The 144,179-nt window shown below is 39.5% G+C and overlaps 2 protein-coding genes across 3 annotated transcripts; one reads left to right on the top strand and one right to left on the bottom strand.

The window, feature by feature from the left end:
* Nucleotides 1-5,822: 5,822 nt before the first annotated feature.
* ZFR (zinc finger RNA binding protein) lies at nucleotides 5,823-83,635 on the bottom strand. Of its 2 annotated transcripts, XM_081233373.1 has the most exons (20): nucleotides 83,509-83,635; nucleotides 83,111-83,210; nucleotides 65,252-65,534; nucleotides 63,148-63,292; nucleotides 60,462-60,680; nucleotides 53,905-54,152; nucleotides 51,539-51,730; nucleotides 50,679-50,970; nucleotides 48,594-48,787; nucleotides 46,745-46,864; nucleotides 45,711-45,856; nucleotides 41,514-41,676; nucleotides 40,247-40,452; nucleotides 39,339-39,489; nucleotides 36,845-36,986; nucleotides 31,898-31,995; nucleotides 30,938-31,033; nucleotides 10,071-10,182; nucleotides 9,855-9,952; nucleotides 5,823-7,442 (listed from the first exon to the last, which is right to left on the bottom strand). In XM_081233373.1, exons 1-20 carry the CDS (start codon nucleotides 83,543-83,545, stop codon nucleotides 7,263-7,265), a joined length of 3,222 nt encoding a protein of 1,073 aa, XP_081089499.1. In that variant the 5' UTR covers nucleotides 83,546-83,635; the 3' UTR covers nucleotides 5,823-7,262. The 2 variants fall into 2 exon arrangements, with proteins under 2 accessions (XP_081089499.1, XP_081089500.1); XM_081233374.1 differs by lacking the exons at nucleotides 5,823-7,442; nucleotides 9,855-9,952; nucleotides 10,071-10,182; nucleotides 31,898-31,995 and having other exon boundaries at nucleotides 30,968-31,033.
* A 7,393-nt stretch (nucleotides 83,636-91,028) lies between these two features.
* Nucleotides 91,029-92,196, top strand: LOC308616615 (eukaryotic translation initiation factor 4E type 2-like). The gene is made up of 2 exons (XM_081232931.1): nucleotides 91,029-91,227; nucleotides 91,360-92,196. The coding sequence occupies exons 1-2, from the start codon at nucleotides 91,147-91,149 to the stop codon at nucleotides 91,867-91,869; spliced, it is 591 nt and encodes a 196-aa protein (XP_081089057.1). The 5' UTR covers nucleotides 91,029-91,146; the 3' UTR covers nucleotides 91,870-92,196.
* Nucleotides 92,197-144,179: the final 51,983 nt, after the last annotated feature.

A 144,179-nucleotide genomic window follows, 5' to 3' on the forward strand; every position in this document is an offset into this window, starting at 1 on the left:
TATACTTCAGTTCTGGTCTTCTCCAATCTGCCTGCTACTAACTATGGTTCAGGGTCCTCAAATTGCTGTTCTATGCATTTTATCCAGATTTTATAGTTGAATTCCAAGGAAGAGACGGGGAGGAGGGTGTTTCCTTCATCTTATCAGGACCTGGAACTCATAAATTTGGTTTCAATTAATAATTTAGTTGTAGCTCCCCTTCCACTTCACCATACACTAAGCCGTCTCCTTTTTTCTCTCTTTTGATGTGGACTATTTCATAAAAAGGAAAAAATTAAGAACCCATATAATTAAGAATTTTGCCATCTAGAATCTTCTCCCTCCTTCTCTCCAAGCAAAGAGCAGACAGGAAGACAGGCAGGCTGCTCCAATGTGACTGTGAGATTTTTAGGAGATAGGTTTTGATCTCTGCTCTGAAATAAAGGATTCCTTTGAGGTTGTAGCTTGCTTCAATTTCAGGCCTCCTTCCTGACATTTCTCTTGAAACAGTCAATGAAGGAAGTGCATCAAGTGTTTCTTTATGACTGTCCTTTACATTAGGTGTGGGAGACATCACTTATCCTGGTATATAGGAGAGAAACACATGATTACAGAATCAAAGAATTTTGGAACTGACAGTAATTTTAGAGATGGTCTGCCCCTCAGTTTTTTGTTTTGTTTTTTTTTTGCGGTCCGCGGGCCTCCCACTGTTGTGGCCTCTCCCACTGCGGAGCACAGGCCCCGGACGCGCAAGCTCAGCGGCCATGGCTCACGGGCCCAGCCGCTCCGCGGCATGTGGGATCCTCCCAGACCGGGGCACGAACCCATGTCCCCTGCATCGGCAGGCGGACTCCCAACCCCTGAGCCACCAGGGAAGCCCTGCCCCTCAGTTTAACATATATGGTTGCACATGCAGATTGGAAGAGTCCATAGGTAAAAAGTCCACGATCTGAAATATAAAAAACCAAATGCCCACAGGGCCAGCCTGGTAGACAAAATGGGGAACAGTAGAGGCTTTGGTAAACTGTCCAGAACAGGCTTTGTCTCAAATTTATCCTCTAGAGGGAGTAGCCATTACTCTCATCATAGGAACACATGCTCTATGTCATCAGATCTTCCAGTTTTTCAAGAGAAGTCAAATTGGAGTTTTCATGTGAAATCTTTAATATTGGCTCAAAGTTTCTAACAGTCTTTGGGCCAAATGAGACACAGCTACATCCTGGGTATAGTACATTAGATATCATTTTTGACTCCTGGCTCAGGTAAAAGTTTTCCTCCTTTTTTCCTATCCTTACTTAAGCATTGATCTTTGAAAGAGCTGTAGCTTTGTAGGTTCTTTAGAATTACGAGGAGAAAAAAAGGCTCATGGGCAGGTCTTTGGAGTGGACCAAAATTGGGGTACTTAAGATCTATTTGTACATTACGTCTTAAGCATTAAAACTCTGCAGAAAGAGTTTTGATTAAAGCAAAAATTAACACTTTGTAAATCAACTATACTTCAATTAAAAAAAAATTTTTAAAGGGACAAATCTATAGGAGGTACATAGCATAAAGGTTAAAAGTTCAGGATTTGAAGTCAACAGGACTCTCCAAGTACACAACTTTCTGATGACCTGACACATTCAAGAAGAGATATTCAAATGATCTTTATTATAGCAACAGCAAAGTACTTAACCTCAAAACCCTGGTTTGCTCATGTGTAATGAATACCTATCACCTAGTAATATCCCAAGGATGAAACCACCACATGTACCATTTTAGCACAGTGATGTGGAGCTGCGTGAAGTTCTGAGGAGCAATGACATGATCAAATTGGTGCTTTAGGAAAAATATTCTGGGGGCTGTAGGCTGAATAGTGTAGAGACTGGAGGCAGAAAGAAAAAAGGCAAGACTGGAGTTTGGGCTGAGAAAAAGGATTTGGAAATAAACATAACAAAAGGAGTACCTGACGGAACTTGGAAGGTGGATGAGATCATCAATAGCATGTACATATAAGAAGATGCCAATGACAGAACCATGGAAAGTGCTACAGCTGACCCTCGAACAACGTAAAGGGTCGGCAACAACTTCTCTGTAAGTAATCCCATTCATTTTACTGTTGCAGTTAATATTTTTAAAAAGCCATTTCTTCAATTGTTCGTTTTTTTCCTATAGCTATTCATATTAGAAGGTACTTATAATCCTTTCTCTCTCCCATATCATCTTTTGTCCCTCCTGCTCTGCGGTTCCAACTACATGCCATAATTTTGAACAAATTCACTATCTTGGTCACTCTTTTTTGAATATCACATTAAAATTAATGCCCAGAACTGAACACCAGATTCCAGATATGGTGCGACTAATTCCTAGTGTAGGAGGACCGTGTATCTCTCAATTTTGGATATCACTAAGACAAAGGATACAAGGATGCGCATTCGCTGTTAAAAGGCTTGCAGTGCTCACTAAAATTAGTTGTGATTGGTAATGCAGGTTTTAACTTCCTTCCAGCCCTCCACATTATGCATTAGCACAAGGCAGGCCTTCTGTTTTTGTCTATATTATAATGCACACTATATCACACTGAAGTACAATTTGCTCTTTTTAAACAGCTTATGGCAAAGCTCAAGGTAAATTACAACACTCTAGACTTTTTCCCATCAGGAACCTGTCGTACTGCATTATCCTGTATTTATTTAATATAGGGCCTATATTGATCCAAGCCCTAGTTATGTTCTCTGCCATTTTCCCTTTCTACTTGTGAACTCTCTAACATTAACGTATTTTATGAGTGATTAATTAGCTGGGATCAACTTAACTGCCTTTTTGTACTTTCATGCAACAGATTATTTACTTTTTAAAAAAATATTTCACATTAGGTTACTGATTAAACAGTCCTTTCCAAACTGAAGACCCTTTGTCTCTAGTACCAGTATCTTACTACATTAAAGTGAATAGAGTAGCTTTGTATTTAACATGGAACCAGTTTAAGCACTGTTCAAAAATATTACTCAAAGTTTTAAGTTAGTTACAGAATTGTTTCCTCTTTGCAGATTTTATTTTACAACTACTATTATTACACTAAGCAAGATAAAGGAGGACTAACGGAACTTAGCGCCTGTGACTGCGGGGACGTGGGTGGTGTGGGGAGAGTAGTGTGAGTACACACGTTACGGAGCTGTGCGCTGTTCATGTGCTTTTTGGCCATTTGACTCTGCACTTGGGGTTGGTCTGTACTTATGTCATTGTAATGATTTCACTCCTGCCTGTGACACTTTTATCAAATGTGTGAATAAATAAAGATTAGTATGAAAAAAAAAGATAAAGGAGGACTAAAATTAACTAGACTATAGCTTACTAAAATTACCTAGACAACAACTAATCAATAAAATTGCTTAGGGAATAGGGATATTATGATTTGCTAAATACTGCAATAAACTTATTGCCATATTGTATAGCTGATCATAAAATACCTCTAATACTAAACTAAAAATATAATTTAATTCTGAACTGTAAAGCATGTTTATTAAAGCATGATCCATGTACAACTTGCATCAGAACTACCTATAATTGAAGAAAAAAATTGATTTGGGATGATCCTACAGTGCTTGTTAAAAATGCAGTTTCCCTATGTGTACGGATACAGAACAACCTCCAAGACTCCAAGATACATTAAATGAGAAAAGGTTCAGAACAATGTACGCAGTATCCAGCCATTTGTATAAAGACAAAGGGGAGCACATGTTGATGTTGACATGTGCACAGACCACGTGTGGAAGGATATACAAATGGATAACACTGCCTCTGGAAAGGGGAACCATGTAATGGGAAAACAAGGGGAGGCAGAAGGTATTTTATGCCGTAAACCCCTTTACAATTTTTGACTTTTGTAACATGTTATGAACAATCCGTTCAAACAAACAACTAAGAGAAAGTCATCTTAGCATGCACATTCTCAGGCTTCTTCTGGCCCTCCTTAGAATTTCTGGAATTAGGGTTTAGGAATCTTAATTTTTAGAATGTTCCCCACATGACTCTCATGAACAAATTTGAGGTCACTGCTATGAATATTATCTATGACACTGTAAAATTTGCCCTTTATGGGGAAAAAATTTTTAAGTTAGCTCTGCCAAATTCAGTACAAAAGATGGTGAATCCATTAAAGTAACTGTTTATAAATTCACAGCATATACTGACAACATAATAGCATGACCATGCAAAAGATTTGATGCTTTATCAATAAGCAAGAAAAAATGATTCAAAATACTGTTGACTTAAAATAATCAGAGATCCTTTCTTATGCTGTTCATGCAAGTTTTCCTTTTTTTGTTTTTTGGGTGAAATAGAAAAGGATAGCTTTCTTTCTTTGCTAGGCAAAGGGGGACACAGTGGGCTCCTGACCTCGAAGAAAACTACGTTTCTCTGTTCGAATCTGCCCTTTGGAAGTCAGGGATGCCCGGGAGCCCTACAGGGCCTCACTCAGTTTCACTCCACCCTTTTTGTTGATACTCCTCAATCTTGAGGACAGATATTGGACAAGAAAGGGAACAATCATTTTGGATACAGATGAAGTTTTCTTTTTTTTTTTGCGGTACGTGGGCCTCTCCCGCTGCGGAGCACAGGCTCTGGACGTGCAGGCTCAGCGGCCATGGCTCACGGGCCCAGATGCTCCACGGCATGTGGGATCTTCCCGGACCGGGGCACGAACCCGTATCCCCTGCATCGGCAGGCAAACTCTCAACCACTGGGCCACCAGGGAAGCCCAAGTTTTCATTTTTAATACTAGCTTATTTAAAGAAATAGAAGAAACAATAGCGGTGAAGACAAAAATCTAATTTGTAATGCATCATGTAATTGGGGGATGGTTGAGAGAAATCAATTTGTTTTATCTGGGTTATCATTACTGAAACATAAGCAGGCACTATAATAACAAGGAAAGCTAGTTTGAGATGCAGAGAAAACTGATAAGTAAATTAGTTGCCGAAACAACTGGTTCAAGAACACATTAGCATGACAACCAATGCTTCTTTTGATCAGAAAGTTTATAATTTTCTTTAAAAACTGTCAAAGCAGAAGAGATACTAACAAATACTCAAGTCAACTTTATTTCATATAAGATGGTTAATGTGAATCTAGCTACAGCTGTGAAAACCATTAAGCCATGCAAAAAATAAATAATACTGAAATAATTATCTTCGTAAAAAAAATTTAAGTGGCACCACTTGTATATCTGGATGAAGACACCTGAAACTAAATGCAAAAATTTGGAACTTGGGCTCAGAACATTTTTAGAACATAATTAATTGCAAGATGAAGGGAGCAGGCTGGCAAAGTGCTGAGCATAAACTTTGATACCTGACTTTCAATTCAACTCTGTCACTAAACTGATGTACTAACTTTAATTAGCCACTCTGGGCTTTAGTTTCCTCACCTAAAAAATAAGAAACACAGCACCTTCACTTATTCTTAATTTGTTATGATAGTTTTAAACAGGAAAACGTGTGAAAGACCTAGCATGGTGCCTGTCATTAGTGAGTGATAAATGTCAGTTCTTTTCTTCTCTCTTAAGTAAGAGAACTGTGAGAAACAAAATTCCTAATTTTTTTACTGGGTGACTAAAATGAGACCCGGAAAGATTAAAAAAAAAAAAAAAAGAAAGAAAGAAAAGATGCTTGGGAGAAAAAACAGAGTCTCCTGTTCTACTTCCCCAGCGGTTGTCTCCTACAGTCTCCTGGTCCTCTAAGAGCCTGGGGGAAGATTCTGACCCAAGAAAGAAACTGAACCAATATGGTATTGAATTACACAATTTTCTGGAAATTATGTGCCCAGGAAACATCATTTGTCAGAAATAAGATGTAAGTAGCCAATAAATTTGAATATGGTTTTACTGAAGCGTACGTTATTTCAAAGCAGAAGTATTTATGTCAATTCTAACACATAATACATTTAAGTCATTATATGAATTTAAGTTTTTATTTGTGTATTTCACTGTAGTGCTGTGACAAAATGACATTTGTGTACCAGAGCATACATATATCAACAGTAAGATGTAACTTTTCATTACACCACTGCTAGAATATTTAGCTTTTTGTAGGACACATAAGCAGGTAAGATGGCCACACCAAATAATTTTCTGTTTTTTTTTCTTAGATAACCTTAATTTTTTAAAATCAGTAATACTCTATCAACCTCACTGTTAATAGAACTGTAAATTATCTGGGTGATGGGGTGTGGGGACAGGGAGGAGGGATCATTCAACTATTATTATACTGTAATAGTCCCTAGAGTAATCTCACACACACCAATAATGAACTGTCTTCGTAATTAAGGGCTAGTTACTGTTGTTAGTTGCACAATGATACAGTTCCTTTTGAAAATATTGGTTAGCCCACTTATATATGAAAAATGCCCTTTCCACTTATGCAGAAGAAAAAAATATTCAGAAAGTTATTTTTGGCCTTGCTATGTCAAAAAGTCAACTGTACAAAGATCTACGTGTCAAACCTAAAATTATAATTTTAAAAGTATTAAAAACAAAAATGTCATGCATTTTTATTATCAATGATTCAGAGGCTTTAAAACTGTCGCAAGACCATATAGTATATATTAGCTTTTATACTGCTAATGCACAACTAACAGCAAACTTGATTAGATTAACAGAAATCTGTCTTAATTACACCTTTATATATCACACTAGAGAGACAAATGCCACAAAATCTGCAGAAACATTCAGTTCTGAGCACTTAAATGGCAGGATAACTTTTTTGTGTTGTAATCTATCACATAAAGAATAACAAAAGGAAGAAATTCTGCAGTCTCACGTTACAAAAAAACGTACTGCTGTAAAATATTAAGAGGGGGTAAAGGATATCTGTAACACAAAGTAACAACTAGTATCAAACAGCAAACAAAACCTCTAAATAAAAATATCAAAATACACATAGCAACTGAGCACAAATACTGCATTAAATATAGTAAAGATTTAATAGGACTAGTTAATAAAAGACACAAATATAGGGGGAGCTAGGGCAACCAGTAAATAAAACCAAAAATAATGGGAAAAGAAATCAGAACAATTGTTTTTCCCCTAGTTGAAGCATAATTTTTTGGGGGGCGGGTGTCTTTCCATTCATATAATACCTAACACTGTACATTAAAAGATTTTAATATCATAGAAAAACTTGGTTCTTCCATGAAATTCTTTAAATTCTTGATAATTTTTTCAAAGTAGACATCATTATGAATGAAAAACAGCCAACAAATGGGCACCTGTTGCCTTTTAACACTGCAGATTTTACAGAAACTTTTTAAAAGTTATCATAATCCTTTTTGTCTTTTTTCCCCTCAGCTTCAAATCCATCAACTCCATCACTATCCCTTCTTCGTTTCCTGTTGTTGTGGATGTTAAAACGTTGGCTCATTTGGGGTAGTGGATCCATGCCCAGAACTTTGTGTATCTGGCGGAATGCAAGGAGTCTCAATGCAAACTACAACAACAACAAAAAGGCAGAATTTAGTTAATTTTAAAAACCAGTATTAATTCTTATTAGGTTTATAGCCCCAAATGACAATATAAAAAAGCATGTTTAATGAAAGAAACATCTTGAACGATATTAAATTTCACAAATGAAATACTCCATATGTTCTGATGTTTTTATTTTCAGGCTTTAGTGTGTGCATGCTGTTTTGTTTTTTAAAGCATAAGTTAAAAAAATAATTCTTAAAAAAATTAGTATAATGTTCATTAAAAAAATCCTAAAACAATATACAGCAAAAGAAAAAGTGTCTCACTTATTGAATGAACATCTCTTTGTTTCATATTCACTCATCTTCCCACTTTTCCTGTGGATGCCCATGTACACAGGCTCAGGCATGGGGTCCACGTGTGCGCGCACACTCACACCTCCCCCCAGGTTTACAAAATGAGGATTATACTTCTACAGCTCGTTACTTCATGAACTAAAAAAAAGATTTTTCACTATGTGGCTATGTATACATAGGAATATGCTAGGCATCAATTTCACAAGACCTATGTGTCACAAGATATTTGAGACATAATTCCCCAGTTTTCTGGGGGATATATATACCCTTTAAACTAATATAAGGAAATTTTACAGTCATTTGATCAAATGGCAATTTTCACTATAGTTAAACCTTCAATATAACTGTTTAGACTATTTCTTGAGATATAATTCACATAAAATTTGTCCTCTTAAAGTGTACAATTCAGTGGGTTTTTTCAGTATACTTACAAAGTTTTTCAACCATAACCACTCTCTAATTCTAGAACATTTTCATTACCTCTCACCCGTAAAAAAACCCCATGGCCCAACAGCAGTCATTCCTCAATTCCTCTACCCCGAGGCCCTCACAACCACTCATCTACTTTTCTATCTTGATAGATTTGTCTACTATGGACATTTCATATAAATGAAATCATACAATATGACTTTTTGTGTCTGGCTTCTTTTACTTACATTAAGGTTTTCAAGATTCATCTACATTATATTATGTAACAGCACTTCATTCCTTTTAATGGCTGAGTAATTTTCCACTGTATGAATATACCGTATTTGTTTATCCACCTATCCATCAATTGATATACACTTGGGATGTTTCCACTTTTTGGCAATTATGCACAATGCTTCTATGAATATTTGTGCATAAATTTTTTTTAAACTTTTTTATTTTTTATTATTTTTTGTGTATAACTTTTTAATGAACATATATTTGCAGTTCTCTGAATATACTTCGTCAAACTGCTGGGTCATATGGTAACTCTATGTTTAACTTATTGCGGAAGTGCCAAACTGTTTTCCACAGTGGCTTTCTGAAGTGAAACTAGGAATATTTATCATAACAGAATACTAATTCTTTATTTAGAGATACTTACAAAAGGTCCTTCCCAAAGATAAACAGAATAATGTTTTCTTCTGTATTAAAAGAAAATATCCAAAGATATCTGGTGTATAATAATGAATAGTAATACACTTCTACCACAGACATATTGCTACTGATCATCAGCTTTTTCTAATACTAGGAGTTTCTAAATAGAAGAGTACTCCAGTAAGGAAAACTAAAATAGCATCTGAGGATGGAGTGTACATTCTGTAAGCTCTTGTTCTGCATGTGATTGATATATATTCCTAAATTCTAACAAGAGGAGAGATTTCTACTGTGCAATTGTAAATTATTTAGCAGCAAACGAAATTTGAGGATACTGAAATTATTCCCATAAAAAGTCATCTTGGAATTTTTAAACATTATCAAAGGGGACAAGGTTTACTTAATTCCTTTTCTGAGGGGGCGGATTAACCTTATTCTCCTCTTAGTACACTTCTGAACTCAAAAAAAGGAAGCTATAGCAGTTTTAGACTGATTGAAATATTAACTTATTTAATCTTCCCAACAATCCTATTTGAGACAGACACTGCTCTTATCCCTTACAGATGAGCGGGCAGAGCTGGTATTCAAACTCAGGGAGTCTTGACTTCAGGGCCCACACTTTCAATTACCACATTAGCTGGCTTTTTCAGTGGCAGGAAAGGCTAAATCATTAACAAAAATTTCCATAAACCATACAATCACTTACATACATATCACTTCTGTACATCCAGAGGACATAAACAGCTTCTCTACTGATCTTGATATACAACGTAATACCGAGATTTAGAGACACTGAAAATACTGCTGTATTTTTATATTTATATAATACACTTAATGAGACACGCACACAGTTAAAATAATAAACTTGAAGATTATATTAATGAAACCTAGTTTAAATTACATCCTCTCTAAGGGTTTACTTACAGCGATTTTTCCTAAAGGACAATTATAAAAAACCAAAACTTTAAGGGCAGTGATAGAACAAAGCTTTGGGATTAGGAACACACGGGTACCTGTGCACTGGATGTGATGTCTTCACGCTGCTGGTCAGTCATTGTTGCCAAGGTATCAAAGGGATCCTTCTCACAAGGATCCAGAAGTCCAGGACTACCTACAGCAATCACCGTAGGGAGAAAAAAGCATTACCATCATCCATTTGTAAAATAAAGAAGAGTTCTCATTCAACCATCAAACACAAAAACAAACACTAAAAATGAAGTAAAACTTACCTTTAAGTATAATCCCTGAAGAAATGCACTCAAAAACTCTTCTCAGTGCATCTCCAGGACTCTGAGGACTAGAAGCACTACTGATTGCTTTCTCTACAAGTAACTCCATAGCCTAAAAACAAAAAAATAAAAATGTGCTTAACAGCTTACAGCCCAAAGGAATTATTCATTTTCAAACACCAGAATGACAAACTACCTGCAAAACTGTCATTAAAAAATTTAAAGATTGAAAAAGTTACATAGACCGAGTCACAAAATTAGAAAAAAATTACATATAATATAAAACACTCAAAATTAAATACTAAGTAATGAAAACAAAAATAATAAGACTATATAATTGACATCTTAAAAATATTTTATAATTTATGCTTAATGAAAAATAGATTAATAGGTTTTTTGTTATTTTTAGTTATTGTTATCCTTTCCTTATTAAAATATGACAGTCCTTAAAATTCTTTAGATATTTAGGACTCACATACATATGTTCTTTAATACCTACATACTGATGACACTAAGTCGTTAGAGCAAGACAGTATTCTACTAAGTAAAGAAGACTTTTGTTTTCTTTACGAACAATTACCTAATTTTCATTTAACATACAACTGTACTTCTATTATCCTTAAGGAAAACACAACTTATGCTTTCACTGTAAATTACATTTGAGAGACTCAAAATCTAAACCAATGAATAAAAGAAAAAAGTACAGATTTAGATCCAGAAAGTGTTTTGAAGGGTCTATTAGAAAAATGTTTCCATTTAGAGTTTAAAAATTGAGATACAACGTACAACTCAGTGGTTTTTAGTACATTTACAAAGTTGTTCAACCATAACCACTCTCTAATTCCAGAACATTTTCATCACCCCCCAAAAAAACTCCATACCTATTAGCAGTCATTCTCCATCCTCCCTTTTCTTCCATCCCCTGGCAACCACTAAACCACTTTCTATATCTATAATTTGCCTCTTCTAGGTACTTCATACAAAGAACCATATGTGACTTTTTTGTATCTGGCTGGTTTCTTTCACTTAGCATAATGTTTAAGGTTTGTCCAAGTTGTAGCTTTTACTTAAATTATAAATAAAACCACCAATAACACTTCAAAGAAATTAAATAGATTGCACCTAGAATGAAATCCTTAAAATGATACTGAAACTGAAAATACCTTAGGGAGAATCCATTTTTAGCTGTATACTTAAAAAACTCATAAATTTAATCAGAGGTAAAAACTACATCCACCTATTCACCCCGAGGCTATTACTCAGATCTTTTAAGTAAGAATAATTCTTAAAAGGCTGGACATTTGGAGGCTTCAGTCCCAAACAAATTAGGAATAAATTGTAAGAGAGATGTGAATTAAAAGAGATAGTGCACATTAAGAGCTATAAAAAATGAGAGCTGGAAGCATGAAGTTAAGAAAATCTGAGAATAATGAATGTTAATAATGATAAATGTAAATTACAACAAAAAAATTAAGATGGTTCAGTTTATTCAACTGAAGAATGCAGTAAGATGTTCTAGACAATTTTTAAGGATTTTCATTTTAAAATTTTAGTATTTTAAGGAATCAGTTTCACTTATCTAGACAACTCTATGAATGTAGAATAAACACCTGTCCTTTCCAGACAAGCATTATTTCAAGATGTCCAAAAGACTGAAATCTTTGAAGATTAAAGGATTGTCAAGTGTCATTTATTTTGGATTTTTAAAAATTTTACTTTATTTTTTTGGCTTCATCAGGTCTTAGTTGTGGCATGCGGGGTCTGCGTTGAGGCACATAGGGTCTTTCGTCTGGGTGCAGGCTCTTCATTGTGGCGTGCGGGTTTTCCTCTAGTTGTGGAGCACAGGCTCCAGGGCAGGCGGCTCCAGAGTGCGTGGGCTCTGTAGTTTGTGGCACGCAGGCTCTCTCATTGAGGTGCACGAGCTCAGTAGTTGTGGTGCCAGGCTTAGTTGCCCCGTGACGTGTGGGATCTTAGTTCCCCAACCAGGGGTCAAACCTGCATCCCCTGCATTGGAAGGTGGATTCTTTACCACTGAACCACCAGGGAAGTCCCCCAGATGTCGTTTATTTTGAACCCCTCTGCCTAACCTAAGTGGCCATTATGTAGAAAATACTCAATAGGACTTCCCTGGTGGCGCAGTGGTTAAGAATCCGCCTACCAATGCAGGGGACACGCGTTCGAGCCCTGGTCCGGGAAGATCCCACAGGCCACGGAGCAACTAAGCCCATGTGCCACAACTACTGAGTCTGTGCTCTAAAGCCCGCGAGCTACAACTACTGAGCTCGTGTGCCACAACTACTGAAGCCTGCATGCCTAGAGCCTGTGCTCTGCAACGAGAGAAGCCACCGCAGTGAGAAGCCTGTGCACAGCAATTTAGTAAGTAAGTAAATAAATAAAACCCCCAATAAATGTTTATGAAACAGAATACTTTTGGAAAGAAATATGAAAATAATCCTGCTAATAAAAGAAATCAAGGCTTATTATTAACAAGTTACTAAAATACAAAATTGATGTCCTAAAATACACAACTTTCCCAAAATACTTCAAATTTATAATAAGTACTTTTAGAGAATGTTAAGAGAAAAATAAGTATTAAATAATCAGCTATAATATAGCTATGTCAAGATATAAAATGTTACAAGTAATTCAAAGCTTTTTCAAAATCTGCTTACTGACTGACCTTAGAAGTGGGAATTTGTAATTTAAACTTATATATTATGGTAGAAACTAACTAAAAACCAACAAAGAAATGAATTATTTATGGAATACAGAAAGTCCGTATATTTAATCACACAATAAAACTAAGTCAACTATCTGCCTTGAGATCATTTGCTCTGAAGGAAGCAATTTAAAAATGTTAATTTTCTATAGAACATGGTTGTTCTCCAAGCAGAGGCTGACAGTTAGGAAAGCAACAAAGGTAGAACACAAGAGGTTTATATACTCTGAAATGTACGCACTCAAAAGTAAAAGGACAGAAAACCATGGCACCTAACAGGCACCCGTGAGGGACCACAGACACCTAAGGGAACGGGAGGAACCCCCAGCAACTGGTTGTTTCAATTATATTTTTATTTTTCCTAATATGTTTTTTTATCTTTCTGATTTTATTTTGTTTTTTATTCTTTGTTATTGTATTGCTCCTTTCTTTCTTTCTTTCTTTCTTTCTTTTTTTTGGCGTGCTACACAGCTTGCGGGATCTTGGTTCCCAGGCCGGAGGTCAGGCCCGAGCTCCTGCGGTGGGACCTCCGAGTCCAAACCGCTGGACTAACAGAGAACCTCAGACCCCAGGGAATATTAATCCGAGTGAGGCCTCCCAGAGGTACTCATCTCAGCAGGAAGACCCTGCTCTATCCAATGGCCTGCAAACTCCAATGCTGGACACCTCAGGCCAAACAACCAGTAAGACAGGAATACAGCCCAACCCATCAAAAACAGAAAAAGAACAAAAAACGAAACGACAAAAAGATATGTTACAGACGAAGGAGCAAGGTAAAAACCTACAAGACCAAATAAATAAAGACGAAATAGGCAACCTATCTGAAAAAGAATTCAGAGTAATGATAGTAAAGATGATCCAAAATCTCGGAAAGAGAATGGAGAAAATACAAGAAACATTTAACAAGGATCTAGAAAAACTAAAGAGCAAACAAACAGTGATGAAAAAAACAATAAATGAAATTAAAAATACTCTAAAAGGAATTAATAGCAGAATAACTGAGGCAGAAGAACGGATAAGTGAGCTGGAAGATAAAATGGTGGAAATAACTGTGAGGGAGCAGAATAAAGAAAAAAGAATGAAAGGAATTGAGGACATTCTCAGAGACCTCTGGGACAACATTGAACACACCAACATTTGAATTACAGGGGTCCCAAAGAAGAAGAGAAAAAGAAAAGGTCTGAGAAAATATTTTAAGAGATTATAGTCGAAAACTTCCCTAACATGGGAAAGGAAATAGTCAACCAAGTCCAGGAAGGACAGAGTCCCATACAGGATAAATCCAAAGACAAACATGCCTAGACACATTAATCAAACTATCAAAAATTAAATACAAAGAAAAAATATTAAAAGCAGCAAGGGAGGGCTTCCCTGGTGGCACAGTGGTTGAGAGTATGCCTGCCGATGCAGGGGACATGGGTTCGTGCCCTGGTCCGGGAAGATCTCACATGCCAGAGAGCGGCTGGGCCCGTGAGCCATGGCCGCTGAGCCTGCGCGTCCAGAGCCTGTGCTCCGCAACGGGAGAGGCGACAACAGTGAGAGGCCTGCGTACCGCAAAAAAAAAAAAGTAGCATGGGAAAAGCCAACAAATGACATACTAGGGAATCTCTATAAGGTTAACAGCTGATCTTTTAGCAGAAACTCTGCAAGCCAGAAGGGAGTGGCAGGACATATTTAAAGCTGATGAAAGGGAAGAACCTACAACCAAGATTACTCTAGCCAGCAAGGATCTCATTCAGATTCGATGGAGAAATCAAATGCTTTACACACAAGCAAAAGCTACAAGAATTCAGCACCACGAAACCAGCTTTACAACAAATGCTAAAGGAACTTCTCTAAGTGGGGAACACAACAGAAGAAAAAGACCCACAAAAACAAACCCAAATCAATTAAGAAAATGGTCATAGGAACATACATATTGATAATCACCTCGAATGTAAACGGTTTAAATGCTCCAACCAAAAGACACAGACCGGCTGAATGGATACAAAAACAAGACCCTTATATATGCTGTCTACAAGAAACCCACTTCAGACCTAGGGATGCATACAGACTGAAAGTGAGGGGATGGAAAAAGATATTCCACGCGAGTGGAAATCACAAGAAAGCTGGAGTGGCAATACTCATATCAGATAAAATAGACTTTAAAATAAAGACTGTTACAAGAGATAAGGAGGGACACTACATAACAATCAAGGGATCAAAGCAAGAGGAAAACGTAGCAAATATAAATATGCACCCAACATAGGAGCACCTCAATACATAAGGCAAATGTTAACAGGCATAAAAGGAGAAATCGACAGTTAACACAGTAATAGTGGGGGACTTTAACACCCCACTTACACCAATAGACAGATCATCCAGACAGAAAATAAATAAGGAAACAGAAGCTTTAAATGACACAATAGACCAGATAGACTTAATTGATATTTTTAGGACATTCTACCCTAAAGTGGAAGAATACACTTTCTTCTCAAGTGCACATGTAACACTCTCCAGAACAGATCACATTTTAGGTCACAAATCAAACCTTGGAAAATTTAAGAAAACTGAAATAGTATCAAGCATCTTTTCCAACTATAGCGCTATGAGATTAGAAATCAATTACAAGAAAAAAACAGTAAAAACCACAAATACATGGAGGCTAAACACCGCACTGCTAAGTAACGAAGAGATCATTGAAGAAATCAAAGAGGAAAGAAAAAAATACCTAGAGACAAATGACAATGAAAACACGACGATCCAAAACCTATGGGACGCAGCAAAAGCAGTTCTAAGAGGGAAGTATACAGCAATTCAAGCTCACCTCAAGAAACAAGAAAAATCTCAAACAATCTAACCTTAAACCTAAAGCAAGTAGAAAAAGAAGAACAAAGAAAACCCAAAATTAGTAGAAGGAAAGAAATAAAAAAGACCAGAGCAGAACTAAATGAAACAGAAACAAAGAAAACAATATCAAAGATGAATAAAACTAAAAGCTGGTTCTTTGAGAAGATGAACAAAATTGACAAACCTTTAGTCAGACGCATCAAGAAAAAAAGGGAGGACTCAAATCAATAAAATTAGAAATAGGGCTTCCCTGGTGGCGCAGTGGTTGAGAGTCCGCCTGCCGATGCAGGGGACACGGGTTCGTGCCCCGGTCCGGGAAGATCCCACATGCCGTGGAGCGGCTGGGCCCGTGAGCCATGGCTGCTGAGCCTGTGCGTCCAGAGCCTGTGCTCCGCAACAGGAGAGGCCACAACAGTGAGAGGCCCGTGTACCACCCCCCCAAAAAAGAGAAATGAAAAAGGAGAGATCACAATTGACACTGCAGAAATACAAAAGATCATTAAGACACTACTACAAGCAACTATACGTTAAGACACTACTACAAGCAACTATATGCCAATAAAATGGACAACCTGAAAGAAATGGACAAATCCTTGGAAAAGTACAACCTCCCAAGACTGAACCAGGAAGAATTAGAAAACATAAACCGGCCAATCACAGGGGGGGAATGAACTTGAAACTGTAATTAAAGATCTTCCAACAAACAAAAGTCCAGGACCAGATGGCTTCACAGGCGAAAGCTATCAAACATTTAGAGAAGAGTTAACACCTATCCTTCTCAGGCTCTTCCAAAAAATTACAGAGGGAGGAACACTCCCCAAACTCATTCTATGAGGCCACCACCACCCTGATATCAAAACCAGACAGAGGTCACAAAAAAAGAAAATTATAGACCAAAATCACCGATGAACACAGACGCGAAAATCCTCAACAAATACTAGCAAACAGAATCCAGCAACACATTAAAAGGATCATACACCATGATCAAGTGGGATTTATCCCAGGGATGCAAGGAATCTTCAATATAGGCAAAACTATCAATGTGATACACCATATTAACAAATTAAGGAATAAAATCCATATGATCATCTCAACAGATGCAGAAAAAGCTTTTGACAAAATTCAACACCTGTTTATGATGAAAACTCTCCAGAAAGTGGGCAGAGAGGGAACCTACCTCAACGTAATAAAGGCCATATACTATAAACCCACAGCAAACATCATTCTCAATGGTGAAAAACTGAAAGCATTTCCTCTAAGATTGGGAGCAAGACAACGACGTCCACTCTCACCACTCTTACTCAATATAGTATTGTAAGTCCTAGCCACAGCAATCAGAGAAGAAAAAGAAATAAAAGGAATACAAACTGGAAAAGAAGTAAAACTGTCACTGTTTGCCGATGACATGATACTATATATAGAAAATCCTAAAGATGCCACTAGAAAACTACTAGAACTAATCAATGAATTTGGTAAGGTTGCAGGATACAAAAGTAATGCACAGAAATCTCTTGCATTCTTATACACTAACAACGAAAGATCAGAAAGAAATTAAGGAAACAATCCCATTTACCATCGCAACAAAAAGAATATAATACCTAGGGGTAAACCTACCTAAGGAGGCAAAAGACCTGTACTCAGAAAATTATCAACACTGATGAAATAAATCAAAGATAACATAAACTGATGGAGAGATAGTCCATGCTCCTGGACAGGAAGAACCAATATTGTGGAAATGACTATACTACCCCAAACAACCTACAAGTTCAATGTAATCCCTATCAAACTACCAATGGCATTTTTCACAGAACTAGAATAAGAAATTTTACAATTTGTATGGAAACACAAGATAACCCAAATAGCTAAAGCAATCTTGAGAAAGAAAAACGGAGTTGAGGGAATCAGGGTCCCCGACTTCAGACTATACTACAAAGCTACAGTAATCAAGACAGTATGGTACTGGCACAAAAACAGAAATCTAAATCAATGGATCAAGACAGAAAGCCCAGAGATAAACCCACGCACATATGGTCACCTTATCTTCGACAAAGGAGACAAGAATATACAACGGAGAAAAGGCAGCCTCTTCAATAACTGGTGCTAGGAAAAATAGACAGCTACATATAAAAGAATGAAATCAGAACACATCCTAACACCATACACAAAAATAAACTCAAAATGGACTAAAGACCTAAATATAAGGCCAGACACTATATAAAACTCTTAGAGGAAAACACAGGCAGAACACTCTACGACATAAATCACAGCAAGATCCTTTCTGACCCATCTTCTAGAGTAAGGGAAATAAAAACAAAAATAAACAAATGGGACCTAATGAAACTTAAAAGCTTTTGCACAGCAAAGGAAACCATAAACAAGATGAAAAGACAATCCTCAGAATGGGAGAATATAGTTGCAAATGAAGCAACTGACAAAGGATTAATCTCCAAAATATATAAACAGCTCATGCAGCTCAATATCACAAAAACCCAGTGCAAAAATGGGCAGAAGACCTAAACAGACATTTCTACAAAGAAGACATACAGATGGCCAACAAATGCATGAAAAGATGCTCAACATCACTAATCATTAGAGAAATGCAAATCCAAAGTACAATGAGGTATCACCTAACACCAGTCAGAATGGCCATCATCAAAAAATCTACAAACAATAAATGCTGGAGAGGGTGTGGAGAAAAGGGAACCTTCTTGCACTGCTGGTGGGAATGTAAATTGATACAGTCACTATGGAGAACAGTATGGAGGTTCCTTAAAAAACTAAAAATAGAACTACCATACGACCCAGCAATCCCACTACTGGGCATATACGCTGAGAAAACCATAATTCAAAAAGAGTCATGTAGCACAATGTTCACTGCAGCTCTATTTACAATAGCCAGGACATGGAACCAACCTAAATGTCCATCAACAGATGACTGGATAAAGAATGTGGCACACATATACAGTGGAATATTACTCAGCCATAAAAATAAACGAAACTGAGTTATTTGTAGTGAGGTGGATGGACCTAGAGTCTGTCATACAGAGTGAAGTAAGCCAGAAAGAGAAAAACGAATACTGTATGCTAACACATATATATGGAATCTAAAAAAAATGGTTATGAAGAACCTAGGGGCAGGACAGGAATAAAGACGCAGATGTAGAGAATGGACTTGAGGACACGGGGAGGGGGAAGGGTAAGATGGTACGAAGTGAGAGAGTGGCACGGACATATATACACTACCAAATGTAAAACAGATAGCTAGCGGGAAGCAGCCGCATAGCATAGGGAGATCAGCTCGGTACTTTGTGACCACCTAGAGGGGTGGGATAGGGAGGGTGGGAGGGAGACGCAAGAGGGAGGAGATATAGGGATATACGTACATGTAAAACTGATTCACTCTGTTATAAAGCAGAAACCAACACACCATTGTAAAGCAATTATACTCCAATGAAGATGTTAGAAACAACAACAACAACCTACATGCACCACAATGTCCATTGCAGCTCTATTTACAATAGCCAGGACATGGAAACAACCTAAATGTCCATCAACAGATGACTGGATAAAGAATGTGGCACATATATACACAATGGAATATTACTCAGCCATAAAAAGAAAAGAAATTGAGTTACTTGTAGTGAGGTGGATGGACCTAGAGTCTGTCATACAGAGTGAAGTAAGCCAGAAAGAGAAAAACAAACACTGTATGCTAATGCATATATATGGAATTTTAAAAAGCAGTACTGATGAACTTAGTAGCAGGGCAGGAATAAAGACGCAGATGTAGAGAACAGACTTGAGGGCACAGGGTGATGAAGGGGAAGCTGGGATGAAGTGAGAGAGTAGCCCTGACGTATATACACTACCAAATGTAAAATGGATGACTAGTGGGAAGCTGCTGCATAGAACAGGGAGATCAGCTTGGTGCTTTGTGATGACCTAGAGGGATGGGATATGGGGATATATGTATACACATAGTTGGTTCACATTATCGTACAGCAGAAACTAACACAACATTTAAAAACATTTATACTCCAAAAAAGATGTGGAAAAAAAGAAACAAGTAAAAGGACAACATCAAAGACAAACAGAATCAAATTAGGAAAATGGTCATTTAGGTTGCAATATGAAGCTTCTTGGTGGCTGAAGTTATTTAAAGAAAAAAGCTCTCTTAAATATTACCTATTAAATGACGTGAAACCTAGGATTGTAATATTTGCTTTAAAAAACATTCATGTGGTATATATTTTTCTTTCCCATCTTTAATAGTAGTAAGAAGAACAATGCTTAGTAAAGGGCAGGCACCATGCTAAGCACTTTTAAAGAAATGATTTCATTTAATTTCTCATAACTAGATGCCACTATACCACAATTTTAAAGATTAAAAAACAGAAAACCTTAAAGAGGTTAAAAGGTCATACAACTAGAAGCTTAAGGGGCTAGGATTTAAACCCAGGTCTGACCGACTCAAACCTGTTTATTTTATTTTATTTTTTTAAAGACAACTATATTTCAATAAATATCCTTCACAATTGACCCAGACAGATAACATTAACTAGTTTCCTTGGATAGTAGTTTCTAGTTCTGATAGAGGTAAAGGGCTATGAAAAAAAAATACTTTGGGAGATTATGGTAACACAGGTACTTTCATTTGGTGGTAGTGTATACCTGTAAAACTTTCTTTAAAAAAAAAAATCACACAGTTGGCAAGTTCAAAGCCACATACTAATGAACCCAGTAATGTCAGTACTAAAGATTTACAATAGGGCTCTTACACTTAATGAAAACACGAAAAATATTCAGTGAAGCTGTTTATCTTCAATGCACTGGAAACAATCTAAATATCAAACCCTAGGAAGTTTGGTCAACTAATTGTAATAGTAGTTAAGTTAGCCTCTTCATCATTATATAACTAGTACTTACTGAGTGAGTGCTTATTATATGCTAAGCACTGTTCTAAGCCTTTACATACATTAACCAATTTTAATCATCATAATCACCTCTTGGTGGTAGATACAACTATTACTCCAATTTTACAGATAAAAATGTTTATGCTACTAAAATAGGATTTTATGAATACCATTACAAGCACTTGTCTGTATAAAAGCCATTTCTGTATTCCAGTGGACACAGGTGAAGATACATGCATGACAAACTTCCCACTCCTAAGTCCATGTGTAGGATGTTATATTTTTGCACATGCACAGCACTTTATTTCATACTCATACACATGTTGATGCACAGTACTTTATTTCATACTCAACAATTCTTAATAAAAACTGTCAAGCCTTCTTCTTTTCTTAAAATTTATTTATTTTTGGCCACATTGGGTGTTTGTTGCTGCACATGGCCTTTCTCTAGTTGCGGTGAGCAGGGGCTACTCTTCATTGTGGTGCACGGGATTCTCATTGAGGTGGCTCCTCTTGTTGCTGAGCACAGGCTCTAGGCACGCGGGCTTCAGTAGTTGTGGCACACGGGTTTAGTTGCTCCGCAGCATGTAGGATCTTCCCAGACCAGGGATCGAACCCATGTACCCTGCAATGGCAGGCGGATTCTTAACCAGTGAGCCACCAGGGAAGTCCTTTTTTTAAAAAAAAATTTATTTATTTGGCTATGCTGGGTCTTAGTTGAGGCATGTGGGATCTTTTAAGTTGCAGCATGTGGGCTCCTAGTTGCAGCATGCGGGATCTACTTCCCTGAGCAGGGATGAAACCCTGGCCCCCTGCATTGGGAGCACAGAGTCTTAGCCACTGGACCACCAGGGAAGTCCCAGAACTGTCAAGTCTCCTTTAAAAAAGTTTACTAACAGCTTTTGGTGATTTGGTGATGTGTATGTGCTCAAGTAGATGGTTTCTGTTATGGGGTAGGTAAGTGCTGAGTTATTATTATTATCTTTAGGTTTTTAAAATTAATTAATTAATTTATTTTTGCTGTGTTGGGTCTTCGTTTCTATGTGAGGGCTTTCTCTAGTTGTGGCAAGCGGGGGCCACTCCTCATCGCGGTGCGCGGGCCTCTCACTATCGCGGCCTCTCTTATTGTGAAGCACAGGCTCCAGACGCACAGGCTCAGTAGTTGTGGCTCACAGGCCTAGCTGCTCCGTGGCATGTGGGATCCTCCCAGACCAGGGCTCGAACCCGTGTCCCCTGCATTAGCAGGCAGATTCTCAACCACTGTGCCACCAGGGAAGCCCCTGAGTTATTATTTTTAGGCTAAAGTGAGTGAGATGATACAGTCCAAGTACAACTTGCTGATTCTCCTGCAGCTAAAAGAATGTTAGTTATTTGCCCTGTGATGTCAGTGTTCTATCACTTAAAACACCTTTTATACAGACAAGTGCTTGTAATGGTATTTATCAAGTTGAAGAGTCTTTGTGGGAGACAGGGAAGGAAGAGTAGAAAAATTCCAATTATCCACATCTAATTATATCTAATAATAAATAGACATTTGACTAACATGTAGATAAAAGAAAAAATAAATAAGGTAAGATCTTCCAAAGGAGTAAGACGCAGGGGAAAATTAGTAACAAAGGTGGCTGTGCATTCTCAACACAAGTGTCCCAAAGCAGCTTCACATACCCAGAACCCTCTGTTGGTTCAGGGAACCAAATTGTTCTTGAAAGGAGATGGTGAATAGGTTTAGGAAGCAAACGGAGCAGATTCTGCATAGGCAAAGCCTCTAGGGGGCCTTCCTGGGCGTGAAACCTGAAGCGTAAAGGTGTGCCAGTGGAGTCCACCTCACGGACTAACACAGCACATCCAATCAGGACACAGGATAAACAAAGCCCATGTCTGGGAATTCCCTGGTGGTCCAGTGGTTAGGACCCAGTGCGTTCGCTGCTGGGGCCTGGGTTCAATCCCTAGTGGGGGAACGGAGATCCTGCAAGCCACATAACATGGCCAAAAAAAGGCCCAAGGTTTACATGCAGCCAAACCCTACTCCTTTCCATAAGCAATCCTCAAAGCAGAGCTCATGGGGGAAGAAAAAGAAGTATTTTAAAAGGTCTGGATACATTCAAAGACAGTTCTTGTTTGGTTGTCTCAGCATAAAAGGATGATTTTGTAATGGAACTGACAATGCTAAGCACTAACGAGATGAAAAAACTGAAACAAACCAGACACAACATCTGTGCATTTGGGAGGAACATAGCATGAAAAATAGAGATGAAAAATCTATTCTTGGGACTTCCCTGGTGGTGCGGTGGTTAAGAATCCGCCTGCCAATGCAGGGGACATGGGTGCAAGTCCTGGTCCAGAAAGATCGCACATGCCGAGGAGCAACTAAGCCCGTGCGCCACAATTACTGAGCCCACATGCCACAGCTACTGAAGCCCTCACGCCTAGAGCCCATGCTCCACAACAAGAGAAGCCATCACAATGAGAAGCCCGCGCACTGTAACTAGAGAAAGAATATCCCCCGCTTGCCGCAACTAGAGAAAGCCCGTGTGCAGCAACAAAGACCCAACCCAGCCAAAAAAACAAAACAAAACAAAAAACTACTCTCTATGGACTTTGAGCAATAATAGTATGTCACTGCTTGTAACAAGTATCATCACTTGTTACAACAAATGTATCACTCTGGTGCAAATATTGAGGGGGAGGCTATGTATGTACAGTGGAGGCCGGTATGTGAGAACTCTGTACTTTCTGCTCAGTTTTGCTGTGAACCAAAAAGTGCTTTAAAAAATATCTATTAAAATATAATCTATTCTGGAAGAATCTTAATTTAAGGAAATGAAGATATAACCTGCTAACATTCTGAGTAATAGAGAACTTGATAAATACAAAAAGCCAATAAAATTAAGAGCTCAAAGTTGAGATGAAAAGGAAGACTGCAGAGCTAATTAAGCAAACTGAAATGCAAAATAACATTATTATAGAACTAATAATGAATTATAAATAGCAAAGAAGATTAGGACATAGTTGGAAACTAAATTACTGCCAAAGAAACAATAATAGGGGACAAAAGAGGAAAGAGAACAAAGATTAAAACAATCACAAAGATAATAGATATGTAGGACAAAGGCAATGCAATATAAGGATAATTGGTGTCCCTGAAAATAGAGAATCATATTAATAATTTGTCAAATCTGCAGGGCAAAAAGGACAAAGTTTTCAATGAAATGCTGATATTGAACAACAGATTCCAAGACATAATTTGGTTAAGTTACTAAAATTCAAGGATAAAGAATTTTTCAGCAGCCTGTAGAAAAAGTAAAGGCAAAAAAATTAGGCTGGACTTAGATTTAGTAATACTCAGTGCTGGAAGATAATGGAGCAACACCAATAAATGGAGGAGGAAAAATTGTGACCTAACAATATATTTCTCAATAAAGTAATGGTAACTGGCAAAGATTCTCAAACATGAAAGAAATTTTAAAAAATTAAAACACTTTTTGATAAAAACTATATGATGATAAAATGCAGTCAATCAAGAAATAAAAAGAGGAAGCCCCAGTAAAAGATCTAATGGTTGGCATGAAAACATTCAGATACAGAACATTAAACAAAGGGAATATGACTCCAGAAGGTAAATGTAGTTATTTTTAAACCTTCAAGGTTTAAAAAAGCATTAAGTGTAAACTTTCCTTGTTTTCTAAGTGGAATCAGCATATATTAAGACATAAATCAAGAAACAGGTTTTAATACATTACTTAAAGGAATGAATGAAACAAATGAAAAAAAGAAAATATAACAAAAAACCCAAAAGAGGATGTGAGGAGTACGAAGAAGTGATCATTTTCTCAGCTTTTATAGATGAGAGGTTAACAAACATTACCTCAAATTGTTAAACAAATAGATGAAAATACCACAAAAAACTATAAATAGGGCAACAACTAATTGTATAAGTAATCAGAAGGAAACCCATTCACACATAAGAAAGAACAAGAAAAGGATAAGAATTATGGGAAAGGGCAGAAGAAAACAAAGGAAACAAAAAGAATCATACCAGACAAAAGTTAATATAAAAAGCTAGAGTTTAGGAGGCTGGGGGTACAGACAAAATAAGTGAAGGGGATTTAGAGGTACAAACTTCCAGCTTTAAGATAAGTAAGTCAGAGGGATGTAAGTGCACATCGGGAATATGGTTGACAATACTGTAATAACTTTGGTAACAAATCATAACTGGTCATTATTTCAGTAATCATTTCATAATGTATAAAAATATCAAATCACTATGTTGTACACCTGAAACTAATATAATATTGTAAGTTAGTTATAATTCTTTCTTTTTTTTTTTTTTGCGGTACGCGGGCCTCTCACTGTTGTGGCCTCTCCCGTTGTGGAGCACAGGCTCCGGACACGCAGGCTCAGCGGCCATGGCTCATGGGCCCAGCCGCTCTGTGGCATGTGGGATCCTCCCGGATCGGGGCACGAACCCGTGTCCCCTGCATCGGCAGGCGGACTCTCAACCACTGCGCCACCAGGGAAGCCCATAATTCTTTTTTTTTTTTTTTAATTTATTTATTTATTTGGCTGTGTTGGGTCTTCATTTCTGTGCAAGGGCTTTCTCTAGTTGCGGCGAGCTCGTGCCACTCTTCATCGTGATGTGCGGGTCTCTCACTGTTGCGGCCTCTCTTCTTGCGGAGCGCAGGCTCAGTAGCTGTGGCTCATGGGCTCAGCTGCTCCGCGGCATGTGGGATCTTCCCAGACCAGGGCTCGAACCTGTGTCCTCTGCATTGGCAGGCAGATTCTAAATCACTGTGCCACCAGGGAAGCCCAATTCTTTTTTTTAAAGCTAGAGTTTTGGGGTTTTTTTTTTTGCGGTATGTGGGCCTCTCACTGTTGTGGCCTCTCCCGTTGCGGAGCACAGGCTCCAGACGCGCAGGCTCAACGGCCATGGCTCACGGGCCCAGCCGCTCCGTGGCATGTGGGATCTTCCCGGACCGGGGCACGAACACATGTCCCCTGCATCAGCAGGCAGACTCTCAACCACTGCGCCACCAGGGAAGCTCAAAGCTAGAGTTCTGATATTAATAAATGGACAAGGCTTATTAACTAATAGCAGAAAGTGTTAATTAAATGCCCTTTATAATGGCAAAAGGTTCAAATTCACAATTACGACATAGTTGTATTAAGTGTCTATGTCCAAAATACTACTGCAACAAAACAATAAAGAACTGTAGAATACACAACAAAATACCAGATTTTAATTTATCTTTGTCAGTCCATGGACAGATAAAGTAGACAAAAAATATGAAGGAAAGGAGACAGAAGATATGAACAGAATTGATGAAGTTGAACTAAGGGGTATATATTAAATGCTATACCTTGCTGAGAACACATTTTTTAAGTGCCCACACTTTACAAAAACTGTACATATGAGACCACAAAGAAAACTTTAAATTCCCAAAATTGCAAATAGAATATGTTTATTGCATTATTTTTATATGCTATAAAATCTAGAAGTTATTTACAAAAACAAAAGCAACTCTTCTTCAGTCATGTAGAATTAAAAAATTCCCTCAAAACTACTCTTGGCTTAAAGACAATATTAAAATGAATTTCGGAATGCATAGAAAAAAAAAGAAAAAATATTACACACACACATACACACACATATATATATATATATATATATATATGTATATATGGCCAAAACCTATGTCCAGCCTTAAACTACAGCTCTAAAACCTCTATAATTAAAGAGTGAGTGAATGAAACAAGTATCCAACTCATGAAGTTTGTAAAAGACCAAAAATAAACCCAAGGAAAATAGAAAATTAGAGATGAAATAAGAAATTAATGAATTACTAAGGAAAATGGCAGATCTGGCAGCTAAATCCAAGGAGCTGGCTCTTTGAGGGGAGGAAAAAAATAATAAATTGGATAAACTACTGCCTAAAGGATATAATACTAGGAGAGATTTTTAAATGTCAAATACTGACATTTTGGTGTGCTTTAACCTACCAAAATGCTTGCGTATTTTATGTTATATGTATATGATTTCACAGATCGGCCAGCAGCTTTGCCCTCCCTGATTCTCCCATCATTACCCTGTCATGGCCTATCTTCCCCAAGTTCCTTTCACCTGTGCATCCTCTCTTCCACTCAGTTCTTAGATCTCTGCACCCTCAAAGGAGAGAGGGTCCCTTGAAGTTTATGGCTCTCTCTGATAAAGAGGAAAAGTAAGGTGTAGGCAAAGGGCCATCTGTAGTGTTGGACCTCCAAACTCCAAGAGTAGCCAAGGAGTGGCCTGAGAGTTCAGTCTCAAAAGTACTGAAGCTTAGACTTACTACAACAGAAATAGCCTCAAGGGCACCTGGGTTGAAGGGACTGAAGTTGAAGGAATCAGGAAGTAAAATGGTAATGCATAATGCTTATAGTTTTGAACACTTAAAAAATTTAAAGTTATATAATGCTCATAAATTTTTATACTTAAAATCTATTAAGAATTCAGTGAATTCTCATCACAAATAAATACTAAACACCCATTTGTTATTTTGCTCCTATACAGCAACTGCTATTACTGGCTAGTTTAAGCAATCAAAGAATTAAAAGTAATAAAAAAGATGTTACAGGTATTTTTAAAACTCTAAGAGAGCAAAACTCTAAAAATCTGAATATCTGGCTGAATTGGTCAATTTTTCTAGGAAAAGATAAGTTGCCAAAAATTACCCCAAGAGAAAGAAAAACTGAACAAACCAATTAATCACAATAAAAGAAACCAAGAAAGCACCACCCCTTTTATAAGTGACTGATGATGTCACATGAATTTTATAAAAAATATAGTTTTTTAAAAAATAATTTATATATATATTTATATATATATTTTTTGGCTGTGCTAGGTCTTAGGTGAGGCATGTGGGCTTTCTAGTTGAGGCGTGCAAGCTCAGTAGTTGTGGCTCATGGGCTTAGTTGTTCTGCGGCATGTGGGATCTTAGTTCCCTAATCAGAGATTGAACCTGCCTCCCCTGCACTGTAAGGCGGATTCTTTACCACTGGATCACCAGGGAAGTCCCAAAAAACATATAGTTTTGATGCTACTAAAAACTGTTTCAGAGTTTAGAGAAAGAACGAAAGCTTCTAAATTATTCTTATAGAGTTTGTGTATTATTGATCCTAAATCTAACAAAGAAGACAAAAATAAAACCACAAAAATTTCCTTTATGTCACTGCAAAATTCCTAAATAGACTACCAGCAAACAGAACTTAACAGTTCATTAAGATTATTCTCAAATATAAGAGAATCATCTCTGGAATGCAAAGGTAGCTCAATATCAGGAGATATATTTGTAAATATACAATATTAACAGGGTGAAGGAGAAAAACTATACATTCATGTCAAGAAACCTTGAAAAATTATCGATAAAGTTCAATTTACATTCCTGATTCAAAATTACTTAGTAAACTAAGAGAGGGTTGACATTTCTAACATTACAAAGAAATAAATATCTCAAATAAAAGGCTATACCACCATGCTTAACAGACTTTATATACTAGAAACATTTTCAAAGCAATTAAGACATAACATGCATGTAAAGTATTATTTATTTTATTCCATAATTATTCTAGGAGTATCAACCAACTAAATTAGAAAAGAGATTGGTAGATATGATTCCAAGCCAAGAGAATCACATGAAAAATATTACTACAAATAAAGGAATGCAGTCAGGTGGTGGGTTAAAAATTAATATATTTAACATATATAAACAATAACCAGAAAATGGTATTTTAAAAAACTCTAAAAGAGAAATACCTAGGTACAAACAACTATGCCCAGAACCCATTCAAATCTAAATAAGTGAGTAACATTCATTCCAATAAGTAGGACATCCCATAAAGAAGAGTCAGTATTATAAAAGTGATGACATTCCACCAATTATTAATTCAATACAGTGCTACTTAAAAATCATCAAGAGAACCGGAGAAACTGAACAAAATGGTAGTCAAGTTCTTTCAGAAAAAGAAGCATGAGAAAAGCACTACCCCCCCCCAAAAAATCTTCTGTGTAAGATGGTGTTTATAATGAATAGCAGAGAATGAAGAGGGAAGACTTCTGATGAAGAGAACAATCAGAATTTTAAAACACACTATGAAGCTTTAAAAATTAAAAGAGTTTGGTACTAGAAAAGACTGAGCAATGAAAGAGGGCTGCAGAAGTAGGCCTGCAAAAAAGGAACTTTGGTTTGTGACAGGGTTTCTCTTCCTCAGTGCCACTGATAACCAGTTTTGACAACCAAAATTATCCCCAAACATTGCCAAATGTCCCCTAGAGGGCAAAACTGATGGTGGCTGAGAACCACTGGTTTATGATAATGGTGACATTTCAAAATGGGGATTGGGAGAACAAACATCACTACTAAATAAAATGTTAAATGGTACTGGAATAATTGGTAATTGGTCTGGAAAAACATATAGCTGGATCCACCTTTAATCCACGTATGATTTTTAAATTAATTTTTAATTATACAAGTAATAAAATATATATTTCATCCTAGTAAAATCCAAGCATTACAGATCTCTACCTAATCCTACTAGTCACTACTGAGAGACAACCACTGTTGTAATATGAAATACATCCTTCCAGGAGGTTTGCTATGCATTATGACTAAAGAACTAAATAAACATGCAAACAAGCAAGCATCTGTAGAAAATATAATTTGATGGGGGGGGGGAAAGCTCTAGAAGAAAACGTGTGAATAATTTATAACCTAAAATATGAAAGAACTTTGTAAGTAGAAATAAAACCATTAAGTCATAAAACATTAATGGATTAGAATTTGCAAAGATTTTAAAGCTTTTATAAAACAGCAAAAATTAAATGAAAAGCAGATGAAAAACTGGAAAAAATTATTTTTTAATACAGATAAGAGTTAATTTCTTATAGAAAGAGTTATAAATTGAGAAAACGAAAAATAAAGGAACTGGCAGTTAAGAGAAAAATAATTACAAATGCCAATAATCACATAAAGAAATCTAAATAAAAAATGAGACACCATTTTTTTTTACCTATTGTGTTAAAGAAGTGTGATGATATCCCAAAGTTAGCGAGGGTGTGAAGGAAATGATCAGTTCAACAATTTTTGGAAGTTTTAAATGATCCACCTTTCTGGTAACAATCAACACATGTCCTTTGACCTTGGAATTCTATAGCAATTGACCCTAGCCATTTATCACATGTATATAATACTCATAAAAGCCTGATAACAATACAATGAAAATTTAATAGCAAAAGACTGCAAACAATGCAACTGTCCATCAAATGACTACCAGTTGAATAAAATACTGCATGTCCATACAAAGGCAACACCATGTAGTCAATACAGCTCTCAAAGAGCTCCAAGATGCATTTTGTTGAGAAAGATGCAAACAATGTAAACAGCATGACCCACTCCTGTGTTAAAAAAAAAAGAATTAAGATAACCCTGGCTATGCAACTCTCTCTAACCCAACTCTGGAATCAGTAGTTTCAGTTATATTTCTGAATGAATCCCTCTCTATCTGAATTCTTGCAGGAACCCAAACAGTTCAATATCAAAGGGATATATGTACATAAATAAAAATAGGAACATACATGGGACTTCTTTGGTGGTGCAGTGGTTAAGACTCCATGCTCCCAATGCAGGGGGCCTGGGTTCGATCCCTGGTCAGGGAACTAGATCCCACATGAATGATGCAACTAAGAGTTCACATGCCACAACTAAGGAGTCCACGTGACGCAACTAAGGAGCTGGTGTGCTGCAACTAAGGAGCCGGCAAGCCCCAACTAAGGAGCCTGCTTGCCACGACTAAGACCCAGCACAACCAAATAAATAAATATTTATTTAAAAAAGGAACATACACGATATATATGAATGCATTTTTTTCCCCTAGGAAAACAATCACAACAAACTGTGTCAAGATAGCTTGCCTTTAAATGATGAGAAGGCTTTCATTTCTACTTCGTGCCTTTCTGCATTATTTGAATTTCCTAATTTTATGCATTTTGAATAATGTATATTTCTAAATCTTAAAAATTCCTTATACATTATTTTGTTAAAATGTCAACAAAACCTTGCATAAGTAGATTAATAGCTCATTTTTAGCTTTCTTTGTACCTTTATGTATGTACAACTAATAATCGGTCCTATTTTAAAGAAAGTAATAAACACTGTGAGAAGAGTTAAAAAAAAAAAAAAAGAGAGGAAAATACAGAAAGAAAATCAAGTGGAATTCTCAGAAAATTAAGACCCCAGGATTTCTCACTGGAAGAAAAAAACTACATTTAGGAAATGAAAAGAAAGTTGATAATTAGATGTAAGATGAGTCTATTAAAAAACTGCAGAAATATTTCCTATATGTTTATTTTTCACACCATACAGTTACATATTACTCACCCAGCTTGGAAAATCAGACCAGGTTGGAACTCGCTGACAGAGGTCCCGGAGAATACGTATGATAATCACACAGGACTGCAGACCATTAGCTCTAGCCTTGAGAGCAACACAAAAACCAACTGAATTAATCTTAGAAATACTGAAAGTATCCCTTGACGAAAAAAAAGTTAAAATACCACTGTTCAATGGAAGCTCAGATAAAAATAAAACAAAAATAACCACGCTTAAAACTGGATTCAATGAGCTGCCATTTACAGCAATATTTTATGCCAGGGTTAGTATTTAAAAGCTGATATTTTAGGTCAAAGTAAACAGATTATACAAGAATAATTGTTCTTGATCCCCTGTGAACCTTGACCTGTGTTCATTTAAAACAGTAAACTTCAAAAAAAAGTCTGCCTACATTAGAAATAAAAGAAAAAGTAAAGAGCTAAAAAGTTTGTCTAGGGACTGAAAGATTAAGGAAATCTGTTTGGTTTCCTTTCTGTGCCTTTGCATAACTGCAAAGTCACTAAACCAAACAGCTGCTTCCTCACCTTTCATTCCCTACACTTATTAACTTAGAGAAAGAGGGGGGGAAAATCTTAAAACTATACACAAAGCTTTAAACACATATTCCATTATTTAAAGCAAAGTTAATCTGCAGCCTTATGGAATATAATATATGTACACAAACATGTGATGTTCCTAAACAAGTCAACTTTAAATATAGCCACTAAAAATAAAAATAAAAAAACCCAAACTACAAAACACCCCCAAAACCTGAGTTTATTGTCAAATTAATAGTAACTGCAATATGCAGATCTTCATACCCAGCTTTCTATGTTAACATTCTCTGATATTTAATTTAAAATAGTATTGCTTGGGCAATCTTTTGAAATGTTTAAACACAGTTAAACATGTTGTACTGAACTACTCTCTCATAAGGCTACAAGAAAAAAGTAAAATGATGTTCCGAACCTGGAACCACTTAGCGTGGCGTAGAGCAGCCAGAGCGTCAAGGCATTTTTGCCTGTCCAAGACGTCCGGTGGGTCTTTCACCATACCCGAGGTTACATCTAAAATGGATTGAATTGGCAAAATGCGGTGAGGAATGGGTGTTTGACCAGGTGAGCAAGACACTTCCTTAAAGTAGCATCAGTGTCACATGAGCCATTTGAGAGTTTGTCAACACTTTAAAGTACCAAGGGAGTTATTTTCAACAAATTCACATAATCTAATATGAAGATCAAGATGAGAATTAAACTCTTTATTTTAGAAATAAATAACTTCTGCAAATATAAACCCTACCCACCAAAATAAAATCAAAAGGAAGGATTACTGGACACAGCGCACCAGCACAAAGACGACAAGACAAAAGGGAACACAAAAATCCACCTTAATAAATGAGAATGTACAATAAACTATTGAGTTTGTTCAGTATTTTAAATGGCCATAGGTTATTCTGGGGCTAATATGTCAAAGAACTAACGATAAATATGGGATGATCAATGCAGTAATAATCATAGAAAAAAATAAAGAGCCAAAAATAAGCATTTCTAAGAGTTCAAGTGACTTCTCTTCCACAAGAGAATTTTAGCTTTAAGAATTAAGGGAATATGAAATGCCCTTTAAAATTCAAAGTTCCCATGAAGTATTTCAAAGAATAATTGGAGAGAAACAATGAGTAAAGTAGAAAAGGGCAATAGGAACTAGCATGGTTAAATAGAATAAGTATAGAAATAGAACAGATGCAGTAAGCAGAATGGTTTGATGATGTATCTGTAGAATCTTTTAAGTTGCAAAGTCAGTTATAACTGATTTTAATCAGATTATTGTATTAAAACATAAATGAGCTATATAAAACTTGAGAAGAAAATCTGAACCTAAATCAGGACAAGAAGTAAACTCTTCATTCATAAAAGGCCAGCTTTACGTTCATTTAAACAGATCTGTAAACTGTGTACAAAAGTTGCTAATCAAGCTAATCAAAGGTGTAAGTCAATCTAATTCACAACTCTTGGTGATTTTAAAATATTTTCTAAATATAGGAAAATTACATACCAGGCAAGTAATCTATTGAAAACAGTCTTCTAGATAAAAAGCACCAAAATTATGGGATATTTAGGATATAATTTTATAAATCATTGAGGGCACCAAATGAATATGTGGGACAAAAGATGAAATATACAATAAAAGAAAACACAAAGATGATTTTACTTTAAGAGTACTATTGCAACGCTGGGCAAATTATTTGACTTTTTTATTTATTTATTTTTTTTTTTGTGGTACGCGGGCCTCTCACTGTTGTGGCCTCTCCCGTTGCGGAGCACAGGCTCCGGACGCGCAGGCTCAGCGGCCATGGCTCACGGGCCCAGCCGCTCCGCGGCATGTGGGATCTTCCCAGACTGGGGCACGAACCCATGTCTCCTGCATCGGCAGGCAGACTCTCAACCACTGCGCCACCAGGAAGCCCTGATTGTCTATTTTTATATGAGCATTCAGAAATCTTAAAAGATATCTGGTCCTTATTTTGAGTAGATGACATATTAAAAAGCATATTTAAAAAGTAATAAAGAATTCCATCCCTTGTCTGGGCTTTTTCTTCTTAGTTCCTAGTCCTTACATAATCAGATGGCACATATTTTCAGAATACATATTAGAAGGGAATTTTACAGATAATCAAAGAACACTGTGTGGCATTCTGAAAATGAACACTGAAAGAGGAATCTGGGTACTAAAAAGAAAAGTATCAAGTCAGAAATAGTAGTAATTTTTAAAAACTAATAAACAATCTCAAAACCTGAAAAATCAACTACTGAATCCAGAAATATAATGAACATAAGAAATGGGCTATTCTGAGAGAAGGAAAAGGAACACAGGAAAGCACAGCTAATTAAAGAAGTAAAAAAAAAAAAAAAAAAAGCAAGAAACAACAACAAAAAACCACTCCCCAAAGCAAGGTTACAGAACATGCTGAAGAACCCTTTCCATGTCCCTTACTTATTTACATTACCTGCTAAAGCTAAAATGCAAATAGGTGATAATGTGCAATCTCTTTCTAAAAGTTTCTGAATTTTTAATGTTAATTCATGTTTTAATTTCCTCCAATACAGAAGAAAACTTTTCCTTTTGCACACAATCATTCATAACTTTGGACATTTAAATTAATGATACAATTTCAAAGATGCCAAGACACCTATTGCAATTTAAAAACAACTTAAGAGCTATAAGTAGGAAATGTCTGTCAAATTTAGAGTGTGGATTTTTGCACCCATTCTATATTTCAAGTGGATTAACCCCTTAGATATATTGTACTAAAATCATACTTTCTTCCTAATACCCAGTTAACAAAACAAAACAAAATCAGTTCATTTATTTAAAAGAAAGCAAATTCTTACCCTACAAAAATGTGTTTCATAAATTTTAAGGGGTTAATCACCAGTTAGAACACATGCTGTGTCCACACTATTTTATGATTAAAAGTTAATGGGAATATATTAATTTAAATTAACATGGTTATATAAAATATGTAGTCCACCCAACAATTTAAAAACTAGTGTGAACACTGCTCAATTCTAGAAGACAAAGACAAAACAAACAAAACAGCCACACGAAGGACAATAAATGCCAGACTCTGCATCCAAAATCCCTCCTTAATCAAATGGCAGGTGTGACACTGAGCTTTTGAAAACCTTGGTCAAAAATCCTTCCGATGTCTTGGCAGCAACCCCTGACAGGAATCAATTCCCTCTGCTAGAAGGCTTTGGACCAGGCCTGATAAGCTAAAGGTGGAAAAAAACACACACAATACTTGACTTGCTACAGAAGAGACACTGTAGCAAGGGTTAGAGCATTTTGAACATTTCAAGCTTCAAGTCAATTAAGTGTTTACTTAATGTTTAACTGTCAAACACAGTAACATAAAACAGATCTGTAATGTGTTTAACAGTTATTTGGGCAATTTAATCATCTCCTTTAAATAATTTTTGGTATCAAACAGGACCATTACGCATTAAGAGGCTACCACAACTATGCGCAAGTCGCCAGTCTCATGATTTACAAGTGCTCTTCCGGCAAAGCCTTCCTTACCCCTGTACTAACTCCCCAAAGCAAGCTATAGGCTTTAAATGATTTTAAGACACAGAGCATTCAGAGCTGCAGTGAGAGAGAATACATACCGTTATTCTGCAGCAATCTTCATAATGAAGCTAAAGACATGATTTACTGCAGTTATCTGCAGCAAAGAACACTATCAATGTTTCTACACTTTTTGCACATCCAACTTTTCAGCTCAGTGTCTTGAAGTAAAATCTTTCAATTTTGGACTGACCACTTCTCTCACCGTAATATTTACGAAATTCAGAACAATAACTCAAGTCTGGGTCAGACAAAAATATAATTTTGTTTCCTTTAGAAGGGATAGGTTATTAAAGACTACTACAAATATGATACTATTAACTTTAGACTTTTGCAACAAAATAAAATTACTTGATACTGCACAAATTTAAGTAAGCCTAAATATAACTGGACAAGATGTGCTCTGAAATAAAGTTAAGTGGTTATATGAGTAAAATTTCATATGAAATACAGCAACTATTATTTATAACATAATCTTGAAGATTTCTTATTCAAATCCTAAGAGTCTTATGCTGCATATGAATTGACCAGATTGACTCAGGAACTGTTTTTCCAGCAATATCCACGGCCAGACCTTGAGTGGGAACTCATGCTCATATAAAAGATCCTCTACACAAACCCCATTTATTTTTAAGATGCAAAGCTTACACAACATACAAGTCCTGATATATGGTGTATATATAATGTATGCAAAGTTAGACATGTCTCCCAATGATCGCATTTTTAGTAAAAATGATCTTTTCCTGGGTTGTGGAAAGCACAGTGCCTTAAAAAAAAATTGCTTTGCTGTAAGAAAACAAATTTAAAGGGACAGTAATTGAGAGCCTACTTATGCTATTAGACAAATTAATTTTAAGTATTCTTTTCTCCTCTATCTGTATCACAAAGAAATATTAGTGTAGACTATAACTCCATATCAACAAATTAAGATGTACAAAAACAACATGAAAGGAAACAAAGTAAATTTTATCTGACCCATAAAACAACAGAACCAACATACGGCAGACACTGACCATGCTTTTTGGCTTAAAAGCTTTTGAAGCTTTGAAAATGTTACACAATAGTCCCTAAAGCAACATTGCTGGCACCAGCAGGATTTCATATTCTACAATTGTAAAGTAAGTTTAAAAACCCTGAATTGTGCTATAACTCACTAACTATGCCAACACCATTTAGTTTTCAGTATCTCTAGTATAATAGTGGGGTCAGATGCCCAAATCTACGTGCATTAGGATGCTCTGCATTTATGAAAACGCTTCAAACCAAAGAGCAACCTCAGAGAACCAGAAATATTTACCTCAGGACAAGCCAAATCCATGATTACATATATAACAATGCCTCTTAAACTGTGTTATGAATATTTAACCAATTTTATTTATGGAACTCTCTTGTCTTTTTTAAGACAAGAACAACAACTTAACAGAAGTTCAATTTGTGGCCCCTCACTAGCAACATTTCTTTAATTTGTTCATGGGTCAACTATGCTGGTAAGAATAATTTTGAACTTTTTTTTTTTTCCAGAAATCTGAGGTTAGCAAGAAAAGAAAAAAAAATCAAGAAAATCAATAATACCATGAGTGTTTTATATAAAAGTACATTGCTAAAAAGACATTAATAAAAGATCTGGGAAATGATCTTAAGCAAAACTGGTTGCTATATAAGTCAAATCTATCAAATTCATATGTAATGCCAGCATGTTGCCTTCTAGGGCTTAATGCCAATCTTAAAGAGTAGGTAAATGGGGAAAAAAAAGTTAATAAAAAGTAGAATGTTTAATGGCTTTCCAACCTCCTTCCCTCATGTTCTCTTCTCGAATAATTGGAGACGTCAGGGTGATAGTGACTTGCATTTTGGGTTCCACACATGAGTTCAAAATTATTGCCGCTTCAGAAATTGCACATTTTATGTCATACTTCTCAGGACTTATAACCTATGTAATGAAGAGCACAGGAAATTAGATGGAACTTTTAACATTATCAAACAAAGCAGTTTCACTATGGCTCTTTCATTTTCTCACTACCTTAACCATTTTATAAGGACTAGATCATATACTACTCCCCCCAAGAAGCCTTGTAATACATGCAAATATTAAAATCTCTTGCTCCTCTTTCCTTAGTCGAACTAATATTTACCATTACTTGTATCATATGAGTTATCTGTATGTGTGTATGTCTCTCTTAGATGATGAGTTCTTGGATAAAAGAAACACTGCCCTATTTATTACCATACCTTCCTAATAGCATCTTGGGTAGTTAAGTACTTGCAGAATATGAATGAGACTAAAATAGATATCTGAAACTAACAGGAGCCACAATTCAAACATTCCTAGTGTCCCTTGTCTGTGAACTCAACAGATCTACATTTTATCAGGGAGCAGAAAGTCCTGATCAACAGAAGAAAAACCAGGATTCACTGCAATTCAGTACACATGAAATAAGTCTCAGTATATATGAACAAATGAAGACTCCATAGAAATTACATGGAGTGTTTACAGCATAGTATCTAGGTTCAAATCCTAGCTCTGTTACTTTACTAATGATACGAAGATGGGCAAATTATTTAACTCCCCTTTACCTGTTTTTATAAAATGGGGACAGTAATTTTACCTAACCTGTAGGATTGTTGGAAGAATAAATGAATTAACTATATAAAGCACTTAAAACAGTGCCTGGTACATAGTAAGAATTATATAAACGTTAACTATGACAATGTTGATGACGATAATAAATTCTATTCCTCTTGCTTATCCACTTGTACAATAAGTACATAGAATGATTTGGAAAGAGTATGCTGCTTTTAGTATAATTGTTAATTATTTAGTTAGGATATAGTATTTTCTGCTTTGTAGTTTTTCTGGGCTGTGTTGGGTCTTCATTGCTGCGTGCGGGCTTTCTCTAGTTGTGGCGAGTGGGGGCTATTCTTCCTTGTGGTGTGCGGGCTTCTCACTGCTGTGGCTTCTCTTGCTGCAGAGCACAGGCTCCAGGCACGTGGGCTTCAGTAGTTGCAACACGTGGGCTCAGAAGTCGTGGCTCGCGGACTCTAGAGTGCAGGCTGGGTAGTTGTGGCGCACGGGCTTAGGTGCTCTGCAGCATGTGGGATCTTCCCAGACCAGGGCTCGAACCCATGTCCCCTGCACTAGCAGGCGGATTCTTAACCACCGCGCCACCAGGGAAGCCCCCCTGCTTTGTAGATTTACTAAACACTGCAATTTAGGATCAAGATGTTTCTCGCAAATTATATAATTTTTTCAAAGTCCTCAAACCTCTTCTGAGTCTCCTCCCCCCTCATTGCTCTAGCAGCCTCAACAAAGGGTAACAAGTAGACATACAATGACAATTCTCCTGGCTCCTAATACTTAAAAATCCACAATAAGAAACTTCACATCTGGAACAATGGTAATATAAAGCAAACAACAGTAAGTGCCACAGTCGTCAGAGCTCAAGTTTAATAGCATGCTTCACTATCCCTTTTGGTATCGGTTGCTCTGCTGTCGTCAGGTACTATTTATTCTGACATTACTGTGGAATACGTATTGCCAATGAAATGTCAATTCTTGGATTTCAAATACCTAAATAAGTTTTATACATTAAATTATTCAAGAAATCTTTATTTTAAATCCCAGTCTGCGATTCTGACAAGATACTATATAAAAATTTTAAAGATTCAAACTTAAAAAAGTTTTTTGTAGGACCAAAAGGGGATATTCTATTAATTGTGCACTGCCACAATTTGCTGCAGAGAGACAGTGAGAGGTAATACCTACGACAATAACATGTAGAAAACTGAAAGTAATCATAATAAAACTGGGGAAATTCAAATCAGAAAGTCTCTATTTTAGTTACTATACTTTATTAAAAACATATATTCAACTAAATAGGCAAGAAGTTCATGAATTCTAAAAATTTAAGCTTGCTATACATACATGGGCTTTGTTTAAAAAACAAAACAAAACAAAACAAAAAAATCTCTTTTTTTTCCTAAAGTCTCATCTCTTAATGATTCAACTCCTGGAAAAAAGAACAGGAAGAGGACATGTGCTGCAATTTTATATTTTAAAATAACTTAGCAAGATGGCTTCATGCCAAAGAGGAGCACTATAAAACCTAAAAAGACAAAGTAGAAAACAGTTCTACCAATTTGTACAATCAAGCAAAAAATTCAATTTGGAAAGTCAAACCAAAACTTTAAAGGCAGGCTTAAGATTAAGCTGAAGCACAGTTAGTCCTGCCAAAAACTTTTGAACCAGACAAGGGGTAAAAATGAACATTTCCATAATACTTACAGCAAGCTGCTTGGGTAGGTTTTCTGCAATACGGCTTAATAATGTCTTTGAAGGTTTCTCTGAGCACAGCAAAACAAGGTTGACATTTCTATCTCCTCGGAGAAGTAATCCTTTTGCCAATACTCCCACTCGCAAAACTCCTTTTAAAGCTCTGCAGTGAAATCAAGTTATATTATGACATTTCCCTTCTCAACCAGAACCGTGATAATCTCTTAACACACAATAGTAAATGAAATAACTTTTATACCGTTAAAATTCTCTATCAACTACAGTATAAAAACATTCAATATTTTTAGAAGTATCCTTCACTTAGATAAGAAATATGGATAAATTAATAAATCAAGAGCTAAGTTCTCACAAGGACAACTGCAAAGCAAAGACCATTAACACTTTTCTGTGTCTCACTTTACAAATTAGAATAAAAGTCATGTTCAACATATACAAAGATATTTCCAAATGGTTAAGGGGAAAATGAAAAGTTATAGATCATAATGCAAACTTGATATGAAAGATGTTGCTAAAGCTTGAGCTTATTCACTTATGGGTCAATGTGTTAAGGAAAAATAAGCTGCTAAAACAAAGAGTAAACAGATGCAACAAATAAATAAAAACTGAATAGCAGCTAAATGCAATTGAAAACTATAAAGGCTGCTTTGAAAACAGACTTGAAATAGTTTTATATAAATTTAAATAAAATGAGTAAAATTACAAGGTTGGAGACTGTATGAAATTCTGTTATTTTTCATTTCAGCAAAAAACAGCTGAATACATTAAATATCTAACACAAGCATAACACATGTAGACTGACAACAGAGAATTTTCAGTCTTTGTAACTTTTATTTCAAGTGTAAGAAGTCCACGTAAGAGAAACCAAAATTAAACAAAAGTAAAAAACTCTGAAAACACACCTGTCTTTACCTCCCTCTTTCTTATCATCTCCCTCTTTGCTCTTGCTCTTCTCATGTTCAGACAAGCTGTCTGAAACAAGTTTTAAAGCACGTTCAGTGATAGAAACAATTTTCTGAACTGCCTGTAATTCCTCTTCAGTTGGATAAATGGTTGCGTGTTTTGTCATTACATAACGATCATCAGATGAGTCAGGACGACGTAAGGGCTGGAGAAGACAAAAAAGATAACTTCATTAAAAAAAAAAAGCTTCCCAAGCAAAAGTAAATTATTATATTTCAACTATACATATGTTTGTCACATCTTTTCAATAAGAAAGTCAATTATGCAAAATGTCCATTTAAAGCTATCTTCTCCCTTTTTTCCATTTCAGTAAAAACAAACATGTAAACTATGGAAAATTACACTATCAAGAATGAGTATGTATCTATGTATATATGTATGCTTTGCCTCAAAACAAGTAAAATTATAATACACACCATCTAAGGTTATAAAAATACTTTCTACCCAACTTTAACAACCAGTGATTCTGAAATGTTTTGCTTTTAATAGAACAAGTTTCACAAATACTTATTCTATGGAAAGACAAATGAGAAAGAATAGTTTGAAGAGCAGGAACTTGTTGCTGTTTCCTTCTAAGTGCCCTCTAGAAAACAGAACAAAGAATAAAAACATCTTGTTTTCTGCAGTCTGAACTTATATGAAATATTCCTCATAACCCAGGTATGTCTAGTTTCCATAGAACACAAACTCTCAAGATGCAGCTCTTGCCTACAGTTCTCCTAATACATCCACTGTGTGCTCATCTTGGACCATTTACTTACCCCTTATCCTGCACTTAATTTAGAAGTAGTGGTAGGGTTTTTTTCATTATTTGAAAAAGGAAAAAAGACTCTAAACCACTGGTAATGGGAAGATAAGAATAATTCTGAAAGCAAAGCAACTGCCTTCAAAATTAGTTGTTCCTGACAATCTAAAGAACAAAGGCAGGAAAATCTCTTATGTGAAAGAAGAGCTGGCGAAAGAAGCTCTGCTTCCTTCGCTCATACTGAAAGTAAGAAAGATGCATGGAAATTCTATGACGTCCTCATAAATAAGGACACGAGTTGAGAACCTGTAATAAAAGGAGGGAAAATTCTACATCAGATGAAAAACTTAATTGAGATTTGGATATTATTAAGTCTAAAAATTAGCTCCCCAAACTGTTATCTTCCAATGCTGAGCCAGTCTTACACTTTCACCCGCTATGTAAACAAAGTGGACACTCACTGCAGGCCCCTGTGGCTGAGGAGGCATGCCTGGTCGGACTCCCAGAAGGCCTAGTGGGCCTGGGGGACCATGAGGATAGCCTCCGTCAGGCATTCGGCGGCGATCATCCCAATGATGCTGTTCTTCCTCCATTCTTCTCCAGTACATGTCCTCTTCATAACGTCTGAAACATACAGAATGATACTATAAGTCGACAAGAAAAATAAAACCCAAGAATTTACATCAATAATGATATAAAAAGCAATTTAAAAAATACTCCAAATCAGTCTAGCTTACATCTCTCTGTTCTTCTACTGTATCTGATTACCTTTATTTGCTTTAACTAGCAGTAAATGGAAGTGAATCCCAGTGAAAAGAGAAAATAAGTAAACAAAGATAAAAGCAAAACAAAATTTCACAGTCTGAAGACAGGGTTGAAAGAACAAGCACCAGAAACCTCAGAGTTCCTTCTAACCTCTCCCTCTTTACAGGAGACTGTAAACTTGAATGCCTACCTAATGTGGCCAACCAACAATGTGTGTGAGTGAAAGACTCAAAGCATACATTCAGAAATTTTCTTCATGTCTCCAAAGAAATGTGCTCTCTCCTATTTTTTTCTAAGAGAGAACTTCTGAAGACTACATTTAATTTCCTCAACGGATACAGGCAGAGAGACAAAAGACACTTCTCTACAATGAGGAAAAACAACTGAGATAAATGGCAACTCACATCATGTTTCACTTTTGGGGACATGTCAAGGGTGACAGGAACTATGGTGAAGAAGAAAGCACATGCTCTGAGCCACAGCACAGCTATTAATTATTACCATAAGGGAATACAGATGGTAATCCCAAGGTTATCAGGATTTTTGTGAAATCTCATGGTCTTTAAGTGTTGGTTCATGTTGGTATCCAAAAAATACCATGTGTACCAAATGAAACACGCATGGACTGAACTTGGACTGCGGGAAGCTAGTGTGTAGCCTGTGTGTAGCCTCTGCTTTAATAGTCAACATTTTCAGAATCTAATTTCTTTTTTACCACGTGACTCTCTCCTTCTCAGTTCTATCTTCGCTTTCAGCTTCAAACTAGGATACCAATAACTCCCAAGGTAGTCCTGTTTTTATAGCAAATTTTTGTAACAATTAAGTTTTTACCAGACAAATTTGTTTAACACAAAACATAAGAAAGAAGTATGTTTCTCAAGTAGCACTGTAGAAACCACCAATTTCTTCAGTCGGGAATAAGCAGTGCTTTTTAGGTCATCCCACTAAGGACAGGAAGAACCATACTTCTATGTTATTTAGGTCTTGAGCTTGAAGGCTCTGGAAAACCATGTTCATTCCAGTACTGAATACTTTGTTATTACTAAAGATAAACTTTAAGTTAAGTAAGGGCAGGGACCTTTATCCATTGTTTACCAATTCATACTTGGTGTCTAACACACTACGTGTTACTTCCTGGCAAACTGTAAGTGCTTAATAAATATTCGATATAACAATAAAAGAGGAAGTAACTGCGTAATCTAGGTATAGAGAAAAATTTCCAGTGCATTACAAAGGCAGAAACTTCATAAAGAATAAGAAAAATAGATTTAGATACCTAAATAAAAATCGATACATACATAACAACAAAGATTATTTAAAGGTAACATATTAATAATGGGTTAATAGCTATAATATAAGAAGTGTCTGTACAAATCAACAACAGGTAAGTTAAACAAATAAACAGGCAATTCACCACAGAAGAAATCTAAGTGGTTAAGCATGAAATAAAAATTTAATTTGCCTGCAATACAAACAATTAAAGTTGAAACAAAACTGGCTTTCATGTTTCACTCTCTCATTGGAGAGATTTTAATAAATTATAGAAGCAGTTCTCAAAGTGTGGTCCAGGGACCCTAGGTGGTTCCTGAGACACCTTCAGGAGGATCCATGACATCAAAATTACTTTCATAATAATAATAACAAGACATTTGCCTTCTCCATTCTCATTCTCTTATGAGTGTACACTGGAGTTATCCAGAGGCAAAATGTGTTTATCACAACCTGTTGAGCAGAGAAGTAGATAGGAAAATCAGGCTACCTTAAGCTAGACATTAAAGGGATTTGAAAAAATATAAAACAATGTCATTCTCATTATTCTGGGGGAGAAATAGTTATTTTATAGTTAGCATATTATATTTATCCACCATATTATATTAATAAATATGGCTGATCTAATACTATAATTATCAATATTTAACTACATTTTAACAAATACAAAGTCATTTTAAAATTAATTCATAAATATTTAAACTTCTCAGTTTTCATTTCTAATACAGTTTCACTAATACATTTCTAATACAGTAAATGTTGACAGCTATAACCCATATACACAAAAGCTCTTTGGAGTTTTGTAATTATTGAGTATAAAAGGCCCTGAGACCAAAAAGTTTGGGAACTAGTAAGTTAAACTATCCAGTACAGGCAAAAAGTATGGGTATCTGCCAGTCAAACATTTTCATTTCTGGGATTTTATTACTAGCAACTAATCATGATTTATGCAATAATATAGCCTCAAGGATGGTCAATGTAATAATTATAATAGGGAAATACTGTAAAAAACCTAAATATCTAACAATATGTAATTGGTTATAAGGAAAATTTTACATCTGCACAAGAGAATACTATGTAGCCATGGAAAATAAGATAAAATAATTCTAGCTTACTTTTTAAAAGATTTGGTATGTAAACGAAAAAAAGTAGGTTATAAAATACACATACATTACACTTCTGTTTATATTTATCTTAATTATATTTTAAAACTTGTACACAAATCCTCATAGCAGCAGTATTCATGATAGTCCAAAAGTGGAGATGACACAAATGTCCATCAACTGATGAATAAACAAAATATGATACATACACATAATGGAATATTATTCACCTATAAAAAAGAAGTACTGATATACGCTATAACATGCATGAACCTTGAAAACATTATGCTAAGTGAAAGTAGCCAGGCACAAAAGACAACGTAGTTTGTGATTCCATTTACATGCAATCTCCAGAATAGGTGAATCTATTGAGACAAAGTTTATTAGTGGTTGCCTAGGGGTAGAGGGAGGAGTTGTGGGGGGGAATAAGGATTGACTGCTAATGGGTTTGTGGTTTCTTTTGCAGGTCATGAAAATGTTCTAAAATTGATTGTGGTAATGACTGCACAACTCTGCGAATATAATAAAAACCAGTGAATTTTACCATTTAAAGATATGCCAATTACATCAGTAAAACTAAACATTTACATATCTCTTGAACACGTTTCTCATTTCTCCTTCCCTGTAGCTTCTGAAGTTTTTATAATAGACGTTTCCTGAGAAACAAAAACAAAAACAGAAAACCCCAAAACCCACACATTATTAATGTCTAGAAGCTACTAAATCTGATATTCTGGATATTTTTATCATGTAACCAAATGTTCTATTTTGCTTGTTTTAAACTGAGGCATTTATTTATAGTATTAAACTATTTATGTATTTAAATATATATGATACCATTTCCAACATAATTCCTAATACCAAGGACACAGTCAAATATTAGAATAGCCAATAACTTAGTTTTAATGCATTTCTCTCCTAGACCTAAGATCTTCCTGAGAAGTGAAAACTAAAAGTATATTAAATAGGGACATCCCTGGTGGTCCAGTAGTAAAGAATCCGCCTTACAATGCAGGGTACACAGGTTCGATCCTTGGTCAGGGAACTAAGATCCCACATGCTGCGGGGCAACTAAGCCTGCACACCACAACTACTGAGCTCACGTGCCTCAACTACTGAGCTCGCGCGCCTCAACTAGAGAGCCTGCGTGCCGCAAACTACACAGCCCACACGCTCTGGAACCCACGCGCCACAACTACAGAGCCCGTGTGCCCTGAAGCCTGTGTGTCACAACTAGAGAAGAGAAAACCCACACGCCACAACTAGAGAGAAGCCTGTGCGCCACAACGAAGATCCCATGCACCACAACGAAGATCCCGCACGCCTCAGTGAAGATCCTGTGTTCCACAACTAAGACCTGACAAAGCCAAAAATAAATAAATAAATAAATAAAATAAATAAATCTAAAAAAAGTATATTAAATAAATCTGGATTGCTCTGAACGGATGTCACATACTCAGAATAGCTAAGTTTTTTAGAAAGGCTAACACTTATCGTGCTATTAAAAGTTAAAGATACTACCTCATTTCCATTCTCCAGCGTTCCTCTTCTTCTCTTCTTCGCCAATACTCCTCTTTCTGCATTTGCTTCCTCATTTTCTCTTCTTGAATCTTTCTTGCTCGAATACTGGGTTTTACTTCTACTTGCAGATCTGGATTTACTTTTTTCTGTTAATACAGACAAGATATTTGAAAAACCAGCAACCCCTCCAACAATCTACACGTATCTTTAAATCATACAATCCCACATATTCTTTTATCATAGGGGCTTTTATTTGCAGATTTCCTATTTTAAGAGTAAATGCAGTAAAATAAGTTGAATCAGAGGAAAAATTCAGAATACATTCATAAACATTCTTCTTTCCTTCCCACCCCCAAAATTCTTAGTTGTTCAAGTTTAAAGTGATACATTTAGTATGTAAAACATACATAACTTAGTGCTAACCAATAAAAGAAATCCTTAGAAGACTGATGGATATTAATTTTCCTTTGTTTGTAAGTAAATGATTCTAGATACCTGAGTGTGGGGTTAAAAAGTTTCTTTTCATCTAAATGTATTGCTCTTTAACAGATTACTTTTATTTTAACTTTCACTTCTGTGTTTACAAAACATGAATCTCGTGCATTAGTCCAACCTAATTAAAAACTTTAAATACACTATTTAGATTTAACTTATCACTTGAAGTGTTTTCAGTCAAGAATTCCTCATCTCATAATTCATTTTAGTGGGAATTCTGCCAAGATAAAGGAAAAGAATGGAGACCTGACACTTCTTTCAAACACTTCCTGTGATGCAATTATCTTTACATGATTACTCAATCCAAATAATGTTATAGCTTTATTTTGCCACTACAAGTAATGAAATATGATATCGTTTTTTCCTAAGTATAACAAACTAGTCAATAAAAACTAAACATTTGACTCTATGTGAGACATTACATGCCAATTCTGGAGTGGGAGTTCACGGACTTAGTGAGTTATATTTAGAGGCCTTGTTTTTGCATCTAGAATGTTCCAAGACATATAAAAAGAGAAAATAGCTGAAATTTTACTCACTTTATATTGAAGTCTGTGTCTTCGTCCTTTTAAGTGCATCTCCTTAGCATTGGGATCATTAAAGCTGCACTCGCACAATTTGCAATGGAATCGAATTACTTTTCCTTCATCATTTCGTACCTTGACGTGGAAAAAAAAAATTCAAGAATCACAACAGGAATGTTACAGTTGAAGATTTCAATTATATACAGGAATGTTACAGTTGAAGATTTCAATTATATACCCTCATGAGTTGTAAATAACTTTTAGAATTTGAAATGAGAAAAAAACAGGGCAATGTCTATACTTTTTAAAAAGGATCATCTACAGAAATGAACTAAAGGTTAGAATTTTTAACTGTAGCATGCAAGACGTGTTAGCATGTATCTGGCTCTTGTAATTAACTTTTAATAGTTGTGTCTACATGTAAACATTTAGATTTAAATGCAATTAGATACCTTAAATTCTATAATAAATATTTACTCAATACTTGCTACTGGCCAGGTACTGTTCTTGGAAATGGAGATAAAGATAATGAAAGGCATTATTCACATTTATTTCTATAAAGCCCAAGACTTTATACATGTAACTTTATGGAAAACCAGTATCAATTTTTTTCTAACTGCACAACCAGTTAGGAAGACAAGTAGGCTAGAATGTTATTAAAAAGTCTACAGTGAAATCTAAGTTCAAATGGTGCAAGTTTAAAAAATTGGTTCTGAACTCAATTCTCTGAAGTTTAAGATTATTTTAACCAACATCACTGGCAATTAAGGTGTTCTGGCTGTACATTTTTTTTTTTACTCTTTTAAGAGCTATAACTTTAATTAATTATTTTAAAAGAAGTTTATTAACCTTTAAATATCCTTTTTTTTTGGCTGCGCTATGCACGGCATTGTGGAGTCTTAGTTCCCCATCCAGGGATCAAACCCATGCCCCCAGCAGTGGAAGCATGAAGCCTTAATCACTAGACCGCCAGGGAATTCCCAAGAGCTATAACGTTAAATTAAAATTGTATGTAAAGCTATAACTTTAAATTAAAATTGTATACTTTCAAACTGCATAGCCCAGTTTTCCACCCTGTAAACAAAGAACTCAATATGTAATTTTTCTTGATGCGGAAAAGGATGAAGGAACAAATAAATATTTGCTAAAAATCTACTGTAGGCTAGGTACTGTGCTAAGTACTTTATTTCATTTAAGCTTTGTAACTTTGCTGGGAGATAACCAAATTTTATAGATGTAGACACTGAAGCTCAGAGAACTTGTTCTCTACAATTGTTCTACAATACAGCAAAAGTAAAGAGTAGGGCTACACCACTGTATGATAGTCTTTCTGCTAACAGCAAATATTTATCAAGCCCCTCTGACGTTCCCTCATCCTCCATTTATTGAGTTACTTTGTCTGTAAAACAGGAATAGTTTTCTAATCAGCTTGAGAAATCAAATAAACAGTATCTGTTAAATCAGCAACCTTAATTTTACACACGAAACTGACTGTTTGGAAGGAAATATTTGCTGTCTTTGTCATTTCTGCTGCTCACAATTTTTATTACTTTTTATGTTCAGAAGAACAGTAGAAGGGTTATATTAAAAGAATGCCTGCCAAATAGATGGAAAGTTACTTCACACCACAGTGATGGCTGTCAGCAGGGAAAGAGAGAAGTTAACAAAAAAAACTGTGGTGTCACTGAGGCAAGCTTAAAAAAAAAACCCTTCAACAAAGATGCCTTTGATATTCCTTTTTAAGCAATCTACACCTCAAATACAATTGTATGTAATTTAATTATACATGTAAAGCATGCTTGTAACAAAGACACACGTCTTCCCTTTATCTGATCTCACAGCACTAGTATTCTCAAATCAATACCTCCTCCACATAATCATGGCCCACCGGCTGCACGTCACTCTGCAAAGCAGCAAGGGACGCAGGTGTGACCGGTTCTGACACTGTGTCTGGCTTTACTTCCGGGATCTGTACAGCAGTGACAGGAGTGCTTTTAGCACATTCGGTTCCTTTTAAGTCTTCTGTTTTATTTCCTGTTGATTGCAGCTTATTACCACCTAGAAGAGCATAAAAGAATTATAGTGATTTAAATTTTCTTTTTGTGTAATGTATGGCCTGATACAACAAGAACTTCAAATAAAGTTCTGATCTTTTCTACCAATTGTCAAACTCCTGTCTGACACAGAGCAGGTCAGAAGTTTGAAGAGCCATGTAAACCACTTGGCTTTTTTATCTTATTAATTAAACACATGTCTGAATTTTCTTTCCCCTTCTCTACGTCCCAATATCCAATGGTGCTCTCTGTCCCCACCATGGCTCTTATGGGATCAAGTACCTAAAAGTAAATAGCAAGTACCTGAAATGGTAGAGTCTAGGCCTAAATCATGCTTATATCCCTTTGCCATGGAATGGGGCACTGTCCTAAGTTCTAGTAATATAATAATAAGACTGTCTTTGAGGTGCCAACAATTTAAAGGAATATATAGGTCATTAGAGTACAATGTGGCAAGTGCTGTTATAAGTACTAACAGAGTATTGTGGGAATGTAAAGGAAAGGAGCCACAACCCTTTAAACTGACCCAGTTAAGAATGGCTTTACCAAGGGTGTGACACTTGAGCTGGGCTTTGAAAGAAGAGCAATGAGTATGAACTGTTAAGCAGAAAAAAAGAGAATGATGTCTAAACAGAAAGAGTAGCACGTACAAGAAAAGCACAAAGACATGGTGTTAAAAAGACTATGGTAAATTCAAAGAAGACTCAATAATTCAATATGAATTACTACCGAGACAGAGGTGATGATATGAGACAGGGGTCAAACTGTGAAGAGCCTTGGATGACATAATGAAGGAATACAGAGTTTTTCCCTATATGCAAGGGGAATGCCACAGAAAACGTTTAAATAACAGACTAACACAATTTGATACTTATTTTTAAAAAATGACTTTGACAAAAGTGTTGGAGAAACTGGATACAGTAAGAGACAAAGCTCTGAGGAAGAGACTTCGAAGGCCTAAAAACAAGGCAGTGGCTGTGAAGAGGAAACGACACTTTTTGGAGAAATACTGTAGTGACAGAAACAAAAGGACTAGATAAACGACTGGAGGAGGCAATAAATAAGAAGAAATGATGTCAGTGAAGTTCTCCATGTGAAAAAGCAGCAGTTTTATGAGATTATTTCACGGTACTCTTGTGATGAGATAAAAAGTTAGAATGAGACACTAGTAGGCATCAACAGAACCATACAGACAGTGACCAGGAAATACCTGAAATATGGCTCTAGAACTCAGGTGGGGGCTTTGAATTGGCCCAACTGATTTTAAACTCACTGCATACACAGTGGAATAGATGAGACCACTCGTGAATACTAGGTAAGTGAGATGAGGGCCAAAATCAGAATCTTAGGAACACCACCAGTTAATGAACATGAAGGCAGGAGAACCAATAAAGATACCCAAGGAAGAGGTGAGTGGACATGGAACAGAGAGACAGAGACGTATCTTAAGCTTTAAGGTATAGCAGTCAACTGTGTCAAATGTTAGAGAGGTCAACAGCATGAAACAGAAAACTGGCCACTCAATCAGTCAGGCAAGTAGGTCTTTGGTGACTCCTGAAAGCAGTTTCAGAAAAGCACAGAGTCGAAACACTGTAAGAGTCTGAGGACTGGATAGTAAGTAGAGGAAATAAGAATTATGTTAGTAGCCTGAGAAATGGGAAAATATATACACATATTTTTTTAAGATTATGAAAGACACAGGTATACCTGTTGGCTGAAGAAAAGGGAACTGAAAAAATTTCAAGAAAAAAATACAGATATATGATTGAATAAGGTCCCAGGAAAAGAGGAGAAGACTGATACAACAGCAAAAGTAGAAGGGTTAGCCCTGGAATGGAAGAGAAACATCACTTTTAACAGAGTTAGAAGGAACACAGAGAATCTTCAGTACTTGCCAACAAAGTTTATTTTGGGTGTAGATGTTTTCTTGGCAGCCATATTTGCAGGCACTGCTGATACTTTAGTGTTGGCTGTGCTATTAAGAGACGAGTTTCCTGTAGTTGTAAGACCTTTCACTGAAGAAGTTGCAATTGATGAAGTATTCACAGTACAATTGCTTGCTGCAATGCTTGAAGGAGAGGCAGTTGGTTTTGAAGCAGACACGGCTGTTGAAGAAGTAGCTTGGCTAACAACGTTTGGTTCTGTTGAAGGAATGGGTTTGCCAAGTTTTGTGTGTAATTTAACCACCTACAAAATAAAAGCATATTTATTGGTCAGGAAACTCAGAGAATGTAAATTTTTTTTAAAAAAATCTGTCTAAAAAAATATATAAAATAAAAAAAATAAATTAAAAAAAATAAAAAGTCTGTCTAAAAGACACTATAAAATGAAAATCTTAACTATATTTTTCTTTGTTGTATTTTTTGTTATATATTTTTAGATAAAAACTTATTACTTTCAAAATAATCTCCGTGAAGCAAATATGGATACATATTCCATCTACCACCAAGGAAATGACTTGGCCACATGCTTACCAACCTAGTTGTAAGCATGACAAAAGGCGGAAAACAATCACATGACTCAATTTCCAGTTGGTGGAAAAAAACGATCTAGTTAAATTTAAAGAAGAAAGGTCTCCAGTCTTTCCTTACTTAAGCAAAGAGTATTTGATGTCACCTTTATATACATACAAGCAAGGTGTATAATGCACTCAAAGTTTTCAAATTTCGAAGCCACCTTTACTTTAAACCCCCCACTGAAAAAGGAAAAGAAAACAAGAGTAAGACATAAGGGTGTGTGGGAAAAAAACACCTACTTTCTGATGCTTAGCACCACGAATGTGGGCAGCATACGCATCTGCTCCTGTACAAGACACATCACAGAGCTCACAACGTAGCTGATTTTGAGTCCCACGAGTGGAGTTGTTGCTGCTGCTGGTATTCTGTGAGGCTTTCAATGCGGCTTCTTTTTTTTTATGTTTCTGCCCTTCTAAATGTTCTTTGTAAGTCTGTTTCAAACAAAAAGAATAAATTTTGCTTCACTAATTTTCTATCTACATCATTTGAAATTATTCAATTCTCAAACCTCTAATACTCATTAAACAATCAGCAGTACACATTTTTTAAACGCAACTGAACAACAGCATGTGGTTTCCCTACACACGTGATGTATCTGTGGTTCTCTGTACCTTGTTTTCCAAGAATACATTTACCTAACACTTTCTTTTATTTTTCAAACACAGAATGCATTTTCACATAGAATCTGTGTTAGAATCCATGCCACCCTGAACAAAAGCCTATTTAAAATATTTAACAGCCAAAATTTTATCTCTTTTGAAGGAAAAATAGTATTATTGTAATACTAGCCATCAAAATAGTGAAATTATATATTAAAAATTGTCTTCAGGGCTTCCCTGGTGGCGCAGTGGTTAAGAATCCACCTGCTAATGCAGGGTGCATGGGTTCAAGCCCTGGTCCAGGAAGATCCCACATGCTGCAGAGCAACTAAGCCCGTGCGCCACAACAACTGAGCCTGAGCTCTAGAGCCCACAGGCCACAACTACTGAGCCTACAGCCTGTGCTCCACAACAAGAGAAGCCACCACAATGAGAAGACCATGCACTGCAACCAAGAGTAGCCCCCGCTCGCCACAACTAGAGAAAAGCCAGCACGCAGCAACAAAGACCCAGTGCAGCCAAAAATAAAAAACAAAACAAAACAAAAAACCATTAAAAAAAAATTGTCTTCAAGGCAGATGACTGAAGAAGGTAGCTTTATTAATACGAGAGGAGGTGAATAAGGACTGCTGGGTAGTTTGTTTTTTCTTGAGTGGGGCTAGATAGTTACTCTTTCCTATATTATTTTAAAAATTGTTTTAATACAGACATATGATTAGCATAAAATTATATATACAGCATAGAAACTCAGAGCTCGATGAGACTTTGGAGATTAACTAAAACAACAATTTTCTAAATTTTAAACAAGAGAATCCTTCCTCAAAATGAAATCTTGTGCACAAGTAAGGAAAGTTACTGTTTTTGAAACAAAAGAGGAAGGCGTAAGACCTAGCCATCTGATTCTCCTCTCACTATCTGCGGCAGTCTAAAGTGGCTCCGTGAAGCAGTCTGAACCTCAATAATTTAGGACAAGTCCTTATTACAGAACTGAGGAAACAGAAGCCCAAAGAAGTTAAGGTCTCCAAGTTGCCCCGGGCCACAAGTTAGTTGCAGAGAGGACTGGAACCATGGCCCCTTATATATGAACCAACTTATTCTCCCTCCTTATGTCTACACTAGACTCTTAACTCACCCTACCTCACCACCTCAATGGTATTTTTCTCTAAGGCTCGTTAACCCCTTATGGCACTGCCTCTGACTTGCAGAAGTACCCTTGGCCTGTTCTTGTGTAACCATCCAGCTCCCCCAGATCTATGGTCAGCCTTATATATATACTCATTCTAAATGCTGCAATTAACCTATCACCCTAGAGCCATGTTCTATCCTTTTATATGGTACCACATATTCAACAAGTCTCTTATGGTTTGCATTTGCCACTCATAGCATCATTACCTTTAAAACAGTCACTACTGATGTTTTAAAGATACACTCCTCAAACCCTAAAACCAACATTCTTGTTCCCGTTCAGTTTAATCCTGGGTTGCTGCAAACATTCCCCACCTGTCTCCTCTCCCCCAGCCAAGTAATCACAATGAACCTATTTCCTATCATACTGAAAATAGGAAAAAAGGTTTTATGTTACTAGCCACATATATTAAAATATTCCCTAATTCGGTGTAACTCAGCAAATGCTGGTAACTGAAAATACCCTACAAATTCTGTTTTGAAAAGTAGACAGAACTAATCTAGTAAATTAAAAAGAAGGTACACAGGTTGGGCAAGGGTGGGAGTGGATATAACTGGAAGAAACTACTAAAGAGTCAAAATCTGGTCTTTTCAAATACTATGCCTTTTGTCTGCCAAACTGCTTATCAAATTTTTATACGAAAACTAGATACTCTTAAATAAAGTATTAACAAATAAAGTTGGGAAGGGAGCTGAACTCACTAGATTTTATCAACAGACTCTTCCCTAAATCACTTATTTTAAGTTTAGCAACAGGAAAAAAACAAAAAACAAAAAACCCAACCACTGAAGACTCATGGTAAAGCATACAACATAAGTACCTGTGGTCCAGCACAGCTGATCTTACAAACATCACAATAGTGAATCTGGGGTGGTTTGGGAGGCTGTTTTGGTTTCAGTTGTTTATTTTGGAATGGTGCTTTTTTAGTGAAGGTGGTCCCTGTCCAAGCAGCTGTTGCAGCAGCTGCTGCCGCCGCCGCTGCCGCCTGCTTCTGTTGCTGCTGCTGCTGTTGGTAGTAGGAGGATGCAGCTGAATACACGGCTGCTTCGTAACCTGAATAAGATGTACCTTACAGATAAAATCAAACAAAGGTTATGTTACATAATTATAAAAGGCCAAGATAAATGCTATGAATTTAAATCCAATAAATGCTGCTAATAAAGGTAGGTTTACATGTGCATTTTTACAAATAAAGTATATCTCACAAAACCTGGGGAAAAAAATCTCACTCATCTTCCTTTTAATGTAAGTCAACCAACATAGTATTTACGCAATACGTGCCAGGTGTCATGGAGATATGAAGTAAGAATAAGATTTGGTCACTGCTTTCAAGAAGGCTTATAGTTCCGTTGGAGGGAAGTGATAGGCTTGATAAACTTATGTGGTTATGGAACCTGGTACTAGTATTTCTCCAAGCAGAATTCCTCTGAATAATTGGGGAAGTGCTGGATTTGAGGAAGAGTCTGAACTAGGATACTAGAAAGGAAAAAAAAAGAAAGTCATGAAAGTAAGATTTTACATGCTTGGTGGCTTAGAGGATAAAATATGTGAAAGAAGAGGAAAACACACAAAGATGACACCAAGATTCTGCATCCCAGGGACTGACTGATGGGTTGTGCAACCAATAAAAGCAAGGAGCTGACAGAAGCTGGTCTGGAGAGGCAAGGTGAACAAAGCTTAGCAGAAGTCCGTAATATGGAGCTGGAGGTCAGATGAACACCTAGGGCGACAAAGAAAAGATTTTGAAATAAAGAACCAAATACACTGGTTCTCATCTTCCAAAAGGTGAAAAAGCACTGAATTTTCTGGTTAAATGTATGGATTCTATCCATTTCCATTGTTCAAAGTCTTTGATGAATAACACATTAGACTAGTTATTGATATAATACATACATGCTGTTTATGTTATGATTTATAGATTTAAAAATCTATAAAAGCTTGTGACAAAGCTTGTGACAAAGTTGATGATTTTATTTATAACCCTATCGCAAAACTGGAAAACTTACTGCTTCCTAAACTAAGATCTCTGGAAATTTGTTGGACTCCCTAATTATCATCCTTTCCCCTAAAGTGGAAATGAGTGGGCCAAGAGTTAAGGCTCAAGAGAGAGATTCCTAGTTGCCATGATGGCACAGGAGAACTACTTAAGGAAAACTGAACTTTTTGGTATCTCAAATGCAGGCTGCTATACTGAGGAGTAAAGACTTATGACACATTGACTCCAATATATCTTACACACACAGGGGAGAAAATACGAATTGGAAAGGTGAAGGTTAAGATGCATGGGAAATCAGAATCATAGGAATCTGAAAGTGCAGAGAGAGAGAGACAGAGAGAGAGAGAGAGAGGAAGGAAGTAGTTGGGCAACTTTTATGAAAAACCTTCATAGACTTATGTCAGGTTATTAAATTATATAAATGCTTATGAAGATATAAAGAAAGAAAATGTGGTAACGGAAGAAAACACCTAAAAATGAAAGTAGGAAGAAGCAGGTAAACACATCAATAATAAGGATATGATCAGAGTTCTAAAAATTAGAAAACACTTGGTATAACTGGTTAAAAGAAAAATTCTATAAATCAATAAATTCTTTGTCAGTCCTACCAGTGGCCTCTATTACTGAAGTTTGTGATAAAAGAATATAATTCAGCTCACAGCCAAATACTTTCACATTTATAGTCGGAAACATGTACAGTTTATATTTCACTCTTTAAACAACACCATAAAATTGTCTGATTTTTACAATAACAAAGCTACTTGTGGATTATTACTGGTTAGGATCATAATTTTTATATGAAATCTTTATAACAGAAAATTTCCAAATGACTAGTTGTGTATAGGAACTTTAAACATGCCACTTAAAATATAACTTCATGAATTATGTATCAAGAAAATAAAAAGGAGAATAAGGGCAGCAGCATCCTACAACGCTAGATGACCAGGACTTCTAGGTTATTTTTTTTGTTCCTTTGGCAGCACCTCACAGCTTGCGGGATCTTAGTTCTCCAACCAGGGATTGAACCCAGGCCTACAGCAGTGAGAGCGCTGAGTACTAACCATTGGAAACGCCAGGGAATTCCCTAGGTTTAAAAATGAGAATCCACACTATGGGAGGCAGTGTTCCAGACACAGTGAAGTCTCAAAACAGAACTACAAGTTAGGTATTGCAGGTATTACTATACTTACCTTAGAGATGAGAAAACTAAGGCTAAGAGATCGTAAGGCCCTCTGTGTTATTTAAACAACAAAAATCACTAGGTTAAGCATAATATTTACAAAATAACCTCCTTCATTTGTACACATGTAGTCTAAAACTAATAAAAAGGTAAGCTAATTATAGCTTACTACTTATAGCTTTTTTAAAAAAAATCAAAGCATAAACTGAAAGGTAGGCTGAAGGTTCTGGAATTCTGCTAAGGAACACCTTTAAACCTCCTATAACTACTAGGAAACAGACGTACATTTCTTATGAAGCACTAATGGGGAAATAAATATGAGATATGTCTCTAACTTAAGTAAAAGCTCACTCTGGAAATGCTGAAAGAGTTTCACTGACAAAGCACCTTTATTATGAATGCCTGTCAATTAGAAAGTTGCGTAATTATAGCAGTTAAATCGACTTTTTAAAGGCATGGTATCAGAAACAGAAACAATCACTTCACAGTAAATGCGTCACACTACAAGTCATCATTTAGGAGGCACCAAGACTCTGGAACTCATGTTTAATGAGATAAAAAGAAGAGCTGACTTAAGTTGTAGCTGATATAAACTTGCAGATACAGAATTCAGAAGCCCTAATAATGACCTCTCTGGATGGCAGTTTCACATTGTGTATCACATGTTCTGTAAAAAGTGTATGCTCTGATGTAACAGTTCCAAGTCTAGGAATGTATCCTAGGGAAACAACTGGCAAACACACAAATCTTTACATGAAAGGATTAGTTTACCTAGTGTCGTTTCTAGTTTTTCCTTAATATGAAACTAAGTGTCCCCAAAAAGAACTTTTAAAATGTGGCACATGCATACAATAAGACAGTATTAGTCATTAAAAACTATGTTTTTCTAAGCATAGATCTTGGTTCCTAAATACCAGTGCCATACAGAAACCAAGGCGCTCCTTTGTGAAATGGCTAATTGTGAGTCTAGGGCAGGAAAGGCTCAAAGTTGTGGTTTTGCATTTTATTTATTCCTTAATATACTGTCTTGTTCTGTGCAGGATTTAGGGTGATATGGGCAATTTCAGTTCTTATCTCTTGATGTTTTGTTGCATCTTGGCCGTTAGAAGCCTAGCTACTGAATTTTAAAAATATTTTTTTATTTCTCAGAGGTTTTTTATCTCTTACCCTATGTCAAATGCTATGTTGGATGCTAGGGATACAATGGTGAATCAGGCAGAATAACATCTTACTGTGCCAGAAAGGAAAGAAGTACTCAAAGACAAATGATGCCAAGTTCAAGACTCAGAGCTGGTTTGAAAAGGATCTCACTGGCCAAATTTGGGACACTGTGTGCCTCAGAAAGAAAAATGAAAGCAATGGATACTACATTGAATAAAAAAGGAGCCCACAGTAATACTAAAAAAGAAGGGGTGAGGGGACTCCTCTTTAGGGAAGAATGTCTAAGAATCCAAATCCTTTTACATTGATTCTTAGTAAAAGGACTTTGCATTCACCATTGGAGAACCTGATTCAGTTACTGAGACTTTCATAGGTAGGATCTAACACCTTAGACAGAAAGGTAGTTGAGTAATAGGCCCACAGATTACTTGGTTAATTATAAAATGGAAAAAGGTATCTTTACGATGGAAAGATCTGGTAGTCACCACATTAATCAGTGATTATACTTGGCACCATCAGTAAGGAATAAACTGACATTATTTATTTTGTGCACCTGATGTGCTGAAATGTAATGCTCACATAGGTAGTTTAATTAACTAAAAAGCTGCCAGAATCTAAACATAAAAGAAATCAGGTAAATCTAGATTGTGGGATATTCTACAAGACGACTGGTCTGAACTCTTCAAAAACATCAAGGTCATGAGAGACAAGATAAAAACAGGGGTTATTCTACATTAAAGGAAACTGAAACTAACAACCAAATACAACCCATAATCCTTGACTGGACCCTAAATTTAAAACAAAGCACAAACACAAATACATTAACCACAGAGAAAGCCCAGCCATAAAAGACATTTGTGGACAACTGGAAAAAATTTATTAGATAATATCCATGTCCAATTCCTTATCTGAATTGTGGCTATATAAAAGAATGACCCTATTCTTAGGAAATACATGTGGAAGAATTCTAGGCAAAGCACCATGTTGCCTGCAACTTATAAAACACTGCTGAACCATTTGAAAATATGTTTAAAGAGAGGCGAGATAAAGCAAATGTGACAAAATAATACTTGGTGAGTCTAGGTAAATGTTGTGCGGGCATTTGTTGTACTATAATATTTTTTCACTTTTCTGCAGAATTAAAATTTTCTAAAATTGGGGAAAAAACATGAATCCAAGGAATGGTATATCTCTATACTTAGAAAGGGCATTCACAATGAGGAAAGGAGTTTACACTACAGTAGATACAAGACAAATTCATTTTTATAAAGAAACCATGATGTTGATATATGCATATTTCCATGGAAGAAAGTCTAGAAGGACATGCACTAAAATATTAATGGTAATCAGTGTCTAGGGGTAGATGTCTAGTAATTTAATTTTTTCTCCTTTTTTAATCCATACTTTCAAGGTTTAAAATGATGTATTACTTACATAATAAAGCAGTAAATAAAAATAATTATCTTCATTCTGTGTAAGGTATATTCAAGCAACTGAGAGAGACAAACACTGAGACAGAGAAAAGATAAAGGGAGAAGGAGCACAGGCAGGAGAGAAACAAGGAATAGGAAAGGATACTATCATATTCCTTATTTTGTTAAAGCTAATGTGGATTTTTTTTTTTAGTGTCCAAACAGATTTCATTGAAGTAACTCCATTTACAGTTATAACTAGCTAATCAGAGAAAGGCAGAAAAGTTGTATCTGGGCAATCCCGAATACCAACATCTCCTCATGCCAGTTCATTTCCACATGGCTGTCTTAATTAACTTATAAATGTGTTCCCATTGCTCCCCTTCTTGAGATCTCCTCTTTGGCACCCTGTCTGCCCACAGGATAAACACAGACACCACAGCAGACCCTACAGAACTTTCTACACTGACATTTCCAGCCTCAGCTCCTGACAGTTACCCCATGTATCCTGTATTCCAGCCACAATGAACTGTTGATCCCAAATACATCATGCCTGCCTGATTTCTATCCCTAGCACCAAGCACAGGATTTGACATAGGGTAAGAGATTAAAAAATCTCTAAAAAATAAAAAAATAGGTTAGAAATTCAGTAGCTAGGCTACCACAAAAACATCAAGAGGTAATAAACGCAACGGCCTATGTCACCTTAAATCCTCCATGGAACAAGACAGCATATTAAGGAATAAATAAAATGCAAAACAACAACAAACCATACAGTAGTACAAGGCTAAGTGTCTTCAAAAAAGCCATGTGTGGGCTTCCCTGGTGGCGCAGTGGTTGAGAGTCCGCCTGCCGATGCGGGGAACACGGGTTCGTGCCCTGGTCCGGGAGGATCCCACATGCCGCGGAGCGGCTGGGTCCGTGAGCCATGGCCGCTGAGCCTGCGCGTCCGGAGCCTGTGCTCCGCAACGGGAGATGCCACAACAGTGAGAGGCCCACGTACCACAAAAAAAAAAAAAAAAAAAAAGCCATGTGTGACTTTCATCACTGCAACACTACAAAGTACCTCAGCTGGAAATTAGGAAGAGCAGTGGGCACAGCAAGAAGGTTTTAGTAATTCTTCTTCTGCAGGGAAAATATATGATTATTTAAGGAAAGTAAATCTACTCTGTCCTTCAAGAGATGTGTTATATAACCATCATCTTATGGATGTTTATAAAGGCCCCCAATATTTTCAAGGTTACTTATTACTGAGGATAAACATGAAGATATAGCTCCTTGAGAGCTGAAAAAAACAACATAAAGAATCTGTCAGTGGTTATTTCCTGAAGTTAACTTTGAATTTTCAAATTTATTTGGAAAAGTCAGACAGGAAATGACCCTACAGAATACTAGGTGTTATTTTATCTAATTAATAAAAAACAAACAAACAAACAAACAAACAAAACCCTTACAACTTCGATTATGGTTCATCTGTCACATTATGCACATATATTTATATTAATGCCTATCAATTAATTCAACTCTTGCTACTGGGAGTAAGATCATTCCATAGAAAATCAAGATAGTTTCTTAGTGAGTCTCGTTTTAATTTGCTTACTCATTTAAACACAGTTTATCAGCCTTACCAGAATAAGTAACTGCCGTGGTACTATAAGTAGCACTCTGGGTATAGGACGGCACCACAGTAGCTGCAGCTGCTACTGGCTGTACGGTGGAGGATACAGGATATATGGAGAAAGTAGTGGTAGCTGGACTTGGTGTGGCTGGTTTTATGGCTGTCACTTGTCGAGTTTGCTGGGCTTGTGTATACTGAGTTGCACCTTGGCTATAACCTGCTTTAGGGGCTAAATTGGGAAAGAGACATCAGAAAATTAGAAGGGTGAACCACTATAGTTACTGTACCAATATCCTAGGAAAAAAAATGTAAACATCATTAACTGTAAATTTTATGTTAGCAATTTCTTCTTGATAAAATTCTTATCACCAACTTAATAAAATATAGCATCTGTATAAATTTACTATCCCTCCACATATGCTTTTTACATATTTCCAAAATGACATTTGTCAAAATTTGCCACTAACTAAAACACCAGCACTATTTAAAACATGTTAGCAATAAACAAAGTTTTTAGAAAAGGGTATGTGTGTGTGTGTATTTGGGCTAGTCAGTCTACTTGAGAGTTATGCTTAATATTGGGAACAGAATAGAGAGAGCCTCAAAGTATAATTTAAGTCACAGTGAAGTTTTCAATGTTTAATTACATGGAACTTGTTCATATACTATTATGGCATTTTACTGATTTATCCATAGTGAACTTCAATCTAATTACAACCCACAAGGTGCTACTGACTTAATTCTTCAAATGTCAATAGCATGAGTACAGCTGTTCTTAAATGGCTACCATTAATGTCTCTGCTAAACTTTCCACTGCCCTTGAACATATTAAAACAAATGTATACTTTAAGAATCTTATGAGACTTATTATCACTAAATTAATAATTAATCCGTTATTAATGATCAGTAAAGCATACAAATGTAATTTTCTGAGAAAGGCCCAAATATCAGGCGCCAAACTCATTTCATGCCTAGTTAAGTAAAGGTACTTGAAATAAATAGCACTTAAGAATTTATAAAACTTTTCCTACACATAGTATGAAATTTGATCCACACAACATACAGATGAGTACAACATTTTACCAAAAAACCCTGATGTCCAGGAGCTAAATGATTTACAGAAGTCACATGGTCAATGTCAGAGTTCAGACTACACCAAGGTCTTCTGACTCTTAGATTACTTCAGTACTCTTAAGCACAATCTATCTAACCTTGGTAACTAATCAGGAAGTTCATTATAGTTCACTGTACCCACAAATCATTAGAAAAGAGATGATAAGAAAAGTCAGGGTCATTATAATGCAAAATATTTTTAAACCACTTTTAAGGGACTCATAAAGTCAATCTTAGAACTAAAAGTACCCTAGAAAGATTTGAGTCAGGACATCCCTGCTGGCACAGTGGTTAAGAATCTGCCTGCTAATGTAGGGTACATGGTCTGGGAAGATCCCACATGCTGCGGAGCAACTAAGGCTGTGCACCACAACTACTGAGCCTGAGCTCTAGAGCCTGAGAGCCACAACTACTGAGGCTGTGCGCCACAACTACTGAAGCCCGTGCACCTAGAGCCCACGCTCTGCAACAAGATAAGCTACCACATGAGAAGCCTGCGCACCAAAACGAAGAGCAGCCCCCGCTCGTCGCAACTAGAGAAAGCCCGTGCACAGCAACGAAGACCCAATGCAGCCAAAAAATAATAAAATAAAATAAATAATAATAAAAAAGTATTACTCAAAAATAAATCAAATAAAATAAGATATAATTAAAAAAAAAAAGGACCTGAGTCAACTACCCCATTCACAGATAAGAGAACAGAGATGAAATGAGGTAAAAAATCACTTGCCCACATTGTGGTAATGCCAGTGCTAGAAACCAATTCTACTCTTTCCTAATTCAAGGCTCTACCCACACTCTCATGGTCCTTCAAAAATAATTAAAATAAAGGAGTTGCTATTTTTCAGAACTAAGAGAGCTTTGCTTTCAAAGTTCTCAATTAAATCTCTATGAAAAAAACCCATCTTTTAAAGATTACAAATATGTAGGCTTCTTTGCAAACAAAATACTTCCTGCATTCAAACCATTAATATATACCGTAATATCAGTGGCTGGTAATGGAACCAACTGTCATTACAGATCAGAGAAAGATGAGTTAAAAGTATGGGTCCACAGGAATTCCCTGGCGGTCGGAGTGGTTAAGACTCTGAGATTTCACTGCTGAGGGCCCGGATTCAATCCCTGGTTGGGGGACTATTAATCCCACAAGCTGAGCGGCACGGCCAAAAAAAAGAAAGGGTCCACAAAATGGAAACCATACTAGGGCCTCCACTAGTTACAAAGGCAGTCAGCAGTTATGTCTGGGCATTTCAGACAAAGAGAAGAAGGTGGCCAGAAGGTATTGCCACAACTTCTTTTGTACAGCTTATTTCAACAGGAAAAGAACTATAATCTGAAGAACAGATATGAAATACACTTCCAGGAAGGAAGGACATGATTATGAATTGCCTCCAAGATCTTCTCTCTTTGGGACTCAAAGGCATTCTTACGGAGAAAGAGAAGGACATGGTTAGAACCTGCCCCTCAAGGTAATATAACACAATGAGTTTAGATGGATTCAAAAGCATATATTCGTTAAAAAACACCTTGAATAATATGTTTCAACAGTGTACAATGAAAGGGCATATGTTAATAAAACCCACCTGTCTGATAGTAGGTCTCAGCAACAGAAGGCTGAGGCTGGGCGGCAGCAGCTACAGCAGCTGCAGTTGCTGTTGGTTGTTGGTAGTACTGCTTACTATCATAAGCTACAGCAGGAGCTGTGGATCTTACATATGAGTACGAGTCCTAGAGAAAGAGAAGGAAAGAAAATCTTGCTATGAGTGAAGTGGCAGATGGAAAAAAACCTTCATCTTTACTATATTAAAAACGCAGTAAAAGAAAACAAAAGCCTAAATATGTATGAACAGAGACAGAAGATTCAAATTCAATACAAAGGGCATTCATTTTGGACTTCATCAAATAAGGTCAAAACCATTTTAAGCAGTATGCTTAACTTTTACAATCAGAAAAATCATCAAAATTTTAAAATAAGCATTATTTTTTTTTTAATTAATTTTATTAAAAAATTGCTTGGCGGATCTGCCTTAAAGATGGATCCCACAGTAAAGAACACCTGGGCGTTCTAAGCTTTGTGACTGTTCCAGCTTTCTTTTCATTCTTCCTTATTTACTACTATTCATTAACATAATGATGAGTAGGAGCTTCCAGGTGGAGGAAAGGGGAACAGAGGTTCCGGGGAAAGGAGCGCTAAATATAAATCTCCAAGGCAATGAAGATCAAGGTGAGCTGGGTGAATTCTGGCATCGCATATAGTGAGGAGAGCTGGGGAGGTACACCTGAGGTATGCAGGAGGAAAGGCAGAAAGAGTTGGAAGGGCCCAGAAAATGATAGGCTTCATACATCCTATCAAAAACAATAAAATTTGGGCCTCCCTGGTGGCGCAGTGGTTGAGAGTCCGCCTGCCGATGCAGGGGATACGGGTTCGTGCCCCGGTCCGGGAGGATCCCATATGCCGCGGAGCGGCTGGGCCCGTGAGCCATGGCCGCTGAGCCTGCGCATCCGGAGCCTGTGCTCCGCAAGGGGAGAGGCCACAACAGTGAGAGGCCCGCGTACCACAAAAAAAAAAAAAAAAAAAAAAAAAACAATAAAATTTATAATATTCTGTCTCTGGACATAATGAAAACAATCACGTATGTTAAAGTAATCCTGAGTTTAGTAACCTGCTAAATATTAATAGCAAATACTAATATTGCCGATTCATGTCAGCTTCTTAGTTAACAAAATAAATCCCTGTATTTTAGAAAGAATATTTAAAAACCAGGCAAAGTCCAGAAGGACCAAAGTTTAAAAAACAGATCCTAAAAGCAAACAAACAAAAAATGGGATAAAGGATTAGGACCAAATTTAATTAAATAAGCAGATAGCAATTTAGTGTCATATCAGACATAAAGAGAATTATATTACCATAAACAGACTTAGATCTTTATGTCTCTATAAACCTAACAAGAAGCAATTAGATGAATTAAGAGCAGGATCAATTTCTATTACAAACTAAGAAAGAACACCTTGAGGGAAGAATGTACATTTAGGCAATAGAATTTCCACCCTTGATAAGTTTCAAGAAGACACTATGTAATTTGTCCTATTCAGCTGAGGCTCATGGTTCTCAAAATAGGAGACACAGGGGTGTCCCAAGTGGATAAATAATGCCATAGTACCAGCAAGGGGCAGAAGACCCTAAAATAAATAAATAAATAAACATTTAAATAAGGGGGCAGAAGACCCTGTGTGTCTTAATTTTCCTCAAAAACTTGTAATAAAATTAAAATACTTAACCAGTAATTAATGTATCTTTTTTTTTTTTTTTTTTGGCCACGCCATGTGGCATGTGCGACCTTAGTTCCCTGACCAGGGATCGAACCTGCGCCCCCTGCAGTGGAAGTGCGGACTCTTGACCACTGGACTGCCAGGGAAGTCCCAATTACTGTATTTTTTTAGTTAAAGCAAACATATATAGAGAGTGGAATGCAAGGCACTGGGGGATTATTAATATAAAACTCACTGCAGGGAAACTTAATGCTTGGAGTACACCCCCAAATTATCTAGGAACACACATTCACTTTTCTGTATCATTAGAGGTATATTTTGGAAGACCCAACTTTGAGAAGCAGTGGCTTGGATATTACATTAAACACGGAAGCCACTGAACCTATATGTTAAGGCTCATGAAAGTAGTTTTCTTACCTGGTAGTTCTGTGTCGTAGCTGGGGGTGGTGGTGGAGGTGCTTCTTGTTGCCTCTGTGTATAACCATAGTCAGTTGCTGTGTGTGCAGTGGGGTACCCTCCATATGCAGCAGCTGTTGCAGCGGCTGCAACAGCTACTGGAGCAGGCCTGGCAACTGCAACTGTGGCGGCTGCTGGTGCATAGGCAGCAGTAACTGTGTGAGCAGCTACTGGAGCCTGATGGACGGTGTAGCTAGCAACCGTGGTTGGATGAGAGTAGGCTACACCCGAGGCTGGCTGCTGGCTGTATTGTGGAGTAGAAGAATAAACAGAATACAATTTAATGTTTAAAATCTAGGAGGTTAATCAACTTAAATCAAAAGCACATTTCCCAATGATTTAATCACGGACTACCAGAGAACAGGTATTTGAGCTCAATAAACCACCTAACCAACACTCTATTTGTTATGGTTGCATAATTTTCATTCCTTAATCTGAATAAATTAGAGAGTCACATATATGTTTCAGATCAAAGATCATATCACAAAGCAGGGAGGACAAACTGGGATAAGAAGCAGTATTAGGAAGAAAGAAAAAACTGCTCAACCTAGGAACTTAAAAAAGTATTTGTTATATGTATAGTTCTTTATTATGTTCTATAGTTTAAAAAAATCTCTACAAGGAAATCATATCAAGAAAAATATTGTATTCTAACTCCAATTATGGGAAACATTTAAGGTAGAAACTATTACCGAGATGACTTAAATACTTCTGATGCTGTAAGGCAGTGGTTCTCAGCTAGGGGAGATTTTGCCCTCCAGGAGATATCTGGCTATGTCTGGAGATATTTTTGATGGTTAAACTGCGGAGGAGGAGGTGGTGATGTGTGCTACTGGTATTTAGTGGGTAGAGGCCAGTGATGCTGTTACATAAAGGACAGCTATCCGCAACAAAGAATTATCCAAAGAATGTCAACAGTGCTGAGGAATCCTGCTCTAAGGTACAGAATTTACAATGGAATATCTATTATTTTAGATAAAGTTTCCAGGTTACAGGCAGCAATTCATTATACACATTTCTTTTTCTCTTAAAAAGTAGCACATGTTGCAAAAGGAGACCTAAGTCAGATGCTTTGCAATCATAACGTTTAAACCTCAGAGAGACAAAAACATTTTCTAAAACTGTAAATCAAATGAATCTTCAGCTAAAGTTCTTAAAATAACATTTACTTTAATTTTTAAATTGAGAGCCTATATCACATAAAACCAGGCCCACAAATGTTACCAAATGAAAACGTTTTTGTTGTTTTAGGTTCTCTTGAGTAAGTAATACATTCACTATCACACTTGTTAAAGCTATAGTACCAAGGCAGAAAAATGCCTTCTTAAAAAAAGGAGAGCCCCAACAGTTATTTAGATGACCATAAGTTTTAATATGAGCCAACAGTTAAGAATAGCTAAGAAAAGAATACCTGACATAAGCTGAAGCTGCACTAATAAACTAGAGTGTTTGATTCATGGGTTATAGTACAGGGTATTCTTCACTGGTATGCACAATACCAAAAAAAATATGGCACAGAATTAAAATCTGGGGCCATCATATTTTAACTGTATTATGGAAAACACTGATAATTAGGATGTGTTCAAAGAGAATCAATATGAAGTTTATAAGTATAGGTATTATTTCACATAAAAGTAGAGTACCTAGGGACATTCAGTCTAGAAAAAGTGACCTTGGAAGATATGATAGCTGCCTTCTAATAGAAGAGACTTACTCTATGCTGCTCCAGAGAACAGAACTAGAACCAATGGATGGAGGGTGGCAGATTTCAGCCCAATATGAAAAAGAAACAAAAACAAAAACTTAGAACAGAGTCCAAAGAAACTCTTATAATTTCTATTTGGATGAGGTTTTCCGCATTTTGATACTAAAATTAGCTAACATTTCCTACATATATGCCAATTATAAGACAGGAAAAGGGAAGTTTAAACTGTAATAGTGGGAAATTGGTTGGGCATTGACATTTTCTATGGATAATTCCACATCCTTAAGAAAAATTCCAATAACATATACTTCTTCAAAATTCCTAGAACTGAGAAAAAGAATTATGTTTAAAATATAAATACACCAGTTCTGTGAAACTTGTATTTAACGTTTACTGATAAGATTTCCTGCGTAGAGGCTACATGGTTATGTAAGATTCAGATAGTCTTGAATTCCTATACTGTTTCCATTCATCCCACTGCTCTTTATCGAGTATCTGTTCACATTTCATGGTCCCCAAAACATGTCCTATAGGACAAAAACCAAAAGTTGGAGTAGAATAGGAATGTCAAGTACACTAGGTAGGCAATTTGACTTATACTGCCACTGATCTTTTTTTTTTTTTTTTTTTTTTTTTGCGGCACGCGGGCCTCTCACTTTTGTGGCCTCTCCCGTTGCGGAGCACAGGCTCCGGACACGCAGGCTCAACAGCCACGGCTCACGAGCCCAGCCGCTCCGCGGCATGTGGGATCTTCCCAGACCGGGGCACAAACCCGCGTCCCCTGCATTGGCAGGCGGACTCTCAACCACTGCGCCACCAGGGAAGCCCTGCCACTGATCCCTAGGGCTGTCTAACCTAACCTGTTCTGTAGAGCCAGGTCCCTAACCATCATCTGGGCTGGAACCACATGCTCCACCAAAGCATAATGAAGAATGACGATCCAGTCCCAGTTCCCAGGGGGTCAAGGGTTAGGGCAGCTGACTATTGTTCAGAATAAAGATTCTCTGATTTGTTATCTTAGACCCATCTGGGAAATTCTCTTCCAATTTCAAATACCTTTAGGAAAACTACCTTTCACATGACATAGATGACCAGACTGGACTATAATCGTTCAATTAAATATCAAGTAGCTAAGTCTAAATAAGTAAATTAATTTTTTTTTTTTGCGGTACACAGGCCTCTCGCTGTTGTGGCCTCTCCCATCGCAGAGCACAGGCTCCAGATGCGCAGGCTCAGCGGCCATGGCTCATGGGCCCAGCCGCTCCTCGGCATGTGGGATCTTCCCGGACCGGGGCATGAACCTGCGTCCCTTGCATCGGCAGGCGGACTCTCAACCACAGCGCCACCAGGGAAGCCCAGTAAATTAATTTTTTAAAATTCAGGTCGAGTTCAAATTAGTTTACATAAAAATTAGTCTTAAGTTGGAACAGTTCAAATCAAGGTTTTTGCCTAGTCTGGGGTGTGAGAATGAAAGGTGTTAAATTATATCCCTACATAAAATGTAAGACTTAACTGTCTTTAAATGATTTCCTAAATAGGGAATTCCCTGGCGGTCCAGTGGTTAGGACTCCGTGCTCTCAACTGCCAAGGCCCTCGGTTCAATCCCTGGTTGGGGAACTAAAATCCCAGAAGCCGTGTGGCCAAAATAATAATAATAATAATAATAATTTTTTTTCTTAAATAGAACAGGACATAAAATCCCAAATCTTATGCCATAAAAAATAATTTGTGAAATATGAGAAGATTTTCACTTACTAAGCATCCAGTAGAGCAGAAGCTTTTACTTAGAAGGTAATATCCTTCGTGAATAAATTAAATCTAATCAGCTTCAGTCAGTTTTAAACTGGGACAAATTAAATAATAAATTATGAAACAAACATATAAAAACAACATGGGTAAGAAAGTTTAAGAAACCATCAGACAGGGACTTCCCTGGTGGCTCAGTGGTTAAGAATCCGCCTGCCAATGCAGGGGACACAGGTTCGAGCCCTGGTCCAGGAAGATCCCACATGCCATGGAGCAACTAAGCCTGTGTGCCGCAACTACTGAGCCTGCACTCTAGAGCCCGCAAGCCACAACTACTGAGCCCATGTGCTGCAACTACTGAAGCCCGCGTGCCTAGAGCCCGTGCTCTGCAACAAGAGAAGCCACTGCAATGAGAAGCCCGTGTACCGCAATGAAGAGCAGCCCCCACTCGCCACAACTAGAGAAAGCCCGTGTGCAGCAACGAAGACCCAATGCCGCCAAAAATAAACAAACAAACAAACAAACAAACAAAATGATACCAAAAAAGAAACAATCAGACATAAAATGGAAGGGTATTTCTCTTGGTGGTGGTGGGGGGGAGAGTACTTAGGAAATTATTAATATTGAAGAGTAAAAACATCCTTCATATTTCTGAACTTAAGCTGGAGGTTAATGGTCTGCTCCCTACTTGCTTACCAAAAAGTGAAGCCAGCCAGAAGCCTTACCGAAATAAACGGCCAGCTAAAATCACCAGATGTTTAAAGAAAGCCTACTATAAACTGCAAAAGGAATAAGAATGAACCCATGGGAAATGGATATCTCAAAGCAACAGATAAGAATTTTTAAAATCTCTAATTTGTATCCATAAAACAAGAATTTTACACTAGTTAGAAGATAAAGTTGAAGGACATGGACAAGATAAAAAGAAAAGAGAAAGGATAAACATAGCAGGTCTAATACTCCAACAAGAAGGAATTCTAGAGAAGAGAAAAAAAGCAGATGGAAGAAATTAAGAAATTTCCCACTCTTGAAGGGAGGCCCGTATTTTCAAATTCAAATATCTACGGAATGCAAAACAGAATGAAAGAACAACACTGAGAGACATATATTGATAGCATTTCGCAACACCTCAAGACAAAAAAAAAAGATCCTTTAAATCTCCAGAGAGAAGAAAAACAGATCATTTACATACAAGTAAATGAAAATCAGACTTACTGATAACACCAGTGGCTGGAGGACAATAGGGTAATGTCTTCAAAATTCAAGGGAAAATGATTATCAATGTAGAATTCTGCACCCAGTTAAACTATTAATGCAGAATAATGATTTTGACATTCAAGGTCTGAAGGAGTTTACCTCCCACATGCCTTTTCTTAGGAAGCTACATGAAAATGTACTTCAGCAAAAAATAAAACAAGAAAGATATCATGGGATCCCACAAACAGTGGATTCAAACTCAGGAGACAGATAAAAGCCCAGGTCGGCAGCTATGCAGCAGGCCCAGAAGGCAGTAAGTTTATGAGACTGAAATCAAAGGAAGGACAGAAGCCTCCAGAAGAAGGATGTCTAGGAAAACAGACGACTGGACAATAGACAGTAGACCAAGAGCCTGGGAAAATCTCATGATATAATCAAGGCACCAAGAAGATTTGTGTGAAAAAAAGGGTAATGAAATATGAAACTGCTCAAGAAAAGTCATGATCTCAGTTGAGCAATTAGTAGGGTGTAAAAAAGGAAAAATCTGTTTGCACTTGACCCTGGAAAGATTCTCTATTAAGTGATACAGGGTTGTAAAAATGGACTACATGAGGAATTCTAATCATAGAACAGTACTTGGCTCCAGAGTAAATACTATTTACAGTCATAATAATGGAAGTTTTCTGCTTTAAGGTTTTAGAATCAACCTAAATTACGGAAGATAAACTATGATTACAGAACACAATGTAAGTGTTATAACAAGGAAAACGAGAGCTGGGTTGGGGGATGGGGTGGAGAAAGAGGGAAAGTAAAGCACAAGGGTTTCAAGATTCTTAGAGAGTACCAAGATACTGTCTACCTTTGATGGAACTAGAATTGGTGTGTATTGTTTGAAGTAACAGAAATAGCCATATCACTGAACCTGGGAGGAGAAATGAGAAGCATGAGAGAGTATGTATGAAATCCTAACCATGATTGTAAGAAATCAAACTATAATGCATAAAGTTGATAAATTAAGACATAAAAAAGCAGCATACTGTTTAGTGATATGGAGGTTAGAAATAAAACCAAAATGCGTTAAAGGTGGGGAATTGTGAGGCAGGGAGAAGGAAATAAGGGACTGTTGTTTTCATTAAGCCCTTCTATACTATTTTTAATTAATTAATGCATTACTCTGGGAGTAATGAAAGATAAGCAGAAAGATATCAGAATAGAATTCTCAAGCTGGCAACTTCAATGACCAACAAACCAACCCCGAATTTAAATACTCCTTTCTAGTTATCCCAACACAACTCTAATATCTATATTTCTACATTTCTGGCCTCAACCCTAATCTATATCCAACTTTAGGCCCATCTTTAAGTGCTTTTGAATTCCATTAATATGACCTGGCTTCATACTACACTACTAAATTTATAGTCACTACTGAAATTAAAATAACTTATGTGTACAAATGGCTCGTTCGCATAAGCGGCATCCTACACCTCTGTTAGTATCTATACGACAGTGGTTCTCAAAATGTGATCCAAGGACTGCTGAGGGTCCCTAAGACCGTTTCAGAGGGCTCAGGAGGTTGGTTCTCCCTTTTCAATTACAGATTGCCTTCATATATTTTAATCCGAACAATTTACTGCAACAGACTAAATGCAGAAGCAGGTATGAGAATCCAACCATCTTAACTGGGATATTAAAAAGATTTGTAGAGGGGGCTTCCCTGGTGGCGCAGTGGTTGAGTCCGCCTGCCGATGCAGGGGACACGGGTTTGTGCCCCGGTCCGGGAAGATCCCACGTGCCGCGGAGCGGCTGGGCCCATAAGCCATGGCCGCTGAGCCTGAGCATCCGGAGCCTGTGCTCCGCAACGGGAGAGGCCACAACAGTGAGAGGTCTGCGTACCACAAAAAAAAAAAAAAAAAAAAAAAAAAATTGGTAGAAATGTTAAACAATGCTTCTCATCTTACTACTTTTTCAGTGGTTGGAATATAGTTATTTTTCATAAAGATATTTTTGGTTAGCATGTAGTGGGTTCTTTTTACTATTTTAAAACAATTTAATAAATATTTTAAAAATTTCTAAAATAGTAAATATTAGTACAATCCACATAAGCAAAAGCTTTTGGGGGCTTTTAATAATTAGAGGTTAGAAGGGTCCCCAAACCAAAAAGTTTGAGAACCACCATTTTACAATACAGAACATTAACTTAGAGTCTGTAATGGTATTCACCACTCATTTTCCTGCTCTTTATTTACTGTCCCTTTAAGCAAAATGTTTCCTTCTATCTTATGACATGGAAACAGTACTTGTTCTCAGGTAAAATGAGCACTGCAAAAGTGGCCAGAGCCCCAAGTCTGCTGCCTACAGCTGTATAATAGTCTTATCTAGGGCTCCAAATCTTCTCCCAGTTTACCCGGTGTGCTGCTGTACAAATATCATTTTCTATGTTAGCAGAGACATCAAAGGCATAGGGAAGTAATGGCTTAGAATTTTGGAACTCCCACACACAACTAACAGAAGGTGAATTAGGAAAAAGCCCACTTCCCCCTTTAAGGGAGAAGTGTAAGGAAACTTTCCTGTCTCAGCCTTGGCTCCAAGTAAAGGCGAGAAGCCTCTCCTGATAATTCTTAACAACAAGCCAGCACTCCCCTACTTTGGGCTCTGGAATTCACATTAGCTGACCAGGAAAACTAACTACTTGGTTTGGCGTTTATTTATTTATTTATTTCCTTCCAGGTACCACAAAATGCTCATTCCTCTCTAATGCTACCATGTTCCAAAAAAGAGGAGATCTCAATCAAAAATCACAAACAAAACCCATAAGGAAACAAGATACTAGGAGCAAGAGTTTGAGAAAAAAAAGAAAAAAGACTACAAGTGTTAGTATTGGATACAAAATATAAAATAAGTACACTTAAAGAGACTATGAAAACCAAGACCAAGAACTAAGAGTCCAATCAAAAACAACCAGATGAATTAAAAAAAAAACAACAGAATTTCCAGAAATGAAATACGGTATATAAAAATTATAATCAGGGGCTTCCCTGGTGGCGCAGTGGTTGAGAATCCGCCTGCAGATGCAGGGGACGCGGGTTCGTGCCCCGGACCAGGAGGATCCCACATGCCGCGGAGCGGCTGGGCCCGTGAGCCATGGCCGCTGAGCCTGCGTGTCTGGAGCCTGTGCTCCGCAACGGGAGAGGCCACAGCAGTGAGAGGCCCGCGTACCGCAAAAAAAAAAAAAAAAAAAAATTATAATCAGAAACTCAGAAAGGCATTACGTAACTAATTAGACATAGCTGGCAAAAAAAAAATCTATAAAAATTACTCAGAAGGCACACAAAGAGATGAAAGATATTAAAGAGATTAAAAGACCAGGAGAAAAGAATAAAAAATGGTAACTTACAACTCACTGGAGTTGCAAATGAAGAAAACGGGAGAGAGGAAACATCTTAATAGAATGTCTGATATAACAATCCTCAGATACAGGAGCCCCCAACTAACCCTAAGTAGAATTAAATAAGGAATTCTCACCAAGACGCATCTGAGTGAAACTGTAAACACCAAAGAGAGAGAGGCACAAGTAGCTTGAGGAAAAAAAATCCCTAGAAACTAAGTGATGACTTCTCAAGAATGAGAAGGGTGAAATGAAGATATTTTGAGATTCAAAAAGAGAGAAAAACCAAAAAAACATTGTTATCAGTAGACCCACATTAAAGGACATTCTCAAAGATTTACTTTAGGAAGATTGAAATGATCTCAGAGTGAACGAATGTTAAATAATAATAAAAAAAAAGTGGTAAATACGAAGGCAAATTTAAATACTCACTAGCTATATAAAACAATAATTTTGTTCAACAACGGTTGTGGGGTTAAGAACATCTGAAATATAGTACAACAAAAGGACAAAAATCAGGAGTGGACTGACCAAAGTTAAAACATTTTAAGTCCTGGTATTGTTTAGGAGAATAAAGGTGATGATTAACTTTAGACTAAGTGAAATATGCTAAATTTCTAGAGGAACCACTATAGGACAAATGCAGAATATTTCTGAAAGGCCATGAGGGAAACAAGTCTCAGGCAAGAAAATGTAGGCAGCTCCTGTCACTTACATTATTAAAGGTGCTTTTTCTCTCCTGGAAAACATACTTTGTGTTTGTTTCAATTTTGCATAAAATGGTAAAGTAACTGATAAAACTTTTTTTTTCTGTCTTTCTCTTGGCACACAAAACACAATTTAACCTTTCCATTAGTCCAAACTTAATGCTCAACATTGCTGGACTTTTCTAGGTCAAATTATGGCATTTTATGTATCTACAAAATCACTGACAAATTTATCTTTACACTTAGTATTTTATAATGTTGAGAATGATGCAAAATTAAACTTTCTCACGGAATAACCCCAAAGACAAACCACCTTTAAATATTCCTTAAACTTGTTATTGTAATGTCATGCTCCCATTAACCTTCACAGTGCCATTAAAACAATAACTGCATCATTGTAGAATTTTAGAAGAAATTTAGATTCAGGCTCTATTTTCTTCTTAAAAACTAGAATAAAATAATCCTAAAATTTCTACCAACTCTTTAGATGGGTAGACTACAAGGGAGGGAGGGTGGTTAAATATCATATGAAAACCGTTGACAGTTTTCTTGACATCTTTTAACTCTCAACATACCAGGAGAAATATCATTTGGGTCCACTGGACCTCTTACATTTTCTGTATTTTTGAGGTCATTTGACAATTTACATAAGCATAAGGGATAATGAAAATACTATTAGAAAATTTTAAATACAAAGTACAGTAAACCCAAATTTTTATTCCACATATACACAAAATGCACCACGTTCTCTGAACATAACTGCTCATCAACTTTCATGCATGAACATGGAACATGTCCATCCCATAAATGCTAATTCCACATTTCAAATATTTCTCTAATGAGTTCTAACTTACCATTACTTTTGGTTCATCTTCCTGCATTTGAATTGTCAAAATGCAATGCTTAAAAAAGTTTTGAAATGTTTTATGGCTCATATTTTGTTGAAGAGAGATGGTCAGCTACTTTGCTCCATAACTGTAAAACATTATCAGTTTTTTGCTTTGGAATGATCTAAAGAATCTTTTAATTTCTACACCATCTATTTCCTTCCAACTACCTTTGTATATATATCTGCCTTAAGCATCTGTCCACTAATGAACCATATCGAGTAAATTTTGGTTCACAAACATCACAAAACATGAAAGATTTCTGCCCCATATACTTTTAGCAAAATGGGATGTTCTGGAACTTGTCACAGAATATTACATAATGAAGTCCTTCCTGTTAACTAGATGAGAATACCTTACTTTCCTTTTTTATCCTTATAAATATATTGTTCACTCACTGATTCTTCAGTTTGAAAAAAATCATCTAGGACATTGTATCTATAGACTCTTAGGCTGAGATTTTGCTTATACAATCAACTTCACCATTATCATTTGTCTAGAGTGGTGCTATTTTTGTATTCATCTTATTTAGCTAAGAGTTGTCAAATATCGTCTTGTGTTAACTTTCTTCTCTTTGCCAGTATGAACAGAGAATGAGTAATTCTGACTCCTCAACTGTGTTGAAAAAACTAAAAGCCAAGTATTAAAAGACAGCGTCTCTCCTTTCTTTCATACCTTCTTGAAAGACGATGCAATACTTAAGACAATGCAACATCCTCCAATTATTTCACTATTGTACTATCCTTCTAGGTCAGAGGTCCCCAACATTTTTGGCACCAGGGACTGGTTTCGTGGAAGACAATTTTTCCAAGGACGGGAGGGGGTGGTTCAGGCACAATATCTTTTCCCAGAAATAAAAAATGAATTAAAAATTTTATTTTCATTTAATTGATCTTCAAAAACAGTGCTTCCGAATACTTTAAGCCCATTTAACCTCTAGGACCCTCAAGAATTTATTTGTGGATAAACAACTGTATAGCACAGGGAACTACATTCAATATCCTGGGATAAACCATAATGGAAAAGACTGTGGAAAAGAATGTGTATGTGTGTATAACTGAGCCGCTTTGCTATACAGCAGAAATTCACACAACACTGTAAATCAACTACACGTCAACAACAGCAACAAAAAAAATTATTTGAATACTAAATTTGACTACAAGACCTATCTTATGCAAAATTTTATGCTTGTCTTTCTGTAGCTCCAAACGATCAGATTCTAGTTTTTCTATACTGGCTGCCCATGAAAATTATACCAAAGATCTTGCTAACTATCAATCCTTTATCCAGCCTCTCTAAAACCCTAACATTGCTGATTACTCCATCTTCTTTTGGTTTTTATGAACATTACATTCTCCCAGCTCTCTCCCCACCCCAACCCTGTCCCAGTATTTGCTTCTTTCTTTGGCCCTACTTTAAACACAGATGACCCCCAAGTTTGTAACCATGGCTCTCTGTTCTATTTTTTTCCCACTCATTCAAAAAATGTTTACTAAATGTTTGATTTATGACAGGCACTGTACTTTCTCTGGTTTCATCCATGCTCACACCTATAATGGTGGATCACCACCATATGGATGATACTCGGATTTACACTACAACCCTTATCCCCCTTCTGAGCTCCATTTCCAAATGTCTACTGAATATAATATTAACACTGATGGAGATATATGTATGCAGGGGCTATTCTGAGCACTTTACAAATTTTATCTCATTGAATGCTCAAATCGCAATGGAGACTGTAGAGGCCTCCAGGGATGCTGATAGTGTTGTTTTTTTGATCTGGGTGCTGGTTATACAGGTGTGTCCAGCTTATGACATTTCATCAAGCTATATTCTTATTATATGTGCAGTTCTTTTTATATATACCATACTTTGATAGAGAATTTTTTAAAAATTTCAATCCTATGAGGTAACTATTAGTATTATCTCTAATTTATAGATGAAGAAACTCAAGTACCAAAGGACTGTTTGCCCAATGTCACATGACAAATAGTAGAGGAATCCTGGATTCAGCTCAGCTAGCCTGACTTCAGAACCCACCAACTATCAACCATATCAAGAATTTAATTCAGGTAATTCCCTGGCAGTCCAGTGGTTAGGACTCTGCGCTTTCACAGCCGAGGGCTCAGGTTCAATCCCCGGTCTGGGAACTAAGATCCCGCATGCCACGCAGCGCAGCTGGCGGGGAGGAGTGGGGGCTGGATTTAATTCATTCCTATCTCGGCTCAACACATTTTGTCTAAAATGACCTTCCCTCCATTTTCAGAATTAAAGACCATAAAGCCTACCTCAAACTCCATAGTCAGAATCCTCCAGTTCCCCATTTTAGTATTTCATTAAAACTCAGTTATGATCGCTATCATGGCAGTTACTTGTAGGTATACCTGCCCCTACCCTCACCCCCAGGAGTGTAAACTCCTTGAAAGCAGGGACTATGCATACTGTAAGTTACTCCCTATGAACGTATTTTAATGTATATATTACATGAGGAGACTAATACTAAAACAACAAAAAAGCCCAGTGTTCTTTGCTTCATTAATTCGCCCTCTGTAAGGATGAATTAAGAGCTGCACTGCACACAGCTTTCACAAAACACTAAGAAATGTTATACTCAGAACAACGACCCTAATTCTGATACAGTGATGCCAAGGACAATGTTGTTGGCGCACTCCTCACCTTTAATCTCATTCTAGTAATCCTAATATACTTTGTCAATTACTACATTTATAAGCCCAAGGACTGTCTTCTGACTATCCTGATGGTGTACTTCTGAATAATAATTTGGTTGATTTGCTTTTTTTGACACATACCTCTACTTAAACAGCTATATATTCTAATCCAACTGCCCATAAGCATACACCTATTTCTGGGCTATTTTAAGCCAATGATCTATTTGTCTATCCCTCTACCAATACCACATTTTCCTGTTTAATAACATCTTTTGATCCCTGCTAACACAAGACCTTCCTTATGATATCTTACAAGACTGTCATGACTACTTCTGGACAAATACTCTGTTCACTATCAACATGAGAACTCCTTTATCAAGTTACCCCAAAAAGCCTGTTGTGATTTTTATTGCAATTACATTAAACATATAGACTACTTAGGAGAAAATCGATAACTTGATAGTATTGATTTTTTTCACTGCATGAACACAGCCCATCTTCAATTATTTGTCTTCTTTTATGTCCTTTATAGTCTATTGTATTTTTTTCTTAAAGTGTTTCGTATATCTCATTAGTTTTACTCCTACTTAATAGATTTTGCGGCTATATAAAAAGGACTTATTTGAAATTTGATAATCTAATTCAACATTGCTGAAACAGGAGTGATCTTAGATCCAGAAAATTTGAACTCTCATATTAGTCTGTTGATTATAATCATGTTGCTTGCAAATAATTAAAAACTTGGAGGTCCCTATTAAACTGACATTGAAACTGAAGCCTCCAATTGATACTCAAGTACCTACTTTTAAAACATTTGAGATTATGAAGCTCTAAATATTAAGTGTATGATAGCCATCAACTAAGGAGAGCTTTTAAAACCCTTTTAGTATTATTACACAAATCTCTATAGAAAACTAGCATTGGTAAAATGCCTACTGAAAATCAAGCACTAGGCTAGGAAGGTTTATATTTAATAACTTCACCTCAAAGCAAGTTAGTTGAGGAAACTGAGTTGTGGAAAGATTAGGTGACTTGCATAAGTATCTGAACAGATAGAGTTGAGATTCAAATCCAAAGTCTGACTAGCTCAGGCCCTTTTCATTATAGTATACTGTGAGGCAGGTTATAAAAACACAGTCAGGCATACACCTTAAGCATTTTATACAGGGCTATTCTCCCTCATCCTACTCTTAAGGCTATTAATAACACATACAGGATATATCATCATTGTAAAAGCACTAATCCTTTTGGAAAGAAAATTTTCATTATTTCAAATTCATTCATGAAATATGAATCCTAAGATCTCTGATTCAACAATGGAGGAGCTGATATAATTAGCAGTTGCAGTAAATTTTTTTTTGGTAGAGCCAGTAAATTTCCATCACTAAGATCGGTTTCAAAAACCTGTTCACCTGGTTTTCTCACCATCTCAGTTAGTGATTACTTCTTTCTACCTTACTAGTGTTACTTTTATTCTTTCCTTCAAGATACAATATTCTTAACTCTACGTTCAAATAAAAAGCAAAAAAGAGAAGGAAAAAAAGGAAAATTCACTGGGCAATCAACCTACCCAAGTTATCTTAGTGATGTGAAAAGATGCTTATCCTTCAGGAACAGATGTCCTAAAGACATCTCAAGAATCACTAGATGAGATGCCTTCTTTTGACTAACAGATGCTTAATTTAAGCTAATGTCCAGACAACAGTCAAAATCCACTTAAACATTTATTATTTAACAACATTTGCTGAGATCCTAAGAATATGGGGGCAATTATTTTGTACCGTTATACAATCATTACTCTATAAAGTTTCTGAACTCAATTAATTCTAGATATTAAAAGGGTAAAAAAAATGTTGCCGAATGATTATTTTAAATAGCTAACTTTATTGAAGGAAGAATAACATTCAGATACCAATGATACACTAAGAGCTATAGATAGAACAAAGAAAATTAGTTTAAGCACAAGCTAAACATTTAGGTTATGCAGGTTAACAGACAAGCGTCTTGAGTAGATACAAAGGTGACAAGAACGATATGACCAAGGCTTTTCTAAAGAATACGAGAAACTAGCTGTTTAAAACTCAAAGAAAAAGTTATGTCCTATTCATAGTGGGATATAATGGGATTACTTTAGTTTATATTACATATACATAGCATATTTGTTTATGCCACAAATCCCCTTCAAAAACTGAAGAACTCCTATGAGAACTTCTGTAAAACTGCCAATGAAGAAGGAAAAAAAACTGATTTGATCCTATGATACTGTTAATTAGAAAGTTTTTTCCACTGAGAGTTATCTTTCTCACGTTCTTTGCTACCCTAAGTTCTTACAACTGTTGAAATCATTTTTTTCAAGATTTATTATAAAATTAATGTCTGTCTAAAAGTTTTTAAGTATATCTTCTCAAACAAAAAAGGTACTCTACTGAAGTAGGTACCTCTCTAACCAAGTTCCCTTTCTGCCATGAAGCCATTCCTATTTTTTCATCATGCTTGAGATCTGCCTTGTCCTACACACCCCAAATTAACATTCTACCAGAAATATATACTTATAAACACAATAATTAATACTTAAAACCTTTCTGATTTTGTCACTGCCAAGGGGAAAAAAGCACATGAAAGGTAAGAAAATGAAAAGATTACATTTGCAATAGTGGCAAATGGCGCCAATAGGTTTATTTACTAGTCTTAAAAAAAATACAGAAGCAGGAAGAAAAGCAATCAGTAGCTGATGGAACCTGTAGCACAAAGACTGAATAAATGCTTACCACAAAAATATTTAATATGTATTATACAAAAGAAAAACCTGGTTTATCTAAAGGTTATTAGTAGTAGAACTTATAAGAGATCTTTACAACATCTCTTAAAGAACTTTGATACTTAGTATTCCATTATAAATCTCAAATATTAACAAGCAAAAAGAAAATCTAAATTTAAAATAAATTTAGTCAAATACCTCACATAGTGGTAACCAAGAAAACTAAGAACCGGAATTAAATCTAGACTCAGAATAGTTACTCTCAGTTATCTGTACTCAACGACAGGTGACGCAACTATTCACATAATCTACAGGTAAATGTTTAAGATCTCCTTGAGTTTACATCCTTCAAAAAAAATTCTTTTTTTGCAAAGTAAGCTTTGGTCTTCCATGTCTCAGTTACATTTTAATGATTTCTAGACAGGAAGAAAGATGAGCACCATCACTGTATTTTTTGCATATGCTTTTATTATTAATGCTATTTGTTCATCTTCCTTGAACCAAGGTATTAGCATTACTGGACCTGATTTCTTTCCATTAAAAACAATTCTATATAGTATGTTATATACAAGGACAGAGCATCTTAACAATTAGTTTTGCCAATACATGCATAAATAAGTAATGTCAAAAGACTAGTCTTTTCTCATTAGACACACATATTAACAAGCAATTTAATACTTTGGATTGCTGTTACAGTTTACTGAAACTTTATAAGATTCAAAGCCAAAGAAAAACTAGGTACAGAAATTCTGTAATAGTTTCCTATACTGGGATAAAATACATACATGCAAATATTTGATCAAAATATGATTATCTTTAAATTGGCATTTCCTCCCCTCATTTCTATCTATAGGTTTGCATTCGAAAAAATATTTCAAAACTGCCACAAAGAACAAACCCACTACATTTTCAGTAAACAGTTAATAATCCAACAAATCTATCACTCTGCCCACAGTAACAGAAAAATACTGTATAAAACAATTAAAACTTAAATGGTTAAATACAGCCTTGTGTAGGACACACAGTACTTGGTAGCAGTAGATTTACGGCACAGTGCTGGTTAGCTATATCTTGTTTCCCAGAAAAAGAAAATGGCTTGATTTTTCTCTCTCTCCACGAAAATTATTTGCTCTTTATTAAAGTGGCTGGGACTTTGTTAGTTGTTTAATTATCACAATTTGTAAGTAAAGAATTGTTTAAAAGTTTGAAAAGCCCCAAGATCATGCCCCAATAATTTGTCATCTCAGTTCTTTTTCTGGAAATAAGCTTCAAGGCAAAAGAGACTTGTAAAAAAATGCCACATGCGTTCAACGCATTTGACAATTAGTAGAATATTAATTTCATCAATAAAACACATTTACACATTTTAACATGTCTTAAAAATCAATGGGGTCTTAAGCACTGACTCATTTTAACTGGTAGTGATTTTTTCAGTGATACATTAAATAATGATACCCTTCCTTTACAATAAATGGTATCTTATAATTCCATGAAATATGACAACTCTGTTCCTCAGAATTACAAGTTTTAACCGAAAAAGATAGCCCAATTTTACAGATGAGGAAAATGAAAGACCAAATAAGAGATGTCCCCAACGTCATTAAAATCCGGAGCAAAAAAGACTGGAACCCAGGTCTTCTGGTTCCCAGTGATGTCCTTTCCATTAGACAACCCGCAGCCTGAAGTGAATGAGGTGAGAAAACTACCTGGGTTTATTAACCAATAGCTAATTTACCTAGTACACAGATATCTAATATAATCTCTCTCTATAAAAAGCTGATCACTTAGGAGCCCTGAACGCTTACGGCCTGAGTCTAAAGAGACCGTCTCAGACTGACTCAAAAGTAACAACAACAGAATCTAGTGTTTTTCTTTCTTTTGATAAGATATATAACGAACTACAGAAACTTCAGAAATTAGAGCTTCCCTTAAGTAAGAGATTTCATAGGGTGCATTTCACTAACTCGGCGCCTCACTTGCACTTTTCATTTCCCTGGAGGGGAAAGACCCGCCAAGGGAAATTACTGGCCCACCTGGAGCCTAAACGCAACAGCTAGAACAAAGCTGTGGGCTCATTTATCAGCACTAGAAACTTCGCACATCTCTTCCAGTCTACCAGCCACACAATTCACAGGTGGTTGGTGTGTTTACTTCTCTCCTTGAAGGGAGAACTAAAGGAACCAAACGAATGCAATGACACCCACAGTCTGTTTGCGGGGATCGGGTGGAGGGCCAGGGGAGACCACGGGACGCAGGAGAAGGCACCCGAGAAAACAACACGTTATCTGGGCTCGGGGAGCCGGAGCACCGGGCGAGGACCGGTGCCCGGGCGGCGGCGCGACTCCGCACTCCCCGAAAGGTGCCCTCGCCCACCGTCTCCTTCCTCAAGTGGGAGGGGGATCGGAGGTGGGGACCGGCCCGGCGGGGGCGGGACCGGAGGCACCGCAGGGGCCGCGGCCTCGGCTCCCCCCCTCCCAGCCCGGCGGGGGTGGCGGCTCGGCTCCGAGGCCGCGGGAGGCCATTTTAGCTGCGGGGCCGCCTAAGGCCCGGGAGGCCCTCCGCCTCACCGTCTCCCGCTCCCGCCCCCACCGGGGCCGCTGCCCGCCCAGGGTCGGGCGAGGCCGCGGGGCTCGGCCTGCCGCCGGCCGGCGCTCGGAGTGGGGGGGGGCACGGGGGGGCGGCGGGGGTGTGGGCGTCGTGTCGGCGGGATCCGGGCGGAGGGGCGAGCAGGGGGAGAGGAGGGAGAGGGCGGGGAGCCGTTACCTATACTGGGCCGCAGCCGCCGCCGCCGCCGCCCCGCTGTGGGTGAATCCAAAGTAGTTGCCGGTCGCCATTTTGGCATCTTCCCCCAGCCGGCTGGGCACTGCGGCGGGCACGGAGAGTCGGGTCCCATGGCGGGAGGAGAGGCGCGGAGGAGCAGAGACGCCGAGGGAGGGAAGGGGGGAGAGAGAGAGAGAGGCTCCGTGAGAAGCCGCCCTCGCCGGGCCGGGCCGCGGCCGCGCCGCCTCCCCCTCCCGCCTCGCACTCCCTCACTCACTCGCACGCCCCGGTGGCGGCCGCCGCCTCCTCCCCAGAGCCTGCCCCAAGCCCCCGCGCCTCCCCGCCGTCCCGGGCCGGGGAAGGGGCCACGCGGGGACCCCGACGGGGCACATTATACTCACCATAGGTGAAAGAAACTACAGGGCATATGGGAATCATGGGCTCGGGCTGCTGCTGCTGAACTCTGAACTCTCACCCGCTGCCTCCCTCCTCTGCCCCGCTCCTCCTCAGCGGAGAACAGACCGCCGCCTCCCGCTGCACTGCGCAGGCGCCTCCGCGCTCGGCACCCTGGGAGCTGTAGTCCCGCCGCCTTCGCGGCTCCGACGGGCGCGTGCCGGGCCTCGGCCGAGGCGGGCCTGGGGCGTCCTGCGGGGAAGGCGGGCTTGGTCTCCACCATGGTGGTGGCGAAGGCGATCCGAGCCGCGCCGGCCGGGAGAGGGAGTCGGCGAGAGTGACCCGAGAGAGTGACGTCTGCCAGCCTTTTCTTCTTACTTTTCACTTCTTTCACTTTTGCGTGTGCATTTGTTGTCTCCCTTTCGCCATTCTCCATCGTGCACTTTTCACCAGGACTTGAGCTGGACTAATTTGGATTTTTCCTTATTTCTCGCATTCCCGCTTCTTGTCCTTAGCCTTTAAAGTGGAGAAGGAAAGACGGGGAGAAGAGAAAGAGAAAAAGAACGGCAGGTGTGCTATTGCGTTGGATACCCCTTCCGAGCACTTCTCTTCTGGTCCCTTCTCCCACTCGCACCCACCCCTTGATTCCTACAGCGTGTATGGAGCCCTCACAAAGCGTCAGGCCCTCTTCTGGGTGTTGGAGATAGAGCAGTGAGCAAAACAAAGTCCCTGTTCACACGGAGTTTACCTTCTGGGAAAGGGGAGGGTGGGCGGCAGGAGGTTCAGACAATAGCCAAATAAGTACGATGTCGGCTGGTGATTGCAGCTTGAAGAAGAAAGCGTGGTAAAGAAGTTAGAGAGCGAGAGAGGTGCCACTTTATGCAGGGCGTGGTTAGTGCAGCCAACGGGTAGAGTCGTGAAGGAGGTGAGGGGGCAAACCTAGTTGACAGTCGGGGGGGAAAAGAGAAAATGGAGGGTCCTAAGGCAGGCGTGCTCAAGAGCAGCGAGGAAGTTAGGCTGGCTGGAGTCGAGTGACGGGGAGTCCAGGTCACAGAAGTCCTTGGTGAGAGTGGTGAATCCTTCATGGTAAGGACGGAAGGATACTCTCCCCACCGTGCAGCCGTGTCTTTGTTCCCTCTGCTTTCTCACTGTTTTCTCTTTACTTTCCCTGTGCATTTTCAACCATTCTCTTTCCTCCTGCAGTCCCTCTTCTGACTATTTCTCCCACCTTACTTCTTTCCTGCCTTCCATCAGTGCCTAAGTGATCCATTTCACTTCTTCCTCACCTTGTCCACAGCCATCCCCCAGACCCTCTGCTACTCGCCTCTCTGTATTGGATCCGAGCTGGATATGAGCATTAAAAAGAAACACAAAGGGTGAATCAGAACTGACTCACTAAGTTTAGGGCCTTATCCCACCTTCTCATGCCAGAGCAGAACCAGTACCTCAGTCCTTATTTGTGCCAACCCTGCTCCCCCATACCTCCTACAAAGGTACAGTTTCTAAAATCCTGTCTGAATTATCCTCTTATTCATTTCAAAAGAGAGAAAATGTAGTATATTTGAGAAAAATCAATGTCATTGTTTTTCAGAATACTGATGTTTCTCCAGGCAAAAGTTATCTGTGCTCCAAGTGTATTGCTAGGGAAAAAAAAATCTCCTACACATAAGATATTAGAACTGCATTTTAAACGTAATTTGCCTTGAACTTCATGGAGCAATCAAGCCTTCAAGGCGCTGACTGTAACTGCTTTGATAAATTTGCACTATTAGTTACTAGGCTATTTGACTAAAACTGGAGGAGAAAAGTCAGGTGTTAATCACCTGCCCAAGAAGATTCTTTTTTGGCCAGTTTTGTGCTTGCTTGCTGGGCAGGCATTTAGAGGATGGAAGAGGGTGGGCTGCAGGCACACCCCAATGAGCAGGCAGGTAACTAGAAAGAGGGAGGCATGCCTCTTCTCTCTGGTAACTGTTCCTAAAGGTTAGGGTAGGTGTGGCAGCAGGAATGGCCTCAACCTGCCCCTGATTTGGGATTATTTAAGGAAGGAGTTTTGGACAGGGCTTGGAATCAAGAAAACTTGGGTCCTTTTCCTGGGCATTTAGTAGTGGAATGACCTGGGTACATTATTTAACCTTTCTGAACCTGTATGACAGGAATAACAGTAACGCTCACAGGATTGTGGTGGGGATTCAATGAGGTAGCATTTCTGTAAAACAACGGTCATTCACACTTCAGCCAGAGTGATGAGTTCAAAAGGAAAATCTGATCAAACGCTTCTGTGCTTCGCCTCCCTCTTAGCATAAAGCAAAACTTCCACGTGGTCCACAAGCCCTGTGTAGTGTGTCCTCCCCACCTTTTCAGCATCTTCCTCTTTATTCTCTCCGTTCCAGCTTCCTTGGCCTCCTATTTACCATGCTCTGTCCTACCCCAGGGCTTTGCATGTTCTCCCTGCCTAGAATGTTCTTCCCTCCTCTCTTCACTTAGTTGACCCTTGTGCTTCAAGATCTCCACTCAGGACTTCCCTGGTGGTGCGGTGGTTAAGAATCCCCTTGCTAATGCAGAGGACACGGGTTCGAGCCCTGGTCCCGGAAGATCCCACATGCCGTGGAGCACGTGAGCCCATGCACCACAACTACTGGAGCCTGTGTGCCTAGACCCCGTGCTCTGCAACAAGAGAAGCCACTGCAATGAGAAGCCCACGCACTGCAATGAAGAGTAGCTCCTGCTCTCCGCAACTAGAGAAAGCCCATGAGCAGCAACGAAGACCCAACACAGCCATAAATAAATAAATCTATTTTAAAAAAATGATCTCCACTCAGTCAACTCCTCAGCCTCAGCCAACTCCTCAGCCTCAGTCAATTCCCTGACCCCCTGAGTGGATCAGACCCTTATTATGCTTCACACTTAGTAGCCTTTGTCACAGTTGCAATCTTACACTTACCGCGTGATTATTTGATTAATATGTACTTCTCCCATCAAGCTGCAGCTTGTTGAAGGCAGGGCGCTAATATTGGGTGCCTGGTGATAGAACTTATTTAATGAATGAACCAGGCTGTGCACAGCTTAATCTTTCTTGGATGATTCAGAAGGCAGTTCAGGAACCTGTAGTGCCTGCCTCAGCATCATCATGAGAAACCTTAATCAGCATCTGAGGCCAAATGAGGAAATGTCAATTGGCAGACCCAGAATAGGTGGAGCTAGCCTGAGAAGGCCTGCACCTAAACTCACCTGAAATATATCTGTTTGCCTTTCCTCACACCTTTGAGTCAAGGACTGGTATCCTGAAAGGCCTTCTTACAACACAAACCTGTCAGCCAGAAAGAAGAATATATAAGCTACTCTGTAGTATGAGGAGTATGGCATAGTGAAAAAGACTCTGATGCTGGACTCAGCTGGCTTCAGACCTCAGCTCCGTCACTCAGTGCTGTAACTCACCTCTGTCACAACCCCTTCGTGCCTCCTTTTTCTCCTCTGTAAATAGAGATGATGAAAGTACTACCTACAGCAGGGGGTTGTTGGTAGGGCTTAACATTGTCCTAGATATGAAGCTCCTAGGTTAGTGCCTGCCCACTATAAGCACTTTGTGAGTGTTGGCTATTATTCCAACCACCACCCATTCTTATTACAATCAAAAATGAGCCAAAGGATGGGAATATTTTTTGTAGAGGGAGGGAGAGACCAAGCCCACAGGGCATAAAATGGGAGGTACCTAGATAGGGAAGCGTGCAAGGGGAGGTGAGGGACAAGCAGCTGCTGCGTCCTCCTTGGTCCTGGAGCCCAGGGATGGAGCAAGGAGGCCAGGAAGCTCCTGTGGAACCTGTGATCCTCTCCCAGGAGAGAGAATTACAGTCATTGCACTTGGGACTAATAAATAAAGGTAGGGGAATGAGGCTCAGACTCCAGGCATTCTGGAAACTTACCAGCACAGGCAGGTGGTAGCGGGGGAGGGGATAGCATGTGGAGGACAACAGGGCCAGGCTAGGGAGCTGACCCAGCTGTCCGATTAGTTCCTAAGGGCCAAATGGGGTAGGACAGTGCTCACAGTTCAAAGGAAAATCTCTGACTCTCTTTAGGAAATCCTTATCAGAAGGACCCATTCCAGCCGGTGGGGTGTGAAGGTGAAAGAGCAGGAAGCAGGCCCGTCTCAATTCCTCCCTCCCCACCCCTTCTTCCCTCCCTCTCTCCCCTCCCTTCCCCTCTGCTCTCCTCCTCTCCCTTGGAGGAATTACTCTGTGGTCTGGGAGATACGCTGAGAGATATTCTTTAGAATCCAGTTGAAGTGTTTTCTTGAGTTTTGGCCAGTGGATGGTGGATGGTGGATAGACTGATGGTTACACGAAGGACTTTAAAAGAATTAAGGAACAAACTGAGAACCGTGATCCAGGATCAGATAGTGGGGTAATCCACAGAGATAACATGTATCCTTGATAAACACAGCTGACAGCTGCTGGTGTGAAAGGGAAATTTAGTGCAGAAGATGATGTATTTATCTCAGTAAGAGAGTTTATCATATAGTGGTTTCTTCTAGGACCAGGTTTTTTTTTTTTTTTAAATAAATAAATTTATTTATTTTTGGCTGCGTTGGGTCTTCATTGCTGAGCACAGGTTTTCCCTAGTTGCAGTGAGCAGGGGCTACTCTTTGTTGTGGTGCGCGGGCTTCTCACTGTGGTGGCTTCTCTTTTTTTGGAGCACGGGCTCTATGCATGGGCTTCAGTAGTTGTGGCACGTGGGCTCTAGAGCACAGGTTCAGTCGTTGTGGCACACAGGCTTAGTTGCTCCACAGCATGTGGGATCTTCCCAGACCAGGGCTTGAACCCATGTACCCTGCATTGTCAGGTGGATTCCTAACCACTGTGCCACTAGGGAAGGCCCTAGGACCAGGTTTTATGGGTTCAAATCCTACCTGCACCACTTACTAGTTGTGTAGATCCAGGGCAATTTATATAACCTCTCTGGACCTCAGTTTCTTCAGGAACTAATGATGCCTAGTTTATATGATTGCTGTGGGCATTACATGAATGAATACATGTAAAGTTCCTGGAGCATTACTTGGCACATGGCAAGTGCTCAAAGCAATCCTTTTGGTTAATACCAGACGGAATAGATATTAAAGGATTTCTTGGCATAGACAGTCAGTTTCTGATTTCTCTCACCCTATTATACTAATTTTTTCAATTTAATTTTTTGAGATATAATTCACATACCATAAGATTCACTCTTTTAAAATATTCAATTCAGTGGCTTTTTGTAGATTCACAAAATTCTGCAACTCTCACGACTGTCTAACTTCAGAATATTTTCATCACCCCAGTAATAAATCCTGTGCCCATTAGCAGTCACTTCCTATGCTCCTCCTCTGAGTCGCTGGAAACTACAAATCTACTTTCTATCTTTGTGGATCTGCCTATACTGGACGTTTAATATAAATGGACTTATACAATATGTGGCATTTTTAGCTGGCTTCTTTCATTTAGTCTTATGTTTTCAAGTTTCATGTATGTTGTAGCATGCATTAGTACTTCATTCCTTATATGACAATAATATTCCATTGTTTGGATATACCACATCTTGTTTATCATTCATAAGTTGCTGGACGTTTGGTTTGTTTCCACTCTTTGGCTATTAAGAATAATGCTACTAGATTGGTTCAAGATGGCAAAGTAGGGTGACGTGTGCTCACTTCCTCTTGCGAGGGCACCGGAATCACAATGAACTGCTGTACAGTCACTGACAGGAGGACACTGGAGCTCACCATAAAAGCTACCCCACATCCAAAGACAAAGGAGAAGCCACAATAGACAGTAGGAGGGGCACAATCACAATAAAATCAAACCCTATAACTGCTGGGTGGGTGACTCACAAACTGGAAAACACTTATCAGTCTTCCCAACCTGGGGGTCCGGCAATGGGAGGAGGAGTTCCCAGAGAATCAGACTTTGAAGGCTGGCGGGATTTGACTGCAGGACTTCGACAGGACTGGGGGAAACAGAGACTCCACTCATGGAGGGCACACACGAAGTAGTGTGCGCATGGGGACCCAGGGGAAGGAGCAGTGACCCCATAGGAGACTGAACCAGACCTACCTGCTAGTGTTGGAGGGTGTCCTGTAGAGGCGGGGGGTGGCTGTGGCTCACCATGGGGACAAGGACACTGGCAGCAGAAGTTCTGGGGAGTAGTCCTTGGCATGAGCCCTCCCAGAATCCGCCATTAGCCTCACCAAAGAACCTGCTAGGCTCCAGTGCTGGTTTGCCTCAGGCCAAACAACCGACAGGGAGGGAACCCAGCCCCACCCATCAGCAGACAAGCAGATTAAAGTTTTACTGAGCTCTGTTCACCAGAGCAACACCCAGCTCTACCCACCACCAGTCCCTCCCATCATGAAGCTTGCACAAGTCTCTTAGATAGCCTCATCCACAAGATGGCAGACAGCAGAAGCAAGAAGAACTACAATCCTGCAGCCTGTGGAAGGAAAACCACATTCACAGAAAGATAGACAAAATGAAAAGGCAGAGGAATTGTACCAGATGAAGGAACAAGATAAAACCCCAGAAGAACAACTAAATGAAGTGGAGATAGGCAACCTTCCAGAAAAAGAATTCAGCATAATGATAGTGAAGATGATCCAGGACCTCGGAAAAAGAACGGAGGCAAAGATTGAGAAGATGCAAGAAATGTTTAACAAAGACCTAGAAGAATTAAATAACAAACAAACAGAGATGAAAAATACAATAACTGAAATGAAAAATACACTAGAAGGAATCAATAGCAGAATAACTGAGGCAGAAGAACAGATAAGTAACCTGGAAGACAGAATGGTGGAATTCACTGTTGCGGAACAGAATAAAGAAAAAAGAATGAAAAGAAATGAAGACAGCTTAAGAGACCTCTGGGACAACATTAAACGCAACAACATCCGCATTATAGGGGTCCCAGAAGGAGAAGAGAGAGAGAAAGGACTCGAGAAAATATTTGAATATATTACAGTTGAAAACTTCCCTAACATTGGATAGGAAATAGCCACCTAAGTCCAGGGAGCGCAGAGAGTCCCAGGCAGGATAAACCCAAGGAGAAACACACCAAGACACAGAGCGATCAAATTGACAAAAATTAAAGGCAAAGAAAAATTATTGAAAGCAACAAGCGAAAAATGACAATAACATACAAGGGAACTCCCATAAGTTTAACATATGATTTCTCAGCAGAAACTCTACAAGCCAGAAGGGAATGGCACAATATATTTAAAGTGATGAAAGGGAAGAACCTACAACCAAGATTACTCTACCGGGCTTCCCTGGTGGCGCAGTGGTTGAGAGTCCACCTGCCAATGCAGGGGACACAGGTTCGTGCCCCAGTCCAGCAAGATCCCACATGCCGCAGAGTGGCTAGGCCCGTGAGCCATGGCCACTGAGCCTGCGCGTCCCAAGCCTGTGCTCCGCAACAGGAGAGGCCACAACAGTGAGAGGCCCGCATACCACACAAAAAAAAGAAAAAACATTACTCTACCCATCAAGAATCTCATTCAGATTCGACTGAGAAATCAAAAGCTTTACAGACAAGAGTGGCGACAGCGGCAGCGAGAGGATGAACAACAAGTTCGACACCTGCGGACGGTAACAGAGCCCATGTTGTAGAGTTGTGAAGATGCAATGAGACTGAAAGATGACGACAGTGGGGACCATGATCAGAATGAAGAAAACAGCACACAGAAAGATGGTGAGAAGGAAAAAATGGAATGAGACAAGAGTTAGAGCAGCAGCAAGAGGAAGGCTGTTGTCCCGGGGCCAGCAGAGCACCCCCTGCAGTATAACTACACTTCCTGTTACTCCAGGAGAACCCCTGGCCATCACACCAGCTCACAGAGCTACGAACAGAATATCAAACAGATTGGCACCTTTGCCTCTGTGGAGCAGTTCTGGAGGTTTTACAGCCACATGGTACGTCCCGGGGACCTGATGGGCCACAGTGACTTCCATCTCTTCAAAGAAGGAATTAAACCCATGTGGGAGGATGATGCAAATAAAAATGGTGGCAAGTGGATTATTTGGCTGTGGAAGGGTTTGGCATCCCGTTGCTGTGAGAATCTGATCCTGGCCGTGTTGGTGGAACAGTTCATGGTTGGGGAGGAGATCTGTGGGGCTGTGGTCTCTGTCCAGTTTCAGGAGGACTTTATTTCAATGTGGAATAAGACTGCCAGCGACCAAGCCACCACACCCCGCATCTGGGATACGCTTCAGCGAGTGCTTAACCTACCTCCCAACACAATTATGGAATACAAAACCCACACTGACAGCATCAAAATGACAGACAGGCTGGGCCCCCAAAGACTCTTTTTTCAAAACCTCTGGAAACTGCGGTTGAATGTGCCATGACCCTCTCCCTCTCTGGATGGCACCATCATTGAAGCTGGCATCATCGGAGTCTCTTGTTCTGTTGGCGTGCTACCTGGAAAACCCTTCTGTCCCGGACAAGAGGAATTGGAAGAGCATTTTATGTTTTAAGAACAGGCTGACATGCAGCAGCTACAACAACAGCTGAGATCACTTAATAAATGGTGCTAAACTAAAAAAAAAAAAAAAAAAAAAAAAGCTTTACAGACAAGCAAAAGCTAAGAGAATTCAGCACCACCAAACCAGCCCTACAACAAATGCTAGAGGAACTTCTCTAAGGGGGAAACACAAGAGAAGAAAATGACCTTCAAAAACAAACCCATAACAATTAAGAAAATGGTAATAGGAACATACATATCGATAATTACCTTAAACGTGAATGGATTAAATGCTCCAACCAAAAGACACAGACTTGCTGAATGGATACAAAAACAAGACCCATATATATGCTGTCTACAAGAGACCCACTTCAGACCTAGGGACACATACAGACTGAAAGTGAGGAGATGGAAAAAGATATTCCATGCAAATGGAAATCAAAAGAAAGCTGGAATAGCAATACTCATAGCAGATAAAATAGACATTAAAATAAAGAATGTTACAAGAGACAAGGAAGGACACTACATAATGATCAAAGGATCAATTCAAGAAGAAGATATAACAATTATAAACATATATGCACCCAACATAGGAGCACCTCAACACATAAGGCAACTGCTAACAGCTATAAAAGAGGAAATTGACAGTAACACAATAATAGTGAGGGAGTTTAACACCCTACTTACACCAATGGACAGATCATCCAGATAGAAAATTAATAAGAAAACACAAGCTTTAAATGACACAATAGACCAGATAGATTTAATTGATATTTATAGGACATTCCATCCGAAAACAGCAGATTACACTTTCTTCTCAAGTGCACATGGAAAATTCTCCAGGATAGATCACATCTTGGGTCACAAATCAAGCCTCAGTAAATTTAAGAAAATTGAAATCATATCAAGCATCTTTTCCGACCACAATGCTATGAGATTAGAAATCAGTTACAGGGGAAAAAAATGTAAGAAACACAAACACATGAAGGCTAAGCAATATGTTACTAAATAACCAAGAGATCACTGAAGAAATCAAAGAGGAAATCAAAAAATACCTAGAGAAAAATGACAACGAAAACAATATGATCCAAAACTTACGAGATGGAGCAAAAGCAGTTCTAAGACAGAACTTTATAGCAATACAAGTCTACCTCAAGAAACAAGAAAAATCTCAAATAAACAATCTAATCTTACATCTAAAGGAGCTAGAGAAAGAAGAACAAACAAAACCCAAAGTTAGTAGAAGGAAAGAAATCATAAAGATCAGAGCAGAAATAAATGAAATAGAAACAAAGAAAACAATTGCAAAGGTCAGTAAAACTAAAAGCTGGTTCTTTGAGAAGATAAACAAAACTGATAAGCCTTTAGCCAACTTCACCAAGAAAAAGAGGGAGAGGACTCAAATCAATAAAATTAGAAATGAAAAAGTTACAATGGACTCAGGAGAAATACAAAGCATCATAAGATACTACTATAAGCAACTCTATGCCAATAAAATGGACAACCTGGAAGAAATGGACAAATTCTTAGAAAGGTATAACCTTCCAAGACTGAACCAGGAAGAAACAGAAAATATGAACAGACCAATCACAAGTAATGAAATTGAAACTGTGATTTAAAATCTTCCAACAAACAAAAGCCCAGGACCAGAGGGCTCCACAGGTGAACTCCATCAAACATTTAGAGAAGAGCTAATGCCCATCCTTCTCAAACTCTTCCAAAAAACTGCAGAGGAAGGAACACTCCCAAACTCATTCTATGAGGTCACCATCACCCTGACACCAAAACCAGACAAAGATACTACGAAAAAAGAAAATTACAGACCAATATTTCTGATGAATATAGATGCAAAAATCCTCGACAAAATACTAGCAAACAGAATCCAACAACACATTGAAAGGATCATACACCATGATCAAGTGGGATTTATCCCAGGGATGCAAAGATTCTTCAGTATATGCAAATCAATAAATGTAATACACCATATTAACAAATTGAACAATAAAAACCATATGATCATCTCAACAGAGGCAGAAAATGCTATTGATGAAATTCAACACCCATTTATGATAATAACTCTCCAGAAAGTGGGAATAGAGGGAACCTACCTCAATATAATAAAGGCCATATATGACAAACCCACAGCAAACATCATTCTCAATGGTGAGAAACTGAAAGCATTTCCTCTAAGATCAGGAACAAGACAAGGAGGTCCACTCTCACCACTCTTATTCAACATAGTTGTGGAAGTCCTAGCCACGGCAATCAGAGAAGAAAAAGAAATTAAAGGAATACAAATTGGAAAAGAAGAAGTAAAACTGTCACTGTTTGCAGATGACATGATACTATACATAGAGAATCCTAAAGATGCCACCAGAAAACTACTAGAACTAATCAATGAATTTGGTAAAGTTGCAGGATACAAAATTAATGCCCAGAAATCTCTTGCATTCCTATACACTAACAACGAAAGAGCAGAAAGAGAAATTAAGGAAACAATCCCATTCACCATTGAAATGAAAAGAATAAAATACCTATGAATAAACCTACCTAAGGAGGTAAAAGACCTGTACTCAGAAAACTATAAGACACTGATGAAAGAAATCAAAGATGACACAAACAGATGGAGAGATATACCATGTTCTTGGATTGGAAGAATCAATATTATGAAAATGACTATACTACCCAAAGTGAGCTACAGATTCAATGCAATCCCTATCAAATTACCAGTGGCATTTTTTACAGAACTAGAACAAAAAATCTTAAAATCTGTATGGAGACACAAAAGACCCCGAATAGCCAAAGTAGTCTTGAGGGAAAAAAATGGAGCTGGAGAGATCAGACTCCCTGACTTCTGACTATACTACAAAGGTACAGTAATCAAAACAATATGGTACTGGCATAAAAACAGAAATATAGATCAATGGAACACGATAAGAAACCCAGAGAAAAACCCATGCACCTATGGTCAACCAATCTGTGACAAAGGAAGCAAGGATATACAATGGAGAAAAGACAGTCTCTTCAATAAGTGGTGCTGGGAAAACTGGACAGCTACATTTAAAAGAATGAAGTTAGAACACTCCCTAACACCATACACAAAAATAAACTCAAAATGGATTAGAGACCTAAATGTAAGACCAGACACTATAAAACTCTTAGAGGAAAACATAGGAAGAACACTCTTCGACATAAATCACAGCAAGATCTTTTTTGATTCACCTCCTAGAGTAATGGAAATAAAAATAAACAAATGGGACCTAATGAAATTTAATAGGTTTTGGAAAGCAAAGGAAACTACAAACAAGATGAAAAGACAACCCTCAGAATGGGAGAAGATATTTGCAAATGAATCAACTAACAAAGGATTAATGTCCAAAATTTACAAGCAGCTCATGCAGCTCAATATTAAAAAAACAAACAACCCAATCAAAAAATGGGCAGAAGACCTAAATAGACATTTCTCCAAAGAAGACATACAGATGGCCAAGAAGCACCTGAAAAACTGCTCAACATCACTAATTATTAGAGAAATGCAAATCAAAACCACAGTGATGTATCACCTCACATCAGTTAGAATGGGCATCATCAGAAAATCTACAAACAATAAATGCTGGAGAGGGCATGGAGAAAAGGGAACCCTCTTGCACTGTTGGTGGGAATGTAAATTGATACAGCCACTATGGAGAACAGTATGGAGGTTCTTTAAAGAAGTAAAAATAGAACTTCCATTTGACCCAGCAATCCCACTACTGGGCATATACCCAGAGGAAACCATTATTCAAAAAGACACATGCACCCCAATGTTCGTTGCAGCACTATTTACAATAGTCAGATCATGGAATCAACCTAAATGCCCATCGACAGACGAATGGATAAAGAAGATGTGGTACATATATACAATGGAATATTACTCAGCCATAAAAAGGAATGAAATTGGGTCATTTGTAGAGATGTGGATGGATCTAGAGACTGTCATACAGAGTGAAGTAAGTCAGAAAGAGAAAAACAAATATCGTATATTAATGCATATATGTGGAATCTAGAAAAATGGTACAGATGAACCGGTTTGCAGGGCAGAAATAGAGACACAGATGTAGAGAACAAACGTATGGACACCAAGGGGGGAAAGTGGTGGGGGGGGGTTGGTGGTTGTGTGATGAATTGGGAGATTGGGATTGACATATACACACTAATATGTATAAAATAGGTAACTAATAAGGACCTGCTGTATAAAAAATAAAATTCAAAAATTCAAAAACTAAATAAATAAATAAAATAAAAGTAAAACAGAAGCAATATTGTAACAAATTCAACAGAGACTTTAAAATGGTCCACATAAAAAAAAAGAAAAAAAAAGAATAATGCTACTCTGAACATTTATTCATATGTATCAATTTTGTTGTTGCTGTTGTTGTTGTTGGGTTATTTTTGTTTTTTGCGGTACGCAGGCCACTCACTGCTGTGGCCTCTCCTGTTACGGAGCACAGGCTCCGGATGCACAGGCTCAGCAGCCATGTCTCACGGGCTCAGCCGCTCCGCGGCATGTGGGATCTTCCCGGACTGGGGCACGAACCCGTGTCCCCTGCATCAGCAGGCAGACTCTCAACCACTGCACCACCAGGGAAGCCCCCATATGTGTCAATTTGACTGAGCTAAGGGATGCCCAGATAGCTGGTTGAACAGTTTTTTTCTGGGCGAGTCGGTGAGGGTGTGTCTGGAAAAGATTAGCATTTGAATCAGTAGATGCCCTCACCATTGTGGGTGACCACCATCCAATCCATTGAGGCCCTGAATAGAGCAGAAAGGTGGAGGCTGGGCGAATTCACTCTCTGCCGGAGCTGAGACATCCATCTTCCCCTGCCCTCAGACTTGGAGTTCCTGGTTCTTAGGCCTTTTGGCTCCCACAGGGACTTACACTGTTGGTTCTGATTCTCAGGCCTTCGGTCTCAGACTGAGTTTCATCATCAGTTTTCCTGGTTCTCCAACTTGCAGATGGCATATCAAGGGACTTCTCAGCCTCTGTGACAGCATGAGCCACTTCCTGTAATAAATCTCTTATACATATCACTGTTTATCTTATTGGTTCTTTTCTCTGGAGAACCCTGACTAATACAAGTTTTTGTGTGGACATATATTTTCAATTCTCCTGAATGGGATTGCTGGTAAATACCGCCCCCCTTCACCACCACTTTTTTAAAATGTCTCAAATTCTCTTCCTCTTCACAGCTTCTTGCCCAGAGCCACTTCAGCAGCCCACTAATTGGTCTCTCTTCCTAAGGATCTAACTCTCTCAAACCCATCTTCTTAAAAATTATCAAAGAATATAAAATTTAAAAAATAGTAGTAAAGTTAGAAGAACATCAATGTACATTACAATCATTTATTCTTCATAAAAACCTATGAGAGAAGAACCTAGGGGCAGGACTGGAATAAAGATGCAGATCTACTAGAGAATGGACTTGAGGACACGGGAAGTTGCAAGGGTAAGCTGGGATGGAGTGAGAGAGTGGCATGGACATGTGTACACTACCAAATGTGAAATCGATAGCTAGTGGGAAGCAGCCACAAAGCACAGGGAGATCAGCTTGGTGCTTTGTGACCACCTAGAAGGGTGGGATAGGGAGGGTGGGAGGGAGGGAGATGCAAGAGGGAAGAGATATGGGTATATACGTATATGTATAGCTGATTCACTTTGTTATAAAGCAGAAACTAACAGACCATTGTAAAGCAATTATACTCCAATAAAGTTGTTAAAAAAAAACCTATGAGAACAAAAGAAACCTATGAGGTAGGGACTATTATGCTTATACCATTTAGAGATGACAAAACTGAGTTCATGAAGTTAGTAAGTGGTAGAGGCAGGCTTTACATCTCGGCCAACGTGATTCCAGAATGCCTAACCTGCATGACATACCACCTCCCTAGAACACCTCTGACCAACATGTCACTACCTTGCTGAAAACGTTACAAAGATTCCTACCTGCCTAAAGTAAGAACATGTCCTATTAATGTACATGGCTATTTCTCATTTATAAACTACTGGAACACTTATATTATCAGCTCTTTAATTACTTCATCCCAAAGTATGCCATACTTTGTATTTCCTAACACACATCAGACTTGCTATTTCTCACTCAATGTCTTTCTTTCCCCAAGGAAAGAATGTAAGTTCCATAGGGTCAGGAACTTTGTTTTATCTGCCACAAAATTCCCAATGCCTAGGACCATGACAATAACATAGTAGGCCCTAAATAACAGTTTGTGGGATAGATGAGCTTAATCCTGTGTCCTTCATTTCCTGAGAACAATGGTTTTATGATATAGCTTTGGTATCTTCCTCCACCCTCTTCCAACTGCCACCCAGCATGCTACCAGGCACATAAGCAGATGTCAACCTACTTTAGTCCTCCCAGCAACCTTGACCCTCTAGCACATGTAATCTGCTGCCAGGTCTCAACACCTAATGCCAGTGTTGTAAGCGTTTCTTTGTGTCAATAACATATTCTTTGGAATCCAAAGAACCTGCAGAAATCAAGGCAGCCACAAGGAATAGCTATTTAGGGGACTGGAGAAGAGTCCAAGCCACACTGTGACCTGATTTCGAGCTTCATATGCTCATTAATGGGAGATGCTGAAGGGCACATTGGTTTAGAGCCCACAGTCTAGAGCAACACTTCCTGATAGAAATTTCTTCAAAGATAGAGATGTTCTATATCTGTACTCTCCAATAGGGTAGCCACTAGCCGCATGTGGCTGTTGAGCACTTGAAATGTGGCTAGTGTGACAGAAATTAAAATTTTAATTTTCTTTAATTTAAATCTAAATACCCATATAATGGCTAGTGACTACAATATTGGATAGTACAGTACTAGAGTCAGATGATCGAGGTTCAAATCCTGGCTCCACTGTTTACTGAGTGTATGACTTTGGCCAATTTACTTAAACTCCTTATGCCCTGGTCTCCTTATCTATAAAACAGGAAAAATAATAGTAGTACTAACTTGTAAATTTGATGTGAGGATTAAATGACTAAATATACACTTTGTACATGGGTCTATCAAGCTAGCACTTGGGTGGCTGGGGAAAGAGGCTGACCCACATCCATAAATGCGTCATCTGTCCCCCTGATTAATAGAGTGCCTCGTCCTCTGGGAGCACCCTCTGGTGAGCATTTACAGGATGTATTAGTTTCCTATTGCTGCTATAACAAATTACCACAAACTTCCTGGCTTAAAACAACACACTTATGCATTATAATGATGTAGTTCAGAAATCTCACTGGACTGAAATCAAATTGTCAACAGGGCCACATTCCTTCTGAAGGCTCTAGAGGAGAATCCCTTTCCTTGCCTTTTCCAGCTTCTAGAGGCCACCTACAATCCTTGGCTCATGACCCCTTCCTTCGTCTTCAAAGCCACCGGCAGAGCATCTTCACATCGCCCTCTGATTCAGACACTGCTGTCTTCCTCTTATAAGGACCCTTGTGGTTACATTAAGCCCACCCGGATAATCTAGGATAATCTCTCCATCTCAAGATCTTTAAGTTAATCACATCTGCAAAGTTCCTTTTGTCATGTAAGAGAACATATATTAGGTTTGAGGGCCATCATTCTGACCACTGCGCATGAGGTATGAACATTTTCACACTCAGTGACCATTCTGGAAGGTCTATCCACGTACCTCTCCTCCAGACCTTCATGTCACATTTTCTAGCCTTATTCTTCCCCAGTCCCTGATCAGCTGTGAGTGCTTATTCATAAGTATAGATCTGTACTCAGTCTATCTTTACTTACATATGAAGTAGACAATAAAGTGTACAACGCAAATCCTGCCCTCTCAGAGGACTTCTCTTTTCCACCGCATTTCAGGGTCACGTTGAGTGGGACAGTAGAGCAGCCGTTGTCCAATTTCAGCTGGAACTAGTATACCATGCAGGTCAATCACTGATTCAGGTGCTTGACTCTTCCTTATTCGCTTCCTTCTTTAACTGGTCATGGGGAATTCCCATGGGCTATAAGGATGGCTGGAGGGAGAGAGTGCAAGCTAATAGGAGCAGGTAACATGGGATTCTGGTCCACCAGCTTGTGAGAGTTTATTTGTGCCTTCTGGACTACTCCAGCCTGGTCTCATATATATATGCTGCTTCTGTTTTGGAAGACTGCTGTATGGGTTTAGTTTTATGGTTTGGAAGGTAAGATAATACCCAGTTAATGACAGACAGTTCTCATAGTCAGTTGGTGTCCCATGGTCACGTGTTCCATCTTTACCAGGGCCCAGAAGGCTCCCAGGATAGAAGTAAATTTCTAGATATGGTGTTTATTTGATTCCAATCTGCTATAGATTGTGAAAGCAGCAAAGAAAAAAATTCTGCCAATAATATTTGTAAGACACCATTGATTATAAGATGCAGTCCAAGTTCAGAGATGTCAAAACATGAAAACAGGGCTTCCCTGGTGGCGCAGTGGTTGGGAGTCCGCCTGCCGATGCAGGGGACGCGGGTTCGTGCCCCGGTCTGGGAGGATCCCACGTGCCGCGGAGCGGCTGGGCCCGTGAGCCATGGCTGCTGGGCCTGCGCGTCTGGAGCCTGTGCTTTGCAATGGGAGAGGCCACAACGGTGAGAGGCCCACATACCGCAAAAAAAAAAAAAAAAAAAAATGAAAACAAAACAAAATCCAAACTATGTGTATACCTTAGAATCATTAATCTACCCTTCCACTGCATACATAAGGAAACAGGTCTAGAGAATTAAGTGACTTTTCCAAGATCACACAGCTCCTTAGTGGCATATCCAGATATATCTCCTGACTTTCAGTCCAAAGCCAGTTTCATTTCATCATATAAATGTATTATTCATGATTAGTATGAATAATAAACCCCCAACTTTTCAAAATAAATGCTTTAAGTGCCCTTATTTTGCTTTATGTCAGGGATACCATGAAAAATAGAGGCTGGATCTTTAGGGTTGGCACCCCTCATCCCCACCACCCCTTTGCCCCAGGCAAAACCAAGTAAAATTACAATAAAATTACTCTAAATCCAGTGTTCCCCTCAACTTTCTGATAATAAGAATCACCTAAGGAGTCTTCCAATAATTTAAATTCTTGGATCCAATTGCAGACCCACTAAATCAGAATCCCAGGACCTGTGGTCTGGGAAACTATACGTTGAACAAGTTTCCTCAAGTGATTCTTATCAACAAGGAACTTTGGGGAACACTGTGCCCAACCTCTTCATGCTAAGGATGAAGATGATAAAGCCCAAAGAAGTTGAGTAACTTACTGAAGATAGCTCTGTGTCTATTCTTGTGTAAGCACAGGCTGCTTCTGGAGGAACATGCCTTTCTTTGGGGAAGGGGCCTGGAGGATTGGCAATCTAAGAGACAGAAGAGACCTTTTTTTTTTTACATGCCTGCTTGTGGTGATTGGAAAAAAAAGTTTCCCCTGTATAGTGAATTAATTTTTCAATTAAAAACCTAGTTCTAAGTCATATCTGTTTGGCAAACACCTTGGAAATGCAGCCATTTGTACCCTGACTTGCCCCACTCCCACCTACCTTGAGTCTGCTTTCCAGCTGACAAGCAGCCTGCTCATTTCCCTTCCCACTGCCTACTCCATGCTCCACCTGTGCAGCCCAACGAGGCTGGAGGCCAGGGGCATTCGAAAAACTCCTTCTCTGCCTCAAGGGCCTTGGTGTGAAGTCATCCTCCCCCTGAGATGCAGTGGGAGCTCCAGAGCTCCAGAGATGGCGAGGCTTGGCTGTCACTCAGCCAAGGCCTTGCTCATAGCACTTGCTAGCTATGCCCCTCAGCAGCACTCAGCCTTGAGCACATTCAGAGAGGGATGATTCTTCATCCCTCTCTGAATATTCTTCAATAGTCAAATGGGTAAAATAAATTTTCTTACATTTGTACAAAAGAAGAGTATCAGGGCTTCCCTCGTGGCGCAGTGGTTAAGAATCTGACTGCCAATGCAGAAGACATGGGTTCGAGCCCTGGTCCGGGAAGATCCCACATGCTGCGGAACAACTAAGCCCGTGCGCCACAACTACTGAGCCTGTGCTCTAGAGCCCACGAGCCACAACTACTGAATCCACGTGCCACAACTACTGAAACCCCCGCACCTGGAGCCTGTGCTCCGCAACAGGAGAGGCCACCGCAATGAGAAGCCTGCGCACCACAACGAAGAGTAGCCCCCACTCGCCAAAACTAGAGAAAACCTGCGTGAAGCAACGAAGACCCAACGCAGCCAAAAATAAATAAAATAAATTTATTAAAAAAAAAAAAGAATAGTATCAGCAATGAGAATGAATGACTGATATGTGTAGCAGCATAGATGGTTCTCAGAAATACAATGCTGAGGGACAAAAAGCCACACGTAAATAAATACAGAATTTTATGATGTCACTTACATGAAGTATTTTTCTTTTTTTCCCTCCAGTTTTTTTTAAAGCATCAATTTTATTTATTTACTTATTTTTGATTGTGTTGGGTCTTCTTTGATGCACACAGGCTTTCTGTACTTGTGGCGAGTGGGGGCTATTACTCTTCGTTGCAGTGTGCCGGCTTCTCATTGCGGTGGCCTCTCCTGTTGCGGAGCACGGGCTCCAGGCGTGCGGGCTTCAGTAGTTGTGGCACACACGGTCAGTAGTTGTGGCTCATGGGGTCTAGGGCACAGGCTCAGTAGTTGTGGTGCACCAGCTTAGTTGCTCCGTGGCATGTGTGATCCTCCTGGACCAGGGATTGAACCCGTGTCTCCTTCATTGACAGGCGGATTCTTAACCACTGCACCACCAGGGAAGTCCCTCCCCCCAGTTTTATTGAGACATAATTGACATATTGTGCTGTGCAAGTTTAAGGTGTATGAGGTGACTGGACACACTTATTGAATAGTGTATATATTGTGAAATGATTACCACAGTAAGGTTAGTTAACATAGCCATCACTTCACATAAACATGAAGTTTTAATTAAAAACAGGCAACATTGAGACTTCCCTGGTGGCCTAGTGGTTAGGATTCCGGGCTTTCACTGCCATGGCCCGGGTTCGGTTCTTGGTTGGGCAACATTAATCTCTGGTATGATAAGTCAGGATAGTAAGTGGGAAGTGACTGGGAAGAGTATGAGGCAGAGTTCTGTGGACCTGGTAATACTAGGGTCCATCAGAGGAGATGGGTAACTTAGGAAAATTTAATTTATAAATTAAGTTACATTTTTCTGCATATATGTTTATTTCAATGTAATGTTTACTTTAAAAAAATAGTCCCCATAGAGTGGTGGTTCTTCACTTTATCAAACCCAAATGCCCCTCCCTCCTTTTCTTTTTTTTTTTGCAGTACATGGGCCTCTCACTGTTGTGGCCTCTCCCGTTGCAGAGCACAGGCTCCGGACACGCAGGCTCAGTGGCCATGGCTCACGGGCCCAGCCACTCCGCAGCACATGGGATCCTCCTGGACCGGGGCACGAACCTGTATCCCTTGCATCGGCAGGTGGACTTTCAACCACTGTGCCACCAGGGAAGCCCCCAAATGACCCCCTTTTATAACAAATGTTTTGTGACATCCTCTGTACTCTCCTGAAATGAAAGTTGTAGATAATTGTACATACTACATGTATAATTAAAATTTTTTCATTTTAAAATAAAATTTTAATTTTATAATTAAAATCAACAAAGGAGAGGGAAAAACTTTATAATAAAAAATGTGTATTTTAGTGTGTTGATATTTGGTCAGGACTACTCTGGAAGACACTGAGTACAACAGGTGCTTGCATCTAGTGTGAAAATCTCCATGAATGCAACATTTGCAAGTGCAAATGGCATCAGGTAATGTACTAGTTAATTACTAAGGCGCTGGTGATGGAATTTTCTGAAATGGTAAACAATCTGTGCTAACATTTTAAACAGAACACAATGTAACCATCCTTCCATTTCCACAATAATGACATTCCTTTCAAATCTAGAGTATGTTAAAATGTAAAAATACTTTGTTTTTATATATCAAAGCCAACTTCGATTCTAGGCTTAGATTCTACGCTTATAAACACACTTTGCATGTACACGAATGTCCAGTTTGATACTGACATAATCCATTGTCCTATAGGACTGTCCTGTGTATTGCAGGATGTTTAATATCCATGGCCCCTGACCATTAAATGTCAGGGGTGTCATTGCAACATCCACAAACTTCCAATATTCCCCCGGGAAAAGTGTCACTTTGGTAGAGAACCATCTGTGTAGAGGATAACTTCTAGGCTACAAGCCATTAATGTTCTCATTCATGAAACACTTGAAGTACCTGTATCAAAAGTAATCTGATGGGCATAACAATTTTTTTTTTTTTTTTTTTTGCGGACGCGGGCCTCTCGCTGTTGTGGCCTCTCCCGTTGCGGAGCACAGGCTCTGGACGCACAGGCTCAGCGACCATGGCTCACGGGCCCAGCCGCTCCGCGGCATGTGGGATCTTCCTGGATCGGGGCACGAACCCGTGTCCCCTGCGTCGCCAGGCGGACTCTCAACCACTGCGCCACCAGGGAAGCCCGGGCATAACAATTTGAATAAACTCTCTCAGGTCTTCAATCTTCTCTGCTCATTGCACTGCTGATCCGTCCCAATGTTAGGCTCTCTAAGGTACTTGCTTAATGAAGAATTGAGTGTTCTGTAGTTGATGTTCGAGGTTAAGGTCCAATAAGGAGATGACTAATGTTCCTAAATAAACAGTTGAAAATTATGCCTGTAATTTCAAGCTGTATCCCTGCCTCTGCCCTAAGAGCCTCACTCCCTTTACAAATGACTCCTTAGACATTCCAGAGCAGAGAGTCTCCCTGATTTATCAGCCTGTACAATCAAGAGTGGCATGAATCCATGTTGGACATTCTTGTCCACTGAATACTGAAGACCTTCATCTTCTACTGAAGATTTCATCTTCTGTCATGGAGCATAGCAAATATTTGAGTGATTATTATATGCCAGGCTATATACCAACCTTGTGCTAGGCACTTCACAGGTATCATCTCATTATATTCTTACAACAGCCTTATGAGGTAGTCACTGCTATTATTCCTAGGTTTTGATGGGGAAGGAAACTGAGGCACAGAGGTTAAGTAACATTCTTAGGGTCACATAGTTAATCAGCTTAAAAGTCAGGATTTGAACCCATGCATCTGATTCCAAAGCTGGAGCTCTTAACTTTTATGGTATTCTGCCCCCAACGGGGGAGAATATGCTTTTGCCAAGGACCTATACCCTGGACATCTAGAAATGGTACAGCTTTCCATTGGCTAAATGCCTTTTGGAATTCAGCCTGCCTGGGGAGAAGTCCAGTGACCTCCTCCCATATCAATGAGATTATTACATTCAGTTTCAAATAACAGAAAGTTTCAAATAACATAATTTCACAAAGCTGACTGGTAAGTGTGAACAATAAGGACATTTGTTGCTTACTCAACATGAAATCCCAGGGCTGGTTAAATGGCTCAGTAATATCATTAAGCATCCTTGGCCTCGCCATCATCAGGGTATTAGCTTTGCTTCCTCATGTATGTTATCTCCTGGTTACAAGATGGCTGCTGCTGCTCCAACTGCACAAGAGGAAGGAAGGGGCAGGGGAAAAAGGATTTTTTACGGCTTTCTAGCCCGACTTTCTTTTGATTCTCATTGGCCATAACTGGTTGACATGCCCATTCCTTTTTTTTTTTTTGTCAAGCAAAAATAGTGTTTGTTCAAATTTAATGGAAACAGGGGTCACTATACTTTGCAAGATGGGGAAAAATAAAATTAAAAACAATTCTTTTCTTTTCTTTTTTAATATAAAACAATATAACCACAATACCAGAATATGGAACTCTACAGTTTATTTCCTATGGGTTACTGCAGGTGTCAATTTTCCTCTACTGTGTTAGACATACCCACTCTTAAACCCATTATTTGAAAGGGGGGATGGTATTACAATGATTGCCTTAGACAAATCATTATTCATCCCCTGGGATTCTGTTACGAGAGGTTTCCACCCATTACAAAATAAGAGTTCTGTTAGGAAAGAAAGGGAATTGCTGTTGTATTAGTCATCTAATACAAAATTCCATAGACTGGGTGGTTTAAACAATGGAAAACTGGAGGCTGAAAAGTCCAATATCATGGCCCAGCAGGGTTCATTTCTGGTGAAGACTGTCTTCCTGTTTGGACATGGACATCATATTGCTGTGTGCTCATGTGGCTTTCCTGAGGTGTGTGTTGGGAGAGAGAGAGAGAGAGTGGGAGAGAGGAAAAACAGCAAGCTCTCTGGTATCTCTTCTTATACGGGCACTAATCCCATCATGAGGGTCCCACCTCCTGACCTCACCTAACCCTAATTACCTCCCAAAGATCTCAGCTCCAAATACTATCACATTTGGGGGTTAGGGCTCTGACCTGTGAATTTTGGTGGGAAACACATATTCAGCCCATAACACCTGCCAAGTAGGCAATAAACAATACCTGCCATTCCTTCTCTGTGGGATGATTAGGTGGTCCCAGCTTGGGTAGCAGACTGGGGATTATGTTGGTTGCAGGGGACACCAAAATTATGATTATGGCACTCTCAGTAAAAGTGAAATCATGTGTGTCTAGCCACTCAGCCCAGACACATTCTCACACATGCTCCCTCACAGACCTCTAGAGCCTAGAACAACTAGTCATGGGCTCTGTGCACAGAGTGTGTCGTAGATCATCTCAGCCATCATGGGACAGGCTGAGTGTTGGTGGGTCATTGCTTCTGTCAGAACAAGACCTGGTTTATCCCGAAGAGTCCAGAATCTATGGAGATGTACAGTAGTCTATTGGCAGTTTCCTGAATGCCCCACACATGCAATCTCTGTCTGCCTATGGCCGGTGTCTCCACCACCAACAAACTTATGGCTAGCCATACTGCCCAGTTTCTAGGCAAGGCCTAGGGATGGTCATTTCTAGTCTCCTGCGTAAAGGAAGTAAATGTGACATATTACTATTTCACCATTAGTATTCCTTTGATACCCCAAAAGGTCTTCATTTCCACCACCTTCACCCCAGATAGCTATACATGAGCCATCCACTTCTCTGGGGTGTAAAAATTAGGGATCTTTAATTGCAAGCAATAGAAACCAACACTGGCTGATACAACTAATAGGGGACTTAAAAAATTATATATTTATTTAGTTATTTTTATTTTTGGCTGTGTTGGGTCTTTGTTGCTGAGCACGGGCTTTCTCTAGTTGTGGTAAGCGGGGGCTACTCTTCCTTGTGGTGCACGGGCTTCTCGTGGCAGTGGATTCTCTTGTTGCGGAGCACGGGCTCTAGCTGTGCAGGCTTCAGTAGTTGCAGCATGCAAGCTCAGTAGTTGTGGCTCGCAGGCTTAGTTGCTCCGTGGCATGTGGGATCTTCCCAGATTAGGGATCGAACCCGTGTCCCCTGCATTGGCAGGCGGATTCTTAACCACTGTGCCATCAGGGAAGTTAATAGGGGACTTTAGAAGAGGTTTTTAGAACTCTCATATACTTAACAGGAAGGCTGGAAAATCAGGCTTGGAATTGGGCAGGAACAGTAAGCTCTGGAGGATAAGGAAGCAGGAGAGGCAGGAACAGCCTGGATGGACACCACTGCCTAAATAATGAAAAACAACCATTTTCAATTCAGTTCTCTGCAGAACATTCAAACTAGAGGCAGGATCAATTTTAGATGGATTGTAAATTTAAATGTAAGGGAAAAATCAATAAAGCCTTTAGAGGAAAAGAGAGGATAGCCTCTTTGGGCCAGAGGGGGCAGGGCAGGGTATCAGACACAAGCCTGGTTTGCCACAGGGAAGACTCCTTGTCTAGACCAGGAATGGGGAGTGGAGGCACAGCCCACAGTTTTGGAGAGTGGGGCATGCCTGTGGCTTAGGGGTTTGAGAAGCTCAAGCACAGAATATACATGGCAGCCATGGAAGGATTCCAGATCCCTTCTACTGTGGCTCAGGTTTTCCCACTGCACCTCCTTCTTGGTCAGGGCCAGCTCAGTCTGCTGGGAAAGGGTCTCAGGGCCCACAGCTGAGCAGCAACAGGTAGGGGCTCATGTATCTCTTCTCCCAATGAAGGTGCTTAACTAGCTGGGGCAAGGGCTAAGGAGCCAGATTGGGAGTTTAGCAGTGTGGAAATCCAGTATTCCTTGGGGAGTTCTCAAAGAGAGTGCAATACACAGCTCTGAGGTCCAGAGGTTGAAATTCAGGGCCACTGGTGACCTCAACAGGGGATATAGCAGTGGAAGCAGAGACCTTGCGCTTTATGTTTCAATAAAAAAACAACTGTTTAGCACAGGGAACTCTACTCAATACTCTGTAATGACATATATGGGAATAGAATCTAAAACAGAGTGGATATATGGATGTCTATAACTGACTCACTTTGCTGTACTGCAGAAACTAACACAACATTGTAAATCAACTGTACTCCAATAAAAATTAATTAAAAAGGGCTTCTCTAGTGGCCCAGTGGTTAAGAATCCACCTGCCAATGCAGGAGACACGGGTTTGAGCCCTGGTCCGGGAAAATCCCACATACCACAGAGCAACTAAGCCCATGTGCCACAACTACTGAGCCTGCTCTCTAGAGCCTGCGAACCACAACTACTGAAGCCCACATGCCCTAGAGCCTGTGCTCTGCAACAACAGAAGCCCCCACAAGGAAAAGCCTGCACACCACAATGAAGAGTAGCTCCCACTCACCACAACTAGAGAAAGCCCGCGCTCAGCAACGAAGACCCAACACAGCCAAAAATAAATCAAATAAGTAAATAAATAAACTTAAAAAAATTTTTTTAATGAAAAAATTAATTTAAAAATCCCCAACTATTACTATTGTGCCAGGCCTGTTCTAAGCACTCTACATGTGCCATCTTACTTAATCCTCCTAATAACTCTCATGTAAATTGCTATTACTCTCCTCATTTTACAGATGAGGAAACAGGATCAGAAAGTTTAAGGCACTTGCCCCAGTTCACACAGCTATTTAAAGAGGCAGATCTGGGGTTTAAATGTTGGCATTATGGCTCCAGAGATACATTCTGCACCTTATATTGCCTCTTACATAAGACAGGCAGATAAACATAGACCTGAAGCTGACTCTTTGAGCAAGTGCTGGGAACCAGAATGCATCAGAAGTCAAGGAGACACAGATACAGGTGCATTTCAAGGATGAGAACCAGAGAGACAAACGCAGTGGTGAGCAGGAGGGAGTGTCAGAGAGTTAGGGTGTGACTGTGTTGAGGTAAATGCTGTACAGCCCTGCACCTCCCTTTTGGAGGGCTCCCAAATGTGATTTTTTTTGGGTTTTTTTTTGTGGTACATGGGCCTCTAACTGTTGTGGCCTCTCCCGTTGCAGAGCACAGGCACCGGACGCGCAGGCTCAGCGGCCATGGCTCACGGGCCCAGCCGCTCTGCGCCATGTGGGATCCTCCCGGACCGGGGCACAAACCCGTGTCCCCTGCATCGGCAGGCGGACTCTCAACCACTGAGCCACCAGGGAAGCCCCCAAATGTGATTTTTAAAGGTTCCAAGTGGAAATTCTGACACCAGGTTGATAATGAGAATCTTGGGTTCCTTCAGAATTCCACAATGGAACTTGTCCAGCAAATCCTGCTGCTTTGAGCTGTTTTGCATACACATTGAACTTCTTCAACACTTGCCTCTTGTCTTGGTGACAGTGGACATGGTTCTTGCTTGCCTGTAGGACTGTGTACATATTCCTTACCCTGGCCTCCAAAACCCTGCGTAACTCAACAACCCCAAGTCTCAGCTGTAGTCTGCCCAATCTCCCCACTGAGACCCACATAACAAATTCATATTCCAGACTCTTCCACTTTGCTTTCCTGGCATACCCTTTCCCCTTGTCTTTAACCATTGAAATACCACCAATCCTTCACCGCCTAGCTCAAATTCTATCACCTCTACTTAGTCTTCTGTGTTAATCAGGGTTCTCCAGAAAGCCAGAACCAGAACTAGAACCAGAATATAAAAACAGAATATACATATATAAATTAGCTATAAGGAATTGGCTTATGCAATGGGGAGGATAAGAATTCCCAATATCTGTAGTCAGCAAGCTAGAGGCCCAGGAGAGCCAATGTGTAGCTCCTGGCCAGGTCTGAAGGCTTGGGAACCAGGAGAGCTGATGGTGTAAGTTCTAGTCCAAAAGCTGGCAAGCTCAAGACCCAAGAAGGGCCAGTGTTTCACTTTGGGTCCAAAGGCTGGAAGAAGACTAACATCCCAGCAAGCTATCAGGCAAGATGAGTTCCCTTTCCAGGGAGGGTCAATCTTTTTGTTCTGTTCAAGGCCTTCAACTGATTGGATAAACCTCACCCACATTAGGGAAGGCAATCTGCTTTACTCAGTCCATGGATTGAATTGTTACTCTCATCCAAAAACACCATTGCAGACACACCCAAAATAAGTTTTGACCAAATGTCTGGGCACCCCATGGCCCAGTTAAGTTGACACATACATTAACCAACACACCTTTCTTCATTTTTTAATTTGAACTATGTCCTCCAAGCCCCAAATTGTTACCTGTGGTTACACTTGAGGGATGGGATTCCAGGAGGGGAAGGGAGAACTCCCATTTTTACTCTTTACTATTCAAAAAGAGGGTTAAAAGTGGTGAACTTTGAATAAATTGTACTTTTGTTGCTTTTCTATATTACCTTCCATTTGTGCTTTTCCAAATCATCTATACAGTCAGCCCTCTGTATCTGCAAGTTCCAAATCCACAGATTCAGTCAACTATAGATAGAAGATATCAAAAAATTTTTTTCAGAAAGTTCCATATCAGAAAACAATCTGGGGACTTCCCTGGTGGTGCAGTGGTTAAGAATCTGCCTGCCAGTGCAGGGGACACGGGTTCGATCCCTGGTCCAGGAAGGTCCCACATGCTGCAGCTACTGAAGCCCATGTTCCTAGAGCCCATGCTCTGCAGCAAGAGAAGCCACTGCAATGAGAGTCCGTGCACTGCAATGAAGGGTAGCCCCCACTCGCCACAACTAGAGAATGTCCTCGCACAGCAACGAAGACCCAACGCAGCCAAAAAAAATAAATTAAATAAATAAATAAATCTTTAAAAAAACCAATCTGATCAAAAACTAATCAACAGGGGGAGAACTTCAAGATGGCAGAGGAGTCAGACGTGGAGATCACTTTCCTCTTCACAAATACATCAGAAGTACATCTACATGCAGAACAATACATACAGAACACCTACTGAACGCTCGCAGAAGACCTCAGACTTCCCAAAAGGTAAGAAACTCCCCACGTACCTCGGTAGGGCAAAAGAAAAAAGAAAAAACAGAGACAAAAGAATAGGGATGGGACCTGAACCTCTGGGAGGGAGATGTGAGGGAGGAAAAGTTTCCAAAGACTAGGAAGCCCCTTCACTAACGGGGATGGGGAGGGGGAAGCTTTGGAACCACAGAGGATAGTGCAGCAACAGGGGTGCAGAGGGCAAAGCGAAGAGGTTCCCACATACAGGATCTGTGGTGACCATCACTCACCAGCCCAAGATGCTTGTCTGCTCCCCCACCAGGGTGGGGTGGGTCTGGGAGCTGAGGCTTGGGCTTTGGAGGTCAGACCCCAGGGAGAGGGCTGGGGTTGGCAGTGTGAACACAGCCTGAAGGGGGCTAGTGTGCCACAACTAGCCGGGAGGGAGTCCGGGAAAATGTCTGGACCTGCCAGAGAGGCAAGAAACCATGGTTTCAGGGTGCGTGAGGAGAGGGGCTTCCTGCTCTGTGTGCCCACAGACAGCAGAGCACTGCCGAAGCGAGCTCCAGAGAAGGGTATGAGCCACAGCTATCATCTTGGACTCCAGAGACGGGCACAGACCACTACCGCTGCCACCGCTGCCACCAAGAATCCTGTGTGCAAGCGCAGGTCACTACCCACACCCCCCTGGGAGCTGTGCAGCACGCCACTGCCAGGGTCCTGTGATCCAGGACCAACCTCCCTGGGAGAACAGATGGCATGCCTCAGGCTGTTGCAGTGTCACTCAGGCCTGCCGCTGCAGGCACGCCCTGCATTCCAACTATGACAACCATACCCCTCCCTCCCCCCCAGCCTGAGTGAGCAAGAGAGCCCTAATCAGCCACTGCTTTAACCCCCTCCTGTCTGGGCAGAGAACAGATGCCTGAGGGTGGCCTACATTCAGAGGCCGCACCAAAACCAAAGCTGAAGCCCAGGAGCTGTGCAAACAAAGAAGAGAAAGGGAAATCTCTCCCAGCAGCCTCAGGAGCAGCAGGTAAAATCCCCATAGTCAGCTTGATAAACCCTGCATCTGTGCACTACCTGCATAGACAACGAATGTTCCCAAAATTGAGGCAGTGGACTTTGGGAGCAACTGTAGACTTGGGGTTTGCTTTCTGCGTTTGATGTGTTTTTGGTTTCATGTTTATCTTAGTTTAGTTTTTAGTGCTTGTTTTCATTGGTGGGATTGTTTATTGGTTTGGTTGCTCTCTTCCTTTTTTATTTTTATTTTTCTCTTTTTGTGAGTGTGTATGTGTATGTTTCTTTGTGTGATTTTGTCTGTTCAGTTTTGCTTTTACCATGTGTCTTGGGGTTCTGTCTGTTCCTTTTTTGTTTTTTTCTTTTTGTGAGTGTGTATGTATATGTTTCTTTGTGTGATTTTTGTCTGTTCAGTTTTGCTTTTACAGTTTGTTCTGGGGTTCTGTCTGTTCATTTTATTTTTCTTCCTTTTCTTCCATGCAGTGCAGCTGGTAGGGTGTTTGTGCTCCTGTTGGTGTCAGGCCTGAGCATCCGAGGTGGGAGAGCCGAGTCCAGGACATTGGACCACCAGAGACCTCCCAGGCCCATGTAATATCAATCAGCGAGAGCTCTCCCAGAGATCTCCATCTCAACACTAAGACTGAGCTCCACACAATGGCCAGCAAGCTCCAGTGTTGCCTTCCCCATGCCAAACAGCTAGCAAGACAGGAACACAACCCCACCCACTAGCAGAGAGGCTGCCTAAAGTCATACTAAGCTCAGAGACACCCCAAAACACACCACCAGGCATGGTGCTGCCCACCAGAAAAACAAGATCCAGCCCCACCCACCAGAACACAGGCACCAGTTTCTGCTACCAGGAAGCCTACACAAGCCACTGAACCAACTTCACCCACTGGGGGAAGACACAAAGACAACGGGAACCTGCAGCCTGTGAAAAGAAGACCCCAGACACAGTTAGTTAAACAAGGGAAAATGGAGAAACATGCAGCAGATTAAAGAGCAAGGTAAAAACCCACCAGACCAAAAAAATGAAGAGGAAATAGGCAGTGTACCTGAAAAAGAATCTAGAGTAATGATAATAAAGATGATCTAAAATCTCAGAAATAGAATGGAGAAAATTCAAGAAATGTTTAACAAGGACCTAGAAGAACTAAAGAGCAAACAAACAATGATGAACAACACAATAAATGAAATTAAAAATACTCTAGAAGGAATCAATAGCAGAATAACTGAGGCAGAAGAAAGGATAAGTGACCTGGAAGATAAAATGGTGGAAATAACTGCCACAGAACAGAATAAAGAATAAGAATGAAAAGAATTGAGGACAGTGTCAGAGACCTCTGGGACAACATTAAACACACCAACATTCAAATTATAGGGGTCCCAGGAGAAGACGAGAAAAAGAAAGGCACTGAGAAAATATTTGAAGAGATTATAGTCAAAAACTACCCTAACATGGGAAAGGAAGTAGTCAATCAAGTCCAGAAAGAGCAGAGAGTGCCATACAGGATAAATCCAAGGAGAAACATGCCCAGACACATATTAATCAAACTATCAAAATTTAACTACAAAGAAAAAAATAATGAAAGCAGCAAGGGAAAAGCAACAAATAACATAAAAGGGAATCCCCATAAGGTTAACAGCTGATCATTCAGCAGAAACTCTGCAAGCCAGAGGGAGTGGCAAGACATATTTAAAGTGATGAAAGGGAAAAAACTACAACCAAGTTACCCTACCCAGCAAGGATCTCATTCAGATTTGACGGAGAAATTAAAACCTTTACAGACAGGCAAAAGTTAAGAGAATTCAGTACCACCAAACCAGCTTTACAACAGATGCTAAAGGAACTTCTCTAGGCAGGAAACACAAGAGAAGGAAAAGACTTACAAAAACAAACCCAAAACAATTAAGAAAATAGTAATAGGAACATACATATCAATATGTATTGATATATTGTACATACATATCAAAAAAGACACAGACTGGCTGAATGGATACAAAAACAAGACCTGTATATATGCAGTCTACAAGAGACCCACTTCAGACCTAGGGACACATACAGACTGAAAGTGAGGGGTTGGAAAAAGATATATATCATGCAAATGGAAATCAAAAGAAAGCTGGAGTAGCAATACTCATATCAGACAAAATAGACTTTAAAATAAAGACTATTACAAGAGACAAAGAAGGACACTACATAATGATCAAGGGATCAATCCAAGAAGAATATATAAAAATTGTAAATATTTATGCACCCAACAGAGAAGCGCCTCAATACATATGGCAAATGCTAACAGCCATAAAAGGGGAAATCGACAGTAACACACTCATAGTAGGGGACTTTAACACCCCACTTTCACCAATGGACAGATCATCCAAAATGAACTTATATAAGGAAACACAAGCTTTAAATGACACATTAAAGAAGATGGACTTAATAGATATTTATGGGACATTCCATCCCAAAACAACAGAATACACGTTCTTCTCAAATGCTCACAGAACATTTTCCAGGATAGATCATATCTTGGGTCACAAATCAAGCCTTAGTAAATATAAGAAAATTGAAATTGCATCAAGTATCTTTTCTGACCACAACGCCATGAGACTAGATATCAATTACAATAAAAAAACTGTAAAAAATAGAAACACATGGAGGCTAAACAATATGCTACTAAATAATCAAGAGATCACTGAAGAAATCAAAGAGGAAATCAAAAAATACCTAGAAACAAATGACAATGAAAACATGATGACCCAAAACCTGTGGGATTCAGCAAAAGCAGTTCTAAGAGGGAAGTTTATAGCAATACAATCCTACCTCAAGAAACAAGAAAAATCTCAAATAAACAACCTAAACTTATACCTAAAACAATTAGAGAAAGAAGAAGAAGAAGAAGAAGAAGAACAACAACAACAACAACAACAACAACAAAACCCCCCAAAGTTAGCAGAGGAAAGATATCATAAAGATCAGATCAGAAATAAATGAAAAAGAAATGAAGGGAACAACATCAAAGATTAATAAAACGAAAAGCTGGTTGTTTTAGAAGATAAACAAAATTGATAAATCTTTAGCCAGAATCATCAAGAAAAAAAAGGAGAAGCCTCAAATCAACAGAATTTGAAATGAAAAAGGAGAAGTAACAACTGACACTGCAGAAATACAAAGGATCATGAGAGATGACTACAAGCAACTCTGTGCCAATAAAATGGACAACCTGGAAGAAATGGACAAATTCTTAGAAAAGTACAAGCTTCCAAGACTGAACAGGAAGAAACTGAAAATATGAACTGACCATTCACAAAGACTGAAATTGAAACTGTGATGAAAAGTCTTCCAACAAACAAAAGCCCAGGACCAGAGGGCCTCACAGCTGAACTCTATCAAACATTTAGAGACGAGCTAACACCTATCCTTCTTAAGCTCTTCCAAAATATAGCAGAGGAGGGAACACTCCCAAACTCATTCTATGAGGCCACCATACCCTGATACCAAAACCAGACAAAGATGTCACAAAAAGAGAAAACTAAAGGTCATCACCACTGTTGAACATAGATGCAAAAATCCTCAACAAAATACCAACAAATAGAATCCAGCAGCACATTAAAAGGATCATACACCATGATCAAGTGGGATTTATCCCAGGAATGCAAGGATTCTTCAATATACACAAATCAATCAATGTGATACACCATATCAAAAAACTGAGGGATAAAAACCATATAATTATCTCAATAGATGCAGAAAAAGCTATTGACAAAATTCAACACCCATTTATGATAAAAACTCCAGAAAGTGGGCACAGAGGGAACCTACCTCAGCATAATAAAGGCCATATACAACAAACTCACAGCAAACATCATTTTCAATGGTGAAAAACTAAAACCATTTCCTCTAAGATCAGGAACAAGACAAGGGTGCCCACTCTCACCACTATTATTCAACATAGTTTTGGAAGTTTTAACTATGGCAATCACAGAAGAAAAAGAAATAAAAGGAATCAAAATTGGAAAAGAAGAAGTAAAACTGTCACTGTTTGCAGATGACATGATACTACACAGAGAGAATCCTAAAGATGCTGCCAGAATACCACTAGAGCTAATCAATGAATTTGGTAAAGTAGCAGAATACAAAATTACTGCACAGAAATCTCTTGCATTCCTATACACTAACAATGAAAAATCTGAAAGAGAAATTAAGGAAACACTCCCATTTACCACAGCAACAAAAAGAATAAAATGCCTAGGAATAAACCTACCTAAGGAGGCAAAAGACCTGTATGCAGAAAACTATAAAACACTGATGAAAGAAATCAAAGATGACACAAACAGATGGAAAGCAATCTACAGATTCAATGCAAGCCCTATCAAACTACCAATGGCATTTTTCACAGAACGGGAACAAAAAATTTTACAGTTTGTATGGAAACACACAAGACCCCAAATAGCCAAAGCAATCTTAAGAAAGAAAAAAGGAGCTGGAGGAATCAGGCTCCTGACTTTAGACTATACTACAGAACTACAGTAATCAAGACAATATGGTACTGGCACAAAAACAGAAATATAGATCAATGGAACAAGGTAGAAAGCCCAGAGATAAACCCATGCACATATGGTCACCTTATCTTTGACAAAGGAGGCAAGAATATACAATGGAGAAAAGACAGTCTCTTCAATAAGTGGTGCTGGGAAAACTGGACAGCTACATGTAAAAGAATGAAATTAGAACACTTCCTAACACCATATATAAAAATAAACTCAAAATGGATTAAAGACCTAAATGTAAGGCCAGACACTATAAAACTCTTAGAGGAAAACATAGGCAGAACATTCTATGACATAAATAACAGTGAGATCCTTTTTGACCCACCTCCTAGAGTAATGGAAGTAAAAACAAAAATAAATAAATGGGACCTAATGAAACTTAAAAGCTTTTGCACAGCAAAGGAAACCATAAACAAGATGAAAAAGACAACCCTCAGAATGAGAGAAAATATTTGCAAACAAAGCAATGACAAAGGATTAATCTCCAAAATATACAAGCAGCTCATACAGCTCAATATCAAAAAAGGCAAACAACCCAATCCAAAAATGAGTGGAAGGGTGTTCCCTGGTGGTGCAGTGGTTGGGAGTCTGCCTGCCAATGCAGGGGACACGGGTTCTATCCCTGGCCTGGGAAGATCCTGCATGCCACAGAGCAACTAAGCCCAGGCGCCACATCTACTGAGCCTCTGCTCTAGAGCCCGTGAGCCACAACTGCTGAAGTCCACATACCTAGAGCCTGTGCTCCGCAACAAGAGAGGCCACCACAGTGAGAAGCCCACACACCACAGCAAAGAGTAGGCCCCACTTGCTGCAACCAGAGAAAGCCTGTGTGCAGCAACGAAGACCCAATACAGCCAAAAATAAATAAATAAATAAACAATTTAAAAAAAGAAGTGAGTGGAAGACCTAAATAGACATTTCTCCAAAGAAGATATACAGATTGCCAACAAACACATGAAAGGATGCTCAACATCGCTAATCATTAGAGAAATGCAAATCAAAACCACGATGAGGTATCACCTCACACCAGTTGGAATGGCCATCATCAAAAAATCTACAAACAATAAATGCTGGAGAGGGTGTGGAGAAAAGGGAACCCTCTTGCACTGTTGGTGGGAATGTAAATTGATACAGCCACTATGGAGAACAGTATGGAGGTTCCTTAAAAAACTAAAAATAGAACTACCATATGACCCAATAATCCCACTACTAGGCATATACCCTGAGAAAACCATAATTCAAAAAAAGACATGTACCGCAATGTTCAGTGCAGCACTATTTGCAATAGCCAGATTATGGAAGCAACCTAATTGTCATCGACAGATGACTGGATAGAAGATGTGGCACATATATACAATGGAATTACTCAGTCATAAAGAGAAATGAAATTGAGTTATTTGTAGTGTGTTGGATGGATTTGGAGTCTGTCATACAGAGTGAAGTAAGTCAGAAAGAGAAAAACAAATACTGTATGCTAACACATATATATGGAATCTAAAAAAAAATGATTCTGATGAACCTAGGGGCAGATGGGAATAAAGACGCAGACATAGAGAATGGACTTGAGGTCACGGGGAGGGGCAAGGGTAAGCTGGGACGAAGTGAGAGAGTGGCATGGACATACATACACTACCAAATGTAAAATAGATAGCTAGTGGGAAGCAGCAGCATTGCACAGGGAGATCAGGTCGGTGCTTTGTGACCGCCTGGAGGGGTAGGATAGGGAGGGTGGGAGGGAGATGCAAGAGGGAGGGGATATGGGGATATATGTATATGTATAGCTGATTCACTTTGTTATACAGCAGAAACTAACACACCATTGTAAAGCAGTTATACTCCAATAAAGATGTTAAAAAAACCAACAAAAACCAAACAAACAAAAAAACAAATGGAATGAATTGGAGAATCAAATTCAATATAATCTTAGCAGGTTGAAAATAAAAACTAATCAACAGAACCATTTTATTAAACATTTGACCTAATATAAAATAAAAAATTTCCAAAAAGCTAAACTTCAATTTGCTGCACATAGGCAGCTATTTACATAGCATTTACATTGTATGAGGTATTATAAGTAATCTAAGGATAGTTTAAACTATATGGGAGGATGTGCATAGGTTATATGCAAATACTGTGCCATCTTGTATACGGGACTTGAGCACTGGAGGATTTTGGTATCTGTGAGGATCCTGGAGCCAATCCTCGGCAGACACTGAGGTTTGCCTGTATTATTAAAATAGATCTAATTCCCTTTTTTTTTTTTTTTTTTTTTGCGGTATGCGGGCCTCTCACTGTTGTGGCCTCTCCCGTTGCGGAGCACAGGCTCCAGACGCGCAGGCTCAGCGGCCATGGCTCACGGGCCCAGCCGCTCGGAGGCATGTGGGATCTTCCTGGACTGGGGCACGAACCCATGTCTCCTGTATTGGCAGGCGGGCTCTCAAACCACTGCGCCACCAGGGAAGCCCTAATTCCAACTTTTGATACCTGTTATCGACAATACAGAAGACAGAGGAAGATATTTGTAAACCACAGGATGCAGTACACAAAATCCATGACTATTGGAAACTATTCAGGATAAACAACCTTGTTTCTTCAACAGATAAATTCCAAGTGTTATAAAAAGGAGTGGAGGGAAAACCTGTGATTAAAAGAGATTTTAAAAACAGCAACCATTTGTAATGTGTGGATATTATTTGGATTCCATTAAAAAAAAAACTCCACAAAATGAAAAAAGGAAAATTCACAGCATTTAGGAGACAATTGAAAATTTAAACACTGACATGACATTTGACACTATTAAGGAATTTTTTTTAAAGTGTGATAATTGTATTGTGGTATGTTTTAAAAAATGTATCTTTTGGGAATTCCCCAGTGGTCCAGTGGTTAGAACTCGGTGCTTTTGCTGCCTGGACCTGGGTTCAATCCCTTCTTGGGGAACTAAGATCCTGCAAGCCCTGTGGCTCTGCCAAAAAGAAAAGTACCTTCTAAAGAAGCGTACTCAATATTTATGAATAAAATAATGTCATGTCTGAGATTTGCTTCAAAGTAATTCATGGGGAGAGGAAGTAGATCAGGGTGTGGATGGGGTAGGATTGATGGTTTTGGGATAGGTGATAGGTACATTGAGGGCTTGTTATACTATTTGGACTACTTTTCTGTAAGTTAGAAATTCTCCATAAATAAAAAGATTTAAAAAATTATGATATAGCCAGCACAATTTAATTACAGTGATTATTTCTACCCCAGCAACTGTGAAAGATTTATTTTAAGAATTTAGAGGTTGGGCTTCCCTGGTGGCGCAGTGGTTGAGAGTCCGCCTGCCGATGCAGGGGACATGGGTTCGTGCCCTGGTCCGGGAAGATCCCACATGCCGCGGAGCGGCTAGGCCCGTGAGCCATGGCCGCTGAGCCTGCGCGTCCAGAGCCTGTGCTCCGCAATGGGAGAGGCCACAACAGTGAGAGGCCCGTGTACCGCAAAAAAAACACAAAGAAACAAACAACAACAAAAAAAGAATTTAGAGGTTTACTCAAAAGATAGCTGAAAATTTCAAACGCTGAGAGATTTTCATCCCAATTTTCCTCCTCCCACACAAAATAATTGGCATCCTGGCAGCAGAACTCTTGTGACAACACACACAATTCAAAGTAAACTGTAGCTCACTCCTGGTTTCTGGCTGCAGTTCAAGCCTGATTTGGCCTTGCTCCTTCAGTTTCAGAGCTGAAGCCTCAATTGAGACTCACTGGTACTTAGGGGCCAGACACCAAGCTTATGCAAAATCTGGAAGGGTGACCAAGATGATTAAGACATGGCCCCTGCCCTCAAGAGCATTGATCCACCATTACATCCAAAGGGAGAACCATCCATATTTCTCAAGGCGTCCTCCAAATTGTGAGATTCTAGACATGGACTGGACTCCATCCTCAGATCCCTTCTCTCACTACATTTTCTCCCTTGAGAATTCATCCTGCTTCATAGCTTCAAACTCACCCAGGTTCATACCTGCAGCCCTGGCCTTTCTTTCGACTTGCATAGCCAATTGTCTTCAGGACATTCTCATATAAATGATGGGAGATGGGGGTGAATCTTGAGTTATCATGTGTAAAATAGGTCTCAGGGTGCTTCCTCAAGACCTACACCCACTTCACTCTGCCCAGCCTAGCAAGTCATCCTTGATTCTTCTCTTCTCTTCACTCTCCACATCCAAATACTTACTAAGTCCTGTTGACTCTACCTTCAAACTATCCCCCAGGATAGTTTCTGTCTCATCTGGGCTACTGCAGTAAGCTTCTACCTGGTCTTGCTGCTTCTACCTTGTCCTTTGTATCAGTGAAGATTAGGTTTTAAAGATATTAATCCATTCACAAGCCAATCCCCTGCTCAACTCTCTCTACTGGCTTCCTTTTTCCCTTACAATAAAATTCAAATTCCTTATGTGGATGACAGGCCACTCGACAACCTGCTCCCTGCCCACCCAGCGTTTCCCACTCTTCTTGGCTCACTTTCCTCTAGCCACTGGCCTTCAAGATGGTCTTTGAATGTTTGCTCCAGCCTCAGGATCTTATTTTTTCTTTTTTATAAATTTATTTATTTCATTTATTTATTTTTGGCTGCATTGGATCTTCATTGCTGTGGATGGGCTTTCTCTAGTTGTGGCGAGCGGGGGCTACTCTTTGTCGTGGTGCGTGGGCTTCTCATGGCGGTGGCTTCTCTTGTTGCGGAGCATGGACTCTAGGTGCGCGGGCTCAGTAGTTGTGGCTCGCAGGCTCCAGAGCGCAGGCTCAGCAGCTGTGGCGCACAGGGCCAGCTGCTTCACAGCATGTGGGATCTTCCCGGACCAGGGATCGAAACCGCGTCCCTTGCATTTGCAGGTGGACTCTCAACCACTGCGCCACCAGGGAAGCCCTGCCTCAGGATCTTTCTATTCATTTCTCCTATTCTAGATTGTCCTTCCTTAAAACTTCTAATGGCTGTCCCCCCCCACCTTGATTTAGGTGTCTACTTAAATGTTAGGATTTCGGAGATGCCTTCTCTCTGCCCTATATGAAGAGCCTTACTTCTTCCCACCATTTACCCTGCTTTTGAAATTTTCATAGCACTTATCACTGATTGAAATTACACATTTACGTGTTTTTCTCTTGATTTTCTGTTTCCTTCCTCTCCTCTGCCCAGGAATGTAAGCTTCATAAGGGCAAGAATTTTGTCTCTTTCACCTTTGTATCTCTAGTGCTTAGCACTGTAGTTGAATAAGTATTTTCTGAATGAGTTAGTGAGTGAATCTTCCAGAACTGGGCTGGTACACACCTATCTTCTCTAGAGGATAGGAAAGTGAAAATACTATTTACCAGCCACTTAGTCTACTTAGCCTCCCATAGGGCAGGCACAAGCTATGGAGCTCATGTGAATTTCCACATGGGCTCTCACAGATCTTTTTCTCCCAAGAGCCTGGTACCTGGTGCACTGGGACTGACCACTGGCCCCCAGGATTGTAATCCACATTCAATCAGAGAACAATGACTTTACCATAACCTTCTCGGTGGTGTTCTAAAAGGAAAGCAATTCACCCCAACAAGAGCCAATGCATCTCTGAGGAGAGTCCCAAATGATCTTTAGGCCCAGCTGTATTGTATCTGTCTCCTGGGGAGAGGAGTCTTGTACTGAAATGAAAAAATTAGTCAAGTTTAAGAGCTGTAGGTAAAGCACAGGGTGGTTCTGTTTTATGGCCTCACAGTGTTTAACTGAGGTTGGAAGAAAGTGTTTCACTTCATCAGCAACTGAGGGGAGCTGTACCTTGCCTCTGACCCCAGAGACATGGGAGCTCTTAGAGGGGTTGATGGGGCACCTGGCACAGCAGGAGAGTGGAAACCAAGGCACAAGAGTCACAGTGCATGTCGGGTGAGGAGTGACTGTTGGAAGGACAGGGGAGCTGCACGGCCAACACTGGGTCTGGGGGTGCCAAAGAAGGGGAGTGGATCAGTCAGGTTTCACTGCAATAATTCTGTTTTTTTTAAAAAATAAACTAATTAATTAATTTATTTTTGCCTGTGTTGGGTCTTTGTTGCTGCGTGCGGGCTTTTCTCTAGTTGCCGCGAGCGGGGGCTACTTTTCGTTGCGGTGCATAGGCTTCTCATTGTGGTGGCTTCTCTTGTTGCAGAGCACGGGCTCTAGGCACACAGGCTTCAGTAGCTGTGGCACGCAGGCTCAGTAGTTGTGGCGCACAGGTTTAGTTGGTCCGCGGCATGTGGGATCTTCCCAGACCAGGGCTCGAACCCGTGTCCCCTGCATTGGCAGGCGGATTCTCAACCACTGCACCACCAGGGAAGCCCAATGATCCTATTTAAACAAAGAAACAAACCCAGATTTCGATGGCTTACAGCAACATCAGCACCACATTCATGTTTCTCACTCTAGGTCTTCAGTTTCAGGCTGGTTGTTCTGCTTCAGCCTGTGGCTTCATGACTCTGGTGTCATAGAGGATGACAGAAGTTCAAGAAGTCAAACCATAAGTCAAATCATTATGCTCTGCACCTTATACTTATACAGTGCTGTATGTCAATTATATTTCAATAAAACTGGAAGAAAAAACAGAAGAAACCAAACCATGCAAGCACGTCTATAACCTCTGCTTAGGTGATATCCACGAATATTCCATTGACAAACAAATCACATAGTCAAGCCCCACATCCATGGGGCATGAAAATGTACTGCAGTGGGAGACCCTATGAAGTCAAACGGCAAAGGCTGTGGATGTTTCATTCTACTGCAGGGAGGGAGTAAAGGAGCAGGAACCCAGTCTCCCACAGGGCCCATCAAGGCTGTTTGGAGGCAAAAGTGAGTTACCATGGAGACACCTTGAGCAAGAAGAGTGATATCTCAATGGTAAGGGCATGCAGTGGAAGATTGCTCCTTTGTTACTGTTACTTTGGATTCATATTCCTTGATCTTACCCTCTAGGCTAAATTTCCAGCCTCCTTGATTTTTACCCCCAGGCTAAATATGAGCCCACAGAAGCTGAAATTACAGGACCATGAACTTCTACCTTCAGCAGGAAGCCACAAGACTGAGGACTTGAACACACAGAACTTGCAACTTGTAAGACAAAGGGCTACATATCCGTGCAGTCCAATGCAGGAACCAGGCGTGGTGTGGGAAAAGAAGCACCTGGGTCTTCTTCAGGTTTGCTTAAAATTATAGGTAAGATCTTCCTTTCTCTGCATTTATGAGCTTGGTCCTGCAGTGGCTTGTTTATCTTTCTAAGAATTATAGCAACACTCAGTGTACCCAACATTGCATGGGAATCAAGGTTCTGCGTAAGTGCTATTTCTATGTAATGGAAACTTGCCCCTTCAAGTGCCAAAACAGTGTTTATTTTTTTATCACTTTTTAAAAATAGAAATTGTTCTAAAATATAAAATTTATTACCTGTCTTAAAAATCAAATGAGCCTAAACATAATTCAACCCTTTTTTAAAGACTCAGAATACTTATCTTTGCCCATTATTGTGCAACACAGCACAATTTCTCCTCCTCTATTTATCTGTACTCTTTTTTGTATTCAGCTTTCACTTCCTTTTTGTATCATTTGATTCATTTCTTAAAAAAAAATTCCTCAATTTATTTCCCTGCTTCCAATCTATGGTAGGCAAGGAACCTAGTTATCTAGCTTTATTAGAAACATATGTTGGGGCTTCCCTGGTGGCGCAGTGGTTAAGAATCACCTGCCAATGCAGGGACACAGGTTCAAGCCCTGGTCCGGGAAGATCCCACATGTCGTGGAGCAACTAAGCCTGTGAGCCACAACTACTGAGCCCACGTGCCACAACTACTGAAGCCCGTGTGCCTAGAGCCCATGCTCCACAACAAGAGAAACCACCACAATGAGAAGCCCACACACTGCAACGAAGAATAGCCCCAGATTGCTGCAACTAGAGAAAGCCCGTGCACAGCAATGAAGACCTAATGCAGCCAAAAATAAATAAATAAAATAAATTAAAAAAAAAAGAAACATATGTTAAGACCCATACATGCAAGGGAAGATAGTAGTTGATAAAGATGGCATTTTAAATCAGTAGGGAACAAATGGAAAATTAGCTATTCACTTGGGAAAAAAATAATAAACTGACCTCCTTAACTCTGTGAACAAAAAAAAAAAGGAACAAAAGAGTGTCATTCATCAACCAGTTATATAAAGGTTAAGTCAAAACCCACTGCAGTGGCCCTCCAGTAGTGCATCCTGAGGGGAATTCAGGATGAAAAAACAGGATGAGGCACTCTGTACTTTAGATACATGGACCCCTAGATAGTTAGACGTATATCTCAGGAGGAATTTCAATGACTCCAGATTCTTGCCTCTTCCTATACATAGAAAAGCACTAAAATCATTAGCTTGAGATATGTGTTCTTTGAGAAGGGCAGTAATCTTTTGCCAATCCGTATACTTGAATGCCCACATTTCCTAGCCAAAAACTGCAGGTATATACTGGCTCCTCCCCTACCTCTTGGGAGCAATTTGTCAGAGCTGTCTCCCAGACAATAGTCCTCAGTAAGACCCTGAATAAAACTTAAACTCACAGCTCTCATGTTGCGCATTTTTCTTTAAGTCGACAACTCCTTTGTAAGGTCCAGATGGATTTTTACATTTATTTCAAAAACAAAGCAACAAAAGTATTTGAATAACTGTGGAAGAATAAAATATAGAAGAATCTTGAAATAGTGAAGACTTTCTTAACCAAGAAACAAAATGCAGAAGTAAAAAAAAAAAACTAACCTCATAAAAATAAAATTTTCTGTATTACCATAGATACACACTCAACTTAAAAGACAAGCAAAAGACTGGAAAGAATAATTGCCACAAATATAAAAGGCAAAATATTAGTATCCAAAATATATAAAGAATGCCTACAAATTAATAAGGAAAAGATAACCTAATAGAAATATGGGCAAAGGAAATGAACAGACAACTCTGTAAAAAGGAAATACAAATGGCCAGCAAACATATAGAAAGATGTTCATTCTCCCCAGTGATAGAATCATATATAGCAAAACAAAACAGAGACATCCTTTTTACCTACCATATTGACAAAAATTAAAAAGATCGATAGTAACCAGTAATGATGAAGATGTGGGGAAACGGGTATTTGCACACATTCTAGCTCAAATGCAAATCATGTACAGACTTTTTGGAAAGCAAATTGTCAGTATTTATTAAAATTTTAAATGTTTATACATTCCACCTAGAAATTCACTTCCAGGTAGCTAGCCGAGAGGAAAACTTTCACATGTATACTATGAAACATATACAAGATCTTCCCTGAGGATATTCACTGTGGAAAGATTAGAAACAACTTAAATATCCATGAACAGGGGAATTGTTAAACTCTGGTAAACCCATACTATATGTTGGGGGAACCTCCATTTTTTTCTGGTTTCATATTTCTAATGAAACAGTATTAAATTAGAGTAACAACCCTGTCCCTTTATTCACACCTCTCTATGGGAATAGGGGACACCTAGGATTAATGAATTTGGGAGGAAGAACAGGGCATGCTCAGCTAAGTCCTTTCCTTTTTCTCTTTTTTGATGACTCTCAGGGACACTGCATTTTGACCTGTTATCTACTATGTGGCAAGTTCTAGTCCTCCAGGACTAGTTGTGACTGAGTGAGGGAGCCTATCTAATTTGACCCTGTCTAATTGTCGGCTGAAATGCTTTTAGCCAAAGACTTGAATCCATGTCCAGCCCAATGCTTATCAGTGAAAAAGCAGACACCGTGGTCTGCTGCCTGTTTTTTTAGCTGGTCCTATTTTGGGGTGGGAATAAAGAACTGTAATATAGTGGCCTTCTAAAAACCTGACCACTTGGAACCTTGGGCAATATAACGGGACTGGCCCTGAGAGCAGAAAGCACGTGAGGAGAGAGTGTGCTCCTGGCAGGGCCGGGGCTGCTGGTGGCAGGCTTTGTTGCTGCTGTAGGAAGGGCAGGGCTGGGCTGGGGTGGAGGGGGGTGTGCAGGGGGCTGTCCTTGACTGTTTGAAATATGGTTTGAAAAGTGGCCACTTTTTACATCTGCTTTTAGGGCCAAGCAGGAAAGTAACCTCTCTGATTCATTTGGCTTATCTGCAGGTTGGGCTGGCTTATCTGCAGGTTGAGTTACAGCCCACCATGTGGACCAATTATATAACCTCTGGCCATGAGCAGCTTTGGATTTTAGAGACTCAAAAACTATGGCTTCCTTATCAGCATGGATGTGTGTGTGTGTGTGTGTGTGTGTGTGTGTGTGTTTAATAAACATTTAAAAAAAAGCATAACATGCATGCAAAAACGTGCTCAAACCTAAGAGTACCCACTCAGTGAATGATTACAAACTGAATACTACCCACGTCCACTACCAGGTCAAGAACATAAATGTGTTTTATTAATAAACAATAATGTGGGAATTCCCTGGCAGTCCAGTGGTTAGGACTCCGTGCTTTCACTGTGGTGGGCCTGGGTTCAGTCCCTGGCTGGGGAACTAAGATCCCACAGGCCTCGCAGCATGGCCAAAATAATAATAATTTAAAAAAATAATTTAAAAAATAAACAATAATGTCAGCTTCTTGGGCTGAGGTGGAGAAACAACTCATTAAAATTATTGTAAGGCCCAAAGGCAAAGAAGGGGATTCAAAGGCCTGTACCTAGGAGTCAGAGAGTCAAGGGGGAATTAGTGTAGGTTTGAAAAATATGCTTTAGGGTAGAACAGTGGAATAATAAAATAAAATAAAGAGATTCCCTTCAGAGAAGGTTGAGGTCAGCGAGCTGCGGCCTCAGTGTGTGGTCCCCAGACCAGCAAGGGCATCGCTGGGAACTTGTTAGAAATGCAAATACTCTGGCCCTACTCCAGACCTATTTCATCAAAGCTCCACAGGTAGGGCCCAGCAATCCCTGTGTTAACAAGCCCTCCAGGTGATTCTGATGCCTTCTAAAGGTTTGAGAACTATCTGAGAACATAGGCTAGGTGGAATTGAATGATAAAATGAAGACAAACTTTTCCACAAACTATCATACTTCCATCTATTCTTCTAAGGGTTCATGCATCTTTCCTAAAAGTTATTTACTCTCTCTGAGGCATACATATCCTCTCCCCTTTCCCTATTTTTTAAAAAAATTAAAATGTAGTTGACAATATTACATTAGTTTCAGGTGTATTACATAGTGATTTGACATTTGCATGCATTATGAAATGACCACCACAATAAGTCTAGTCTGTTCCCAAAGCTATTACAGTATCAACCATATTCCTTATGCTCTACATTATTACATCCCCATGGCTTATTTACTATATAACTGGAGGTTTGTACCTCTGGATTCCCCTTTCCCTATTAAGATGGTATTAAATCCTGAATTCTAAAGCCACCTTGGAGAGTTACTCATTTCCCCCTGATTATCTCCCATGTATAAATGAGGGATATATGTTAATAAACTTTTTTTTCTCTCTTGTTAATCTGTCTTTTATTACAGGAGTTTCAGCTAAGAACTCAGAAGGGTAGAGGGAAAGTTACTTTTCTTCCCCTGTAGTATATAATGCCTTCAAGATTCATCCATGTTGTAGCATGTTTCAGAATTTCCTTCCTTTTGAAGGCTGAATAATATTCCATTGTATGTATATATCACATTTTGTGTATCCATTCATCCATCAATGGACATTAAGGTTGTCTTCACCTTTTGGCTTTTATGTATTATGCTGCTATGTACTTGGGTGTAAAAATACCAGAGTCCCTGCTTTCCATTCTTTTGGGTTTATACTCAGAAGTGACATTGCTGGATCATATGTAATTCTATTTTTAATTTTTTGAGCAAACTCATACTGTTTTCCATAGCAGCTGTACCATTTTATACACTCACCAGCGATGCCAAGAGTTCCAATTTTTCCATATCCTCACAAATATTTATTTTCTGTTTTTGTTTGTTTTATAGTAATAGCCATCCTAATGGGTGTGAAGTGGTAACTCTTTGTAGTTTTGATTTGTATTTCCCTAATGATTACTGATGTTGAGCATCTTTTCATGTGCTTATTTGCCTTCTATATATCTTCTTTGTAGAAATGTCTATTCGAGTCTATTAGTCAGGAACTTCCCTGGTGGCACAGTGGTTAAGAATCTGCCTGCCGGGCTTCCCTGGTGGCGCAGTGGTTGAGAGTCCGCCTGCCGATGCAGGGGACACGGGTTCGTGCCCCGGTCTGGGAAGATCCCACATGCCGCAGAGCGGCTAGGCCCGTGAGCCATGGCTGCTGAACCTGCGCATCCGGAGCCTATGCTCTGCAAGGGGAGAGGCCACAACAGTGAGAGGCCCGCCTACCGCAAAAAAAAAAAAAAAAAAAAAAAAAAAGAATCTGCCTGCCAATGCAGGGGTCACGGGTTTGATCCCTGGTCCGGGAAGATCCCACATGCTGCGGAGCAACTAAGCCCACAAGCCGCAACTACTGAGCTTGCGCTCTGGAGCCCACAAGCCACAACTGCTGAAGCTCTGCATGCCTAGATCCCGTGCTCCACAACAAGAGAAGCCACTGCAATGAGAAGTCCACTGCAACGAAGAGTAGACCCCGCTCACTGCAACTAGAGAAAGCCCATCTGCAGCAACGAAGACCCAACACAGCCAAACGTAAAAAGAAGAAGAAGAAAAAAAAGTCTGTTAGTGTTCTCTAAAGAAACAAGCAATAGGATATTATAGACAGATATAAGAGGAGATTTATTATTGGAATTGGCTCACACTCTGTGGAGGCCAAGAAGCCCCATGATCTGCTGTATGCAAGCTGGAGAACCAGGAAATCCAGTGGTAAAATTGAGTCTGAATCTCAAGACCTGAGAACCAGGAGATTTCATGTCCGATGGCAAAAGAAGACAGACTTCCCAGCCCTCAAAGAATTGGATGATGCCAGCCTACATTGGCAAGGACTGATCTTCTTAATTCAGTCTACTGATTTGAATGCTCATCTCTTCTGAAGAAATCCTCATAGACACACCCAGAAATCGTGTTTACAGGCTATCCGGGTATCCCTTAACCCAGTCAAGCTGAGACATAACTTTAACCATCACAAAGTCCTTTGCCCATTTTTAATTTGTTTGTTGTTTGTTTCTGTTGTTGAGTTGTAGGAGTTCTTTGTATATTCTGAATGTGAATCCCTTGTCAGATACATGATTTGCAATTCCGTAGGTTGCCTTTTCACTCTGTTGATAATATCCTTTGATGCACAAATGGTTTTAATTTTGATGAAATCTAATTTATCTATTTTTATTTTTGTTGTTGCCTATGCTCTTGGTGTCATATTTAAGAAGTTATTGCCAAATCCAATGTCATAAAGCTTTTCCGTATTTTTTTCTACTAGGAGTGTTATAGTTTAACTCTTACATTTAGGCCATTGCTTTATTTTGAGTTAATTTTCATATACAGTGTTAGGTAAAATCAAAATTAGGGTGCAGTTTTATTCCCTAATTTTGTTAGGGTTCAATTTTATTCCTTTGCATGTGGATATCCAATTTTTTCCAGAACTATTTGTTGAAAAGATGTTCTTTCCCCATTGAATGGTCTTGATACCCTTGTTGAAAATCACTTGACCATATATTCAAGGGTTTATTTCTGGGCTCTCTATTCTGTGCCCTTGGTCTATATGTCTGTCTTTATGCCATTGCCACACTGTTTTTGATTACTGTAACTTTGTAGTATTTTTTTAAAATTTCAGCTTTGTTGAGATATAATTCACATATAAAATTGTAAGATATTTAAATTATATATCATAGTGATTTGATGTACATATACATTGTGAAAGGATTCTCTCCATCTAGTTAATTAACACATCCATAACCTCACATGTTCATCTTTTTCTTTTATTGGTGAGAACATTTATGTTCTACTCTCTTGGCAAATTTCAATTATACAATACTATAGTTATACAATAGTATATTTCAATTATATAATACTATATATCAACTATAGTCACCTGTTTTACATTAAATCCTCAGATCTTATTCATCTTATAGCTGAAAGTTTGTACCCTTTTACCAACTTATCTACTTCCTGGCAACCATGTTTCTGCTCTCTGTTTCTATGAATTTGACTTTTTTTTTTTTTAAAGATTCCACATATAAGTGATATCATGCAGCATTTGTTTTTCTCTGTTTGGCTTATTTTACCTAGCATAATGCCCTCAAGGTCCATCCATGTTGTCACAAATGGCAGGATTTCCTTCGGTCTCATGACTGAATAATATTCCATTGTGTGTGTGTGTGTGTGTGAATGGAGGTATATATATATATATATATATATATATATATATATATATATATCCATTTATCTATTGATGGATACTTCAGTTGTTTCCATATACTGGCTATTATGAATAATGCTGCAGTGAACATGGGAGTGCAGATATCTCTTTGATAACCTGTTTTCATTTCCTTTGGATATATACCAACAAGTGGCATTGCTGAATCATATGATCGTTCTATTTTTAATTTTTGAGGAATCTCCATACTGTTTTCCATAGCAGCTGTACCAATTTACATTCCCACCAAAGGTGTACAAGGGTTCCCTTTTCTCCACATCCTCACCAACCCTTGTTATTTCTGTCTTTTTGATGATAGCCATCCTAATGTGTCAAGTGATATCTCATTTTGATTTTGATTTGCATTTCCCTGATGATTATGATGTTGAGCACATTATCATGCACCTGTTGGCCATTTGTATGTCTTCTTGGAAAAAATGTATATTCAATTCCTCTGCCCATTTTTAAATTGAATTTTTGGGGTTTTTTGATTATAGAGTTGTATGAGGTCTTTATATATTTTGGATATTAACCCTTTATCAATACATGATTTGCAAATATTTTCTCCCATTTTGTAGGTTGCCTTTTCATCTTGTTAATGGTTCCCTTTGCTATGCAGAAGCTTTTTATATGATGTATTCCCACTTGTTTGTTTTTCTCTTGTTACTTTTACTTTTGGTGTTAAATCCACAAAAATCATTGCCAGGGAAATGGTGGTCCAGTGTTAGGACTTGGTACTTTTACTGCCGTGGTTTGTGTTCAATCCCTGGCGAGGGAACTAAGATTCTGCAAGCCGTGTGGTACGGCCAAAAAAAAAAAAAAAAAAATCATTGCCAAGAATGATATCAAAGAGCTCACCCCTGTTTTCTTCCGGAAGTCTTATGGTTTCAGATCTTATGTTCAAGTCTTCAATCTATTTTGAGTTGATTTTTGTGTGTGGTGTAAGACAGTGGTCCAGTTTCACTCTTTTGTATTTGGCTGGCCAGTTTTCCCAACACCATTTATTGAGGAGACTGTCCTTTCCTCATTGTATATTCTTGGCTCCTTTGTCATAAATTAATCGACCACATATATGTGGGTTTATATCTGGAGTCTCTAGTCTGTTCCATTGATCCACGTGTCTATTTTTATGCCAATACCACACTACTTTGATTACTATAGCTTTTTTTTTTTAAATTTTATTTATTTATTTATTTATGGCTGTGTTGGCTCTTCGTTTCTGTGTGAGGGCTTTCTCTAGTTGCGGCAAGTGGGGGCCACTCCTCATCGCGGTGCGCGGGCCTCTCACTATCGCGGCCTCTCGTTGCGGAGCACAGGCTCCAGACGCACAGGCTCCATATTTGTGGCTCACGGGGCTAGTCGCTCCGCGGCATGTGGGATCTTCCCAGACCAGGGCTTGAACCCATGTCCCCTGCATCGGCAGGCAGACTCTCAACCACTGTGCCACCAGGGAAGCCCAATATAGTTTTATAATATAGTTTGAAATCAGGGAGCATTATGCCTCCAGTTCTGTTTTTCTTTCTCAAGTTTGCTTTGGTTATTCAGGGTCTTCTGTGGTTCCATAAAAATTTTAGGATTGTTTGTTCTATTTATTTATTTATTTATTTGGCTGCTTTGGGTCTTTGTTGCTGCTTGCAGGCTCTTCTCTAGTTGCAACGAGTGGGGGCTACTCTTCGCTGCAGTGTGTGGGCCTCTCGCTGTGGTGGCTTCTCTTGCTGCGGAGCATGGGCTCTAGGCACGTGGGCTTCAGTAGTTGTGGCCCACAGTCTCAGCTGCTCCGTGGCATGTGGGATTTTCCCAGACCAGGGATCGAACCTGTGTCCACTGAATTGGCAGGTGGATTCTTAACCACTGCACCACCAGGGAAGTCCTTAGGATTGTTTGTTCTATGTCTGTGAAAAATGCCATTGGAATTTTGGTAGGGACTGAATTGAATCTGTAGGTCACTTCGGGTAGTATGGACATTTTTCCAATATTAATTCTTCCAATTCATGAGCATGGAATATCTTTCCATTTATCTGTGTCTTCTTCAATTTCTTTCATTAGTGTATTACAGTTTTCAGTGTACTAGTCTTTCACCTCCTTGGTTAAATTTATTCCTCGGTATTTTATTCTTTTTGATGCAATCATAAATGGTATTGTTTTCTTAATTTCTCTTTCTATGAGTTCATTCTTAGGGTAAATAGATTTTTGTGTATTGATTTTGTATCCTGCAACTTTACTGAATTTGTTTATTAGTTCTAACAGTGTTTTTGGTGGAGTCTTTAGGGTTTTCTATAGATAATATCATGTCATCTGCAAATAGTGACAGTTTTACTTCTTCTTTTCTTTTTTAGACACACTAGGAGGCTGTGGGATCTTAGTTCCCCGACCAGGGATTGAACCTGGGCCCCTGCTGTGAAAGCACCAAGTACTAACCACTGGACTGCCAGGGAATTCTCTTATTTCTTCTTTTCTGATTTGAATGCTTTTTATTTATTTTGCTTGCCTAATTGCTCTGGCTAGGATTTTCAACACTATGTGGAATAGAAGTGACAAAAGCCTGCATTCTTGTTTTGTTCCTGATCTTAGAGAAAAGCTTCCATTCTTTCACTGTTTAGTATAATTTTAGCTCTGGGTTTTAATATATGGCCTTTATTATGTTAGATATTGCATTTTTGAAAGGAGTATCTTTTTGCTGTATAACCTTTGATGGGTATCATTGGACCATGTGATAGGGCATGTTTTTGGTTGGAAACAGAATATGGAGTGGATTTCTGTTTAGACAACATCAAGGCCTAAGAGTTAATAACAAATGGACTGTCCTAACCCATGTGAGAGTCTTCCGAGGCCAAAATATAAACTGTTCACAAGACAGATCTACAAAAGAACAGTGGTTGGTATCGAGGTAATGGATTCGTGAAGGTAGATGCCAGGAGTGTTCTGATAAATGCCTGACGTCTTCTGCAGGGGGGAAGCAGGAGTCAGTTATGCCCCTGTGGATTTTGGGCCAACAGGGTTACAAGATCAAAAGGCTAGAAAGTGTTCAGGGGAATCTCCATCTCCCTGGCCTTAGTTAGATTCTAGATTACACTCCTGTCCTCCCTGCCACCCTTCATTCGCTTATTCATCCCTATGAGAAAAGGACTGGTTTACCCAGCTGGTGAGTTAAGGAGATGGGGCTGGGCACCTTAGCTCAGGCTTTTCACTGCCATCTTCCAAGGTGTCTGCCCTGAGGCCATGCTAGCCTGTGCTCTGCTCTGTAGCAAGCTCTTCGGCCAGAGGACACATTGGGCGTCCAGGGATGCCTGTGACCCAACAAGTCAGTCTATACTCATTCAGGGGTGAAATATTAGCAAGTCCTTCTAGATATGCCCTTAAGCCATATTTTCCAATCAGCTTGCTAACAATATGAACATTTTTATTTCTGTCAGTTTTTTTGGTTTATATCTGCTGTGTCCATTGCCTTCTTTCTCCACTGAGCCCAGACTTAGGAAAATGGAATAGTGTGAAGAGTTAAATAGAACTAAATGGCTCCATAGGTATGCACATAGAAAGATTTATTGCCAGAAGAAATCTTATTGTTAATTAAGAAAATCATGCTGCAAAAGAAGGTAGGTACATGGGCCTCCCTGGTGGCGCAGTGGTTGAGAGTCCGCCTGCCGATGCAGGGGATACGGGTTCGTGCCCCGGTCTGGGAGGATCCCATATGCCGCGGAGCGGCTGGGCCCGTGAGCCGTGGCCGCTGGGCCTGCGCATCCGGAGCCTGTGCTCCGCAACGGGAGAGGCCACAACAGTGAGAGGCCCGCATACCACAAAAAGAAAAAAAAAAAAAAAAAAAAAAAAAAAGAAGGTAGGTACAGTATGATCCTGTTTGTTGTCTGTTTGTTTGCTTTTTTAAAAAAAAGCTCCATGGGCTTACAAATCTCTATATTTGTCTATGTACACTTATATATGTAAATACATTATAGAAAGTTCTGGAAGGACATGCTCCAAATTAATAACAATGCATCTGTATGCTATATTGGATGTTTTAAACAATAGGATATATCTGTATAATTTATAGTTAAAAATAAAAAGAATCTTGGGACTTCCCTGGTGGTCCAGTGGTAAAGAATCTGCCTTCCAATGCAGGGGACGCAGGTTCTGATCCCTGGTCCGGGAAGTAGGATCCCACATGCTGCGGAGCAACTAAGCCTGCGTGCCACAACTACTGAGCTCTCGAGCCACAACTGGTGAGCCCGCGTGCCACAAACTACTACAGAGCCCACGTGGTCTGGAACCCGCACGCCACAACTAGAGAGAGAAAATCTGCACACCACAACTAGAAAGCGCGCTTGCCACAACTAGAGAGAAGCCCACGCGCCACAACAAAAGATCCCGTGTGCCTCAACGAGGATCCATGTGCCACAACTAAGGCCTGACACAGCCAAATAAATAAATATTTTTTAAAAAAGGAATATCCTCAAAAAAATAAAATAAAATAAAAAGAATCTTGCATGTGTGTAGAGGGTCTGGCTGGAGGCCAGCAGCCCCTTTTGAAGGTCCAGAGGCCTTTTTCTATTATTTCCTGGTGAAGAGTTGTCAGATTTTCCCTAATTAGGGTGGTGGGGATGGAGTGGACGTGCAAACCAGGTGGATCCTAGGGGCCACAGGGTGAATGCAAGCTCTGTCCCTGGGAGCAGATTCTGGGGTCCATGATGAGGGGTGACTGGTTAGGAAAACAGACACTGGAAAGGAGGGAGAATCTGCGCAGACAGGCCTGGAGTTGAAACGTGGACGCTGGTGGAGCCCAAGGGACAACGCTGAACTTGGGGCTTGATTTTTATCGAGTGCTTTCCGTGACAGGCACTGGTGGCTTGGCCTGGTTCAGTGGAGAGAGCTGGGCCGGGCAAGAACTGTGCTTTTAAGGGGTTGCTACATGTCTGCATTTGTGAAGTATCAAAGCACCCACATGTTTGATGTGTATAGAATAAAGGGTGAGGATGCCACTAGAGCTACGATATCTTTACCTGTCAGTCTTGATGCACCTTTGAAGAGGACTCTTCACCTGCAGATCTGTCCCTGAAAAAGCTCTCTGTGCCTGTCGAGCGGTGAAATGCCAAGATACTAAAACTCCTGAGGTTCCCTTTCCCTCTAAGGTAAATTGTAGTTCACCTTCGAACCACCAGGGGGCACACGCGTTTCGGTCAGAGATCTGGCTTGGGACTGGGCGGGAGCTGGAGTGGTGTTGGGGGAGGGGAAGGATAATTGCTTCCAAGCGTGCGGAACTCTGCGGCCTCTTCCCGGAGGCCATAGAAGTTAACCCTTCAATTGGCCAGTTGAATTGTCTTTTTGAGTAGGGCTATTGGCTCTAAACCAGGTGTATAAAGACACTGTGTTAACAAATGTCATTTAACTTTTTTTTTCCCTTTAACTCTTGATTATTCCAACTTTCATTTGAGAGCTCTTGGAGCTGGTTGCTTCTTTCATGTGTTAACTTTTAAGCCCTCTGCAAATATGGCAAAAACTGAGTGCCGGAGGAGACAACCATTTGTTCTCATTTTTGTCATCAAAGACTAAATCACAAAAAAGACCTATCCTCTTGTAAGCAGAAAGAAAAGAGACAAATGGCACAGAAATTCCTAGCAGCAACATTCCATCTTTCGTTTGTCTGTTTTGTTTGTTTTGTTTTAAGGTTGTGAACAGATGGCCCAGCTGCATCAAATACACACAAACTCAGAGCTTACTAGAAAAGAGTTAGCTGGGGATTCAGGAGGGCAGGCTGTGCTCAGAACTCACCACATCTCCCTTGGACACTACTTCACCACGTATAGTTGGCCTACCACGTTCATTTGAACCACCTGGGGGAAGGAGGCTTGTAAAAATGCAGCTTTCTGGGCTGCATCCCAACCGATTGAATCAGAATCTGGATCTCTGAATCTACATTTTTAAACAAGTTGCCTCGTTGATTTTGTATGAATATACATTACATTTGAGATTAGAGGTAAGCCTCCTGGGGTGAAATAAGAGGGGGAGATGTGACACCCAGGGGTATTTCTGTATCAGATTTCAAGGACCTTACCCTGGGGTAAAGGTCACATATCCCAGGAATCTGCTCCCTGTGGAAAACAAAGTGGCTGGCAGCTTGGCTTGAGGATGCCAGGAAAGGCTGTGAGGCTGTAAGGGCTGGACTGTGCTAGTCATTGGGAAGCATTTGGAAGGAGAAATGGGGATTATTGGACAGTACAGGAAGCTGTGCTGAAGCATCCCTGAGGGATCCCTGTTCTCCAACACTCAGAAGTACCCAGAAATCCCAAGAAATAAAATTCAACAATATTGGTACCTTCCGCAGAGCACCTGTGAAAGAGTTTTCTTGTTCCCAAATGTCTCCCTTACGACAGGAAATCTCACTCAGTTGTGCTTCCTGGAATTTCACCAAGTTTAGCTTCATTTGTGTGGGATTTTTGTTTTGTTTTTAAATCTCCTTTTCAAATGCAAATTCCCTTGGGAAAATGAAGCTTCTATTCACACATTGGAGGGAATTTGCTTATTACTTCTTCTTGCCTAATTGTGATCTCTCACACTGAGAAGAAAAGGAAACATTTTTATTGAATTGAGAGGAAAAAGAATTTTAGAGCCAGGGAAGCTTAAATGAAGGACGGAAGAGTGGGAATAGGCCATTGATTCCAGGGACATTCTAAACAGGGAAAACTCCAAGAGCTGCTTCTGGCCTTGCAGGGCTTCAAGCCCTGTGGTAATCTTGGCCAGAAGAAATAAGAAATAGTGAGTACTTGGAAATGAAATCTTAGCCTGTAATTCCAGAATAGAAGACATAGAACTTTCCGTATGATTCTCTGTCACCCTAATTTCTATTTTGCCTCCCTGTACTGGTCTATGGAATAGATTATGCTGTGACAACAAACAGTCCCCACATCTCAGTGGTTTAACACAATGGAGGCTATTTCTTGCTTATATTCCCTGTCCACCATGGGTTGGCAGAGGGACCCCTAGTTGCTACTGTCATTTATGGATCCAGGCTGGGGACCTCATCTCCACATGTGTTTCAAGGTCGCTGTGGCAGAGGAAAAAAAGAAAATGTGACAAATTGCACATAGGCTCTGCATTGGTCCGGGTTCCCCAGAGAAACAAAGCTAATAGAATGTGTGTGTGTGTGTGTATGTGTGTGTACAGAGAGAGATAGAGACAGAGACAGACACAGAGAGATTTTCCTTAAGGAATTGGCTCACACAATTGCAGGGGCTGGAAAATCCGAAATCTTCAGGGCAGGCTGGAGACCCAGGGAAGAGTTAATGTTATAGCTTGAGTCCAAAGGCATTCTGGAGGAAGAATTCCTTTTTTCTTGGGGATCTTAGCCTTTTTCTCTTAAAGCCTTCAGCTGATTGGATGAGGCCCACTCACATTATGAAGGGTAATCTATTTTGCTCAAAGTCTACTTATTTAAATGTTAATCACATCTAAAAAATACTTTCACAGCAGCATATAGACTGGTGTTTGACCAAAAACTGGGGTCCATGGCCCAGCCAAGTTGATACAAAAAATTAACCATCACCGACTCTTACCCTTCAGCCAAGACAGGATACATCTCACTTGTGCTCAAGTCTCACGTGTGCCAAAGTGTATCACATGACCACAGCTAACTTCAAAGGGGCAGGGAAAGGCAAATCCTATCATTTACCCAGGAGGAGGAGAACCAGAATATCTGTAAGTAGCTCTAATGGTCACCATAATCCTCATTTCATTAAGGGAGTAGAAACCTGATCTAAGCCAACTTGGAGTTCCTCTCTTTTCCTGGGTTCCATCTGTGGGAAATTTACGTATGCCACGACAGTGGAGAACATCTGAGCCTCAGTCATCATCTATTCCAGTTGGCATGTCCTGAGACATTCATCTGGTCTGTAGTTGTCTGCCCACCTCATTCTAATTTGCAGGACTCCATCAGAGCCAGTGACTTTTGGGCCACATCTGTGCCTCTCTGGAGCAAATGGGAATTATTCTGTACTTTCTGGGCTAAACTAGGGCCCAAGGAACTCTTCGAGGCTGGGGTGTTAGGGCCTATTAGTTGCCCCTCAGAGTCTGCTCTTCTATAGAACACCTATATTTCAGCTGGGCACATGTTTCCCAGAATTCTGTGCACCTTGGTAGAGTCATGAGACTAGATTCTGGCCATTGGGATATAGGCAGAAGAGAATATGTACAACATCTGCCAAGGAGACTTAAAGGGAGATGGTGTGCTGTCTGGGACATGGATGAGATGGCTGGACTATGAGCAGCCATTTTGGAGAATGAGGAGACTGAGGATGGAGGTCTCACAGAGTGAAGCAAAACTTAGGCGTATCATTCCAACCCTCGACCACCTCCCATCGATCTGCTATGTGAAAGACAAATTAACTTCTTACTTGTTTAAGCTACATTCCTAGGTTTTCTGTCCCTTGAAGAACGTGAATTAATGACAGCACAGCAAGAATTTCTTTACATGGCAAGAGGTAGGTCCTTGAGACTGATGAGGCCTCTCTTTCAACTTAATGGCCTAACAGGTAATGAGTTTGCAGCTCCAGACCCCTCTGACCTGGCAGGTTCCCAACTCTAAAGCCACTGCTCAGAGAGGAACTCAGGAGCCATCCACTCACCTGCTTGAATCCTTACCTAGTATGTATCCTTTGCACTCTTATTTGCTGGCTTAGAGGCAAAGTGAAGAGGAAGCAGCCCCTGAACTGTGTATAAGTTGTCATTCACGTCACTCTTTGAACCTGTCCCGGATTTTGATGAAATGACTTGATGTCTTTGAGTTCTCCTGGAAGTAGCCCCGAAATGAGGATTTGGGTGCATGTAGTTTATTCAGGAGGTAATTCCAGGAAACTCCAATAGGGGAATGGAGATTTGAGATGGGGAGAGGAAGGGAGCAATAAAGTGTGCATCAGCAAGCAAGTCTCTCCCATGGGCAGCTGGACTGGCTCCCCGAGGGGACGCTGGGACTAGAGTGGGACATGCCTCAGAAGGATTCCAAATATCCCTGTTCCTGAGGGGCGAGGAAGGTGAGGGCCATACCCACTAACTCTCTATTCCCCAGCACTCAGGATTGGCCCATGGGCAGCCCAAGCAGCCTCCTGTGGCCAGAAAAGAGTCTTCGGGTGGGTGTCAGCAGTATGCAGCCCTCAGAGTACAGTGGAAAGCGCCCAGGGGAGGTGGGCGGGCACTCGTGTCCACTCTGACTCTCCTCCATTACATTCCCCACTGTGAAGCCACATTATCTCAGAAAGGAAAGAGAGAATCTCTCCTTTAAGAAAGGAATTTACTTACATTACAGTCAAATGTTCTATCCCTGAGCTATACCCCCTGCTTGAATCGAAAACACGAAATAACTACTTAGAACTTCTGTTTTTCAGGTTCCATACAGTCAATTGCCCTGGCCAGGACAAGCTGCATAATATGTGGCCTCATGCAAAATCAAAATGCAGAGCCCTTGTTTAAAAACTATTAAGAATCTCAAGGTGGTGATAGCAGAGCCTTAACTGAGCACTGGACCCTTCTGTGCACGGGAGCCTGTGCAACGATGCATTGGACTCACTGGAGTTTCACAATACTTTGTAAATTGTAGGGTTCCTTGGAAGCTCTGTTAGTCCAAGCTCAAAGTTTCTAACTCAGATTTTATTTTCCTCCCCCTGCTTTTTTTCTGGGTTTTATCCTCTCTCTGACTCCTGATACTCCAAGAAAATTAGAGCTGTTTCTCTCAGAAGTGCCTGAGAGCCTTTCTGTTTTTAAGGTAAAATGGACCCATTATTGCTTTTGTTTTTGTTTTTTGGCCATGTGGCTTGTGGGACCTTAGTTCCCCGACCAGGGATTGAACCCGGGCCCTCGGCAGTGAGAGCGTGGAGTCCTAACCACTGGACCACCAGGGAATTCCCATGAAATGGCCCCACTCTTGGATGAGCTTGACGCTAGATAATTGCAGGAAGTCATGCAACATGGCGAAGGTTGAAGACCGTGTATTTCTTAGTGGCAATGCACTTGTTGACCTAAAACAAATAGACTGCCAGTTATTTTCTCACAAAAAAAATGTTTGTTTGTTTTTTTTGATCAGCAAAGAATTGCAATTTGGGGTCCACAACATGGTGAGCCATGTACAAGTCCCCGGCAAAAATGGGAAGGGGAAGGAGAACTCTTTTATAAAGGGGAAAGGAGGTTGGGAGGGCTACAGGAAACAAAGAGTCCATGGATTTTCGTTGGCTGGGTTGTGACATTCTCTCACTGGCTGAGTTCTTGCCTGGCAGGAAGAGGACGTCTTTCTTCCTCCTATCAGGCTCTGATATCGGCGTAGGGCACGAGAGCTCCCCCTTCTGGTCTCCCCAGTCTACTTATTTGAGGTTTCTCTTTATTAATTTTTTACACATTCATAGGTTGCTCTGTAGCTCCCCAGCTCTTTTTTTTTTTCTTTTTCTTTCTTTTTTTTGCGGTACACGGGCCTCTCACTGTTGTGGCCTTTCCCGTTGCGGAGCACAGGCCCCGGACGCGCAGGCTCACGGACCCAGCCGCTCCGCGGCATGTGGGATCTTCCCAGACCGGGGCATGAACCCGTGTCCCCTGCATCGGCAGGCGGACTCTCAACCACTGCGCTACCAGGGAAGCCCTCCCCAGCTCCTTTTTTCTTGTCCTCTTTGGGTCTTGTTCCCGGTTAAGTGTAGTGGAGTTGTCCACATCAGGCCTACAGCCATCCTGGCCGTGGGCTACCACATAGTCCACATGGGAAATAATGGTGTCTGGGATGGGGGGAGTGTTAGAGACCCAGAAGGGCTGATACGAGAGAGAGAACATGTAAACTCAGTAGGATTGGGTGATGACTTGAATAGGGAAATCCAGGAGGGTAGGGAGAAGGACGCCTGGATTTCCAGCATGAACAGAACATCGCTTCTGTCGTTCACACCTGAGATCCATATTTAATGAATTTCTCCCACGTGTCAGGGACTGTTAGGCCCTTTCAGATACTGAGCTCCTTCCCTCTCATAATTTATTTGGCAAAAGTCACATTAAGTCATTCCTATAAGCTCACTTCTAAATCTGATTTTCCCAAGGGAGCAGGGCTCTCCCTGACTTACAGGGACAATGCAAACAAAACCAAACCAAACACAAAAAATAAAAACCTGAAAACCACAGCATTCCTTATCTACTAAACATGCCAGATAATCACAAACTTAAATGATAAAAACTCACAGAATAGTGTACCAAAAAGGGTAAATTTTACAGTATGAAACTAATATGTTATAAAACAATTTTTTAACTGAAGTGTAATTGACCTATGACATTCCATTAGTTTCAGGTGTACTATGTAGTGATTTGACATTTGTATACATTACTGAATGATCACTACAATAAGTATAGTTACCATCAGTCACCATACAAAATTTTTTTTAAATAAATTTATTTTATTTTTGGCTGCATTGGGTCTTCATTGCTGCACATGGGCTTTCTCTAGTTGTGAGCGGGGGCTATTCTTCGTTGTGGTGCACGGGCTTCTCATAGCGGTGGCTTCTCTTATTGTGGAGCATGAGCTCTAGCACGGGGCCTCAGTAGTTGTGGCTTGAGGGCTCTAGAGCGCAGGCTCAGTAGTTGTGGCACATGGGCTTAGTTGCTCCGCGGCATGTGGGATCTTCCCTGACCAGGGCTCGAACCTGTGGCCCCTTCATTGGCAGGTGGATTCTTAACCACTGCGCCACCAGGGAAGTCCCCAAATTTTTTTATAAAATTTTTTTCTTGTGATGAGAACTTTTAAGACTTACTTTCTTAGTAACATTCAAATTTGCAATAAAATACTATTTACTATAGGCCTCATGGTATACATTACATCCTCATGACTCATTTATTAAAACAATTTTTTAAAACTCTAAAACAGGGTTTCTCAATTTCACTGTTACTGACATTTGAGGCTTCGTTGTGGGGTCTGTCCCCTACATTGCAGGATGTTTAGCAGCATCCCCAGCCTCTACCATTATATGTCAGTAGCACCCACTCCTCCAGATGTGACAACAAGAAATGTCTTCAGACATTGCAAAATGCTCCTTGTGGGGCAAAAAAAATGCCCCTGATTTCGAACCACTGCTTTAGAGGAATGCTAAGTTCCTATATTAACTCCTTTGTACCATTATAAGTCTGAGTGCTAAGAAAATATGCTCTTTTGTTTAAGATTGTTCAGTATGTCATGAACTTCTGTTACATATAATGTATATCCAACTGTATACATTTTTATATTCTAAAGAAAGGGCTTAAAAATTAAAAAAAAAAACAAAACAGTTAACAGAGGGCTTCCCTGGTGGTGCAGTGGTTAAGAATCCTTCTGCCAATGCAGGTTACACGGGTTCAAGCCCTGGTCTGGGAAAATCCCACAAGCTGCGGAGCAACTAAGCCCGTGTGCCACAACTACTGAGCCTGTGCTCTAGAGCCTGCGAGCCACAACTACTGAGCCCTCATGCTACAACTACTGAAGCCTGCGTGCCTAGAGCCCAGGCTCCGCAACGAGAAGTCAACCGCAATGAGAAGCCTGCGCACCACAAGGAAGAGTAGCGCCCTCTCGCCACAAGTAGAGAAAGCCTGCGCGCAGCAACGAAGACCCAATGCAACCAAAAATTAAATAAATAAATTAATTAAAAAAAACCCAAAACAGTTAACAGAGACTAATGGGATTGGCGCCTGGGTTAGACATCAGAATCTAGAAGGGAAAAAAGGGAGTGATGTCGGCAGGGGTGGGAAGCCATTAACGGCATGCTTTTCCAACTCTGTGTTTGGGATGAGTTGGCCCTAAGCCTAACGGGGTAGGGAGGAGGGACTCAGGTTACTCAGACTGGATCCTGGCAACATTAGAGGGTCATCATCATTATACCAAAGTGTTACGGTTTTTCTTTTCTATTGTGATCAAAGGTATTTTTTAAATTGTGTAAAATAAATATGTACCTGATATAAAAAATTAAACTGGGGCTTCCCCGGTGGCACAGTGGTTAAGAATCCGGCTGCCAATGCAGGGGACACGGGTTCGAGCCCTGGTCTGGGAAGATCCCACATGCGCAGAGCAACGAAGCCCATGTGCACCACAACTACTGAGCCTGCGCTCTAGAGCCTGTGAGCCACAGCTACTG

The sequence above is a fragment of the Mesoplodon bidens genome (assembly GCF_964165515.1).
Source record: "Mesoplodon bidens genome assembly, chromosome: 4".
NCBI lineage: Eukaryota > Metazoa > Chordata > Mammalia > Artiodactyla > Ziphiidae > Mesoplodon > Mesoplodon bidens.

Excerpts from the sequence above, each read along its gene's own strand:
- LOC308616615 (XM_081232931.1), top strand. The coding sequence starts at position 91,147 with ATGAGACTGAAAGATGACGACAGTGGGGACCATGATCAGAATGAAGAA. Across the intron at positions 91,228-91,359 it reads AAGATGGTGAGAAGGAAAAA|AGCTACGAACAGAATATCAA; the intron begins ATGGAATGAGAC and ends ACCAGCTCACAG.
- ZFR (XM_081233373.1), bottom strand. The coding sequence starts at position 83,545 with ATGATTCCCATATGCCCTGTAGTTTCTTTCACCTATG. Across the intron at positions 45,857-46,744 it reads GACACAGACTTCAATATAAA|AAAAAAGTAAATCCAGATCT; the intron begins GTGAGTAAAATT and ends CTGTATTAACAG. Across the intron at positions 9,953-10,070 it reads TTCAGGGATTATACTTAAAG|GTAGTCCTGGACTTCTGGAT; the intron begins GTAAGTTTTACT and ends TGATTGCTGTAG.